At 40.3% G+C, this 144,179-nt stretch overlaps 2 protein-coding genes across 2 annotated transcripts; both read left to right on the top strand.

Annotated features, from left to right (window-relative positions):
• The first annotated feature begins 18,203 nt into the window (after positions 1-18,203).
• On the top strand, positions 18,204-52,847 carry TBX20 (T-box transcription factor 20). The gene is made up of 8 exons (XM_054645570.2): positions 18,204-18,330; positions 20,411-20,645; positions 21,902-22,066; positions 27,374-27,482; positions 32,986-33,144; positions 36,601-36,677; positions 47,708-47,817; positions 52,153-52,847. The coding sequence occupies exons 1-8, from the start codon at positions 18,204-18,206 to the stop codon at positions 52,491-52,493; spliced, it is 1,323 nt and encodes a 440-aa protein (XP_054501545.1). The 3' UTR covers positions 52,494-52,847.
• A 25,070-nt stretch (positions 52,848-77,917) lies between these two features.
• DPY19L1 (dpy-19 like C-mannosyltransferase 1) lies at positions 77,918-122,834 on the top strand. The gene is made up of 23 exons (XM_054645035.2): positions 77,918-78,474; positions 79,374-79,442; positions 84,512-84,536; positions 85,056-85,143; positions 85,783-85,920; positions 90,792-90,912; positions 92,455-92,548; positions 94,794-94,851; positions 98,368-98,459; positions 99,898-99,997; positions 101,044-101,121; positions 102,649-102,735; positions 104,193-104,252; positions 106,684-106,764; positions 107,547-107,648; positions 108,348-108,419; positions 109,880-109,929; positions 110,557-110,581; positions 112,186-112,305; positions 117,638-117,812; positions 118,574-118,673; positions 120,074-120,199; positions 121,246-122,834. Exons 1-23 carry the CDS (start codon positions 78,177-78,179, stop codon positions 121,400-121,402), a joined length of 2,316 nt encoding a protein of 771 aa, XP_054501010.2. The 5' UTR covers positions 77,918-78,176; the 3' UTR covers positions 121,403-122,834.
• Positions 122,835-144,179: the final 21,345 nt, after the last annotated feature.

Below are 144,179 nucleotides of genomic sequence, written 5' to 3'. Positions count from 1 at the left end.
TCTCCAAAGTGCTTTATGGCTCAGTTTCACTGATACATCTGTCCTTTCAGACAAACTCTCTGCTCCTTCTGTAGGGGCTGCCAAACAGCCATCAGAGAAGCTTTGCTCCCACAAGGTACATAAGGCTGCCTTTTTCTGACAGGGGGCTGACAGCTGCATGTCCAGGTTTGGGTTCCTGGCATGGCAGGAGAACACCAGTACCAGTCCAGGCATCTGTATTCACGTTGCTCCTTTGTTTATATACCAAAAAAGGAACACAGATGTTTTTTATTTCATATAATGCTGCCCTGTGTCTTGGGAGACGTGCATACACGTCCTACCATGCCATTTACATTCTGGTGCTTCAGGGGACAAAGCTGGAACAGTTTATGTAGTTCTTCCTGTCTTATCTATCATGATCATACACTTATTTGCAAAGAACTTCAGCTGTCCCACTGAAAAGTGTGAAAGAAGGTATTTTCATCATTAGTTATTGTTCTTAATGCAGAAGCATGGGCAACCCTAGCTTGTGGGCTCATGAGGAGCACCACTGTGCCCAAGCAGAAATGCCCAGGACCTGGCTCTGTGATTCAGTTCTTTGTTTCCCCATGCACCAGGGTGTGTATGTGTGTGTGTCGATTCCTCTGATACACTGATTCAAAAGTAATGCCACATGCCTGCCAGGGAAGCTGCATCTCCCCAGTATTCAAAAAGTGCTCTCTGCTTTGTTCATGCAGATGTTCCACATATTCATTAACTGAAATCAGATATTGTTGCTTTTAGAAGCTTGTATTTGAATAGACACTTGGTGGCACACTTTCTCTGGACAGTGCTGTGGGAATACATAGCTCTTTTGCTAGAGACCCTTTTTGTTATCTTTCCTTGTCCTTGGCATGGTGTGTTCATACAGGCTGCCAGCCTTATCCTCTGACTTTTGCAGCTTAACTCGCAAGGATGAGCAGGTGCTTTTACAAAACAAACAAACAAACCATTTCCCCACAGATCCCTTTCCAGTTCCCCAGAAAGAGAAGAATATTGACAGACAGAGTTTTCTGCAAGTTTTAATAACCACCTATGTGGTTCCAGCTCAGCTGAATTTCACTGTAGTCTGTGAGTGGTGGAAACACAAAGTCCTGCTCTCATGGATTTCCTGGGCATTCCTTCCTGCTCCTGCACTGCTGCTTCCTAGAGGGTACAGTACTCTTCAGTATTTGCATATACTCAACAAAACAGCAGTGTTTGCTTTAGCTAGTCTTAGAGACATATTTCTGTCATACTCACATGTAAGGAGGAATCTCACTGTATCAAAAAAGAAAAAGTATTTGTACAAGTAGTAAAAAGATAAGTGCTTTTTGATCTTTCCTCATAAAAATATTTGTGGCTCATAAATAGTATTTACCCTGCTGCCCATCTCGTATGAGTACTTGCCTAATACTGTTGCTCAGCCATAAAGCTGACTTTTGCTTCCAGCAGAGTTCAGTGGTGTGAGCTGGCTAATACAGGTGTCATCTCTCTTAATGAATAAGCATTACTGGATCACGAAAATAAGAATTGTGTGTACAATGCCCTGAAATTTTAGTTTTACATGATGCACTGTTGCCTTCCTGTGCTTGGTGAAACATTGGTTGAAATGTGGAAAAAGTATAGGCAGTACCCAATGTCTGTTAAACTTACAGCTCCGATCATCTTTCCTTTGGGCTGCTTCTACTTCAGGGATGCAATGGACTGCAGAGAGCTGGGGGTGATGAACCAGCAGTAAAGGACTCTGGCAAAATCCACTGCCATTAGAGCACAAATGTGGAGAAATGGCCATATTGTAAAGTGTTTCATATGTTTACCCATGGACAAGAACTGAAGGAGAACGGAAAGAACAGAGGGACAGTAGTATGTTACATATCAAAGATGTCTGTCACATGATGAATGGGTAACTAGTTCCCTGGTGTTTTATCTGCAGTTCCCCCAGCCCTGCAAATAGTACTTTAATTAACAGGGTAGTTGTCCAAAGCAGTCTTTGCTTATCTGCTCACTCTCCTTACTCCGTGTATTACAGCATTTACTGCTCTGCAAAGCTCTGAGGACTTCTGTGAGGAGGAAAAGAAACAGCAGATTTGGTTCCCAAATGCTCTAAAGCTCAATTTAAAACCAGAGATTCCCATCACTCACATGGGAAGGTTTCAGATCATATAATAGTGTCTTTTTCATCCTTTAAAGCTCTGGTTCAGGTCTGTTAGCCATTTCAGCAGTGTCCCTCTGAGGGAGCATTAGCAATTCTGCTGCTGCTGACTCACAAAAGGCTCCACTTCCTTGACACATCACAGTGACTGCAAAGAAAGCCCTTCTCCATGTGAGCCATGCAGCAGCCCAGCCTGGTTCTTGTTATGTTCCTCTCCATCCCACTGTACTTCTGCATAGATGCAGTACCCACCCAACTGGGGTCACGTCTGCTGCTAACAATCTGCCGACATATTAGATAATTTATATGGGTTTCTTCACTGCTGCCAAGGGCAAAATATTCCCACATATACCGGGTTTTGTTATCTTTTTTTTTTTTTTTTTTAAACCAGATGTGGGTCAAACTGCAAAAGCAGGGAAAGTTCCTGAAGTATTGTGTGTTTAACACTGCCTGGTCTGCTCCCCAGAAGTGTGGGAGATGAAACAATGGGGAAGGAACTGTCAGGATTTTCCCCCTTGCCATGTCTGATGGGTCTTTCACTTCTTTGCTTCTTGCTATACTCACCTGATGTGGATGCTGTACAATTGACTGTCGCTTCACTTTTGATTGAGGGAGGTCTAATCTAATGATTCACCTGCAGGACCTTTACCTTCAAGATTGAACACATGGACAGTTTGCAAGATGTCTTAATGTCTCTCACAAAGTTTTTGACCCCAAAGCACTGTCTTTGTTTATGGAACACAAAACAGATATGGGTCATTGTTGTGATATTACCATGAGGGAGCTATGTTTGTTTCCTATTTCTCAAAGCCGTTCTCCTTAAGGAAACAAGACTGAAACAATTCTGCCCATCCCACCCCTTCTCCAACAAACCTTCTGAACTACTTGGGTAATTTCAATTCAATTTGGAAACAAGACAGGATTTCAACAAATTTCAATACCTACTTGTTTTGTGACTATAGACAGACTGATATATGAGGCCAGAATTCTCTTCATACTTCCATTCATGGAAGAATTACAGCACAGCTTGATTCTCTTATTAGAAAATTATTGACATAGCAAACTTTATCACAAGACATACATAAATTCATGGGTGACCAGCCTTCATAGGTTCTACTGCTTTCTACTACTAATCAAAACTCTTCTTTATGTCCCCTCCAATACATGCAATGGAGAAACTGTACTTAAATTTGCACATACTGCAGCTCCACTGCATCCCAGAGGAATAGCCTGGTTCCCAGCAAACAGAGCATGGGGTAGATGTACCAGCAATCTTGCTCCTTGAGCCTCAGCAACTGATCTGGTTTCCCAACACATGGAGTTTTGCAAGCTCTGATATGTTCTACCTTGCTTTGATTGCACAGGTTTCATTTGTTATAAGCTCCTGTTAATAAAAGCAAACCAACCAACAAAAACCCAAGCCAACCAAGCAAAAAAAAAAAAAAAAAAAAAGGTAAATTCAAATTACACCAGAGAAGGCAAAATTAACTTTAGTTGTTTTGTGTGTGCTACTATCTCATATCTAATAGTTTATACCTTTTCCAGTCCCTAGCATGTGGATGACTAAATGAGCTTGTAAGGAGCTTCACTGTAAGCTGTCAAAAAGGACCTCACCTAGACATGTCTTAAGCTATTTGGTATCAGTGGGGCACATGAATATCAAATCTGCTGAACAGATAGTAAATCTGTTTTCTGTCTTTCTTCTTAAGAAGGGAACCCAGCTTTTGTAAAATCTGGGTTCCATATGCAGAGCCAGGCTATGAAGTCTTTCCTTTCACAGGAAAAGCCTGCACCAGTGTCCTCAAAGTCTCATCAGCTCTGTTATGCCTCTCATGTCCCTTCCTTCCCCCCCAGGAGATTCAAAGTACCAGTGGTCAGGCATGCTTTTTCTTTACTAGAGACAGATGGTGCTAAGTAGGTTTCACATCCCCACTACCTGTTAATAAAGAATCACATTGAAGGACCAAGGTGAAGAGCCTAGCAAGGAACTGCAGCTTCTGGTGTCAGTTGTATGAGCCAACAAAGATGATGTGAACAGGTTATAAACAGCCTATTAATATAATTCACTTGTGTTTGGCTACAAAAGTTTGTTACAATCCTTCCCCCCTGATTTATGGCTTTGAGGGGAGGTTATTTTAAGATATCAAGAACTAAGTTCAGGAATATGGTTAACTGATGAAATTACCCTGTCTTTGCTAGATGGTGCATGGCATGTTTCCTGTGGATACCTGGGCCAAGTTCACCAGCAACTGTGTGTTAGCAAAGATCCATCTAAATAGTAGCTTAAGAAAGTGTAACAGTGACACACCACAGGAGGAACACTGCAGAATGATCTCTGTTTATTAACTCCTCTGGGTCTGGGACTGAATCTGACGACGTTTCAGCTTTATATCAACATTTATGTGCTCTGAAAAAGAGCTGGCACTTCACAGCAGAAACTGCTTTTCTTTAAAATAATAATAAAAAAAATCTAAAGTAAAATGAGAACCAAAGTGAGTTACAGATGTCAAGGACTGTAGGCTGCCAGTGATGACATGAGATAGCATTCAGATGACTTAGGCAGTGCGTGAATAAACTGAAAATTCTTTTGTTGAAAAAAAGACAGGAAAAAGAAAAGATGGTTTTCACTTCCTCTCTTTCTCTAATGCACAACCTTCCTTCTCTACCTCTGAGCTCATGGATCTCTCCCTTACATGTTTCAGATGCACTCAAAAGTTGGTTCTTTTGGGTTCTTGCTTTTCTATGAAAGCCCTCTCATTTCCATCACAGTTGGTTCTCTGGATTTCAACATGGTGCATCTTGAAGAATGCACATTTGTGTTACTAGAACAAAACCAGGATAAGTGACATGGATACATTTGAGATCCCACTCTGTGCTAAGTGGCTGCATCTCCAGTCCCACCATTGCTACCATCTACACCACCACTGGTGGGAAAAGTGCATGCTCCTCCTTCCACCATTACCACCATGGAAAGTACAACAGACACAAATTTTAAGGCAAAAGAGCAAGGTCCAGAAATAGATAATAAATAACAAGGTTAAAATGTTATTCAAAACTGTATATACTCAATTTTTAGTGGAGAGGACCAGCAAAGTAATGGTGACCATTGTGTTGTGCTTGTGACTGGTCTGCACCCATTCAGTTCTCCAGTGTTCAGGTCACACATTAGAAAAGGATCAGTCACTGTAGATTAGCAGATGTCATCCATTTTAGTGACAGCAGAACTAAGTAATACTCCTTTTTCTGCAGCAGTCAGTAGTATCTCTAAAGACATTTCCAAATTCAATTGCTGATGGGTTAATTCCTCTTCTCTTATATCATTCTGCAGACTGGACAGCTGCCTCAGCTGGTGTCTGAATCCTCGACAAAGAAGAGGTCAGCAAAACTATTTTTCAACATTTAGCAGAAATCTACTGAAACTGTCAATTTTAGAAAGCTGATGGCAAGTTGTTTGACAGATGCCAAGTGGTAAGAGCCCAAATATACTATTGGGAATGTTTATTTGTGGGCATAATCTCCCCTGTCAAACTGAAGAAAAGGAAACCGTGCAGGTTTCAGATATTAAGTGACAGATTTCATGTAGTCTTTCTTTCACTGGAAACGTGAGTGCATGTTAAACATAGAAGTGCTCTTCCCAATCCCTAGGAACACATCAGTGCAAAAGGCACACAACCCCTTGAAACTGAACTGAGGAAGTAAAGGGTTTAAGTATTGGTTGTTTTGCTAGCAAAAATATTTTAAAACCTCTCTGAAAACTGACCTAATTGAATATGATTGTGTCATTAACTGTTGTGGGTAGGAAGGTCAGGTTTAAAAATAGGCTGTATTTTCTTTGTGGAAGCTCAGAGAGAGGATACAAATCAAGGTGCCTTCCCAAGTGCCCTGTTTTATAGGTAATACTGACAGCATCTCTCTAGGTGGTGGTTTTAATCAGCCGACTCTGATGCCTTTTCTGTAGCAGGTTGGTATAACTCCACTTGGGTTTGGGCAAAGTAAAGGAGGAATGCAGAGAGTTGCAGTTCTGGGCTAGAGTCTAAGACTAGTTAATTCTGACCTTGGGTTCTTGTTACCACATAGTACTGATCAAGGTCAGTTGTGGCATTGCCAAGGAAGGGTGGAGGCATCACCTGAGGTACAAAGCTGTCATTACAGCTGTAAAAGTTTAGCTGTGCTTAAGCCACTCTTTCTTCTTAGCATTTCCATCCCTGGAACTTAGCACTACATTTTTTCTCTCTCACTCTTAAAACTTTGGTCTTAGGTTTTTTTCCAGCACCAAATATCCGATATGTCTATACGTCTGTTTATTTTGCCAGAGTTAACCTTGGGTTTCCCTTTTTGACATAAAACACCTGTTATAAAGCACTCACTAAATTATTTCCCAACTTTCCCCCTCTTATCCCTCCTATAGCCTTACTGTACACCATTATCTTTCTTTTATGATGCCAGCCTCGGTTTTACGATCTGCTTAGTAAATCCACATAACTTATTTTAGTAGTATAAAGGGAATTTTCTCTTCAATTCTCATTTATTCTAGGCCTTGTTAGGGGATCCATGCTAATCACAGTTAATAGTTTTAGTATTTTGCGCACTCTGTAATGGTGAATATCACTTTCCACATCATCACTTACATCCAAGTGTTTCAAACCTGAGAGACAAAGTTTGTCTTGGCACTGGCACCCAAAGCATTCCTGGTTTTAGAAAGAAAAAAATATCAAAATTCTTGTACTGTACTTTGGTTGCTGTCTTTGAAGTTGAAACATGCAGGTTCTGTATTCCATACCTGCTCAAGAGTTTCAATAACAGAAAGAGGGATGTGAACTCAGATGTATGAAAAGGGGTGCTGCCATAGACTTTTAGAGACAACCCATTCATTTCAGCTTCTGCAAAACCTAAGCTCTTGATCAAATCCTTAATTTGCCAAAAAGTGACAATGGAAAATATATTCCTTAACTTGAAATACACTATTTTAACCTGTTTAGAACAATAATTTCCACTATTGGAAAAATATTTCAGTTAATGAAATGGGGGTTTTTTTATTTGAATTTTTTTCCTTTGAAATCCATGTACAGATGAAATTAAAGTCTATGACTTAAGGCCAGTTTTCATCACAAAAATATCTCTTAAAGAGAAAAATACAAAATGTTTAACCTTAAATTTAAGAGAAGACCATGGAGGCAAAATAAGTTTCCCCCAGTCCTCAGCAGTGGTTATGGGGGAACACAAGGAGGCTAATCAACCTCTAGTGTAACACAGGGCTGCCTTGGCTACTAATCATCAACTCTGTTGCAGCAGGATTTGGGTACACTGGGTAACTATGGACAGAGAGAAAGGCCAATTCCTGGTCCAAAGTCCCTGCAGTATCCTAGCAGGCAGAATCAGGGCAATGGTGAATGGTGGAGGAGTGAGCTGTCTTTTTCCACTGATGGTCACCTTGCACAAGAGGAATCTCTCCTGCCCAGCAGTCACTGGTGGGGTTCCCTAAGGCCCAATATTGGGGCCAGTTGTGTTTAATATCCCTATTGATGATCTGGACAAGGGGTTGAGTCCATCCTCAGTAAGTTTGAAGTGGGGCAGGAGAGCTGATCTGCTGCAGGGTAGGAAGGTTCTGCAGAGGGGACCGCAACAGACTGGATCAGTGGGCTGAGGCTCAGTAATGCAAAGTGCTGGCTCCTGTGCTTGGTTCACAACAAAAACCCATGCAGCACTACAAACCTGGGGAGGAGCAGAAGAAAGCTGCCCAGCAGAAAAGGAACTGGGGGTGCTGGTCAACAGCCAGCAAAGGGCCCAGTTATCCTGGCTTGCATAAAAAAAGTGTGACCATCAGGACCAGAGAAGTGATTTTTCTCTCTGTACTCACCACTGGTGAGGCCACAACTTGAGTATTGTGTCCAGTTCTGGGGCCCTCACTACAAGAAAAACATTGTGGTGCTGGAGCATTTCCAGAGAAGAGCAACAAAGGTGGTGCAGATTCTACAGAGAGTAAATCATGTGAGACAAGTGGAGGCTCAGGGGTGACTTTATCACTCTCTCCAGCTGCCTGACAGGAGGTTGTATCAAGGTGCCTCTTCTCCCAGGCAGCCAGTCACAGGACAAGAGGACAAAGAGTCAAGCTGCACCAGAAGTTCAATTTGGGCATTGGGAGGAATTTTTTTCATGGAAGGGGTTGTCAAGCATTGGAATGGACTGCAAGGTAGTGGAGTCACCATCCCTGAGAGTGTTTAAGAAATGACTGGAAATGGGACATAGTGCTATGGTTTAGGTGACAAGGTGGTGATCAGTCAAGGCTGGACTTGATGATTTTGGAGGTCTTTTCCAACCTAAATGATTCTATTTTCTTTTCTTTTTTTTAAGCTTCCCATTTATGTCCGTAATGCTGGGACAAAAGAGGACTGGAATGCAAATGTAGTTCAGTCCTGATCTAACCAAAGATCATCTAACTAAAAGCCCAGGAAACCTGATTTTTCTGCTATGGAAAAAAAAAGAAGATGCATGATAGATAATAAATGTTGTCTCTTTTTTGTTGGAAAGGAGCTGTTCTCACACTTTTAAAATTCCCTTTGTTTTTATCCCTGAGATATCCAATGTACATGACTTATACCCATAAATATGAACTGTATCTATGATTGTATTTCTTCAGCACAAGCAGCAAAGTATTATCTGATTAGTTGTTTCATTTGTGTTTCATAGTAACAGCAGAAAAAACTCTGTCAAATTTTGTTAACCTTTTCTGTATCTCAGAAAACCCAGCCCAACCTGGTACCCTGCAAGAATGCTTGAGGTTAACACATGACTTACTCTTGTCTAACTATATTTTAGACTGCCAGATTTGAGCACTACAAGACCATAAAGGTTCTTCATTAGCAAAAACTACACACTCACTTATATTTAATATAAACTGTTACAATCTCATGTCTGTCATAAGGCAATATTAATTTCTATGTCCTCCAGAAGCCTAATTAATTTATATTTTCATTACTGCACTTATTATTGGTGAAGGTATTAAGATCAACCATGCATACTGTACTATGGTCAACAATAAGTTAAGTTCTAAAACCAGCCAAAAATTCCTGGTAAGGTTGAATTGAAATATTGGTTCAAGCTCTTCTCTGATCCTCTGATCCATTCTAAATGAACTGTTAACTTTAAAGGGGCCATAATTTCACCTCTGATCACCTGAAAGCTGATGGCAACCTACTTGGCTTGTAGCCACTTTTCATAGTGCAAATTCCAGGTTGATTGGTTTCCTCACTTTGATATGACTAATGGAAGCAAGCTGGCTTCTCCTGCAAACCCGAGCAGGCAGGCCAGGAAGTGCTTACCTCGTAGGGTTGTCTTCACACTGCTGAAATGAAAACCCCCTCGGTGTCAGCCTTCCAGCAAAGTGTATGCTGGGAGTTACACAAACTTGTGAACTGCTTTCCCCCAGTGTTATTTACGACCACATTATTTCAAATAAGCTTAGTTTTACTCTGTGAGCTTAGCTGTTGCCAGATAAATCAGTGGTATGTTATGGGTACTGAAATATGTTATTCAAGCCCTAATCCCGAATGCTTTCAAAACTGCAGGCTTAAAAAAAAAAAAAAAAATCCTTTTTATGCCAGAACACCCCCAGTTCTGTTCCCCATACTGTTAAAATAAGCAAAAGCAATGCCTTTCACCATGCCACAGTGTGGGAATGCTTCTCCCTCCATCCTTACCGTGTGGATATAAGCCAGAAATATCTGGTGTTTGCGGTGCCTGGTGGGTCCAGCAGCAGCATCCTCTCTTCACCCGCTGGGTTTCTGTGATCATGGCTGTGAGACTTCAGGCAGCAGAAGGCTGCTGGAGCAGCCCTTCAGTGACAGCAGTGCTGCTCCCAGACCTTATCACACACTCTGTTACAAGCTCTGCATGAGCTGGGAGAGCTGTAAACCACAGCTCATCTTCTCACTTTGCAAGCTCACTAGGCCAGAAACGAAACCTCCTTTTTCTATGTTCACCTTACTCCTCCTTGTTTTCTATCTTTTAATTTTCTTTTTCTTTTCCTTTATTCTTTTATAACTACCTTTTTTCTTTACACCTACCAGGAGAGGTGGACAAAAACTACAGATACATCACTGAGCAAAAATGGAAAAAGCACCACTACTGAAGTTTTTGGGAAGTGGCTGATAGCCTTCTTTTAATGCTTTCTACCTCTGGCCTTCAAAGCAAAATCCATTTTCTTCACCCGTTGTCTTAGGGCGTATTCTACTGTTCTATGTTCACAGAGGGAAAATATGCAGAGATCAGCAGTTTCAAAGGCAGTCTCTAATTTTAGGTCCTTAGCTTTGGATATTTTGGGACAGAACTTCGGACACAACAAAAAAATTGCAAGGAACTATAAATCTAGATGAAGTAAGTAACACCCAAGACATCTTGAACTGGAGACCTCAAACCAGACTCTTCTATTAAAAAAAAAAAAAGAAGAAAAAGTTTTAACATTTACCAGAAAATTTTTTTCTTAGTTGTTGAGGTTTCTATTCTTCCCAGCACTTCCCACTATTCCTATTTTCATATTGCCATTACAGGCAACTCTGAAACTCTCTTACCAATCCAAGGGCTGCAAAAGTCAAGAGAAAAATTTGCCCTTTCTCATAAATGTGCACATGATCATCTTTAGGGCTGTGTAAAGTCTGGTGATTTTTTTAACCAAAAAATGCTCCTTGAGACTTCTTTTACTTAGCTAAAATTGTTCTAAATACTTCTAAATTGCCAACTTATTGGTTATTAGTATTCCTTAAACAGGCAATTTTCAACATACAGCAAATAAATTAGCTATTTAAATCTCACTTGCTTAATAAAGCTCAAAAGTTTTGATTCATTACTTTTTAATGGAAATTAAATATGAAATGAGGAAAAAGACAAAAAGCCTGAAAGAAAATGAAAAAAAAATCACTTAAAATATCTTTCACTGATACAAGAAAAAGAGAAGAAATAAATATTGTCTCAGGAGCTTGAGGAACGTTTTCCAAGCTGTTCAACTGCACAATCAAGACACACGCTAGCCATAGATTTACTTTAACCAACAAACAGTGTGAGTGACAGCTTTCCTGAAGACTGCAAGCCCAAAATTTCAGGTGCATCACTGTACCTGATCAAAGGAGAGTGAGCCATCACATCCTTGCAGCCTGCCAGGAACTGCATCTTGACTTCCATCATCAAGGTGAAAGTCAAGAAGAAGCTCCATCCTATCTCAAGGACAGACAAATAGGCAGACATACATATGCCTGTCAGGATATCTCAACTCCAGTGAGACTTCAAAAGTCAGGAACTAGAAAAGATTTTTCCAATGCTCCAGCAAACTGCTTCCATATCACTGTCACGAATTTTTTATGTCTTTAAAATGAGCACTGAAATAAAGAAGTTTTGTTTTCCACTAAAGTTTTGGTCCAAAGCAGTGGTTTCAGCTTACAGTAAATCTTGTGCTGTGGCAGACCATGGGTTTCTTGTATTGTTTCATGGAAGGCAACTAAGAAAAGCACCACTGGGCAAGTTTAAGTGTATGGTAGTGCAGATGTATGTATGTGTATAGAAAAGTGTACACACAAGCACATTTTGTTCATCTTGAGTAACATTCCCATCTGCTAAGTAAACAAGTCACATTTTATGATTTATAAAATTTTGAAGTGTTCTGAAATGCTTTGTGAGTGAAGAAATTAATAATAGTTTTTGTGTAAAGAAACCAGACAAACAGATTCTGTTCCAAGCCATTGAAATGTAGTTCTCTCCAATGAAAAAGTTGGACAGACAATTCTATGTTCTCTGTTGTCTTTCTTAAGACCTGTGAAGGAGCTTTTCTAAACTTATCTTTCCTCTCTAACATGCCAGCCTTTCTGCTTAATTCTGCCAGTTAATTAATATTTCCTCTACTGCAAAACAGGTGGAAGGGCTCCTAAGGACTTTGATCTGAAACTGAGCATAAAATGGTTGTATAAAAATAGAGCATTAAAGATGTGCCTTTTCATCACACTTCTGACTATTGATTTAAGCCCCAAAGTCCAAAGCTGGTGCTTGGTCCCTTCAAGCCTGGTGTGCATTGCATAGGTCCTGGCAGTTCTGGCTGTTTGGGGGGGATGACTCGTTTTGCTTTAGTTTTAAATTAAGTGATGTTGGGAAAGACGAGCAAGACAAACTTGTGTGTTAATTATTTATATGTGTATACCTTTAAAAAACCACAAAGGCTCATGATTTTTTGTAGGTGTGACATGAAAGGAGGGAGAGGTTGATGAATGGATAAATAGAGTCAGGAAGGCCCTGCTGCCTCTGCCCAGCCCAGCCTTGCCCTCCACCGCCCTCCGGTCCAGGACAGACTCTTCTGGGGCAGGGTGTGCTGCTGGCCGGCCGCCGTGGAGCATCGTCTCCCGGGGCTGCAAGAGCCTGTCCCCACCGCGGGGAAGGAGGCTCACAGTCCCCACGCCCCCGGCACGGGCACGGCACCGGCGGATGCGAACCAACTCACCCCATGACAAAGATTTTGCAATATTGGAATTAAATGATCACATGCGAAGTCGTGCATTGCTTGGTGGTACTTAAAATTAACGCTCCTACAGAGCGTTAGGAGTTCAAGCTCTTAGGAAAATTTCGTCAGTTTTCAGTGACAGTTTTAAACCGAAAAAAATTATCTGTGGAGTACCCAAACTAGGATTTTTTTTTTAGTAAAAATGTCATCGCTGTCATTAAATAGAAACTTTAGGTTTATACGGAAAATACTGTATTTTCTGCACGTGAAGGGACATTAAAATCTAAATGTGTCCAGCTGATGCGACGATATGTGAGAACTAGATGATCTTCCAAGCTATGCTCTACACAAACCACGCTCTACACACACGGCATGGCACGTTGGAATAGGTGCCTCTGGATGCGCTTATCCTGGCGCCTCTGCAGCGGCTGTGCGTGCGCTCGTCAGCTTGTGCCACACACAGATTTGCCACACGGCTCTGGGTCGGGAAGGATGTCTTTAATGATCCTCCTGGCTGCGAGACCTTCTGCGTGTGCATCTGTCCGTGCGTCCGTGTGTCTGTGTTGAGTTGCGCCCGGCTGTTCGCGCTCTCCGCGGACAAAGACATCTCCCGTTCAGGAGCGCGGCAGCCCGCAAAGTGTGAATAATTTTCAGCGAGGAGTTACACTAAATGGGAAAGCTTTTAGCACATTATCCGCTGGCAATTGGACTATAATCTAATTGTCAGCCCACGGGTCTTAATAGAGCCTTTCTCTTTCCACCATTGGATTTGCATCTGGGAGATGCCTAATAGGTTTAAAATGCCTCGCATTTTGCTCCGATAAGCCACCTTCTCGCTGTAGGTGACATTGAGATGTTTTTGTTGTGAAATTGGATCTCAGGTACCCGGGCTTCTGCGTTGCTGGCGCGGCTCTTTCCGCGGAGGGGAGAGCATGGAGCGGCGGCAGGGGAGCGATGTTCCCGCGGCAGCAGGAGCGCTGGGAGCGGGGGCTGCTCCCAAAGCGGGGAGCGCAAAGAGAGGGGGAATCCGGCGGACAGAGCAATAGAATTACGTGCAGCGGAGGACAAAAAAATCTCTTGAAAGCAGGCTGACAATCTCGTGAGGTTGCAGGGGAGCAGAGCCAGAGCCGGCTAGCGCTTCGTAAAGTAGCGGTGCTCTCGCAAGGCACGAACGGGCGAGCCGGAGACCCTGCCCGAGCGAATAAACACCATTCTTTATGCTGGATAAACTGTTTTTATCTGCAGGGGTGAAAAATAAGAAAGAGCAAAAGATTTTAACTCTTCCCTACCGAGGCAGGAGTAAACTCAATGCCAAAGCAGCGCCGTAGGTTACCTTGGAGAGGGGCTGCGGGCTGGAGGGTCAGACACACGCCCGGGCAGCAGCGCTCGGCGTGGGACGGCGGCAGGGAGGGTCTCGGCAGCGGCACCCTGCACCCGTAGGCTCCTAATTAAAGGGAAACGCGCTCCTTGCCCGCCGCACAGGCTACGGATCCGGAGGGGAGACGGGGAAGTAACGGAGGAGGAGGGATGGAGGCAAATGCCAGGTTATCCCAAGGGACAGCCGTGAGAAGAGTGGGTATCAGCTCGGCTCGGTGCCGGGTCCGTTTTCGGGGCGCAGCCCCGCACAGATTTGTCTCTGCCGCGTGAAGTGTGCGGCGTGGGGGCTTTTGCGGGAACAAAAAAAGAGTAAAAGGGCAACGGCCCCTCATCACTACGCGAAAGAGTTGTTTAAAACCTGAGCGTGGTTCCCCGCCCGGTGTGCGCCCCTCTCCGCACACCCCGCCCGCCCGCCCGCGGGCCTGCGCGGCCGCGCAGCGCCGGAGCTCTTGTCACACGGGCGAAGGAGCACCTGAAACCATCCCTCTGGACCCTAGGCTGCTCGGCGGGCTTCTGCGGGTTTTCTGTCCCTCGTGTGTCGTTCCCGTCGTGATTTTGTGTAGGTGAGGAAAGGGCCGGGAAGAAGCGGTGCTCATGGGTTTTCACGGGATCGTGCTTTCTCCTTGGTTCGTCAGGGATCAAAGAGGGCTTTCGGAGGCGGGCTGCAAGCTCCCTGTTTGAAACCTGACGGCGAAACTGAGACCAAATCCTGATTAAAGCTGGGAACCGAACGAGCGAGATGAGGTGTGCAGCGATTACCGCACTCTGCTTTTTGCTGGTGCACAAGAGACTAAGGAGCTTTTTGGGCAAAGGAAAATGGGAAAAAAGAAAAAAGTATTTTGAAAGAATAATGAAGCCTAATGAATGTCTCTGCCACAGCAGGCTGATACCAGCGACAAACACATGGATTTGCTAGATTAAAAACAAATCTGCAGTGTAGATTGCGTGTCCTTCATATACGGGTAAACAATAACGAAGGATTTAATTGAAACGGGTTCAAGCGAGGCAACCTCCCTGCTGGGGAGCAGCAGGGTTGGTAACTCTGCTCTCGGGAGGGGGTCGGTACAGTGGTGACAGCCGCTCTGTGCCTGGGCGCGGCGGGGACTGGCAGCTCCGGTTCGCATCCCCTGGGAAGAGCGCGCGGACATTTCTAAATACATCCACTTGGTTGGGAAAGCAGAGAGGCATCAAGAGCTTTGGGGTTGTAGTGTATTCCCCTGCCACCCCCTGGTCTCTGGAAGCCGGCCCTGGCCGGAGAGGGCCGTGGGCAGGGACGGCAAAGCAGCCCAGGGAAGCCGAGCTCGGGTTGCCTGATCCCTGTGTCTCCCCACTTCGGCCCCGGCGGGGGAGGGAGCCGTAGCGAGGATTAGACGGCCGGAGTTGAGACCCATTCCCTGCCCACGGGGAAGGAGGGGGTGCTCTGGGCGTCTAGACAAGGCTCATTTCCTTATCGGAGGCGGAGCGAGGGAAAAATACCTTAAAAAAATACAGATTCTCGCCGGATAGAGCGAAAAATTGCATGGCGTAACCAAGCAAAAGAAAAGCCATCCCGTGGATGGATCCGTTTAAAATAAAATAAAACGAAGTTCCTGCTTTCTTTCCACCCCGGTATTTTAACTCCAAGGTACGAGCAGAGATCTACAAGCCCCAAAGCCAGTTCCTCTCCCCGGGGGAAACCTCCTGCCCGGAGGTGACCGGCAGCCCCGTCCCAGCTCCACGGCCGCACCGCGGCCTCGGCTGCCCCTCGCCCTCCGCTCCGCGCCCGGGTGCGCCGTGCCCCGCTCAGCGCGCAGCGCTTCCCCCGCCGCGGCCGCGTCCTCTTCCCCCGGGCCAAGGCAATGATCGGCCGCCCCCCGGGACTGGAAATCCCGCGGCCAGGGAGAGCAGAAATCGGTCCGGAGCTGCCTCAGCTGCCGAGGCGGTGTTTCTCAGACGGACGCACAGAAATACCCACAGGGACCCACCGTCCCTCTCCCCTCAGCCCCGATGGACCGGGGCAGCCCCTGCTAGGGACAGGTATGTTACGACCTCACTGCTGAAGGACGGAAATAAGCAAGGGAAAAGGAGAGGTGGTTTTGGAGGTTTAGGTTGTTTAGGGGTTTTTTTTTTCGGTTTTGGTTTGTTGGTTTGTTGTTGTTTTTTTTTTTTATTTTTTGGGGCTTTTTTGGTAGAATCTGCGCTGTTACTTTGACAGGTTTTATTATCTTGCTTGCGCGGCGCGTACAGTAGGTAGGAAACCAAAGGAGACTTAGGGATCCCTGTTACCACCAGAGGAAAGGTGAAGAGGAAAACTTCCCGGCTGCTTGTACCCTCCTTTCCCTCCTTTGTCTGTCTTTTCGGGCAGGCCGGACCCTGCTTTCCAGGTAGGGCCAAGGGAGCGCAGGGCCGGGAGCTCGGCACCCCCGTCCCGCCGCCCCTCGCACGCCCGGAGGGGTCCCAGGAGCGGGGCTGTCGCGCAGGGAAAACGGACCCGTATTTGGCGGGATGTCCCTCGGGATACAGTGGTAAAGTGTTGAGGGGACTTTTTGTTTGGTTTTTGTTTGTTTGTTTGTTCTTGGTTTTTTTAAGATTGGTGTCGGCAGAACCTCTCGTCTCTGTTTGCCTGTGTCAAGCAAGAGGCGATGCTTGCTGAGCTGACCCTCCCGGCTCGCCGGCCGCGGGGCTGGCTGGGCTCTCCCCTTTCGCCCCTCTCCTCCCACTAATGTCTGAGGCGACACCCCAGACCGCTGTGGGCCACGCCGAAATCCTCTGCCAGACGCTTTAGGCTCTTCTAAATAGGCACGTCCCGTTTGCGATAGATATTCTATCTGTTAGCAAATCCAGGTATCAAAAGGGCAAACTGCAGTTGGTTCTCGCGGATCTCAAAGCGATAAAGCGCTGTTTCGTCCTCCCCACTCCACTGGCCGGGCAGGGTGACCCAAATAATTCTTTCTCCATAATAATTAATTAAGTGTAGTAGGAACGGGATTGACACCGGGTATGTGTGTGGCTCTTGGCACCAGCCTGCGTAATTAAGAGTGCTTGGATTCTGTTCTAGATTTAGAAGGTGGAACTTCATTGATAAAGTTGCACGTCCTCTTGTGAGTCGCTCTAGCGAGTAAATATCTTCAGTGATATTTTTATTTAAAGGAATTTTATTTAAACGCACCGCTTTTCTTTATTTAATTTATTCATGAGAGTATGCTTACATTATACGTGTGAAAGAGCACTGAGAAACTTACTTAAATCACCGCCTTGGAATAAGCTACTCGTTGGTACCATCACCCCGTCCCGACTTTCTCTGTCTTATGTGCCTGATCAGTGTCACCTATTTCGGCGCAGCCGATGAAACGGATTTGAAGAAAACTGTGCGATCAGCGGGCCACGCACTGGTTGGGGTGGGAAGGGAATGCTGCAAGGGTCTCACCTGGAGTCGGTGGGGGCGAGTACATCTCACCGGGGTGACAATATTTGGGATCCGGTGCAGAGAAACCAAGGGTACGATCAGCCTTAAGGAACATTCTGTCCCAACAGAAAGCACACAACGACGAAACGTCTGCTTTGAAAGCTGCGGTCTTTTAATATTTGAATGCAAAAGAGAAAGCTGACACTCACACACGCGCACCAGAAAAATTCACAATTACATTTCATCCTTTCAAGCGCCTCTGCGCCGTGTCGTGCCTCGGCGAAGCGAATAGCCTAGGGACGCTCCCGGGAGCATCCCTGGCCGCGCGGCCTGGCCCCTCCTTCCCGCGCCCGGGGCTCGGAGGAGCGGATGGCGCTCCCCGAACCGCAGCCGGGGCCCCGGCGGGGAGCGGCGCTGGGGTGCCCAAAAGGGGAGCGGCTGCGGGGAGCTGTCCCGAGGGCCGGCCGCCCCCTCCCCACCCTGCGGGCGGGCAGAGCCCTCCCCTCCCTCCCCTCCCTCCGTCTGTCCGTCCGTCCCTCCTCCTCCTGCTGCTGCTGCTCCTGCTGCTGCTGCCCGCCTCCGCCCCCTCCCCCGCGGCCGGGCCGGGCCGGGCCGGGGCCCTTGACGTGTCCCGGCGCCGATTGGCCGCCGGCCGATAGGATCTCCGCGGCCCCGCGTTAAGGCGGGGGAGCGCTCGGCGCCGGGAGCAGAGCGTTCCCGGTATCCCGGCTCCGCCACCCCCGGCCGGTCGTGCCCTGCCCCCCGCCCCGTCCGGGCAGCGCCGCAGCGAGCCGCGTCCCCGCGCAGTGGCCATGGAGTACACGCCGCCCCCCAAGCCGCAGCTCTCCTCCCGGGCCAACGCCTTCTCCATCGCCGCGCTCATGTCGAGCGGCAGCTCCAAGGACAAGGAGTCCCCCGAGAGCACCATCAAGCCTCTGGGTGAGTGGGGACCGGGGTGACCGCCGGTGTCCGTGGGGTCCGTCCGTCTGTCCTGTCCGCCCTGGCTTACCTTTCTCAGCGCTCCGGCAGCCGGGCCGGGCAGCGGCGCGTCCCCCCTGCCCGAAGGTTTCCTCTGCAGAGGGGAAAGCAGCACCACCTAAGCTCGAAAGTTGAGTGCCCTCGTCACCCACGGTCTTTTTTAGGCTGTTTATAGCATGAAGAGTTTCCTAAATTCCTCTAGTTTCAGTTATGCCTCTTATTTATCCAGCTTCGCCATTTGCAGAGTAATGCCACACTCTAAGGTAGTTCAATTTCTCTTCGCTGACATGAAGTGAATCTCTTGAATAGATATTGCAAATCCACCCTGGTTCTGAAGTCAAATTAGAGACTCTCCGTTGTGGTGCCTAGGCTTACAAGGGGTAGTAAAACTTGCGCGTAGAACTGAAAATCGCTTCACTCCACAGCTCCTCGATGTAGGCTCATATAGGTTGTTTTGCTCTACATAGACCGGGAGGAGTTTTTGTAAGTTTTTGAGATTTTCGGGTAAGCGATTTCGCTCTATTCGGTTGCCTCGATTCAGAATCCTGAATGCTTTTAAAAAACATGAACATCTTCCCCTCCTCCCCCCCCCCCCCCCCCAGCCCTCCAAGTTTCTGCGGTTTGTCATCCTTGCGTGTATCCAGGAGTTCGCAGAAAACTACAAAATATGTGTTAAGCTTTCAGGGCGCCAATGAACAGGATTACACTCAATCTTGAAAGAATTTAGAAAAGGCAGCTCCTCAGCGTCTGCTGCACCTAATCAACTGTCTCAAAAGATTTCACATAGTCTAGGGATTCATTGAGAACTTCAGTTTTAAGTCGAGGCGCTAATGTAGGCCGGGAACGTTGTAGTATTCCCGGTCGGCGTATTTACATGGGTTTGTGTTAAACTTTGTGTTAGTGGGGTTGGTTTGGTTTTTTGGTTTTGTTTTGAATTTTTCCTGAAAATGCTTATTTAATTTAACTTTTCAAAAAATTTTAACCCCTTCCCTCATGTCGCTCATCTAAAAATAGAAGGGAAACGACTGCCTGTGACTCGGTTTTTATTAACTGGAGCTTTAGGCAAAACCTTTCCCTGGAGGGGCAAGGAGCGTTCGTGCTCCTCTCGTTCTTTGGCGCCGGGCGGCGGATCCGCCGCCGCATCCCGGTGCTGCACCGCGGGGCCGGGCAGAGCCCTCGCAGCCCTGCTCCCTCCCGGCCTCGCCTCCGGCGGAAACTCCCAAGGGAGCTGCTGAAGCGCCCGAAGCCTCCCGGGGCTTGCGGGGGTGGGAGGCAGCGCCAGGCGCGGCGGGCGGCCCGCGTCGGCAGCAGCTTCTGCACCCGCGTAGGTTGCGCGGCCGCACGCAGCTCCTCCGGAGCCTGTTTCTCCAAACGAGTGGCTCGGTGTCAGCTAACCGGCTGGGAGAAAGGCAGAGCCAGCTTTCCGGGAGAGTGAGCCCGTGCCTGCTGTTTAATTGGTATTTGGGGCTCGCTTCCCCGCGAAGGAAGCGCGGAGCCTGCGCGGCCGCGCTCGGGCTCCTTCTGCTTTGCGCTCTCTGCCAGCGGCGCAATCCGGGAGCAGCGTCCCGTGCCCCCCAGCGTGACCCTGGCCCTCAGCAGCCCCTCGGCGCTCAACGCTCCCGTTTTAATGAGAATTAGTGACCTTTCCGTGGAACCCCTCGGTTAGCGGGGGGGCAGCGCGCAGGGCCGGCTCTGCCCTGCCGTGCCCCGCGGAGCGGATCGCGGCCGGGCGGCGGGGCCGGGGCCGTGCTGCTCCCGCCGCCCCCCGGGCGTCCCTCCCGGTGCGCCTCTGCGAGCGGCGCCGCTGCGGGCTCTTCCCGGAGCTCATCTCCCAAAATCAACACCGCCGCCCTCAAATGATGAGCAGACGCCTAAGGAATCGGCCGGGGGCAGTTGAACGATAAATACCTTTCATATATATAATATATATATATATATATTTAAATATCTTGTCTCGGTGGTCCTATTGTCCTGGCTGAATCCCCTTTCTCTCTCTGTCTCTTTTTCTGTCTGTGTCTCTCTTTTTCTTCAAACCCTGCAGAACAATTCGTTGAGAAATCCTCCTGCGCCCAGCCTTTGAGTGATTTATCCAGCCTGGACCCTCACGGGGATTTTAGCAGTAGCCCTTCTTCCCTGTGCACCGAGCCCCTCATCCCCACCACCCCCATCATCCCCAGCGAGGAGATGGCCAAAATCTCCTGCAGCCTGGAGACCAAAGAGCTCTGGGACAAGTTTCATGAACTGGGTACCGAGATGATCATCACCAAATCCGGGAGGTAAGACTGGGCAGCCCAGGGTTTCCCTCCGCGCATCTTTCGAAAAGCGGCTTTGGACAGGGGGAATAAAGGGCAAAGTTACCGAAACCCTGAAGGTTTTTTTGTATCGGGAGAGCAGCACGGCTGGGTTAAGGGGAGGAGGAGGAGGGTGAAGCCCCATATTTGCCGCAGCCCCTCGGCGGGCCCCGCTGGGGCAGAGGGAGAAGCGGCCGGGGCCGGAGCGAGATGCGGTGCGCTGCGGCGGGGCCGGCTGAAATCCATCCGGGGCGTCCTGGCGGCGGGGAAGAAGAGTTGTTTCCGTAATAATCAGGTTTGTGACTAAAGTTCTGCGGTGATTTTGAGGCGCTGGGTTGGTACAGACCGAGGGAAACGCGGGGTCGTGGGGAAGTGATTCTGTCAGAGCTTGCTTTGGTTTGTTCTTTTCTCTCGGTTGCAAAAATGCGCAAAAGAATTTCAGGCTTTCTCCTTACCTCAAACTATGCCTTCTTCAGTAGCGCTTGTGGGGCTTGGGTCAGTCAAACGCAGTCCGGAGGAGCCAAATGTTTTTCGGAGTTTTAAATCCCCAAAGTTACTTTTTATTAACGTAGTTGCCTAAAGATTTTTTTTCCTAACTGATAAGCTCTATCGCTATATGTTTTTATTTTTTAAAATTAGGTGTAAAACATGCAATATAAAGTTCAATATTTTAAACTGTCAGAATTATTTAACTTTATTTCTGGTCTACGGGATAACCTTACAGTTAAGTACAGATAAACAGTATAGAAAAGAAATGTTTCAGTTTTGAAAATTCCGTTCAAAAATATTGTGAGCAGGCTTAAGAAAACACTCACATAAAATATGTGAGAATAACAACGGAAATAGTTTTGGAATATTTCCCTTGCAGTAATATGGATCCCGCAAAATATAAATAATTAAAGAAAATCTAAGTTCTTAAGACCTTAGCTACAACTGTTTTCTGAAATCGTTGTGTGCTTTTAACTAACAGGCAAATAGTATATTTCTCCTTTCCTAATTCACTTTTTACCATGTTTTTCTTTTTGCTCCCCAAATATAATTTTGATTTCAAGCTGCTTTTTGTCTCCTTATTAGAGAGACACAAGATTTAACTCCCGTCATGTGGAAGCGAAATCAATACATGCTTTAAGTTTTTTTGTGGGGGATTTAAATATAATTATTACTTTTAGCAGCTTTTCAGATGCTCTCTTATTTCTGTTCTCTGCCTAAATATTTATTTTCTGATTTGCCTTGTTTTTTAGGAGAATGTTTCCTACAATCAGGGTTTCCTTCTCGGGAGTGGATCCTGAGGCCAAGTATATTGTGTTAATGGATATAGTTCCTGTGGACAATAAAAGATATAGATATGCCTACCACAGGTCTTCCTGGTTAGTGGCTGGAAAAGCTGACCCTCCTCTCCCTGCAAGGTTTGTAGATTTTATTGCTGCTCTTTTATTTCTCTTTACTATTTTTTTTCTTTTTTTCCCCCTTCACAAAATATCTTGTATTAATCTTTCCATTCTGTTTGCAAACAGTGCTCTGAGATTTTTAAGTCCGTGTTCAACAAAGCTGGTTACAAAACTCTGATTACGATTTTTGTGTTGCAAAATCTGGTTTCAAATCTCTGCTTGAGATTTGATTTATACTGAGTATTCCAAGATATGCAGAATTTGGTTAAGAGCTCTTTTACACATACCGGGGTTTAATTTTTTTTTAATTTAAGTTTGTCATGATTCAGATAAGAAAACTTAAAAATAAAGTGTCCCTTGGATTTACCCCCCCCAATATTTGACCTCATAATTTAAAGCAATCCAGGCACCACCAGCCAAGCCAAAAGAGGAATAAATTGCAGCTCATTGCTGTTTATGCTTGAAATTATATTATTTCTGTAACATTCCCAGCATTTGCTAACCAACGATTTTATTCTTGATTTTAATCATCCGTTAGGCAGCAGGCAAAGTACAGATCAGTTCCTCAGTTACTTTTCTTTTTGTTAAAAGATCATGACATATTCTGAGACATCAGGAAAAAACCCCTCTAAAATAAATTCCCTTTTCTCTACAGAAACAAATGCTTTAGAAATTTAATTTCTAAAATAAATCCATTAATGTAATTAATGACTGATTCCTTTAAGCACTGGGCAACTGAGGCTGCAGCGCTGGGCTGTACAGTGGGAGGGCACTTCAGAGGAGACCCACACTTCATCGAATTCAGCCCAGCACTTCTGTACCTACTTCAGTCCCCAAGGCCAGTGAGCCTGCAGTACATGTCGAAGGGCTTTGCTGAGTCAGAGCCGGAGATATGGAATAACGCGGATGAAGCCTCTCTGGCTTCAAAGAAACTTTTTGTGGAGGGCTCCCCGCAGGAGCACAGATCTGCTCCAGGTGGCTTAGCCTGGGGTTAAGAACTTGCTTATTACAGAGGCAGAAATTATAAGTGAAACACAAGAAATGGAAACAATTTTTTTTTGGTGTGCGAGTATAGGAACCAAATTCTGCGCGATTTCCTTATATAAATAGTTGAACTGAAATCTTGGTGACTGGTGATCTCTGGAAGGCTGTTCAGGGGAGTAAACAAACAAAAAGCGCAAGCAGAGAAGCTGTGATTAAAGACAGCAACCTAGGAGTTATGTCTGCTTTGTTTTCATGGCCAAAAACTCCTTCTTGCAGTGTGGTTAACGTCTGAGGGCTTCATTTGACGTATTGTAATGGGCACTGATCAAAACCCAAAGAAAACACACAGATCCTGCTCCAAAGGAGTCAGCATCAAAAGAAGAAATAACAGAAGAACAGAAATAATTTTAAGGCAGTGTTTTCCCCCCTTCTTATTTTTCTGTTCATGCCCCTTTTGGGATACCTTTAAATAGATTTCTAATTCACACACTCTCTGGCATAAATTTGTTCAACAAGGAAATATTGGAATGTAAGACAAGAGACTGGAATAATTAGCGATTGTCCTACTGAGTATTGGATAAAGCCTTCTTGAAGCTTAACAGTTATTTTTATTGTACTGCAGTAACTTTTGGGAGTCCTCAGCAGATCAGTGCCCCTATGTGGAAATCTGTGCTGTTCCATCTTCAGGATGCTTTGCCCCCATGTGTGAATGTACACCTTTCCTGCTTCATTTTTAGGATGCTTAGTTAAACAGACTATTGATGAGAGCAGGCAGAGACAGCTTTTTCTTTGTGTAGACAGCACTTATACATTCATGCACTTTGTCCTCCTTATACTTCTCTTTGGTGAGAAAAAGGATGTGAAGAGGTTCAATGTGCCAGTGTTTGCATTACCAGTGCTTCTTCTAGAGTGTTAATGCATCTTTTCAGGTGGGAGGCCTCAGTCTTGCTTGAAAAGATTAAAAGTAGTTCTCCCATCTTGAAACGAGTTTGGTCTTGCTTCAGTAACAAAACCCTTAACGAAATTATGATTTCTTGTCCTCCAAAAGCAGGGTTTTATCTCTGCTTGCTTGAGGAGTGTCAGTGAGAGGTGTGTGTGTGTGTTTTAGTGTCTGGGAACTGGTAACAAGGTACTTACTCCCCACACACATCACTGCCTGCATCTGCCCAGGCACAGTGACATCAGGGGAATAATTCAGGAGTTGCATTGTGCCTGGGTGTAAGACTTTGCAGGATTGAACCAGTTTGATGGTTTTACTCTTTCCATTATACAAATAACTTTCAACACTATGACAGTTTTGTAGGGTTTTTTTGGGTTTTTGGGTTTTTTTCAAATTAATAAGTATTCTGTGATTCTGTTTGAAAGATTAGCCCTTCAGGGAACTTTCTATTAAAACCAGTTTTATCCTTGTCTTCCTGCTGTCAATGTTGAAGACAAGTTTATGTTGCAATGAACAAGTTTATGTTGCAACGAGCACTTAAACAAAAATACTTTTCAGAAAGTCTTTTATAAATCTTCTAAAGTGGTATCTGGGGATAGAGTTCCTGTGTGATATTTTGTATTTGTCTTCCACATTGTTAAGACTGTGTGAAACATCAGTTCAATAAGTTTCCGCATGTACTTTTATTTGATCTTCTTCCTTTTTTGCCTCATTTCTTTCACTCAAAAGTTTATCGCTATATATTTTTTTTAAACTGTTTTTGTCTACAATAATTTGTTTAATGAACCTAGTGTTTACAGACTTACAGAAAACTCTAGGCAGGAAACCTTTAAAAGGTATTATATTTTGAGAATTATTTGAGATGTTACAGTAAATGAAAGTAGCATGCACGGGGACCAGACCATCTGTTAAAGTAAATAGAGGGAGTGCAGTGTTGCATTCCAAAATACACAAGAAAGAAGCAGTACCCAAACCTTGTGTATATCATGAATCATTATATACTGCAGAGCAAATTCACACCCAAATATGGTTCCTAAATCCTTTGTGAATCGAAGAGAGGAGCCCCTCACATCTGGCTGGCCTTAGGCAGCAGATCCCAGGCAAACTTCTGGGAGAGCCTCGTGTGCCGCCCTGGAATGTGCACATTTATCTCACTGGCCTGTTTGCTCGGGCACACTCGTGGTCTTGCCAACAACTTCTGCTTCAGAAATTGCTAAATTGCTGTGTCAAGGGTTCAACCCTCTTCCCTGAGGTGTGCAAGCTCTGACTGTGGGAGAAGTGTGGGAAATAGGTGTAGCTCACCAGGTGGAACCCTGTGTTGCAGTGGGATTGTTGGGGTGTAGCAAATGGGCGAAGAAAAGGAAGGTCTATGATTGTATAATTGATATTCTGGTGCCCATCCTTCAGTGACTTTCCTGTTAGCACTCTGTTTACAGGCCCTTGGTAGTTTTAAAGCAGTGCCAAGCATTAACCATGATGGTGTAAAACAATTGTGCTCAGCTTTTCAGCACAGGGAGGTCTTTACTCATTCCCTGCACATATTTGAAATACTTTGGCTTCTTGGTCCCAATTAGCCAAACCTTGCTGAGTCTGACACTCTGTGATCACAGTAAACACTATTAGCTAGTATCCAGACACTCAAAATTAGGAGGTGGGCTCAATAAAAAAACAAAAAACAAAACAAAAAAAACCCCAAAAAAACCCAAAACAAAACAAACAAAACAAAATCCCTCCACCCCCCCCCCCCAATAAAAAAAGCCAAAAAAAACCAAACAAAAAAAACCCCACAAAACCATCACAACTCTGGCTGAAAATTTGCAGGGCATGTTCAACATTCTTTTTGTTTTGCCTTCCCTAATTCATGGCTCTAAATATTGAAATTTTCACACAGCTTTTTAGAGGAAGGCAAAGTTAGTTTTCATCAGAGCTAAGATTCTTTTGACATAACATGATTCCAGGTCTTGGGATTTCAGATACATCATAATTTTTTATGAGCTTTGCAGTGCAATCAGCAGAGTCAATAGCAGTGAGGATGCCTGCATGCTAGGAATATTTTATTGTGACAGGAATCCTGGCTCAGCATCCCTCCCATGGACATAGCTAGAGCAGCCAAGCTGTGCTTTGGATCAATGTAAGGAAAACATCCTGCTCATCTGAGGCAAGCTGTGCTGGTAAAACTTTAGTTTCACTGTGTCTTGGGGATTCTGCTGGCAAAAACAGAATACAGGATCAAATCTCCTTCTTTGAGCAACAGGGCTGCTCTCCCCAGCGTCTTTGGTATGGGCATTCCTTGATTAGGGATCAGCGTGCTCTATTGGAGAGTTCCGCCCCACCGCTTAGTGGTTTTTCCATTCTAAAATCGTAGCTCAACAACAAGAACAAATGTTTATCTTCCTAACCTGGCAGCTCGGTCCTGCCCCACCCACCTAATGGAAGAAAGTAATTTGTGAGGCCAAAGACATCACCCAAAATGAGAGCCAGGCTCTGAGAGAGTGATAACCAATTACGGGCAGTAGCAAAACAGGGCTGGTTTGCACTAGCTGAAGGTTTAGTCCAGCTCTTAATTTGCCATCACAAAAGAACAGCTGAGTTAATAATTTTCAGCAATACATTATTCCTATAAAATCATTGCTCTTAAACAGCACGGCACTTGTAATTAGTGTAGTCATAATGTATATATCATTGTATCTGCATGTCTTCTTGCTTCCTTTTCTTCTGCTTAATTTCCCAAGTGTAGGATTGTTAATAGCAGAACTGCAACTAATTTTTCACGTCAGACCACTGTGCTGGACTGCAGCCTTCAACCTCTTATAAACAGACGTCACCACAGCAAATGTGTGATCGAGTGCAGGTTAAAATCATTATCACGGCTTAATGTTACATATAAAGAAAAATGCATTTTTATCTGCATTCCCCCATTATCTCTGTAATGACACCATGTTTTTTCTCTTGGAGTTGTAGTCATTGTTATTTTAAGTGCTTGTTAGTACAGCTGTGGGGAAAGACATGATCAATTTTTCATTTGGGAAAAGACACAACAGGGAATGTTAATGTCTCCATTTTAGATAGTGGGATAAAATAATAGTTATGGTTAAGGAGCAGTCTAGCACTCAGACACAGGATTCTCAATTATGTTCCAGTGAATTAAATAAGTCATCTGCTTTACTGTCCTTCATGAATAGCATTATTTCAGGGATTCATTAATTTGGGGGAGATGGTGTCATGTTTTAGTAGTAGATCTGTATTACCCTAAGTTCTCAGGAAGTCTATGCTCAGGGAACCACTGCATATCCCAAAAGCAAAATGACGTGTGAATTTTGACTTCATACAGAGGTAGTGCCCACACACAAGCCCAGAGGTGAGATTTTATTTTGAGCAGGCATTTTCTCTGTGTTTTTTAGGTTGTACGTGCACCCTGACTCCCCGTTCACCGGAGAGCAACTGCTGAAGCAGATGGTGTCCTTTGAAAAAGTCAAACTCACCAACAACGAGCTAGATCAGCATGGCCATGTGAGTAGCTCTATGGGTGGGAAAGGGAAAAGAAATCACCAAGGAACTGCCTTGCTTGCACAGGGCTAAATGGGAGAGAGACTGCCATGGGAAAAGGCTGCCATGGCCCCCATGTTGCACCTCTTTTAGCCAGCCCTTCATACCACAGGGGTAGAAGATGTTGTGTGAAGCTTGAATGTGTTTGGTTTGACATGTTTAAGGGTCCTTTTGAGTTACTTTGTTGTTGAGGAACAGGCAACTTTCAAAGTCAGGATTTTCTGTAATTTCATAAGGTGGAGCCTGATTCAATGGTTCAAATCATGCTCCTGCTTCCATCAGAAAAAAAAACATCCATCAGGGACAAGTTCAGGGTGGAGCTGAACATCAGAGCAAGGGATAGAAGGAAGGCAGAAGAGCCTTTTGTTGTGCTTCTGCTTTCATTTTGCTGTGACTTGGCAGTATGCTCTGCCACGTGCCATGGCCAGCCAACCCACGAGCTTTTATACGTGTGCTTGGAAGCTCCCTGCAGGTCTCTTCAGGCCACTTCTCAGGGTTGGGTCTGTCAATAAGAGCTCTTTTGCTTCCAGACTCATCACAGTATGGGCTCAGAGTCAGAAGAAAATACTGACCTGACACCAAAGCAGGGTCTATAGAATTATAAAACATAAGCGTGCCTCAATTGCCCTTGAAATAACTGTGGGCTAACTGCAAATCAAGGTGCCACAGGGTGGGCTTGGGCCTCTGAAGGAGACAGGTCCCAGCTCTGATTGATGCCAGTTTGTTTTCCCTGAGGCTGGAAGATGGTGAATAGGATTCAGAGCTGCTTGCCACAGGTCCTTGTTATGCTCCATCAGTGGGGACAACTTCTGTAGTTATCTGAGCGCCTAGTGGTAGGTGGTAGGAATAGGTATTGTCTGTCCTGTTCTCTCTGTGAAAGTGCCTGTAAAGTGCAGGAACAACTAGATAGTGCTCCCAAATTGCAAAGAAAGAGCTAAAATTGTTGCCTCTGGGCTTGGTGGTTCTCTCAAGGAAGGCAGAAGGAGGAAGGGGATGGATTTGGAAGAATTGTCAACTGAGAACAGGGCAGTTCAGTTTAGAAGAACAAGCATAAATGCAGTGCTAGTAAATGAGGTGTTGGGAAGAGAGAAATTATGTTGAATTCTAAAACATGTTCAGGGATAACTAACTCATTCAGCTGAATAATTGCTGAATGCAATGTATCAGAAATCCCTTCCCTAGTGTGGTATTTATTGCCTGGACTCTGAGAGACAGTGGCCATTTGTCTTAGCTGCATTCTGTGCAAATGTTTCTCATCCAAAAGAGGATTTTCACTCATTTCAAGAACTGAGAATTGAATCACAGCCATGACTGTTTAAAATACATCCTGGAAATAACAGCATCAAAAACAGCTGAAACCCCAAACAAATAAACAAAAGAAAGCCCAGATAGATGCCTCTGTGTTGTTCTTTTGCAGAGATCCATCTGTGGGTAAATTGTTCTTGAACCAGTCCCCACCGTTGTTCCCTTCAGGACTAGTGGAGAATGGTTTTGCTTTTTTCCTCTCTTTTATTTCATAATCTGTAGAAGGGCAAAGCTGAAGATTTGTGGGGTCTATCACCGAGTGATGATAGAGCAGTATACGTGAGCACTTAAAAAGAAGCATTTTTCATCATAACAGGGGCCATGTGTGCCTCTAATAAAGGGCTCGCAGCAGTATATTGCAAGCTAGTTAGGAGAGCTGCACTTCCCAGAAGCCCAGAGGAGTAGGAAGAAGAAGTGGGTCTGAGGAGCTGTCGGGAACAGAGACATGTGGCAGAGCAAGAAGATGTAATCGTCTCAAATACAGGCAGCAGGAGAAAATGATCCCTAGTGTTTGAGACGCAGCCTTCCCATTCATTTCCGGAGAAGCAGAGCTTGATCCCATTCTTTACACAAAGGCTCTGGACAGCCAACGACAATGGAAAGTTTTGTGTGCTTAGCTAAGGATAAGCCCTGAAGGCTTGATCTTGTGTTGATTTGAGTGTCAGGTGTTACCCTTTCACAGAGCACTGTCTTTTTAATATTTTGTGGGGCTCTATGTTCCAAATTGGGATGTCAGGTTTTTTGTGCTGCCTTACTGAAGCTATGCAAATGCCATCATTGGATGATCAGTGGAATTAAGGAAGAAATCAGTTCTCTTGAGCCTTTAAGGAGGGCTCCCTCTACTATGGCTCAAGGCATTTCCAAACTCTTGTGTATGAAGAGGAGAGGAGAATTGAAACCTCCTGAAATCTCACACTTCTGTTTGAAAGAGCCAGTCTTCACTTTTTAATTATGTTTGATAAGGCATGTTGGCTCCTGAGGAAGTTTGGATGACCCAAAAGACGCTTTTAAATACTAGTTACAGGTAGGGAAAATGGATCCAGCCTGATTCCAGTTTGTTCTAGTTGTTTGCTTTCTTCACCATCCAGAAGACAGTTTTGGGTGTTAAGGTAATTGTGGTTTATTTGTAGGGTGGTTCCCTTCCTGAAAAGGAAGAAGTAGAGAAAAGAGGCATTTGTTTGTTCTAGCATATGTTTGTTTTCTCTTATTCCGAGACTTTGGGGTTGGCAAGCGTTGTCTACCTTCAGCAGCATGTGTAACCCCAGAGTTATGCACGTATTCTCCTCAAGCCTCAGGCAGAAGTCTTATCTCTGTGTGCATGGCATACAGCTCACTGCATGGGAACACTTTCAGATTATCCTTACCAGAGGAAGGAAATGGCTTCTATCTCTAGATTTTTACAGCCAAGCAAGAAATTGCCATTTTTCTGACTGTGAAATATTTATGAGTGTGACATTTCCCCCCCCCCCCCCCCCCCCATTATTTTAGTGATACTTTTCATACAGAGTGCTTTCTTTAGGACTTTTCATTGCCCTTCATTGGAGTGCTATCATTTCTGGTTTATGGTGAGGTGAGCCATGAGTGTATACATTATTGTAATAATGTACTTGGCATTATTTTTGGCATTTACTCAAACACATGAATCTATGCAAAAGCAAACTCAAAGCTGTGAACATGTTTAATAAATAACTGTGAAAACTGAAAAGGGGTCATGGAATAGCCACAAGGATTTATGCCCAAGTTTTTTTAGTCAACCAGGCACAAGTTAGGAACCTTAGTGCTTTCAGAAAGAAAACTTTACATGGTAATGCTATTATTTGGTGAATATGGAAGTGGCACTCACAGCACAGTTCCTGAATTCAAAACCACCTCGAAATTTTGCAGCTGGCATCCAGATTGCCTCTGGTGGCTGGTCTGTAGCCAGTGGGAGCCACATGCCTACAAACCTGCCTTGCCTTACAGCAATCAGGATCCTGTAAGGAGGTATCCTGGTCATCTCCCCTGATTCAGGCTGTCAGCACAATGGTGGCTGAGGGCCTGTGGCTGCCAGCAAGTGTGTGCAGGGGGGCAGCCAGGAATATATAGGCACCTGAGGTACCTCTTGGGACATGCCAGCAGGATTGTCACTGAGCTGGCATAAGGGATTTTCTGATAGCTACACCATGCAGGAGGGGACTGCTTGGACTTTGAGGCTGCTCTTGGAGTCTGCTCTGTGAGGAACACCCTTTGGATCTCACTCCTTTGGGCTGTTTCTATATGGTCCTAACACAGATATTAAGGAGTGCCTTTGTGTGTCACCAGCAGCTTGTGTGGGGGTGGAGGTGGGGAACTACACATACAGACCCTCACATGAAGGAAATGGTGACATTTTCCTTGGTCATGGGTGTTTTGTGACCTCCTGGCTGCATTCAGTACTTGTTTTGTACATGAATGACCAGACTTGCCTCTGGTGGGAACGAGAAATGTAGAGTACCATTGCAAGGGAAGTTATCCATGTGCATTCTATTTTATGGAAAACTTTCATGAAGGATTACATGGTCTTGTTTGAGAAATGTAGTTCATTTATCACAATTTGCATTCAGAGAGGAGTGAAAGGAAAGGGCATGTGTGGGAGCTGCTCTCAGCTTTTTCCTCCTTCCGCCTGACTGCTGCTCAGATGTAATGCCTTGGTGTGGATATCGTGGCCATGAAAGGCAATGGAAAGCACCAAGGTCTGTGGGCCGACCCCTCAGTAAGTTCATCACCATCCACACACCCTGCTTTAAAATGTCTTTTCCATCTGCTTAGAGCACTCCAACTAACTAGGATGACAAGACAAAAATTTTACAAAGAGAGGGAATAGTGCTAAGGAGGCAAGGTCCGTGGCCACTGTGTGTGTTCCTATACAAAATGGTGAAGTGCTTTGAAAAAGGACCTGAGCTGGTTAAAGCAAACATGCAACACTTTTAGGATGATGGTTCACTGTCATTGCAATGTCTTTCTTGTTGCTCTGTGCCTCCCCCAAGTCCCAGTGCGAGTCTTCCAATATTTGGCCCCAAAGGAGCAGCAAAGAAAAACACTGATGGAAATTGTAGCCATGATAGAACTGTCTCTAAGCTCTCCACTCCAATGCAATGTGCAACCTTTCTCATTGACTTAGCATGAAATACTGCACTGCTCCTGCTATGTTTCAGCTGAAGTTAACGCTTCCTGAGGAATGCACATTAGCTATTCCAGATGTAGGGAGCTGACTGTAATGTCGTTATGGCCCCTGCAAAATAGAACCACCCACACCATTGCCAATTTTGTCTTGTGACTGTGATTATATCCAAAAGAAGGGCTGGTGTGAGCTGAGCTCTGTATTTAATTCTTATATTGTAATACTGTGGTTAGAGACCGCCAAACAGGCCTCCAGCCAGTGGTAACTAAAGCAAGGGGGACTCTTGGTTTGACGCCAGTGAACGTTGAAATTGGTTGGTTGGTACCTTGGGTTTAGAATTGTTTTGGGAGCTCGTAAACAATTATTAATGAGGATAGAATAGCAAAACCCAGTCATTTGGGGGTTCCGTACTGGTTTCCCTCCTTGCTCTCATTTTTGGTAGTCTGCGGTGACGAGCACCCCCGAAGGAGTTTGTTTTAAAGGTTTGCCACAGTGAAAGGCTACGTGGAGTTTTACTTTTGGTCAGATGGTTTGTGCTGCTGCTGGTAGGCTTTTGGATGGGTCTAATTTTTTCCACAATTTTTTTTCTGAGGGATTTGTGGCTGTTTTCATTCTGCACATGCGCATTTTTGCAAGTGGGGGCTCTTGGCCATTAGCTTTCAGGAGTTACATAGTCACACCTGCCAACCAGGGCACACTCTGGCAGTGACTAATTCTGTATGCAAAACACCTCACCTGTAGGAACAGGTATTTATGCCTCAAGAAATGCATGCTCACCAGTGGCGTAGGAGTGAGAGGATACTAGCTTCGGGGATGCCTGCTTTTCCACCTTCATTTCCTGGAACTGCTCAAAGGAGCTGGAGAATTTGCTCTGAAAATCAGCCCCTGGCTGGGTAGATTTCAGGTTCTTCCCCTGTAGTGTTAATTAGATCTTTCCCTCCCCCTCTCCCCCATGGTTTTATAGCCTTTAAGGGCCCTGTCAACCTTCCTCTCAGGACAGTGCTCTGTCATTCTGCCTTGCAGATCATTCTGAACTCCATGCACAAGTACCAGCCAAGGGTGCACATCATTAAGAAGAAGGATCACACAGCTTCTTTGCTAAATCTGAAATCAGAAGAGTTCAGAACATTCATCTTTCCAGAGACAGTTTTTACTGCTGTTACTGCCTACCAGAATCAATTGGTGAGTAGAGTTGCTAATTTCCACAGATGTAACTAGATCCCACCCTGCTAAAAACTCCCTTCTGCCCAATCTAAACTAGGAAAATTTCTGCTATAAGCTACCTTTCCATGCCAATCTTATTCATATTCATGAGTAATTCCTGAAGATACAGTAGTAGTACAGACTTCAAAGAGCAGTAAGAATTATTCATGAGAATAATGGCAAGTAGGAAGCTTTCTTTTGTCTTCCCCTCTGTCTATACAAAGCTGCTTGCATATAAACATTTAGTCATTTTCTAATTATAGCTCATTAAAGAACTGTTCTTATTTACAGTGATCTTTCATGTCAAAAGCTATGAGCTGAGAGAGATTCTGGTTTGCACATGATGATTTCATGGGCTTAAAAAGTTGACTAATTAAGCTGTAAAGCTCAAGCGTAGGGAAAATCACTCAGAGATATGCTTTTCAGAGGCTGCCCAAATTACATCCAGATGTTTGAATTTCAATTTGCATGCCAGTGAATAATATATACAAAATGGAGGAGATCATAACAATGGATTGCTAATGAGTAATTTTAGGAAGTCTATAAACAATCAGAGAACAGAGGCTCTGTTTGATGGTGGATAGGACTTTAATATTTAAGTCAGTGGAAGTACGTTGTTGCCTTCAGTGTGATTCAGAGCATGCTTTAAGGACTTACTGACTATGGTACTTCAAAAAAACCCACCTATTTTGCTCCTTAATTCCCTCAAGTTAAGAAAAATATAGGCACTGCCCAATATGTGGGCAGGCAGCATCAGAGAGTTAATGTACCTGCTGGATTATTTAAAGAAGAAGGCATTTTGCTAATATGAAGCAAAAGCAATTTTGAAATGCTATGAATAAAATGAAACTAATGCATGGGGTGCCAAGGAAGCTCTGAAGATAATATTAGTAATATTAAGTCAGTCCTCATGACAGACCCCACATCCTGCTTTAAGGCTTTAATAATGTATTGATTTAGACTTAGATTTGTATCTGAATGCTGTAGAAAACATACTCAGCACCTGGCAATCTCAAGAAAATAATGTTTGGACAGGCAGTTAGATTTTTCCATGTAACTTTCTTTAGAAACCAGCAAAATAGTAACAGGCACAAAACCAGCTAAACCCAGAATTTATTTCTGTAGGATGGATTTTTGTCTACCGACAATATTTACACTAGAGATGTTTCTAAACTAAAAGCACATACATTGAGTCCTGGAAAATTTCTCAATGGAACATCTCCGGAACCCCTAGAGGTTGATGTTGTCATTTTATTTATGACTAATGAAAATGGAGCCTTTTTTCATTTTTGCCATTTCTTTCAGAACTGTTTTAAGGAGGGATTGATTACATTTCTGGAGGTTATTAGATAAAAGCTAAATACATTACACTTTCAACAAACTATCTCATAATTTAAGATTTAAAGGGCATGCATTTATTTAAACAGTCAAACCACTGCCACAGAGTTGAATTGTAGGTCAGATTTCATTTTAAAATGCTTTCTAGCAGATGTTCTCTGATTGTTTGTGAGACAGTCTCTCAGGAAAAATATGGCCATAAATGATTGTGAGTCTCATCTGGCTTTGGTGGATACAAAAAGTTTCTTCTGTGATGTCATACCAAAACTTTAATATCAGGAAGATGGAAGTTTGATTGGTGAAAATATGCTCAAGAGATGAATAGACATCCTTATTGTTCTGTAGTGCAGTTGGCTTGGTGTGTCAGTGATCTCAGTCAATGGAACTAGTTAGAGCTTGTCTTTTTTCAAGGTGGTTTTCAAAATGCTGCCATAAAAACCTTCACTGGATGTGAGGCACTAACTTGCCACTCTGCAACATCACCATTAGCTGAGGGCTTATGGACGTCTTGGAAGTAGAATGAGCCTATAACTAATTTTCTGAGCTGTTTCAAGGTCCTTGTGACAAGGCTTCAAGATTGTTTCCACCAGCTGTATATAAGTGATGAGACAACCTCAAACTCTCCACCAGCACTCAGGTCTATGGTGTTCAACCACTGACAGACCCTTAATTAGAAATTCAGAATTTCCCTTTGTCAACATGTCCCTTCCTCTCTGTGTTTTCCTCAGAAGACCTCTTTCTCAGAATTAAAAGTTGTTTCTAGTTGTCCTCTTTATTTTTTAGCATTTTATATAAATATATATTTGTCCTCCTTATTATTTTGTTTTTATTTTGGGGGAGAAGCCACCCCATTTTGAAATATATTTGTTTGATGAGAGTGTTTCATTGTTAGAGGATTTGGAAAAGATCCCATTTCTTTTTTTCTGAGTCTTGAGGCCCAGTTATTAAAAATGAGGTTGTAGCCTCTTTGATACAGTTTTTTTTTGAAGGAAGTCAGGCTGACAAAGCCCCATAATATGAAATATTGAGAGCTGTTGATTTTCATGAGCTTAAGCTAGAGCTGGTGGCATTCACTGCCCTGCAGGACGGGTCCTGTGTTTTCTCTCATAAAGCTCTAACTCCCACTTAAAATTTTATTTTTAGCTCTTGGAAGAAGTATGGCTGGAAAATCCAAATATTACAATGATGTCTCAGGTTTTATTCACTAAATCTAAATTGGTTGGATAGATTGAAAATTTCACAAGAACAATGGTGCATTTTTTTCCTGGTCCTCGAAAAAACATATTGAAAGCCACCACCATATGCCTGAAAAGTTTCACCACAAAGGGGAGCTCAGATGTTTTGGGGCAGGAGGGATTCCCGGTCAATGGGTTGCTCACTCAAAATGGAAAGGCTGACTGAATGAGTGGGCAGGTTTATAGCTACCTTTGAAGAAGGGAGGAAAGTTTTTATTCATGATCTGTGGTTTTTCGAGATAAAATAGTGATCGTTTCAGTGGGGTTACTCCTTCAATCCAAGCTCTGTCACTTTTAATCTGAGCTCTCCCCACATTTTTCCTTCCCTTCCTCAGCTTCTTTTCATACAAAACCAGTTAAACTGACCCTATGTGGTGGCTTGTAGGCCTGCCTGAGAAGATTTCCCTGGAAATTAAGTATTTTTTAACACCACCGGTAAAAAAAAAGGTGGTGGTGAAGTGAAACTGTGGCATCAGGTTGCTGGGGCTTGTGTTGGTTGATGAGCAGCTCCACCAAGCATGCTCAGCTGTTAGCAGGGTGATTTGTGCTGCCTGTGGAAAAGACAACCTGATTGATGCTGGTGAAGTATTTGGAAGCTGTAATGCTGTCCATGGGTGGGTTCCTCCTGCTCCAGGCAGCAGGAAGGCTGAGCCTGCCATGCCCTTTGGTCTTCCCCCTGCCACATGTGCAGTGCAGCCTGGTTTGCCTCCTCCTCAGCTCTGCAATGTCTCAGGAGCAGCACACACGGGGCACGCGGATGAAATGGGCAGTGAAGCCACGGGGGATGGATTGGCCAACACTTTGTACACTGCAGTACCCTGACACTGTATTCGTGTAACGTTGCTCTTTTTTGTGTTCCCAGATAACCAAGTTGAAAATTGACAGCAACCCTTTTGCTAAAGGATTCCGTGACTCTTCCAGACTCACTGATATCGAGAGGTAATGGGGACTTTCTGTTTACGTTCCATGCAGATAAGATAAAGAGAAGAGAGAGTTTGTAGGAAAAGCATCCTTTCAACTCCTGAGAACCTGTGCATTTTAATGTTATCTTGCTGCATATAGTAAGACTCCTCCACATCCTTTAAAAATACTTATAAACTTTATGAAGAAAGAGCTGTTTTGAGTTTTGACATCTGTTCCAGTTGGGGCCAATATATTTGTCTTCCTCAGGGGGCTTCTTGAAGGGGGAAGAGGGTCAGTTTTACAACTTCAGAATGAAAAGCTTTTCTTTCTTATCATGCCATTTAATCCTATTGAGAGCTGTGAATTGGGTCAATGGGAAACAAGGGCAGTGGTCCTGTGAAAAACATCTTTACAGCTCCCCACTGCTCAACATAGTGGAAAAGAGAGAGGGGAGATCCCAGAATTCACTTCAGCAGTCCCAGACACCAAATTGGCAATTACTGCCATCAGGAAGACTCCCATAACTCCCACTCTGACAACAAAGATGCCATTTTTGTTTCACCAAAGTTGTATTACAAGCTGCACCAGGGGAAAGCTTTATCTGGAAACTGTTCTGTGTGTGTACAGCTCATTACAAGCAACTGCTGCCATAGGGACAGAAGCATTAACCCACAGCTGAGTTAGGAAATAAGCTTCAATCTCTTGGTAGTTTTCCAGCACGTCACATTTTTATGGTGTCGTGTCAAATAACTTGGCAAATGAAGCAAATTAAGCTGCTTGTGTCCTTTAAGCTGGAAGAGAACTCGATGGAGATGGATATAGCACATCCAATTTTTCCTATGAGCACACAATCATGAAAGAAAGTTTGGAGAGGCCAAAACCCTCCAGGCTCCTATGTGGAGATATCCAGATGTATCTGTGAATCATTTTTCACAGGTGCATGCAGGGGACAAACTGCTCAGTGAAGTCATAGCCACAGAGCTAGAGAAAGTCTTCACAGCAGTTCAAAAGTGCATCTATCTAAGCAGGCACATGGATGGAAAATAGTGGTATCATTTACACCTTAGTAGAGACTGGATCATAAGTGATCTGTCAAGTAAATGGGTAAAAGATCAGTGATTTGTGGAAAGATAGCTTGTAGGCTGCAGTGCACACTTGCAAAGTTGTTGAAAATTGTTTTTTAAGTGAAAGCCGTCATTGAAAAGGAAAACAAACAAACAAGGCAAATTTAATAAAATAGCATGGCCTGCTGTATTGAGAGAATACTCAGGTAAACAAGATCCAAAGCTCAGGTTAGTATGCAATAAATAGTAAAGGAAGGACCTGTCAGAAGAGGTTTCCTTGTTTTACAGACAAGAGACATCTAACGACACAGCTTTGCAAGGGTGGAAAGAGTCTGAACAGATAAGCTGGGAGGAAAACTTAGTTACCTCTGTGCAGATGAACTGACTATCGTGGTGCTGGATATGAAGGGAATTTTTCCAGAGGACATCTTATTATAACAGCACATGGCATGGAGTCAGAAATGCTGAGCATAAGCTGCAGTGCCCTTTTGTTTATTGATAAGTGTAAGAATAGAGCCTGAGACAGGCAGCCGAGCCCAGGCACAAATGTTGCCACAAAAGATAAGGCAGACAAATGTGAAGCCTACAATAAATACAAGAGACAGACTGTGAAAACTATTAAACTTACATTAAAACTCTGGATTTGAGAGCCCAGGTTTGGGTGAGGTCTGATTTTTGACTTAAATTAGAAAGCTTAGCCCTGATTACTACTACAATATTATTTAAAAATTCAAAACCTGCTGCACAACACATCAAGTCATGAGATAACAAAAGTGTAACAGGCAAGTGGGCTGGTAAGAGAGTGTTTGAGAATTGCCTAAGTCAAACAAATGGTGCAGAAATATTAAGGGGTTTATTCAGTTCTGCCACTAAAATACTCAGGCGCATGAAGATATCATTCTCTAAGTTCCCACTGGTTCTCTAGATTTTCTTAGCACCAGAAAAATCACTTAAAGAAATCCAAAACAAAGCAAAGGAAATAGCAAAATAAATGACAATAGGAAGAAAGGCAACAGAAAGAATTTCTTATTTGATGTCCATTGCAACATTAATTGCAAATAGGTGAATCTTGAATAGGACAGCATGACTCTTGCTCAGTCTAATTGGAAACTATAAGATCACTGCGGGAGAAAAAGACTTATTTTCCAGGGAAAAGACTGTGAAGGCCAAAGCACACTTGCACAGCTCTTGAAAATTGACTAGTTCTCTAGAAGCTGTGAAAATACTTTCCCTGCACTGCTCCCTCAGCAGGCATGCACTCAGCACATGTGTGTGTGTAATCTACAGTGTGGCATGGTGATCCTAATGGCCTCCCGTAAAGCATCCCATGATGTTGGGGCCAAGAGAGCACTCATTTATCCTGAGTTCTAGCTTTTCCAAATGACCTAAGTAGTGTGAAAGCACACAGAGCTTTGTATTTCATTTCCAAGTATTTAAGCCTGCTTTTTCCTAAACAGCCTTTGGGGAGGGAAACAAATCAGATCAATTGATCTTTAGAGACCCAAAGAAATTAAATTAGTCTGGAGTCAGTTACTGCACTAAACCATCCAGTAATTGGATTGCTTCTTGTAACTGATTGAAAACAGCCTCTATCTGTAACAATATAGGGAGCTTTTCTTTATAGTAGATCTGAGAGAAAAACACATCTTTTTATGACATGATGACAGAAATTGCACTTTTTTAACCTAATTGAATATGATTTTATAAATATGTGACTTTAACGATTTCAGGCTTCCCATTCTAGATTTACGATCCTTATGTAAGAAATTCAAGCTGCAAATGCCTCTAGGATTAAATCTGTTGGCATTGTATGTGTTGGAGCTGAAATAATATATATAAAAGTAGTGAAATTTGCACAGCAGTAGAGGAGATAGGCAACAGCAATGTTTTTGAAATGCCCTGTGTTTTCTTTTGTTCCTATCATAGAATGGTTTCCTTGTACTCATAGCTATATGTAAGTCTTTTAACTATCAAAAGAAATCTTTTGGTGAGTTTGTTATATACTGAACTTTTTGTAGGATGCAAGGTTCCCATCACAATCAACCCTTTCCCTATATTACTTGTGATCTATTTATAGCAATGTGGCAGACTTTATCTGGGGCTACTGGGATTTAGATAAGTTTCTGACTCACCTTTTGATCTTTTTACGTGGTATTTACATCTCCTCTACTATAAAACGGCTCCCACTGGGTTGTGAATGAAAAAATTGAACATTTAGCAGCAATTACCAGAATGTGGAGCTTAGCATACTGTGGTGCTGACTATGGGATGCCAAATCGAGTAATGAGGCATTTCTGCTAAAGAAAAAACTGTCACAGGCATAAAGGATGCAGAGGCAGAACCCAACAGATTAATTTTTTTTCATTTGAGTCTGAATTATCTTTTGAGTTGTTGTGAAGAATTAGCCTGTTAAAAATAAATAGATAAATAAAACCATCATACCATTCAAAAAGTCCAGTGAAAAAGGTGATAATTTCAAGAGCAGGAGCCAAGTATGTGATAGGCAAGTTCAGGGTGTGGAATTTTAATATTTAAGTTGAGAGTTAAATGAGTATACCCATCTGCACAAGTCCAATAATTCTTCTGGGATACTTCAAGAGGAAATATGGAAAAGTATGGTTGCATGCCCAAGTAATTTTAGGCAGAGAAGGGAAGGATGGGGGGGGTGGGGAAGTTAGAGAGCAACATCCCAACTGGATTTGCATGGTAATAAAATTCCAGATTTTCCCCTGAGGAGCTTCATCTCTGAGATGTGGAAATACATCACACTGGCTTCCAAGGCTGTAAGCAAAGTTCATGCTAATGCCTGGATAGGGGCATTTCCCTGCTGCAGGATCAGTCAAAGCCACACGCTCAGTGATGGGCTGAGCGCAGCCATCCTCTCTCCCAGCCCTTCCCTGCTCGCCACACTGAGCTGCCTTCTTCCCCATTCCTGTTGCCTGTTGCTGGTCTGGAAGAAGAACTTCCCAGACTCTTGAAAGCCTCCTGCCAACAGCCAGAAACACATACAGGCTCTATGACCTACCTCCACACCCATGGTTAAGTAGGGCTTTGTCATAATTCTCCAATAAGTCAAACTGCCAGCTGATCCTTTATTCTCAGCCAGCTGTCAGTCTGTGAATGTCAGCAACCAGCCATGAGATATCATCTCTGATGTTTGGGTTCAGACAAGAAAAGAAGTCCTGAATTTAGGGAGAAATGCCAAGGACTCTGGCATAAACACCTGGTACCTAGTGCCAGTATTCTAGATGCCAGTATTCCAGCAGCCTTCAGCTGCTGCTCCAGATAGGTGGGTGGATTGTCTCTATTTTCTGCATCATCCCTTCCAGAACACTGCAGCTGGCTTGGATGCCTTAGCAAATCTTGAAAACACTACCTGCCTATTTAAACACCTGAATTATTCCCTTCAAATCTGGTTCATCTGACTCTGTTTGTTGTTAGCCAGGCAACTGTTTCTTTTCACCTAGCAGAAAGCCTCCCTGTGCCACTTAAATCCTCTTTAGTTCCCAAGTTTTTGAACACTCATACACTGGCTCATTTTCCACTTGGGTTTTCTGTTATCTATCTCCTTACTTATGCAAAATGGTATAAAAATATTGTTCTGGTTTGTTTCCCCTCACTTCATGCAGATGTAGTGTGGGCATAACAGGTGGGGATGATGTCAAGTCAGATTTATGGTTTCCACCGCAGAGAAATTTTTCCAGAGACTTCCCCCTACAATTTCATAGGACTTCTCTGTACTCACCTCTCATCATTTGGTTACTGTCAGAAAGAAATGGTTGCTCCACTGGGTGAAGTGGCACTCCACGGGGCTGGCTATGTAAGATAGTTTTCTCATTTTTATTTGCAATTGAGAGAAGTGGTGTGAGTGTATTGATAACTTCATGCCCCTTCATAAATGTCATTACTTTTCCCATGTCATGGTTTCAGCTAGTTTTTGTCACATCCATGCATATTTCAGCTCACCTACAAGTGCTGGATTTTTACTGAGAGGGTGACAGTAAACATTGTGGAGCTACACTTGTTCTTCTACAATCATCAAACCCTACATTTTTCCTAATTTAAGACTCATTTCCCTTCTTTCCTGTATAAATTCTTGCAGTAATGCATCCATCCAACACTTGCCCAGCAGTTTTGACTCTTTGTGAAGGGTTTTGCAGCTCTGGATGAGTTTTTGGACCACTTCACATGAGCTACTGTAGCCTGTAGGCCTTTTTTTGTCCCTGGTTGGCTCTGTTCTAACCTAAGCAGTGGAACAGAACTACTTTGTTGTGCTCAAGGATTTGGTCCATGCCATGAACCATCCACAACCTGAACTATGTTCCTGTGGTCAGCCTCCGTCTACCAGTAAGAGCAAGTCTATGTAGAAAATTAATACCCCTGTATGTTTGTGCATATGTAAAGTAGCAAATAAAAGCCAGAGGGACATAAAGGCTGAGTGATATCTGAACAGTGGTTCTGACAGCATAAATTGTTCACCTGTAGCTGCTGTTACAGAAATCTACTTGCTCTTCCTGCTGTTTTGGTTTTTCGGGAGGTGAGTGGTTTTTGTCAGTTTTTTGGGGGGAGTTTTATTCTTTGGTTGGGTTATTTTGTTGGGGTTTTTTTGTGTGGTTTTTTTTTTTTTTTTTAGAGACTTGTTTTTAGCACTTGTGTCTTGGACAAATAAGTCATCTTTTCCCTTAAAAAAAAGTCCTATTACAGTGTGACTTCCGACAAGTTTATTTTTGTGCCTTCTCAGCCCATTTATTCCATCTGTCTTCACCTCACCTCACTTCTGACATCTTCTGTTATCTGGGCTTTCTTCCAAACATACTAACTGGCAGCTACAAAAAAAAAAAGGAAACCTTTGAAATGCAGAACTAAAGAAGTCATTCAGGCTGCAAACTGATAATTCATACACTTTATATCCTGTTCTGTTCTGTATTTTTCTTTTTGTTGGAATGGTCAAGCAAAACACGATTGTCAGTTTTACTATTTTACTATTTTCCTCCTTTTTTTTTAATTTATTTTTTTTAATTGACATTGCCTTTCCTTTCAAAGAACAAGGAAAAAAAAGTAGAAAAAAGCAAACCCCATGACACCAGGAACAGATGAGCAGATTCTGGGAATATCCTTACCTTTCTGCATACCTAGCCCTTGGATAGCAAGGGGTAAAAAAAAAGAAGTTAATAATAAGAGGCTTCTCAGCTCTGCTCTGGATTTTTTACCTCTTGTAGTCATTCCTGAAACATTAGTTGTGTAGAAGACAAAAATTCTGAGTGCCTGGCTCAGCCACTTGCTCTTTCTCCCCACAGCTTGACTTTAATATGTTGTCTTCAAAGAAGCTTGATCCTGGCTCCCACTGGAAGGGATGGCTGCCCCTTACATCAAACTTCACCCTCTTTGTAGCCATGGTATAGATCTGAGATAGATACTGGATGCCCTGGTATCCAGCAAGCTACTTCTGAATCAGCGTTCTTGACACCTTCACCAACACAAAATATATTGTCTTAAGCATTTTTGTCCCAAAGGGAGAAGGTAGGCTTCCCATCTCCATCTCCTTTCTGCCAAATTCAGAATCAGGGTTGTGGTGATCACCAGGCTGCTGTGCATGCACAGCTGAAGTGGAGTCATAGGAAAAGGAGCAGAAAAAATTACATCAGAGATGCCTGCTCCCACCTCCAAAGAAGCTCTGTTCTTTCATCTTGATTTAAAGATCCTGTTCAGGGTAATCTGGGACTTTATCATCTCCTGAGAGAATTTCTGTAATCTGGGTTGACAGCAAAAGAAAGTGAGCACCCTCACACAGAGCCTCAGCTACTTACCAAGCCAACTCTCTTCTCTGCCCTCTCCTAGCTCAAATCCATGGCAAATCTTGGGTTTGGTCTGTAAAGTGTTAGTGAATCATTTGTCAGTAACGTCAGGATTTTTCCCATCTTTTGGTCCTTCGAGGCTACTCTGTACATCCAGGGCACTGTACATGCACCATACAGGGCACTGTTAGCTAAACAAGGCCAAAGACTCAGCTTGGAACTCTGTGACACAAAGCAGCCATAACCAGAAGTTTCCTTTTAGAATCAGTTGCCAGCAGAGCAAGAGTGAAGAGTTTAATCAAGAGGTTAGAACCTACAGAATAGTAAGATGTTCCCTGTGCACCCTAAACCCTTTCTAATTGATGAATTCTTTCAGCCTTTCACATGCCTTGATTTCAGGTTCAAATTTTGCTGTTTTATTTCTTGGACAAAGGAGACAAGTGCTTCATTCATAATAAGGTTTATTGACAGGGCTGGGCTCAAAGTGTGGTTCTGTTGGAATGCAGATTATTGGGATCAGCCAGAGCTCCTTTTCCTATTACCTCTCTTCACATTTGTTCTTCCTCAGCATCTTCTCTGTGGGTGTGCTTGCCAATATGAGCTTAGTTTTCTCCTTTCCATTTGGCTCGTGGATCCTTTTCCTCAAGCAGCTCAGTCCCTAACTTGCTCTTCTCCAGCCTGTCATCTCCTACTATTATCCAGTTGTACACCTTGCACAACTTAATCATAGTAATATATTGTATGTATGTGCATGCTTTTCCCTCCTCTGTGTATTGCCAAGATATCTGTGAGTTGAAGAACAGCATGGAAGACTGAACTTGTTGGTAGACCACACAAAAACATTTGACGGAAAGAAGACATCTTTCCTTTATTCAATTGGCAGCTTGTGATCTCTCTCAGAACAAGGTTTAATGTAATTTCTTGCTAATAGAAGAAACTGTGGAGTTCTTAGACACATTAAAAATTGTTAGGTCCCAGTATAAGATAAAAAGTCTCTGATCTCAAACAAACAGGACAGAAGTTGAGTATTGAGTTACTGGAAGTCACTTTGTTCCTCAGATAACATGTTTACTGTGGAACAATGCTGAAAAATTAGCAAAGACAGCTTTAAAAAACCCTCCACCATATTCTTGCTATTTTTTGAAATTAAGCATAGAATCATAAAGTAGCAAATATTAATTTATTATTCAGTAATTTATAAAATTATTTCCATAAATTCTTGAAACCACATTGAAATATCTGATGTTGCATACAAAACTAAAAAGCCAGAGGTAATAATGTATTTCCCTTTTAGTAGTGTTTGTGTAATATTATGGGATTTGAAAAAAATGTATTTTATTAATCCACTCTCCAGAGCACCATATTTGGGATAACCTAAAGGGTTCATACTTCCATAAGGAGAATTTTCAGAAATATTTTGAGATTTAAGTCCTTTTGTACCCAGTGGAAACAAGGATATAAGAAGGAATCTGTATTCCAGATTGCCAGCTTTGCTCCTGCATTTTGAACTAGATTTCACAGGCACTTAAGTCTTGTTGTTAAAGTTTTGCTTCCTCCTACGTCTCTGCGCTGGAGTCAAGTCCTGAGGCACCTCTGTCTTTAAAGGGTGGAGTAGGTTAGTCTCCTCTTTCCAACCTATGTGGGAAAATCCAAATATTTTTATAGGTTAAATGAATAGCAATGGCTCTCTTCTTTATCCAGACTCCAAGTGGTGTTCTCTGAGGATGGAATATTGCAGCATGGTGCGGAGGGCACCACACCCTTTTCCTTTGAAACACAAGGGGAAGGAAAGACTTCTGCTCTTGTTTTCCTAAGTAGAAGAAACAGTGCTTGGAGGATAACTCAAAGATATGCCTTTTGAGTGGAGAAAATACACTGCTTCTTTTTTTTTCTCCTGTTTCCTTTTGCACACTTAGGTGCACTCAGCCTTTTGCATTTTGTAAGTCTGTTTGGAGGTTTATATGCAGTATGTGTTGTATGTGGAAAGAAGAGGAGCCACCTGGAGACTGTGGGGGCAGGTGCCTAAATTCTGGTGTGAATCTCAGTGCTTTGCACTCAGGATGAGAGTCACAGCCTCAACCTCTAAAATGAAAATTCAGTAGGTGTTTTGTGATTATAGCATAAACAACCAATGTGGTTAGTCAAGATAAGCTCATACAGTTTTGAATATTAAATCTCAGCTGCACAAGAGGACTGTGAGATTAGTTGCTTTCCCTGATCCAAGTTTCCACATTCCCTCTGCCATAAAAACCTTTGCCTCTTGCGCCGATGAATGAGATTAATCTTCCAAAACCTTTTGCATACTATCCGCAACACTACATCATAAAATAAATAAATAAACCTACCACATAGTTCCCTGGTTTCAAACTTTGCAGATTCAGGGTTCACTAAGAAGTCATCTCTCTTTTTCCTTTAAAAGAAGACAACCATATAGAATAATAGAGTTCTCTGTCTAGCATACAAACCCATCTGGAAAGAATTTAGTCTGCAATAATTGTGGGCATTTGATTTAGCTTTAAATCCCTGTAGGTAATTCAAATGTAAATTTATTGGGGTGAGTTTATCCCCAAGCTGCCATTGGATCCAATGTTTTAGAGGTGAAATTGGCCCACTGTGCTAAAACTACAGCCTGCATTGTTTCTGTTGCATCAGGATATTATTATGTGCTGTAATATCTGCTGTTATAAGCAGACCCTTACTAGAAATAAAGTCAATAGAGACAATACAGACAATCACCTGTATTAAATTTATTTTTCAGACCTTGATAGACTAGTAATTCCTAGATTCTGAATATGTTTATATACCAGTATCTAAATCACTCAGACAACACCGGTCTAATTTGTTATTCTGTTATGCTGTACTCATATGAAATAGCCCTTTTGGTCAAGTAAAACTCTATGCATTTCACATTCTGCTTCAGAAGAAAGTCTAATGTTTCAAGAGGCATTCAGCACATAATGTAAACAATGCCATCTGTCTTTTTCTTTGGAAAATCTTCTTCAAGATAGCCCTGATATGCCTACTGTTTTCAATCACTTAAAAGGCAGTAATCCAATTATATCATCCTCTATGTAGGAACTGCCATTGCTTTCAGTCCATTTCCAATCCTGACACAAGTAAATCACTTTGATAAGATCCTCTTTTTATTTATTTTTTTCTGAGGAGACTAGCATAAGTAATGATGCCAGTGATAGACCAAGGACAAAATGACCATAATGGACTTTCTGTAGGAAAGGAAAACATGTGCCACTGTGATTTATCATGTTACTCGAAAAATATTTTTCCTTGGAATTTCTGAAACAGGAGCACTCTCTAAGCAAAGGGCATTAGCAAGTATGAATGGACAAATGGTAAATTCAGACAAAACATTCATCAAGTAGCAAATTTAAACAACTATTGCTACTTAGATTTCTTAAACAGGAACAGAAGGTCAAAGTCATTTTGGAAATGTGCCCAGGTCATTTTCATCTTTGGTATAATGCCACCTACTTACATGGAAATGCGCTTGGTATGTGTAAGGTTGGATCTTCCTTACAAACTACTAAGGCTTATCGTGCAGATACGCCTTCCTTCTATTTAAAAATGGTTTGGGTGACTTCAGTGATTTGTGCTACCAGCAAGGCAGGGGCCTGGCAGACACGTCTAACCTCCCAGAATAGACGTGGCACGAGATCAGTAGTATTTGCAGACTTCCTGCTACAAACTGCCCTCCACTGTGATGCTGAGAGCATAGTCAGAGCTGAGTTGTCTCTGGACACACCTATCTTTGCCGCTGCTTTCAGGAAAAGGGGAAAGCAGAAAATGAGGTGGTCATGTGTGATGCAAAAGCTTGTTTGAAAGGAGCTGGACCACAGGTGTCTCTTTGAACCCAGACTCATCACTCAGCACAAATATCTGCAGAGTTTGCATTTCAAATTTATGAAGAGTGCTGGTCTGATAGTCACTGTCTGAGACCACATCCAGGAAGCACAGTAGGAAGTTCACTCTGCTGAAGAAACTGGTAAGTGGTGATCTGCAATATGAAAAAAATGCAGGCCAAATCTGGCTTTTCCAATGTCATGCTATGAGGTAAGTCTTTTGTTAAGTAACTTTGGAGAGCCTGTGTGAGAAAGCTCTGATCTGGACAGAAAAAGGCATTGTATTTACCTGAACAAAACAGTTTGCTGTTTGGGATGGTATTGATACATTAGGTTGTTTCCTTTTACAGGGAAAGTGTGGAGAGTCTTATCCAAAAGCATTCCTATGCTCGATCCCCGATTCGGACCTATGGAGGAGAAGATGATCTTGGAGATGACAGCCAAGCAACACAAAGCAGAGGTAGGAAACTGTGTTCATGATGTAAACTGGGGTGACTCAGTTATGCTTGAGAAAAGCAGGACCACGGGCAGTACCGTGGTACTCTAAAGCATTTCTCTGGTGTGTCTCTCTGCCATGCAGTCATATAATGAACTTTTGCCTCTTTGGGACATCTGATGTGCCCACAGCACTGGTGTGGGTGGTTCAATTCAGGAGGCCATTCTAGAGACAACCATATAATCCTTGCCATCAGGAGAGAATTAGTTCTGCTTCCTCTTCAAGATATCTGCAAACCAGAAAACTTCATTACTGAGAACTACTTCATTGCTGAGAACAAGTTAACACTCTCCATCTCTTGGCAGAACTTACTAGCTGGGCTCCACACCACTTGTAAAGCACCATGTTGATGTGCCACTTGCTGCCCCTCCAGCCTCCTGTGAACAGAGGACTTAGTTCTAACCATCTTCAACCCACTTGTGGTTAACCCGCTTTGCTTACTCAGGAAGAAAATTTGGTAGCTCCCTGAAAAATTGATGTTTAATTGTTATCTGTTAGTCTCTTAAAGGTGCTGTTCCTGCTGAAGCAATTAGCCCCAAATGCTTTATCAAATACCTTGTCTGCATTAGCAGTAGCAAAAGTAGTAACAAGACAGACTTGATCTTTGTGAGGATACTTACTGGAGAAATTGCATCTGTCACAATTAACCACTGGAAATAGATCTCAAACCCTTCCTGTAGGATTGCTGACTGGCAAAAACTTGTCTTGCATTATAGTTTGCACGTTGACTTTGTGACCTGCCTGATATGCCACAGCCACTTGAGGTAAAGCAGTTCTATCTGTCTTCCGACTGGCAGTGCCCTTGTCTTGTCCTCTAACTTCATACAGTGCTGCTAAGATAACAGCATTCTTTCTGGTCATGAGCTCTGTGGACTTGTGCAGGGAAAACACACTTATTTTTAACCATGACTTGCTCTTCAGCAAAATGTGATTAGGTGGGCTTGTTTTTACACATCTATTCTAAGAGCAGGTCCTTAGATTATGGAGTTTCTCAAGCAAGTTCACCTGCTATGATGCCATCCTTTCACACAGTTCTGGGGAATTACCTTGCTTCATGTCACCTTAGATCCTAGGCCAGCTGTTGTTGAAGACAGTATTAAATTTTCCATTGCTGGAAGTGCTCAGAGCAAAGCACCTTCTCTTCAAGAATTAAATTTCTCCCTAGTAGGATGTCCTCCCTTGGGAGTGACAAAATGAATCAGGTGAACCTCAGTATGAGAGCTGGCCATTAAATCTCTTCAGAAGAGAGTCCTTAGAAAGGTGTCATGGGGGATATTCTACTTTATGACAATTAATTTTCTGTGTAATAAAAGGGTACAGTTCTGCATTTGCTCGCAATATGGCAAATGAGTAAGTGAGGAAAATTGTGAATCATGGCAAAGAACTTTTTTCTAATCTGGGAGCCATATGCTACGTGGACGTGAGTGTTCTGGGCAACCAGAGACATGCACAGAAGGTAAATCTTACTGCTTTTACACATGAGTAACTGGTACTGCCTTTGCTCTCTCTTTAGGTCTAGTGTCCTTAAATAAGGAAAACTCCTCCAAGATACAAGGAGAGAAACAATGTTCTTATTGGAATGCCATAGATATTTTCATTTCTGCCAATGAATTTTAAAATTACCTTGCATGCAAAACTGATGGGTGTTCCCCCACAAAAATAAGAGCTGAGAGCCAAGTACATATGCATTGCTGGGTGGTGTGTGTTATAAGCTCTTTGAGACCTTGATTGCCTCAGAAGTACTAATTCCCTTGGTGGTGGCAAAAGTGGTATGTGGAGTACTAAGCTGCAATTAGAGACCAAATCAGCTGGAGCAGGAAAGGATGCTTGAGGAAGTTCCTTGTGAAAATCATTGGACTAAATCATCCAGTTAGTGTTGGAAGGGACTGTTAAAGGTCATGTAGTGCAGCCCCCCTTCAGTGAGTAGGGACATCTTCAACTAGATCAGGAGCCCCATCCAACTTGACCTTGCATATTTCATGGAATGGGACATCCAGCCCCTCTCTGGGCAGCCTGTGTTTCACCAACCGGTGTTTCACCACCCTCACAGTAAAAAATTTCTTTCCTATATCTAGTCTAAATCTATCCACTTTTACTTTAAAGCCCTTTCTTGTGACAGATCATGGTAAAAGATTTGTTCCCAGCTTTCTCATAGGCCTGCTTTAAGCACTGACAGGCTGCAATTAGGTGTCCCAAAAGTCTGCTCTTCTCAAGACTTCACAAGCCCAATTCTCTAAGCCTTTCCTTATAGGAGAAATGTTCCAGCCCTACAATCATTTCACAGTCATTCATAAGAAAGAATCACATACCTTATTCTGCATAAAACAAAGAATTAAATATCAGTGATAGACTTGGTAATTACCTAGGCACCCTCCCAGAGCATTCTCTGCTCAGCAAATTTCAGCCATCCAAAGATGGAAGCAGCTAACCTACCGTACAAGATGTCTAATTCCAAAGGAACTAACTAATAGGAAATATATAAATTCAATGGAAACTCTTTAATGCATAATTTCTCTGTGCCTACATCCACAGACATCCACAGGATTCATAGTAGCCACCTGGAAAGAGAGACAAATGAAAACCTTCTGGGCAAATCCACATTTGCACCCTGCTTTCCCTATAGTGCAGCAATGCTCAGATACCCTCTGATTTGTCAAGGGTTTTGCTGTGGTCTGTGAGTAATGTGTCATATTTAGAGTTTGGCTCTGGATCCTAATTTCCCAGCAGTTAGGATTTGATTCAGCGGTAGGACCAGGATTTGGTTCAAGTTTATCTCCACTGCTAATTTGGCACAATTTATTTTTCCTGTTACTGGGCTGTTTTACTTGTTTCCTTAAGCAGAGGAAAAATAATTAATGGCTTGAGGATATATCCCGTAAGAGATTTATGATTTTTTTTTTAAAACCCCAACAATATACACTTTTTATTTCTGTTGTTTTTTGCTTATAGCTTGGTTTGAGTATGTGGCTATGATTGGTTACTTTACTGAATTCCAGTAAGTTTTCCTTGATGGATAAATGTCTTCATATGTTTTCATTCTAGAGTTTGGATGAACCTCTCTTCTTGAATTAGATTTATGAAACTAGCACCTGTTACAAAATTTGTTGTCTCAGAATGTTTTGCAATACTGAATAGAAATTATATTTTATCAAATCCTCTTTCCGATGAATTTATTTTCTAAAGTAAGAAAGCTGGTCAAGAAAGAAAATACATAAGAGACAAGAGGTAAATTATAATTTAAAGAGCAATACAATGAGTTTATTTATAGCATTTTGTTGTAGTTCCCATTTCTAGAAATCAGACATATGATGATGACCAGATGCATATAGGAACTACAGAGATGAAGGACAACACAGTCATCAGATTATTTGAAAATGACCATGTGTAGTTATCCAAACGAATTATTGTTTCTCCAAAATTTTACTGTCAACATATGTAATTAGTTCTAATTTTAAGAAATAATTTTTCTTTTTTTTTTAATGATTCTTCAACCTTCAGGAAACGGAAAGTATTTTAAAGAGTTGGCAGATTTGTGGAAATAGGTTTTGAAACTTTTCAAATTAAATTGAAACTTTTCAATTAAACCCAACACAAAATGACAAACACAATACTAACATTTGATCAAAAGTAGATAATTACCTTCAGAGCAAGTTCTGCACCTCTTACTATGAATTAGCACTGGTGCTCTTTATTAGAGTACTATACACAGTGGGAAAAACAACAAATACTTTGACATTTATGTTTTTAGGATTTCTTGCTCTATATTCTGGAAAGAATCAGGTTGACTGGAAAGATGTAGTAATGACAGGTTTTACTGGGTTTTAAAAAAAGGGAAAACGTGTAGAGCCAATTACATTTTTCTGCATTTTTGCCACACTGAAATTTTGGGAAAAAACACCAAAACAACAGTTCTACTAAGGATCTGATGTAAAAATCTACAAGAACTTCTTCAAAACAGGGATGTAATACAGTGAACTTCCCTGTGAGAGGAGATATTTCAGTTTAGCACAGCATTACAAGGTGCTTCAGTGTTTAATATCTAAAATGTTCAATGTGCAAAGCTGATTTTACTGTTGAAACCACTGCAACCAGCTTCTGAAAATGGAAATTTGTCTAAGACGTAGTGATAAAGGACAGCAACCAGCAAATAACATTTTAAAGACTGAAGTATATGGGAAGTATTTCCAATGACAATTGGTCATTGAAACCTGGCTTGCTGTGAAGGACTCATTTCCTCCCTTTTCGCTACTTTACCAGCTTTGTGTGCCAATGTTAGGTATTCTTTCTCTTTGCTTGCAGGGTCAGCCTTCACAACATCTGATAACCTGTCCCTCAGTTCCTGGGTTTCCTCTTCAACCAGTTTCCCAGGATTTCAGCATCCACAGTCTTTGAGTGCCCTGGGTACCAGCACTGCATCCATAGCTACACCCATTCCTCACCCGATCCAAGGATCTCTGCCTCCCTACAGCCGCCTGGGAATGCCTCTTACACCCTCTGCTATAGCCAGCTCCATGCAAGGTAGCGGCCCCACTTTCCCATCCTTCCACATGCCAAGGTACCACCATTATTTTCAGCAGGGTCCTTATGCAGCTATCCAAGGACTGCGTCACTCTTCAGCAGTGATGACACCGTTTGTATGAGTGACGTGCGGCAAGAGGAATGCGAGATTTTAAATGTGCAAGTTTGCTATGACAAAATACAAGGGACCTTCCTGAAAGGCCTGTGGCAGGAGTGCTGAACTCATGACAAACCAGCTAAGAAAATGCATTGTGGATACAGATTCCTCTCTTGAGGGATCACAAGAAGAGAGCACGCAGCTTGGAGCTGCTCACAGATCTATGTGTAACACAGCCAAAATGGACCCCAAAGTCCCCAGGATCTTTGGTCACCTGCAGCTTGTTCCAAAGGTGCATTATACATAGTGGAAAGAGATTATCTTTAAGCAGCAGTGTACAAACTAATTGGTCTAAAGGTCTTTTTTCATATGCTAGATGAATTCTAGAAAAGGCAATACTCTTACTCATCTTCATCTCTTCTTGTGACTGATGAGCATCTAAACAGAATAATGTATTGCTATAACTTTGAGCATGTTTTAGGCTATCTCAGCATACATTTGCTGAAAACAGGACAAAGTGGAGAAGACCACTGTCCTTTTTAAGACTGGCATATATTCACCAAAACCAGTATTTCTTAGTTGCTACTATAATCACAAAGAGAACGTTATTAGTAAGTCTTTCTTTCTTTGTTTGTTTCTTTCACAAAACACTTATCGGTTCCAAAAAAAGAACTGTGTTACAGGACTGTAGTAGTAATAATGTATTCTGTCCTTCAGTCTAAAAGGAAGTTTGTCCTATATCCAAGGAGGAACAATTTAACTGTCAGTTAAGATATAATGAAGAAAAATTGTGATTTGTAAAAATCTGTTACTTAAACTTAGAAACCCAAGATTTCCAATTTTAAAGCAGTGCTTGTTGCTGTTGTGTGTACCACTGAAGACCTGTTTCCAGCTGCACACGTGTACCAAGTTACCCCAATTTCAGGTTAGATCAGTCTATAGACTCTCTGGATCAAACTATAATTAATGGACTGGTATGAGTGGCATTGAAGTATCTTTCCACTTGTTCTGATTTTTTTGGTTTTGGTCATGGCTGTTATTATACAAGGCATCACCTTGGCCAGGAAAATGAGGGTTGAACTACCAGTTTTTTCATGTCCCACTAGAATGGTAGAGTTACCTTGGGAAAATATCAGTACAGAACTTCACATGAAAGTTTTTTTAAATTCATGTCTGACTTTTTTTCAGTTAGTATTTGGAGCTCTCGTTCAAAGTACTGTCCCCTTTTTCTAGTACATTGTGTCTGATGCCATGGAGGAGCTATAGAGGCATAAGAAAATAATGACCTTGTCTGCAGAGAGCTAGCAGGAATCCTTTGCACTACTGGAGAGTACCAGTGTGATGTTGGTTTTCTGTGTGGCAAGAGCTGGGATTCCAACTGTAAATAATAAGTTGACACAGAGTTTCTGTGTGAGTTGCATCCAAGCTATAGATGATAATACATCCACTGACAAAAGAGAACTAGCATATATAATTTCATATATTACAGATCTCTGTAGAGCTGGAACACAAAAGAGATTTATTGTCCTCTGCTTTTCACCATTCTGTATTGGTGTTATATGGTAAAAAGCAGAGTGCAGTACACTGAATCACCTACTCCCATCTCTGCAAAGTGCAAGGCAAGGCATATGCATTCTACAGAAAAAGACCACCATTATATATTTTCTAGTAGCTAGATTGCATTTTCTAGAATGCAAAATCTTCTCAAGCAGGCCATTTCAATCACCTTTCCAACCAAGTTAGCTGCAATATCACCGTAATTCCCCATTAATGGCTGTTGGACCTGCTGATGAAAACTGACCTGGGCCAATTTGCTACTCCTGTGCTCTGTATGTAAATAAAAATGAAAATTTATTTACAATTCAGACGTGCTAGAAGGAGTTCCATAAATTAATATAACAGGCCAAGCTCCGCAGTATTTAAATGACTCGGAATCAGACACTGAATTTGTCTTAGTGTACCCAACTATTAGATTTTGCTGTAGGTTATCAGATTCACAGGGAAAGTGCATGTTGCAAGACTGTGCCTACTTAGAACAGGTTTTGAGGTAAACCCCCTATTTTTCAGGAAATTAGGTGATACTGACCCTACAAGAATGTAATTCTTCAAGTTAACATGACTCTACAGAAACATAAGAAGAGGTTTGGAAGAAAGTTTTCACTTGTTTGTCTTCTGTTAGAGTTGTACGAACACCCTAGGATGACATGCACTAAAGCCTGTGGGGAAATTCTGTTTCTTTTATCTGGTTCCTTCTGCAGCTTCATTAACTTATCTGGAGTTTGGGGGACACACTTAGGTTCAGAACTCAAGCCAGCAGTTTTACTGCTGATACTTCCATCAGGAAAGGGTCAAGTGACTAGGCAACTTTTATATGACTCCAGAAACAAGTTTGAAACATGTGGGCTGATTTAGGCATGGTCAACATGTGACATAAAGTCTGCTCATACATCACCTTCCTTCATTAACCAAATTCACAAAAACAAACTGCACAATCTTTTCAGCCCTGTCCCAGTCCCTGCTCTGAGAACACCAATATTTGGCATGAAGAAATGCCCCTTATACTGTCTCAGAGAAAATTCTCCAGGCTCTTTCTGGAGAATGAAACCAGATTTTGAAAACTTAATCTACAAAAAAATATTAAATGAAAGAAAAGGGCTTTCCACTACAAATGAAGTGTGATTCATATCTGAAATAACGTGGTAGTAGGCTGTCTTGATATAAAAGCATGATAAAGCCAACACCACTTCCAAATTCTCTCTGATGAATTTTATATTACAGATGATGCAAATTATCTGTCAAAATCCACAGCTTGATTTTTCCAGTCAAACCAAGTCTCTCCCAGTGGGCTCATCCCTCCTTGTGCTTCTCTCTGATGGTTTAATTCCTTTGCAACAGAAACCCATTGGGTTGCCCACTAATGCGGAATCACAGGCAGGTCACAAGCAAGGGAATGAAGGCAGCTTGTGACAGATTTCCCCAGGAATGAGATCAATAGGTATGTCCATAGTGAGGAATGTCCATTCCTTACTTCCTCTTCTTTGTCCTCACAGTCCTGCCTACTAAACCTGTTGCAGAGATTTGAGGTTAAAGGGATGAAGTTCACAGAGGCCACAGGATGTCCAGTGAAGAGGTCTTGCCACCTCACAATGTTTCTGCTCCATGTCCCTCTCACCTTCCTGTAGGCCTGGGGAAGCATGGGAGTGCTTCCAGGAATGAAATTTCTACCCAACTGAAGTCAAATGGAAATTTATTGACTGTAATGGGGGCAGGATTTCATTCCACATTGTCATCTAAAAATAAAGTCTCGCAGTAGGAACAGTGACTTAAATGACAGCAACAATATAGAAACAGGAAAGATTAAAACCCAAAACAAATCAGCTTTAGCACTGACCTCACAACTGGAAGAAAATGAATGTAAATTTGTAATTAATTGGTTAAAGAGTGAAATCACTTTTGCTAAAAAAAAATTAATTATCTCCACCACTTTGACAATAGCCCAGTAATTTATTTAAGGAATTGCTGTACTGCTGTCAAAATTGCATCACTTTCAGGACAGAACATCTGTTGTTGGTAGATGGGCTAGGAATGCCAAAAATATAATCTAAAATTTATTTTCCAAATACAATTCACGTTTTATATCCCATGAGAAGTGCTCTTCACCTTTATGAGCTTTTTTCTTGGCTCAGAAAAATTGAGCTGGTTTATGTTGTTTGATTTTGTTTGGGTTTTTTATATTTTTGGAGGGGAGAGTTGTTTGCCTTTTTCTAAGCAGAGTGGAGAGAACATGCCTGAATATGCTTTTCAAAGAGAATGATAAGATTTTACTTGGAAGTGTTCCAAGTATTTTTGTGTTTTTCCTGTATTACCGTTTTATCCACAGATTGTCAACACCCTCCAGTTTTTAATCCAGCAAAAGTATATTAACAAAACTGATTTGGATGGATTTGTCTGAATATTTTTTCTTCTACTTTTGGAGCCCTAAGAATCTAAACATAAACCCTTCCATTTTTAATTTATCTCTTTGGTTTGCAGCATTGCTTTGTATGGCCTGAGGCACTGTCAAAGACAGCAAATCAATGCCACTGGGTTTCAGTCATACTCTTCTGGGTCTAAACTGAATAACAAGCATAGACCAAGTAGATAAAGGGAGAGCTCCCAATGGAAATGCTTCTTCATGAGTCTAGGGACGGTAAGTGGTATGCTAACATGCTTGGTACCACAACCTTCAGAATGCAATTGCAGAATTTGTCACTGACAGTTTTACCCATGGAGGCCGGGACACTGCATCGACATGTACACGTGTAAGATGTTGCCATTTCCAACATCCAGCAAATACTAACTGATAAGGAACCTTTTTTAACTGAAAAGCATTTGGGCTGGCAACTTGATTATATAGTACACACTCTTTATATGTGCGTACTATACAGAAACAGATATATCAATGAAAATTTTTGCAAAAACTTGGGATAATTTCCAAAAATGTAAGTCAATATAAATTGTGGTAATTTACTCCTAGATAAGGGTAAAAGCAACAGTGAGATGAGTGTAACACTTTTGGCTTCTTGTCTCAAGGAAGCTGTGGCCACAGGGCATATACTCGTCTGCAGGGGGATAACACTCACTGCAAAATTAATTTTGGTTTTAGTGAGATTTTATTCTCACAATTCTTTACAGAGCATTTCTGCTGCAGGAGATGTGGTTTCTTTACTAACCACCTACTTACTGGCCAGAGGATTTATGTATTACTCTGTAATCAAATGTCCTTGCATATAATCTCTAGATTATCAGATGACAACTTCTTTTTCTTTATTTTATCTTTTTAAGAGAAAACTAAGCAGTGAATTAAATAAGCTCTGAAATAACTTTTTATGATACTTTAAGGACAGAAAATACAGTTTGCTGTATTTTACCTTTAGCACATGTAAACAATCTTTTTAATTGTACCTTCAGAAACATGAGGAAAAATTTGGTTTAAAAATAAGGAAGGTAAAAGAACTGGATGTAGCCTCTTTAACAGAATGTACCACAGTTCTTCTGTTTGCTGTGTTGACTTTGTTGTTTATATTGCATTGCGTGAGCACATTCACCATGTACTGAAGTATGTGTTTGTGTGTATGGGGTGGGGGTAGAGGGAAATCTTTTTATGGAAAAAAAAAAGTTGTGAACATAAACTATGAAGCAACATCTAATGAAAAATTTCTTTTTAAGTGCAATATATTTATTTCTGCTAGAAATATAATATCAACATTATGTAATATTTGAAGCATTAAATGTTATTTGTAAACAGCTTAAAATTATATATATATCACAAAAACTGTACAGAAGTGCAAATGTGTGGATATTCAGTTTCTTTCATTAAAATATTGGGTGTTTTGATATATCATTCTTATTTAGCCAAATCTTTCTGCTTCTGTTTTTTTTTCCTCTAACCAAGTTGCTGAGGGCAGTGGAACCAGTCACAGATGTTTCTGAGAGTACACAAAATTTATTAGGGCTGCTCATCTACAAAAGGTGGTCTAAGTTTTGGATTCATATGGAGTGATAGTAGTACTGTAGTTAAATACAATTGTAGCTTGCTTGGAGTTACACAAATTATTTCTTTTTCAAAATTCTTTGCGATTTTATTCATAAAAACTCCTGGGTTTGCCAGCAGAACTCAAATAAATGGCTGAAATATGGGATTCTCAGATAGAGATAGTATCTCCCCAAGATAGTAAATACAGACCTAGGAAACACAGTATAAGAAGAGAGTGGAATTAGCTCTGTTAAGTCAGGAGAAGTGAAGAATGTAAAGAAGGAAGGAGTAAATTCCTCTCCATAAATGCTTCAGGCTTTTTATTGAAAATGATTTTATTTCAATTTTAATAGCATATATTAAAGCAAGAGAGAGTTACCTGAGACTCTATCTAAGGTATTCAAAGAGGAAAGATAGTGACACACAGTACAGGATTACCTAGAGAGTATAAGGAGCAATACCTATCATTCAAGGTCTTTTAGAACAGGTTGAACATGCACTACTCAAGAATGATGTGATTAAAACTAATCTTGCCTTAGGACAATCAAATGATCTCTTGAGATTCTTCCAAGCTTCCTACAAGAGGTATCTCTTAAAGCAGCTTCTGACAAAATCCTCATGTTGCTCTAAAAGTTTTTTGTTATGCACCCATAGTTTATCTTGTTCCCAAACTGAGATCAGCTGCTGGGTGTTTTGCAACTAGGTCACAAGATCCCTGGTTTGCAAAGAGGCTCAGTGGGATGGAAGAGCTGTGAGGTTCCAGGGAACAACAGCAGCAGCATCGTCTTGGTTTGCGAATGTAAGCAAGGGGATAACAGCCTCAGGTAATTCAAATCTACCTTGAACTATGCTAAATTGCAACCAAGCATTAATGCAGCTCATTAACGTTTGGAATATATGAAAATTAGGATAGATTGCTGAGTTGGTAACTCTGTATGATGCCTTTTGTCTCTGCATTGTATTTTTATGGCATCTTGGTAGCAAAACACCTGCATTCTCTCATGGATATTCAATGCTGTGAAAGTCTTTTGCTTAACCTCAGGCTAAGGGGGCTTTCTTGATTACAAGTAACACCAACCACGTGCACTGGCACTCTCCTGGATCTGAACTATTGGCTGCACACCAGTTCAAGACATGGTTATGCCAATGGTCCCATTGAAATCAGCAGCCTTGCTTATGTAAAATTTAATCAGTGCTCAAGCTCTGCAACAGCAAAACTCCTCATGCTTTGCAGAATCAAGACCTTTGGGAACAAGCTGTCTGTGCAACACCTCTATAATTGGAGCCTTTATTTGCTATTTTCCAAAGAGAAACTGGGGGAGTAAACAAAAATGAAGGTTCTGAACTGTCTCCCAGTAGGATTACTTTGAAGAGACTGATGAGTAGTCATGATGACTGTAGGCTGCCTTGTGTATCACATTTAGAAAACAGATTTATATCCAAATTATCTACCTTGGAGATAAGCAGTGCAGAAAACAAATTATTTGGAGAATGCAATTTTCTAAACTTCCTGGGCAGGAGCACAATGAATCCATGATTTAATGGTATACTTGAACTACAGAGCAATAAACAATATTTTGAATCATGACCATTTCAAATACACATAAAATATTTAGATTACACACCAACAGTTCAATATATAAAAACTAACAATAATCACTAATAATAACTCTAAAAATTAAACTGACAGCGGTCTAATGCTCAAGATCTTTATAAAAGTTACTCATTGATGTCAGGGTTGGTCAGTGAGGCTCTAGGGACCTTTGCAGGCAGTGTAGAAGTTGGTCCTTGTTCTCCAGAATAATAACCAGAGGAACCAAGAAAAATCTGTGTGGGTGCCTATCAGAAAAGTTGGACAGAGAGGTTTTTTGAAGAGTAGGATAATAATTTCTCTCAATGCAGAGAGTATTGGATATATCACTACTGTAGCATTTTTAGCTCTGTTAATATAAAACATAATTTGACAGCCAGACACACCAAAATCCTGTATTTTTAAGGCTTTTTAGGATGAAAAATAGGTCTATTGAAGAAACTGCATTGAATAACTAATTTGATAAATTAAAATTAAGCAACCATTCTCAAGCAACAATTTTTGCCTCTTGCTTGACTTTGAATTGTTTTTTATTCTTATTTTTATTATTGATTTTGTTTTTTTATTGTGAAGCTTACCAGAAATATATGCAGTAAGTTTGAGTGGTTTTAGGGTGTTGTATCCTAGAGAATCTCCTGGGTTTGAGTGATGTTTTCACAAACTCCATGAGCGCCTCTTTCAAAGGTTTGTGTTCTCCTGTGTTTGGGGAAGGGTAGTTGCAGAAATGGTTGTGAAGTGAATGGCTGCCCTTCAGATATGCAGGGGGCACTCAGCTAGCTCTTTGCCTGTTTAAATCACCAGCAATTGCAGAATAGCTCAAAGAGTAAGATGAATTAAAAAAGGGGAAAATGCTTACAGCTGAATCTGTAATTGATGACATTTGGAACAAATAATCCCCCAAAAGGTGGATGTGATAACAGTTCCTTGAACAGCTGTGGCTCTTCTCTATTTAGATGCTTAACTTTGGTCAGCTGTTCTGAGAGAGCCAGAGAAGAAACAAAGTATATACCAAAAAACCTGCGTCAGAAGTCACCAATTCCATTTAATTCCTTTCACATCACTTAAGACACCTTAAGACACAGGTAAAAAGCACAAAAATCATTCTAGACTTTGTCACCTCAAACGAGAATGATTTCTGTGCTTTTTACCTGTGTCTGTGTCTTAAGGCATCTTAAATGATATGAAAGGAATTAGATGGAATTGGTGAAGTTCATGCTGTTGTTACTTCTAGTCTGCACTGTCTTCCAGTCAGCTTCTAGGGACAATGCAAACATAATTTTAAGTATAGATACTAAAGCATTTAGGTATTTGGTGTCATCAGAAACAACTGTCTCTTTGAGTTCTCACAGAGGTGGAGTAAATTGTGATGCTTAAAGTGGCAGTCTGTGCTTCACAGGGGTTACTGATATTGGACTGCTTTCAATCAGGGTTTTTTCTGTTGAAAATCCCACCTGATTTTCTGAAACAAGGACTCTGTGATCTTCACTGGTCTTCACTCTGGTGTAAAAGTCGAGTGTGGGAGAGCAGTTTCTGTTTCTCTTAAAGACATGGTTGATACATTATCACAAATCAATTATTATTTCTTCCTGTGCTCTCTCATGGATTGATCCCAAGGCAGCCAAAGGAGGAATTACTTTTTATCTTGATGCAAATTGTTGGCTGTAAGATTTGCATTGATAATGTCTAAACATGTACCAAGGGCTTTGGAGTGGCAGGCTTCAATTACCTTCCCTCTGAATGTCATAGCTTTCTGACTTGAGACACCAGTCATACAACTCATCTCCAATGATATTACAAATAAGTTAGTAGTACTCAGGGGATTTATCAGACTGACTTTATTTAATTTCTCAATTTTCAGTTAACATAGTCACCTCAAACAGTGCATTTCCAGAGAATGATTAGATTATTTCAGATGGTTAAAGACCTTGGCCTTCCTTGCTGCTTCATTTTACAATGCACTAGGAATTTTGTACATTTTTGACTGAACATATAAAAGTCTAACACTTGTGCCCCCATCGTTTCCTTTACAAGGCTTTAAATACCTCTGAGTTGTTCTTAAATGAATTAGTGTGTGTTGTAGAGCCTATCTAGCACTTAAGACAACTTGGCATGGTTTCCAGCAGTTCTGGATAGAAAACTACTTGTGTTTTCAGTCACAGAAAATGTCTTCTTTCCTATATAGCTGATGAGGGCAAGGACTAACAAGGAATATTATAGGCTGAGATTTCAAAGCCATTACCAAGGTAGATGCACAGCTCACACTCATTTTAGCAAGACTTGTGTTTCTGAGTCCTGTACAGAAAGTCTTTTCTATAGTGTTTGTTATTTTAAAAGGTTTATGTTTTTTTTCGGAGACCAGCCTAAACATTTTAACATTTGTTCCTGAATTATTTTAAAGCCTCTTTTGCTCCATGCCATAATATCATGCCTTTGTTCTTCTGTTCTTTCAACCTTGGCCAAACTGTTAGAGAACACATGGATACTTCCTTTCCATTTGCTAATTCAATAATAAGAGAACTCATGTGAGCTGAAGAGGTTAATTTACTTTTTTCTTTGTGGAGTTTTGGATGTGGTTGTTTTGCTTTGGTTTTTTTTTTTTTTGTTGTTGTTGTTTTTTTGGTTTTTTGTGGGTCTTATTCTTCAGAGTTTAGTTCTATTGTGCTTTGCTTATAGAAGAATAGCCTATATATTTATCTCAAAGGCAGAGTTGCCATCATTAAAATATACCCAAAACCAAATTTTGCTGTCCAAAATTTAAGGAATGGGCTTGAGCTGTCAAGAAAAAATCAGAATGTAAAATGACACAGAGAAGCACCAGATCAGCATGCTTTTACCACTGCCAGGAACTCCCACCCTGCTGCCATTCTGCATGCAAAATTTCCCCAAGAGCAAAAGCAAAATGTTTTCCTCCTCAGGGCTATGGTATAGGCAGCAAAGCAGGCATCAGGTTTGGGACTGGTTTGTCCCCACCTTGCCCACAAACACATAAACAACACAGAGTATTTGATGCTGAGGAAGCACCTTGTCAGCTTGTGCCAAGAGCTGCTCAAGGCTGTGGATTCCCTGAGTTATCTGAGCCCAGAACCCAAGATCTGCAGTGTACAAGTCTCTCTTTCACACACACAGAAATGTATGGCTTAGAATATTTTTAACACTTGTATTGTTCTGGAAATGTGAATCCACAGTGCAGCTGCAATGAGATGGACATTTTCACCAGAAGGGACACACTGGAAAATCCAGAAAGACATAAATAGCAACAGTCCGGATGCAACAGCAGAAATAAATTGGAAGCTGATCATAAGATCCAAGTGGGTATTTAGAGTTAGTGTAAATAGAAATACCAAATTAAGGAAATAACATGTAATTTTGAGATGAATTGCCCTATGTGCCAAGCACAAAACTTTGCACTGACTATGCAGAGCATGATAACACGAGAATAGGGCAGACATTTTAAAACCTAAAATCACATGAGAAATTGCAAACCACAAAAAAGAATACTAAAAGTCACACGTGCAATGTGACCATAAACAAAACTGCAGTATGGTTAAAGACAACTCTAGCTCAGAAAGAAGGATTCCATAACATGGAACCTGAAGGAAAACCAGATCATACATCCAAATTTCAGCTATACCAGATTCTAACTGCAAAAAATTTTAAAAAGCACCAGTGTGAGCATGCCTAAACACAGAAAATATGAATGCTTATTCTAATTTTTGTGTTAGAATACACTGGTAATTCCCTGTTTACTGCTTTGGTTCTGGAGTATGTCCACATAAAATAAGTTGCTCAACTGTAGCTTAAACCAGTTATCCAAACACACAAAGACAACAAATGGGACAGCAATAATGGATTTCTTCTTTATCTGGGATTCATGGCAAGTGCTGAACATGCATCCAGATGGAGAAATTATTTAGAGAAGACGAAAAAGATCCCAGAAAAGGAAACAGACAACTGTGTATCATCTTCATTTAACTAACAAAAGCCATAAGAATTAATAAGTGCACCAATCGGTTGGAATAAAATTGAGAAAGGAAAGAGAGGTCTGCAAAATTTCCCCCACCATTGAATATGACATATATAATTTTACAATGAACAATGACTTCATTTTTGTTTCTCTCCACACTTCACTGATGTTGAATTAACCAATGCCTTAAAATAGATTTCTCCATGTGAAATCACTTTGAAAAGTAGCTTTTGAATTAAATGTTTCAAGCTAGTGAGGAAATCACAAGTTAAAAAAAAACAAAACGCAAGCCTTTGCAAAAATGTTACGTGATGGTCTGCACTTTTGCTAATAAAGAGAACCATGATTCCTAAACATGAAGAAGTTCAGGCATAAACGTGATTCTGTAGGTCCTGTGGATCTCTGTGATGGAAAGCATCACAGCAGGGAGCTTGTTTATTTAACACAAGTGTGGTTTCAGCTGTTTTAACTGGATTTCCTTATTTGTATATAAAAGACATTGTAAACTAGTTGTTCTTCTTGCTCCACCCACATGTATTGAATACCCACAGTAAGAGCTATCAGGTATAAGAGTACTTTTAAATTTTAATATGGGATGGCTATTCCCCATAATCTAATTTTAAGACTAAAACATTTCAATTCAGCATTAGGGAAACCAACCTTTTCCACTTCAAGGCATCCTCTGATTTTTCTTTGGTAATTTTACTATGAATTTTGTGTTGTTTCACCTTGTGTTGCTATTAAAAGTATGGACATGAGAAACAGAATTTCATGAGAACCCCACCTTTCATTAAAAAGAAAAAAGGTGGGAAGAAACCAAGGTGGAATAAATGTTTCAAAATTCAGGATACTAATAAATAAATCACCTTAAAATTCTTATTTGGACACACTTTTCTTTTTTTTTAATATTTGGGACTGGAAACAATAATTTTTGCTGCTGCTGCTATGTCAGAAAATACATTTATTTCTAATCTAATTTATTCCGGTTACATAACCAAAATAAACAGTAAGGGCAAAGTGACTTTTCACTGTCACCCTTTAGGACTCTAAAAAAAAAAAAGGGCTTGTGGATGGTTTTTGGTTGGCTGATGAACTGGAAAAATAGGGGGAAATTAATTCAGAATCAAATGAAAATGCAAAAATCAAATTTGGAAGAGTATGAAGGGCTGATTTAAATGAAGAACAAGAAGACCCACGCATTTTGGGAAAATGTACAATGTTGTATTCACGGAAAATATTTGACTGTGTCCTCAAGTTAATCACGACTCCTTGTAAAGTTACTGATTTAGATCAGTTTCAACTGAAATACTAAAACACTTTACCACCTATCAAATAACTTTTTATTTTCAACTTCTGATATAGTTTCCTCTTTTTATTTCCAGCTGAAAATCATTTGGTCTGAATTAGAAACTCATTTCCGCTTCCAGGAACCAGACCTTTCTTTTGACAAACGCGCTTATCGCTGAACTTCTTGGCCATGTGGGGTCCTAAGACACGTGACTATTTCATCTACCGTATTATTCACTGCCACTCCATCACAGCTTTTATTATTAGATGAAATAATAATAATAATAATAATAATAATAATAATAATAATAATAATAATAATAATAATAGGAGGGCAGTTACCTTCACTATTTCTTGACAAGCATCATTGAGTTTCTCGCGCGTGCCCTAACACTTAGCCTGCTCTGAAGGTACGCAGCCACAGGAACTTTTCTGTTGGTCGGTTCCTCATTGGAAGCTAATGGCCTTTGGGTTGCACACCTGCGATGCAGGGAGCGCCCGGCCGAGCAGCGCGGAGGGAGCGCAGCCGCGCGTCCCGCGGGCGCCCTGTGCCCTCTGCCGGCGGCACCTCCGGGGGAAGGCGGGCGGGAAAGCAAACAGCCAGAGGGGAAAAACAGAGAGGTAAGAAAAAGAGGGATTTGTGTACGCGGTATTTTCCGTGCGCCCCGCGGGCCACCTCTGGTATTGCCTAAATTCCCGCTGCCCACCCCTTCCCTGACCTCCATCCCCTGTGACACAGCGGGAACTCAGCTCTCTGCCCAGGAACCTCTTCTGCCACTGCTGCACAATTTCACTGGAATGCCTCGGACATTCTTCAGGTAGCGATATCCCCTTGTTTTTTTCCCCCTGTACACAATAAGTAACACAGTCTGCCTCGGCTATGTTTTCCCAGATTTTCGACCAGATCCTCAGGTGCAAAATCGACATGGTGAGCGAAAGCGTGCTGGCCTGCTGCACCTATCTATTTATGTTTCTTAAGTTGATTAGGTTTGTTTTTATCTCAGTAGCTTTGTTTGTTTGTTTTCTACTTACTGGTTGGCTGGCATCCAGGCAAGACATAAATGTCTCTTTGGATTATGAATGGTAAGATATAAATTTTTTTACTCTCCTATTTTGAGTAAATATTACTGTTGTCAGCAATAATTGAACCTGAACCAGAGGAAAGAATTAGCTTGTATTCACATGTACTACTTCTAATTTCCTCCAAGTAGACAAAACAATTATTTTGCTCTGTATCTTAACAAAGAAGTAATCTTTAAATACTTCTGGAACATGCACTCAACACCGTACCAGGCAGAAAATACACAGCCTGATTTTCATTTACACAAAAGGCAGTTTACAAAGCTCAGGAAGCCTTGCAAGGATTAAAGCAGATGTCTGCACCCACTTAGAGCTTTCTTCCCGCACCAGAGTTGTGTAACTGAATAGCTGCTGAGGACTTGCTGCTGCTGAACCGGGTAATCGTGCCACACCTAACACCTTACTCAGGGCAAAACTATGCAGATTGCATGTTTGAATAAAGAAGCATATATTTTCTTTTGTGGCAATCATTTTCATACATTTGCAGCCCTTCAGTCTCAGAAAGCCATGCTGACGGTCTCAGCATTTTGTCCCCTTTTGCCTCCATTGATCATGTTTGTCTGAACTGTCATTAATACAGAGGTCACCAAATTACAAAGCCACACCCCACCATTTTAAAGTGTAGCGTTGAATTAAGTTGAAACTGGCTATATGGTAAAAAATCATTTCATATAATCAGAAAAATTAATACATCCAAACATCTTTTTCTGTAGGAAACTGAGTAAAAACCATGAGCATAAGGTCTTATTTTCCTTCTTAATCTTCATGATTTTGGATTTTGAATTCAAGTGGGCACAATGAAAGAAATGCAATCACCCACTGGAAAGGATGAATACAGTCTCTGCAAAAGGATCAGGTCGTCTCAGGTGAACTCCCTAGTGAAATGGGAATAATTCTCTTTTAATGGAAATGCTGAAGTCCAAAGCACGTGTCTGCCATAGCCCTGGCATCTCTAAGGAGCAAAGACATATGACTGGTCTTGAGTTTGAACTTCCAAGACATATTTGGAGAGCTTTTTTAGAAACAGGAGAGCTAAACCCCAGAAAAAAAAAAATTCCAACTCCATTAGCGCTAAAATTACAGGGACTTTAAGACACAGATAGGGCAACTCCAAAGAGAAGAACAGGGATAGGACAGTAACCTGACAGTGTTTATTAAGGACCTTACAACAGAAGTGTAAGAAAAACTTGAAGGTGCAGTTGTGATCTTTCCTTTTGCAAGGTGGATGTGAACTTTGCCTTCTTTGGCTTTCCTTTCCTTTTCTTAATGCACAAGGAGTGCAGCTGCTCTTCTCTGAACTTTAACAAGGGCAAATGCCAAAATCTGTACCCAGGACAGGGCAACTCCAGTTGTGGCCACAGGGAATGAGAGGCTGCAGAGCAGTGCTGTGGAAAGGGACCTGTGAGTCTTGGCTGACAGCAAGCTGAGCACGAGTCAGCAGTGCCCTGGCAGCCAGGAGGGCCAACCCTGGCCTGGGGACATCAGGGACAGCATCTCCAGCCAAGCAAGGAACTCACTTGAGTTCTGGGCGCAGTTTTGGGCACCGTAATATAAAAAAGACATGAAGCTGTTAGACAGCATCCAAAGCAGAGCAATGAAGATGGTGAAAGGCCTTGAGGGGAAGCCATGTGGGAGGTCGCTTGGTCTGTTCAGCCTGGAGAAGACTGAGGGGAGACCTCACTGCAGCCTGCAACTTCCTTGTGAGGGAAAGAGGAGTGACAGACATGCATCTCCTCACTCTCATAATCACGGACAGGACTTGAGGAAACGTCATGAAGTTGAGTCAGGTGAGATTTAGATTGGATATCACAAAAAGGCTGTTCCCCCAGAGGGAAGTTGGGCACTGGAACAGGCTCCTCAGGGAAGTGGTCACAGCACTAAGCTTTGTCTGATTTCAAGAAGTGTTTGGACAATGCTCTCAGGCACATGGGGTGATTCTCAGAGCATCCTGTGCAGGGCCAGAAGTTGGACTCGATGATCCTGATGGGGCCCTTCCAACACAGCATTTTCTATCATTCTATGATTCTAATTCAAGTAGTAGTGACAATGAGGAGCAAGGACCAAAAACAGGCTCTTCACAAGACCTTTGGGACTTACTTGTGGAAATCCTGAGTAGGAAGAAACCTCAAGTCAGGTCAAAAGAAGACAGCAGCAAAAATCCATCACAGAAGAGACAGACCCACTCTTGAATGAGGGCAAGAGACTGGATAGGATGCCATGAGAAAGCAACATTTATTGTATCCTGGGGTAGAGAAGGTACATACAAGGATGCCTTCTCAATCTCTTGAATTACATGAGAAATTTACCCATGGCTGACTGGTTTTTACCTGTCCTTGGGAGTGTGATGTTTCGTGGTGTCTGACCTACTATAAGCAGCAGGTCAGGGGATGCAGGTTCCAGAGCCAAGGTTCACTTCAGCACTTCTATTTTTTTTTCTACCTGTAGAACTCCTTTAAAAACATATGAAACACTGAAAAGCACAAAATCTTTATTGGAGTTAGGCCTCTGTTGCACTTGCATATTTAAGGTTATTTTCTAATATGACTTTTCTTTCCTTCTTTGTCCCCTGACTTTTCATTTTCTTCCTCATTTCTTACCTTCTCCTCTTCATTCTCATTCTGCTTACACATCCCTATTCTCAATGCTACTAATCAATTATTGTCACAGCTCTCTTCCTTCCTTGTTATCACCTCATTTTAGACCATCCACTGTCCTTACAAAGTACATCTGTAGCAGACCTAGTAGTGAAACCTGTGTGCCTCTTTAAGACCTGGGCTAGTTTTCAACTGCAAACTCAGTGTTACTTCTTCCTTCTTTTCTTCTTCTGCTCTCCCACCTTGAAAGAAAGGCCCAAGCAAATATTACAGGTTTGTCCCTGCTCTTCTGCTTCCAGAGTTCTTCCTCTTTTCTTGTTTAGTTTTTTTTTTCTTCTTTTTCAGATAGTGGCAAAGTTTGAAGGTGTTGCCCATGTAGTTTACTATTGAAGACTGATATTCTCCAAGTTACATAGAGCCTTTGTGATAAACAACATGGCATCTCAGGGTGAAAGTAGCATTTTCTTCAGTATATTAGGAGCTGGTTGGTCTCCAGCTCAAAGCTGGGTCAGGGGATACTTGGAATGAATGTTTTTCATAAATATTCACTGAGGGATTAGCCAGTATATAATAATAATAGGTAGGGCAGGAAGGAGTCTTCAGAGATCATCTCCTTGACTCAAGCCAAGATTAGTTTATAATTAAACCACCTCTGGAAGATGTTTATCTTTTTTGTTTTTAAAAGGCCCCTTTTAAAAGGCAACTTCACGGGTCCTTTAAAGATTCTGCTGCTTAACTATTCTTTCTTTAGAAATTGGCCCCAATATCTAACCTGACCCAGACTGAAATTTTAGCCCTTCATTCCTTATCCAGTGCTTCTGTCACTTCTTGTAGCAACCTTTTGCCTATTTGAAAACTGATATTACATTCCCTCTGATTACTCTTCTCCAGGCTACTTTGTGCATCTTTCTTGTGTAGAATTCAAGGGTATTTTCTGCTATGTGTATATGCATGGTGGAGGGGGAAATCTGCTTTGCAACTACCATGGCTGATGTAAAATAAGGATGACAGCAAGGGATAAAGGAGATTAGGAAAAGTCCCTGTCTTTCAGTGGGTCTACACTACTGAAGTGCAATGTTCACTATCAGACACATTCCTTTAGCTGAGATCTCCCCAGTACTAACTAAAGTTAATAGATGACTGCAAAGTAAGACTGTCATAACCCATTTTGTATTCTTTCTTCTGCAGTTTTTCCAACAATGCTGGCAATAAGGCTTATAATGACAGCTGAAATGTGGAGGTTCCATGCTGCCTGTAAAATGGAGTTCCACATATGGTGTGCTAACACAAAACTACTCTAAACCTGGTTCAGGCAGTTTGTGAGTTGTTAGTGGGCATTGAATCTTTTTCTGTTTGAAAGGCAGATAGAATTTTTCCAAGTACCACCTCAACAGATCAGAAAGTCTTCTCTAAAGAGAAAATACTTTGTAAAACTTTATCATGTTTTTCTGACAGTTATTCTGCATTTTGCTCTTTGACATCCTTTTCTCCTTCCACTAAGTGGCAATTTTAAAAGCATCCTTCTTCCCATGAAGTATTTCTTCAGCAAAACCCAGGGTTACTAGTGGGCCGTAGTTTCCTTGCAGTGCAACCCTGGGACTCATTCTGAAACGAATGAGCTCTACTCAATGAAATTCTCTGTGACTTTTTGACATGACAGCTGCATGGAAGAAAAGGCTAAAGACAGGTCTGTCTTGTGAAATATGCCTTCCATGCCCAGAAGTGCAGGATTTTTAGTATTCTATAGATGCTTTTTATATATACATACATGCAAACACTACACTTGTATGTGCACACTTGAAAGTGCATTGTTTAGTGAATTCTCCTCATTTTGCTGTGGGGCTAGCAGGAGAAAATGAATGCCAACCTACATTCAGGCTTCAGTCCATCATCAACATATACCTTGACATATATCATCAATGGAATCTCTCTGGAAGAGAAATCCTCTGAACTCATGCCACGGGGAGCCATGCTACAAGATCCCTTACTGGGAAACAAGTTGTAGCATGTTGAGGAACTGGAGTGGTTGCACCTGCCTTGTGAAACAGTAAGTCAGCTGCTGCTGTCTGAGCATAATAAGTTATTCTGTCAAACTAGAAAGAAATTGAGAATATGAAACAGTGTATTTTAGGAGTTTTTCCCCTCCACTCACATAATCTCTTCAGTGCTGACAGCTGCATGCTTCTGGAGAAATGGGTGAGGCTAGAGATTTTTCTTGCCTATAGATACTTCTTTTGAATTGTTTTTGGTAACATCAAAATGGTAGGGATGGAATGGGCAGAGCAGTCCATGCCTTGTGTAAATGTAAATGGGGCTTATGGGGTGAGGGAGGGAGTGCCACCAAGGGTCTGTGGTTACTTGTGAGCAATGGTCACAGGACAGTCTGTGGTGCTCCAGGCTGCCCTCACAGGGAAGTGAAACTACCTATGTTGCCACACAGCACTCATGGAGAGAGTGAAAGCAAACACAAATTGAAGAGGAGCTTGTAAAGAACACCTCTGTATGAAACAGGTAATTTGTATCTGCAGAGCTGGAATGATCACCTGGAGCAATCTGTGGCAGAGGCATTTACAATTTGTACTTGAAACACAGGCCTGATTCTTCTTACTTTGCATGCATCTCCAAGTGCTTCCTTATGTAGACTTACTCAACATTTACAAGTCAGGTGTGATTCAAGATCTGCATTGATCAGTTGTTTAATTTAAATTACCAGCAACTCTGACAAAGCAGCATTAGTCAGCAAGAAATGACAATGGCCCGGCCAATCTGTTTTCTTTTCAATCAATGAAACAGCCCCAGACTTGGCCTGCTAGCCTAGATGAAAGAGTATATTGAGACATAAATGAATGTGTTATTTCACCTGCTGTTGTTTGTAATTGTGATGATGCAGCAGCAGAGAGGATGCATTGGACAGTAGAGGGCACTGTGACCTCAAAAATAAGCTTCAGACTGGGCTGTAATTGAGCCTTTTTGTGAACACAGCTGATCAGGCACAGACAAATGCCCTATTGCAACAGAGAAAAAGCTCTGTTTGTTTCTTAGTAGATCTAGAGACTAGAGAAATAATGTCAAAAACAAGGAGGGTTTGGACTTAGACATACTGTAAGGGCATGATCACTACAAATTTCCACAGGAACAAATTGAAAAAAGGGGATGAATTCCATCAAGATGCTTAACACTGTGGCACATCTTAATGTTTTGTGAACACAGACTTTAAAGCCTGAGTTGGGTGCTACTCTTAACGAAGTTTAAGAATGTATAATGAAGTATTTAGGATCATGCTCTGAGACAGATTGTCAAAAAGTTGAAAAGGTGAGGAAGGAGATGAGAAGATGCAACTACTATTTTTAGTCACCAACAGGGACTCCAAGCACCATTTTAAAAATTTTTCTGTGTAAAATCTGTATCACATTTTTAGTCTTGTATGGGTATAGATTAAAGAGTTTGTAGCCTCAGTATCTTTTTTCCCCCTCCTCTTTATAAGGTATCTAGCAAAAAGACCACATTTATCAAGAAAGGATGCCCTGCAGTGCTCAAAGTAACTATGTTAGTCACCTCAGTTTCTCATAAAGAGTTCACCCTTTCTCAGTCATATACAGGAAGCAAACAGCATTCCCAAGCCATGACTTTGTTTGTCATTTAAGGGGTATTTGATGTGTAGGATTATCTTGCCTTCAGTCTTGTCTGCCATGTTGCTCAGTTTGCCAGAGGTACTTTCTATCACTGTCTTAATGTGCCTCTTCTCGACCTCCAGTAACCAGGGCAGCAAAGTACATTCTGGATTCCTGACCGAAATGAAAATCAGATCAAGCAAAGAGTGAAACAGAAATCAACTTGCTAACATCTGAACAGGCGAGCTTAGACCCTGCTGCTGTTCCTGATACAGCTGTTTGTATTTCACAGTGGTCCACAAGCTTCTCTTGCCAAAACAGATTTGCCAGTAAATCTCCAGCAATGCAGAGATACTGACTTCAATATGGCAACATATTTCAAGAGCCCCACCGTCTCTCACATCTGGCTGCTCTGCCAGTTGTTCACTGAAAAGCTATTCTGTAAGCACTTCCAGATCATTGCTTTCCTCCTGTTGCTAAGTCCACCGCTGACCTTCCTGTATTTCCACCCTAAGTGGTGTCTGTATTCTCAATCTCACACAGCGAGCATCTGCCATGAGATACAGTAGTAGCTCAACCCATGTTCATATGGTCCTGTTCTGCTGTTACCACTTAGCTTCTGCTTGTCGCTGCAAGCTGTTTCCTCCGTGTTCTCTGATGCATCTTTTGGCAGCTGCTACTTAGAGACACAGCAGATAAACACCGACTCCATAAAAAATTAAGTAAAACCACCGTGGCCAGTAAATCAGGTTAGGGGAAGCCGGATCCATCACTTCTGCTTGTAAATATTGAGTTTTGTGGTCCTCGGATAACTGACTCTGTAATTTGCTCCTCCAAATAGAAGCATAATGAGATGCAGTTGCTGTGGCTGTGAATCATGGCATCTATTCCAAATTAGCATGACTACTCACAGTGGCCAAATGCCACGCAATAAGAATGTGGCATGTACAGCAAGAGATCTTCATTTTGAAATCTGTAAGGAGATTATGTCATGCAGAGGAGTTAAAAGTCCTCAGAACTGTGAAGAATTACAGAAACATTCCAGGCCTCAGTTGGGAGGAGATGATCACACTCCATGACTTAGGAAGGGGCATTGCCAAATCTTCCCAGCTGCTCAATAGGGCAAATGAATGCCTCTGCCGCGTTCTGCATTGCTCTGTCTGCAGCAAGGAAAGAAGGGTAACTGGAAATATGTTAGAACTACCTAAAAGGTTCTCAGAATTTCTTTCCTGAGATTATAGTGTTTAGTAGCCCTTCTTTTTTTCTTCAGAGCTGCAGGGAAGCACTTAAGGTAGCATGAATATATGGTACTGGAAACTGAAAGCAAAGAAATAAGGAAAACTCTAGGTGGAGACTAATTAGGTTTTCTGAGTCACTAATGTTCTTCAGTGTTATTCTGACAGCAGGAAGTTTGAGGCTTATAATCAACATTACAAAAACAAAGGAAGTAATTTCCATGTCAAAGATAGAAGGGCTTTTAGGACCTCTAATTCAAAATACGTGATTTTTTGTTTCCTTTGTTGTTGTTGCCAGGGTAGGCAAGCTAGGTAAATTGTTCTTATTCATTTCTAGTAGAAACAAGGTTTTGGTTGTATGAGCAGTTAGCCACACAGACACAGATAATCCACTTCTACATAGTGTTTTATATATAAAAAAAGTTAAAGTTAATGCAACTGCAACTTGAAAAGTGAGAGAAGACATGTATGAGCAGACATGTGCAAGCAGAGATCAGATTACTAACCTACCAGGAGCATACTTTCCCCTCCTCAGAATACAGGTGATGTATGCTTAAAGGGGTTAGCTCAAGGGGGAATATTTGTATCCTGCAGAAAGTGAACTGGTCCCACTAAGCTGTTAAATAGGACAAGGTACACACTATAATAGTTTGCCACTGCATTCTGCTGGTTTTGTTTTTCCCTAGCAATTTCCTCCATGTACAAACTCCGATGGCAATCCTGCATCTTTACTTCTACCTTACGAGACTCCTTTGTCTTCTGCACTTATATTCAGCCTGGTCTTCACAAGAAGAGGTCCCAAATATTAATGTTTTCCTTAAGATCTTCCTGTAAGTAAGAATTTTTCTGCTCCGTGACTGAAGCTCAAGTAGTATAAATAATGAGTTAAGTCAGATATGGCCATATGGCATGGAGCTCAAAACACTCTAACATCCTGGTTAGTTACCTGAGGCTCTGAGCTCCACATTGCTGTAGCTCTCTTGCTGTCAGCACTAAAAATGGCTCATTTAATGCTAGGTTGAGTACATCTAACCATGCAGCAGTCACACAGTGGTTTTCTGAAGAGACATACTTTCTAGAACATGCCTTCATTACATGCTAACCTTGGATTAAATGAACCAAGGAAAGGGAGCCTGAAGTTCCCTAACTTGCTACAATGCAGTCCTGCTATTATTAAGTCTGCTGCTGAACGTGTGAAAGTGTGGGGGATCAACAGAAACTTCACAGAAGCAAAGCCCTGTGGTAGGTGGGAACGACAGCCTTGTCACAAAATCTACAGAATTCACTCTGAGGCAGCTCCACTGGAACAAAGCAGAGCAGTACACAAAACATCATTACAGACTGAAAAAGGGAGTCTCTACAAGCACCCTTATTCAGATCATCTTGAAGGTGACTGGAGAGAGAAAGGGTTGGTATTGGTAACAAGCTAGAAAGCAAAGGTCTCACTAGAGGCAAGAGAAAAAGAGAGAATTGGTGTAATGAAACAACACAGAAGATGAGGATGAGTAGGAAGAGGAATGCCAGCTCTGGACTGTTTGGTAATGAGGTGTGCCCATCCAGCGTCCCGAGTTACAAATGCTGTTAGAGAACGAGGAACTGCCAAGGCCAATGTGCTTCACTAGCAGGGGTTTATTCCTGAGGACTGTGAATTATTTCTGCTGACAGTGTGTCACAATCACTATCCAGCTGAGATTGCTGATATCTGTCACAGTGATTTGGAAATATGAAGGGACAGTCCAGTGATCATAGAAAATGTCTGAGCAAAGAGATAGAGAAGACCTAGCAGAAACAGAAATACCATGTTCCAGAATATGCCTTGTCCTGGGACAGCAGAAAACTGTGGAACAAACTCTTAGGGATTTTGCTTTCCCTGGACAGAAGTCAGGACAATCTGATTAATATGATGTCTCTCCTATGTACTTGTATAGGTCTGTCAGCACCCTTGAGAGTTGAGAAAAATCTAATTTATTTTCAGAGATATATTTCTTTCCTTCCCTTCCTTTTTTGTTATAAACAGAAAGATTTATTGGAATCACTCCTTTCACTGTAGTGTGCAGGATTAGTAATGAGCTACACTGTCTGAAACGTGATGCTGGATATTAAACATAGCACTTCTCAAAAAAATATGCAATTCCTGTGATGATATAAACCCAAGCTTTATTTCTTACTGCTTGTATCTTATAGATTGAAATAAATGTCATTTTATTTTTAGAGGTGTACTTCTCTACTGCAGCTCTTCTGAAGTAGTGTTGGAGGTTTTCTATAGCAATTCATGCTTGCTGAATATGGGCACCTTTACATTTAAGAATGTGATGTTCTGTTTTTGCACACTTATAGTAACTTTTAAAACCTTTAGAATTGTTTAGTAGTATGTGCCTTTGTAGCCAGGTTCTGTGGGTGGCACCTGTTGAAATAAATTGCCTGAAGAGTTTTATTAAGAGAAAACAGCCTGAAGGTAATTGATCTGCTGCAGGCTGGAGCAGGCCCAGTTAATCTCAACGGCTGAGCCATCCCACAGCAATTTTATGAACCTTAATAATATCAACCTTCAAGTTTCTAAGTGTTCCATGACTCTATTGATTTTGGCAAAAATTGAAATATATGTTACAGGAGTTAAAAATCAGCAGAACATATCATATTGCTCTTTTTCTATGCTGGTTATGTACAAAACTCTATCTGGAGCCTGTACCCTTCAATCACTCAGACAGCAACAACAGAGTCCTCTGGTTACTGAATTTATAACAAGGCTACTCAATTAAAATCAAATACAAAGAAGAGCAGATTGTGGGACTTTTTCTCTTGAAAAGCAGGTGGGGAAAATAGTATGTAGTCCTCAAACACTTGAAAGGTGTTCCTTTTATGCCTTCATTTATATTTAGTATGTAATAAGGACAGATAAATGTTTCTTGCAATATGAAACTGCCACACATAATTCATGTTGGAAGAAGAGCCTGGGTACTCAGGAGACCGGCTGTCTTATATGAAAAATTGTATTTCTTCCTTGCTTGCTTTTTTGAGATCAGTGTAATACATGTCCTTTGCAGTTATCTCCCCAAAACAGCTAGTGGCAGAAGGGTGATTCTTCCCCAGCAAGAAACAAAATATGGGCCAGGAGGACTTGGACACACAGGATTTCTGTCAGTCCCACAGGCTGCTTTGTTTAGTACCAGGTTTATCTTCACAACCTTATTGGGGTGTCAACGGCCTTACTACTACCACAAAGACAGCAAAAGCCATCCTGTTCTTACACTTCCATTCCCTCAGTAGCTGAATCTGAACCAAAATTACTTTCCTGGGCTAACAATGGAACAGTTATCTATCTGTTAAATAATTTTTTTTAAAATACCTAGTATGGTACTTGCCACATTAGACTCAAACCCTGTGTTTCACAGGATAGGATTCATAAAAATAATTAGGAAAAGGAGATGGACATAGGTTGTAAACGTTTTAGGAGAAACCTACATTTGTCAGAGGAAAAAAGTGCAAAGGCTAGAGAAAGTAAACAGAGTTGAATGGAAAACTCAGACACTGAAAACTGCTCTGAGCAAGAACATAAAATGAAGAGTGCAGAGGGATAAAGAAAGCCTGAAGACAGCAATGAGGAGCACGAGGGAGGCAAGGAATAGGTACAGTCAAGAAAGATAAAAATAAGAAGAGGTCAGGGAGGAAAGAGTGAAATGGATCTGTTTGGAGAGGCTGCACTTACTGAAGAGGTTATACCCTGCTATATTTAATCAACACTACCAAAAAGTGGTATTTAAATTATTAATATATCCCTATTGGATGAGCCACTGTTTGAGCGCTGTTCTGTGCTGAGTAGGAGAGCACAAGGAGGAGAAACAGCGGCTTTGCTGTAGCTGGGTCTTGTTCCAGAGTTGTGCTGTATATTCACAGCTCTTCAGAGGAGTAATTAGAGTAGGAGCTTCAGGGATTGCGACTGGGAGCTTCTGAAGATAAGTGCTCTGGAAAAGTCATGAAACACCTCATGTCCCAAGGGGCCATGTAACAGAGTTTATGTGCAACGGGGCCTTTTAACCCCCGAACCCCAAGCAAGGGTTTGGCTCGATCTGCAGGGCGCTCATGGGTGAAAAGGCCGCTTTGCAAAGGCAACTCCACAACAGAACTCTAGAAGAAGGAGGAGGGGTGTTCTCTGTGGTGTGGAAGCCCTATAGGACGTAGCAACGACACACACAAGTTACCTTCTGCGTGTTAAAATTTCGGGCATTTGGGCGGGGGGAGGAGTGCCGCGCACTTCTGGAGCGGACTCAGTTTAAGCAGACGGTATCACAAAGCGGAACGGCCCGGAACGGGAAAGGCAAGTGACAGAAACACCGAGAGGTGTCGAAGGACGAGGCCGCAGCAGCGCGGGGGGCAGGCCCACCCGCACGGGACCGACGGCAGAACCGCGGCCGGCCCTCGGGAAGGAGAGGGAAGGAGTGAGCGGGAAGAGCCCCGCTCTCGCCTCCTCTTTCCCCTCCTCCTCCTCCTCCTCCTCCTCCCCCTGCTCGCCGGGCTCCGGGGCGGCGCGTCCGTGAGCGGCGGGGCGGAGCGGGGCCCGCGGGAGCCGCTCCCCGCCCCGCCGGCAGCGCCGCCCCCGCCCCCACGTGTCCAGCCGGGCGGAGCGGGTGGCGGTGGCGGCGGCGGCGGCGGCGGAGCGAAGACCGGCCGCCCCCTCGCCCCGTTACTACGAGCCCGCCGGCTGCGGCTCCGCCCCGTGGCCTCCGGGCCCTGCCAGGGGGTGGGGGAAGCTCCTCGCTGAGCACCGCCCCCCTCGGCTCGGCTTCCCTCCCCTCCGGCGCGGCGCCCTGGCCCCGGCGGGGACTATGCGGAGATGGTCGTCCCGAGCCGAGGCAGGAACAAAGAGTCGCCGCCGCTCAAGCCCGGGCAGCAGCAGCAGCAGCAGCAGCAGTCGCCGGGCGCCAGCCCCAGCCGCGGCCGCCGGCCGCACTCGCCCGGCAGGCAGGGCTCCGGTGGGGCCCGCGCCATGCGGAAGGGAGGCGGCGGCCGGCGGGGAGCCAGGGGCGACCCCCGGGGACCCTACCGGGAGGGGCCCGCGGCGGACGGGGAGCGGGACGTGCTGGGCCGCGGCCCCCTGAGTCTCCTGCGCCTCTGCGGAGAGCGGCTCCGAGGTAAGGTTGCTGCCCCGAACCCTGCCCCCTCTCCGCTCCCTCTGCCCCCGCGGGGATGGGAGCCGGCCCTTCCGCCCGGGGGAAGTGCGGCGGGGCTGAGCGCCGCTTCCCGTCCCTCTTTCCGGCAAGTGGCGGTTCCCTTGCCCCGTGGCACGGGGCGGCTTTTGCCGGGGAAGGGAGCGCCGGGACGTTTTTCCCTGGGAAGCGGCGGTCGGGGTCCGGCGGGCGGGAAGGTGCCTCCCGCGGCGGGGAAGGAGGAAGGAGGCGGCGGGCGGTGCCTGGCACTGCCCGGGGCAGCGGCGGCGAGGTCGCGCTCCCGCTCTGCCCGGGCCCCTGCTCCCGCTGTCACTGCGCGGGGACGGTAAAGAGAGAGAAAAAGGACGAAACCCACACAGGGGTCGGCGAGAAACGGGGACGAGGGAAGGGGAAAGGGCTTTTTACCACTTCAGCATCCTTTGGGGGAGAAGTGGGGAAGCGTGCTGTTTGTGTAAGTAACTCTTGCTAAAAGAGTCTGTCTGGTGGTGTTGACTATCGCAGCTTGCGGTGCTGGCATGACCAGCTTATTTCTGCTGGAAAGCACGGAGGGTTCAGTATTCTTTAAAAGTCTGACTTTCTGCTTGAGCGAATTTGTCAGTAACATAGCTGTGTAGAAATTCCCTTTTGGCAAGTTATTGTGTAAAAGTTATTTCAGAAATTAAAAACCTGATGATTTATATAGTCACCTTAGTAGTATATCTGTGATGTTTAAAGCTTTTATGTGTAGTTATGAACTTGGTGTATGAAGTTGCAGCATTTTTGGGGTCAAGATTTTTACATAAAACTAATGTTGCAGAGCTCAGGTTTCCTTTTATAGACTCCGTGCTTAAGTGATGCTTAAGGTGCTTGTATTCTTTTGGCAGTATTTGTTGTCGACAGAAAGGCCTTCATAACAAAAGCTGATAGCAACATCTGGCTCACGTTCTTTCTGGGTAAGTAGAAGGAATACATCGAGGGGGGAAACACTGATCTCTTTACCTTTCTTTCTCTGTAATTGTAAATTGTGTCAAAATGTATTTGGAAATACAAATTTGAAAAGGAAGAAAACATAGCTGATGTTGAAAAGGGACAGGAAATAACTTCCTACCTGGTAACTTTTGGAAAGCTGTTACTGTAGCAGTTGATGGAGGAAAAAAGGGTTTTTAGGAAAAAAATTTCCAGGTATTTACATATTTCTTCTATCTAGTCATTAATTTATAGGGAAAAAAAAAAGGCAGCAACTCTTATTAAGTAATGTAAGAACAACAGCTTGTTCAGTGGAAGAACATACAGTTGTAGAGGGATGTAAATTTGGATGTTGTTATCTTTGGCAATATTGTTGAATAAATAATGGCATGATTAATGACCAAAGTCTTGAAAAAAACACCTGAAGTATTTGCAAAGAGATGCATTCCTAAATTTAACAAATGTTAGGTAATAGCATATTTGTCAGCTGCACCATTAGATACACCTTAAAAGGTATTCTAATAAAGACTTCCAGGGTATTCCAAAGATGCTGGTACTGTTAATCACATCACCAGGAGTCCTGGCTGCCGGAGGGAGTTTCTTCAGTTTGATGAATTACATTGCAAAGCAGTAGCAGGGAAACAGCCCTTAGCTTACAAACTAGTTAATGAATAAAGTGTTCCTGAATTGCTTTACTTGCATCTGTTTATTCAGCAGTTCCTGGACTCATAGTTACTTAAATGACTTAGAAATGTTTAAATGATGGTCGGAATTGAGAAATGCTTTCCTCTGATTGAAATTTGAGAGCAGATTAGGGAGAGAGCTTTATAATTTCTGGAATTTGAATTTGTCCATGAAACCCAGATAACACATTAAATATTTCAGGGAGTTTTTTTTTTCAGTTGGAGTAATAGCAAAGTCTGTACTAGCATACAGTATTTGCAGTAGCAAAGAATGTACATTTACTAAGTATGAAATAGTGAGTTTTGATTAAGTTTAGTGGAATTTGAATTTTTGTTGTCGCTTTGCTTAAGATTTAAGGCCCATATTTTAAAAATAGAGGCTCCCACAGCTGGAGCTAGTTTAATTATAGAGTGTGAATTTTTTTCTCTTACAAATTATCTCCCAGTTTATGTGCAGCAGTAAAGTTGTCAGACTTTCAAGGATGCTCTTATACAACACTTCACCCTATTATGTTGTTTGGGTTTTTTTCTTCATGACCATTGACTTGAGGCCTTATTCCTAAAGACATCCTTATTATATTGCACAGAATCTCAGAATGTAACAACTTGACTAAGCTGCAGAAGTAGTCAATGCTTGCAGGTTCCTCATTGCTTCCAGTTCTGCTGTATTCCTACTTGGTCATTTTGTGGATATTTACAAAATATGAATCAGTTTATTGTACCCTTCACACCCTGTTGGATTATAGTGTCTCAGCATTTGTTGTTCTCTTGGTAAATAAAGCCAAAGAATGGCTGTATTCTTCAGTATTTAATTTCCAGAATTAGAATCCTTTTTATATGCCATTCAAATTGCTTTTCTTAGAATAACACGCAGACAAAACCAGGAAATCTATCAGATTTTACATAATAACCCTAGTCTGCAAAAATCTTATCATATGCTTTGGTTTTAGGGCTTCTTAGGCTGGGTGAGAAAATGGCATCTGCAAGTTCAAGTACATGGTAGCTGTGTAAGTGTCTGTAGCATTAGGACTGTAGTGTTCCCTTCCTGTCCCCTCCTTCATTCCCTCTCCAGTAAGGACATTAATGAGATCAAAGGGTGGTAATTTGACAGAGCTGAGCTGCATGTTTTCCATCAGAAACTGGCTTAATGCAGTCTGTTGAAAAATGCTGATTTGGACTTAGAGTGGAAGTCTATGAATTAAGCCCATTGTCTCTTGAAATATGAGTAATTAACATTAATTGCTGTGTGATTATGAGAGGTCTTCGCTTTGTACTTATAATAGAACGATACTGTGAAAATGTATATGAAATTCTCCAAAATAACTGTGAATGTATTTACATTTACTGCATTGACTTTCAATAAAGCATTTACTGAAGGGAAGAATCAGATTTAAAGACATTGTTTCTTCTATGAAATAAGTGGTATGTCTGGATGTGAAATGTAATTTCCATAATAATAGTTAATTTATTTGCATCAATAAAATACTGCATATTTGCCTTATTTGGAACATGTGAATTTGAGTTAATGAACAATACTGGTAGCTAAGATGCATTGGACTTCACTGTATATTCTTAACATGTGATCTGTCTTAATTTTTTTTTTGTTTTTTATAGCTGGTGTGTGTGTATATGCAAATGTATTTCAGTATCTAATCTTACTGGGAATCTTGTGAATGTTGCTGAGAAATAAAATGCCTTGTGCACATGTGTAACTATTAGTCAATAAGCAGTAACTAAGAAAGGTATGGGCTGCTCTGTTTCTTTCCATACAATTGCTGCAGAACATGAGGGTTTTTTTTGTATGGAATATGGTTTGCTGCATTGCTGATAGAGCTAATGTGCTTACCTGGAAATCCGTGTCATATCAATGCCTGCTCTTCTGAAAGACATTTGCAGCTTTCCGTGAAAACTAATTTAAATGTCCTTAGTATAAAAATACCCCTGCAGCTCCTGAACCTTTCCTAAAACATTAAGTTCTGCTTACGCCAAGCAATTTTGGTGATTTTTTTTTTTTTAGAAAGTATATAAAAAAGGTGAAGTTCTAAGTGAAAGATTGAGGTCTTCATTTTCTAACTGGAACCCAATTGTCTGGGTCCAGTCTTGTCTTTGAAAAACCTACTTCAAGTGATAGAAGTGGAGCTGTAAAACTCTGAGGGAAGTTTCAGTGTAGTGTAGTGCCACCTCACCTGCTGTGCGAAGTGTTTAACATGAGGTCAGTGTTGTTAAATTGTACCAGCACCTCGTTTAGAAATTTTTTTAGGTAATTTTTTGTGTCTTTTTTTGTTTTGTGGTGGTAATTTTTTGTCTTACCCAGTTTCATCTTGGATCTCTTCACTTACAAAACTTAAATTTTAAAATCATAATGCAACACACTACAGTTAGGAACCTTGTTGTGACCAGGATAACAAGTACTGGCAGTACACTTCCAGCCTCTGTGTTGGAGGATTATGTGAAATATATATATATATATATATATATATATGGAATATATGTTGGGTTTATATGCCAGGGCATGAAGTGTACATTAAGTCCACTCCCACTCCACATAAATTTAGTGGATTTGCAAAGGGTTTTTCTTTCTCTTATCCCTGCTGCTTTTCAAAACAGACAAGTCGAGTCTTGTAACATGCAGCCTGAACAGATGTACATTCTCTAACTCTCAGACTATATTCTGCATCAGCATGCAGGCATTGCTGTGTGCTTTACCAATGTCCAAGCCCCTTGATTCCTTCCATGTCTTCAGAGAGGCAGCAGCAGTGTCTGGGTGCCAGAAGGAGGGAACGTGTGTGCTAGTCAGCACCCTGGAGAGGGACACCCTGCTCAGCACCTTTCTGGCCACAGCTGGGTCTAGGCAGGGAGGGTGATTGTCTTTCCATTCTCTCTCTGCTCCACACAGCCTATGTGAATAAGAGGGCTCTTCATTAACAATAAAGATTTTTGTGTGTTAAAGACAACTCGACTGCCAGATCTTTCTCTGGCAGAAAGCCTAGAGGGCAACTGAGACACCTTCAGTCCAGGAGGAGCACTGTGGTCCCTCTAAATGCCTTCCCATTATCCCTCACTCAGGCAGGTTTGCTGCCGTGGTAGGCTGCATTTGTTGCCAGCATTGCCCAAGCTAAATGGAGTGGTTCCTTCTCTCTCTGGGTCTTGTCATGCTCAAGGGGTCAGAGACCTAGGCTGTTAACTCACTGCTTTATTTGTCTCTTCCCTTTGTCCCTCAGACCACCCCCCTTGTTCTGTATCTACATGGTAGCAGTGCAGATAGTCTTCAAATGGACAAATGGAACCTAATTGTGCGCAGTCTATCATTTTTTAGCAATTACAGTTTCAATTAGATTTGTGTTGGTTGTCATGGTCCATTTGGATTTCTCATCTTTACAGCACATGTGCTCTATAAATTAAAATTTATTTTATGAGTCCATTAGGGAAGAAAACAAACAAACATGACGAACAAGGGCCAGTCCACTTTGTACAGGCTAGTCTAACATAGGAATTCACTGAATCATCATTTAAAGCATGAGGTTTTGAACTTACAAGTTCTCTAGTTTATAGCTCAACTTGAAGCTTCTAACTTGTGCACCTCTCAGCAAAATAATTAGCTAGATGATAGTGAGAGTGTTCATCATTCCTTTTTCATCATGATGCTGTATCACCTGGGAAGCACAAAAGCCTCAGGAGTCCAGCTGCGGCTGGATCTGCTTCAGAAACTTTTTTGCTAAGCTTGTTTTCACCTTAAAGTTTCAAAGTTTGGTCTGTAGCATTTCCATGACTTAGCAGATTCTGAAGAAGCTGCCAGACAATCAATACACCAGGAAGTGCAGGGAGATGGCTGCAGGAGACAGCAGGCTGCAGGTGATAATGGCTGCAGAGTGACCTTAAGCCCTTTCAGGCCACCAGGTTCTGCCTGTTGGTTGCCCTTGCTCTGACCTAGCAGTCAGTGCTGCTCGTAGTGTGCTCCAGGCCTTAGCATGAGTTAGTGAAAATCTGAGCAGGAATTGAATGAACAGTCACAGTAGGTGTCATAAAAACTCTAAAAATATTTATGCTTATTAAAAAAAATGTGTTTAATTCAGTTTTGTTGTCAATAACTGAAATGTGTGCATTAGATGCTGGTGGGTCAGCTTGACTGATGCAAGATGTAGGTGGAAACGTTGCCTAGTGCTGAATACCACAGAAAATTTTCAAAGACCTGGCTGTGGAGGTGTAATTCAGATGTTCCTATTCTTCTGTTTGCTGGGGTCTTGAGTACCTTCTGTGCATATCTGAAGTAGTACTGCAATTACTGCAGTGAACACTGTTTTTCCTGTTCAGTTATTTTCCTGTTCAGTTATTTAAATATTTGAGTAACTTTGCACCTTATGTTTCCTTTACAGCTGTTTTCGCAGGAGTCCTACATTGGTACGGTTAAATTTATTACTTCAGAGTAATATGGTATTTTAAAATAATAAAAATGTAATTTTTAGCTATTTTTAGAGAAGACGTTGGGATAATTTATATTTATAACTTTACTCTCAAGACTAAATTATCTTTGAATTGAATAATTCTGTTCTTGTGAAGATAACGTGAAAGGTTTCTTAAGCCTGTTCAGAGAAGAGTGAAGCCTGCTTTTCAGGTGAAAAATTGCTGCTTAATCCTTTAATGTCTGCACTTTAATTAAAATATATTACATATATATAATATATAGTGTTATAGTGTTGTTACTAATGCCATAATAGAATTTAATAAATACTCTTTGTTCATTCTTCTTCAATTTGAAATTATCTGAATAGATGAGGATATTGGTATAATATATGAATAAATTACAATAGCAGTTTGTAAGTAAACTTTGAGTATTCATTGAATGTTCTTTGCTATCTATGACTTAGTACATATTCTAAACCTCTTTATTCCATTTTAATTGTTATTATTTTTTGGCAGGTGTCACATAACAACTCTTTTTGAAAATGACCGTCATTTTTCTCACCTGTCAACATTAGAAAGAGAAATGGCTTTTCGCACGGAAATGGTGAGATTATGTTTCAGTGTTTGGAAAACTTCTGTCTGTAATCTGATCATGGGCTTTCCAAAATGTCTTAATACATTCTGCAATAAGTATGCATGTTGATCTCTTACAACTACTGTGCATTACACTTTTACGTGCAAAGTATTTGTGTGCCTTGCAGCTGATCCCTATGAATTTATCACTTCACAGTTCAATTAAAATATAATGTAAAAGTATGGTTCTGGAGGACCCAAAATACAAAACTGCAAGTATCTTATACCTTGCTTTCAGTTATAATCTTCTTATGCAGCCTTTTTTGTCTAAATATTTTTTCAATTAATATATGTTGGCATATATATATATACACACATGCACACCTTTTATCTGCTTTTATTTTGAGAATTATGAAACACTATTTAATGCGTAGTTACCAGCCCAAATGAGAGATTGACAGGTATGCTATGAAAAAAAGTGGAAGGAAACCCACATCACTTGTTTCAGTGTGAGTAATAGAAGAGATTTGAAAAACTGGATAGTCATCTTCAATAAGCCTGTCCTGTTTGTTATGTTACAAAATTTGTTTAAAAATGAAGCTTGTATGTAGTGGTTCCAGAAGCAGAAGTGACATCTTTAATTGTAAATAATTAATCTGTTCTCTTGTAGGGTCTTTATTATTCCTACTTCAAGACCATTATTGAGGCACCCTCATTTTGGAGTGGAGTATGTGCCATTATGAATGACAAACTAACTGAATATCCTTTAGTGATTAACACCTTAAAAAGGTTCAATCTTTACCCAGAGGTGAGTTATGTTTTTAATATAATCCCTTCTGCAGATCTTTGGTTGTTTTAGCTTTGACTATAAATTTGTAAAAGTTACTTTGGAAAATGTATTTGTAAAGATACAGTGACTAATGAAGTGTTGCTTAAATATTGTATTTCAGTTCCAGATTTCAAATGAGAAAGTTACTTCATCCATTATAATCAATCAAACTTCAAGTATTTTCAATTAACTATGAAAGCTTTCTAGATCTTAGTATTTTGTGCCCAAAAGTTGCACTTCCTTCCTGCCTTTTTTTTGTTCTTTTCCCTGAAAGCAAGTAGGTTGCTGACATTATATACTTCAGGAAATCAGATGTATGCAGTATCAGTAGTATGTGACAATAATGACTGAAGTGATGCAGGTTGCAAGAGATTATTTTGTTTTCCATTTTTTGTAGGATACATGAAACTGACAGAACGAAGCACATCACAGTTCACAGTGGCTGTGAAATCCTTGGGTGGTAATAGTTAGATATTGCAGAGGAAATTGCTCTGTGGAGGACTGACTGCTGTTGATTTGTGCATACTTAATGTTAGACTTATTACCTGGTTAGATCACATTCCTACTCTGCTTTTTTTGTCAGTAAAAAGAACATGTGTTCAGAATGTATTCAAAAGAACGTGTGTACAGAAATGTTGAGGTTTCTGTCTCTTAGGGTTTTGCCAGTGTGTCTCAAATATTTTGCAAAGGGAAGATTCCTTTGGTTAATGTACATTTCTGTAATTTCATGTGTCAGCAGCAGTTTATTTTTATGAGAGCCAACTAATAATGGCTGTGATTGTTGGGTACTAGCTTTTATACTCATTCTGCTCTGTTGGAGCAGAGCTGCTGTCAGGAACTGTATGTGTAAGAGTTCTTGGTGTGCATGTATTTGTACAAGTTGCACGTAGTGGTTTCATTTCCTTCTTAAGTCCTTGCTCTGGAAGAACTAAATGCTATGTAGATGAGCACGTTTTTGTTGCCCTCTCACTTATTTAGGGTGTGTTTGGAATTTTTTTCTAATTCCAGATGGATTGCAGTTCAGTTCTAGAAATGCCCTATTGTGAACATCACTTGAATACTAAAGAGTTATTTCCTTTAGCTGAAAAAGATTTATTGACTTCAGCTATAGTCTGACTTTCAAAAATCAAGGATTACTGGTCAAATCAACTTGTTTTTAAAGACTCATCAGTATCATCCTGAAAGATTACTAAATAAATTAGATGGTGGAATCAAATATAGTGGCTGACATTCTATGAATAAGAACGCTAGGTTGATTACAGTGCAAGATGTGTAGGTTTGTCTGTTCATTCAGATTTCTAGGATTATACTGGCTCATAGAAATTGGTGATAAGGTATGAATTCATTCATCTTTTCTGTGCCTGTGTGGGGATGAAAAGCAGACAAATAGTCTCCTCTACTCCTTTCAGTCATTTACTGCTTAATGTCTAGACTTCCTGTAAATAGTGCTTTGGGGTTTTTTTTAAGTGCATTTCTTGAGAACTCCTGTTTCCACATAACTGTATTTATAAAACTGTCAATAGGTGCAACTTGGCATTTGAAATACGTTGTCTGAATTTATAGAATTTTCTCATGATTATAATGGGGCTGGGTGGTGAGAAGATGCTTGTGGATTCATTTGTTTGCAGTAAAATTTTTCCTTCAGATGCTCAGTATCCAGTCATGCTTCCTGAAAGTGTTTCATTTCCTGTTTGATATTTTGGGATCTTTCCAGCTCTTTAAGCCCATTAGTAGCACTAAGGCTGAATTCTAATAAAATGTTTGTTTGTTTAATGGATATTAAAATTAAATTCATCAAAATCAATCTGGAAATCCCATTGCTAAATAGGACGTTAAATTAATTAAGAAAAGTAAAACAATTCACTTACATGTACAGCCAGTACTAGCCTTAAAAACTTCAAAAAAAAAGGAAAAAAAGTAAAATGAGTGTGTAGTAATCAATACATCATTTATGTAAATTATACATATAAGCAGTAAAAAAAGCTATCAAAAGCTACAAGGTTGTCCTTGTAGCTGTACAACATTAAAATTCAAATAAAGTTGATTTTCCAAATATTTGCTCCATAGTCAGGTTGTTCTAGTAATTGTAGTGTTTTCATTTCTGATGAAAAATGGTAGAGAGATAACACGTTAGTTTCTGTGGTGGAGAGATAATGTGTTAAGTTTGCTCTCTGTATGTTCATTGTTATGGAACAATTGATATTTTTGTGTGTGGTGGTGATAATGAAGGTGTGAGTTGAAATGAGGAGTGTGTTACAAAGATCCATGTAGTTTGCTTTAAAGTGCACACGCAAAGGCAACTAGTGAAAGGGCTTAACTTTTCTGCATGTTCTTTTGCAGCAAAGGAGTGGCCTTGTCCACAGAGCACTCCTGGGTCTGAAAGCCAGGCTTTTGTTTTCCAGGTTCAGCATTTACTGCCTCATCTGATACAGAACAGTAGAAATTCCAGAAACATCACTGTGCTCCAACTGACCTAGCAATTTTGTGCTGCTTACTGATTTGTTTCCATTTCTATGCCCATGTTAACTGTTTCATGTAAAGAAGCTTTTGGCAAAAAATAGATTTTTTTGCTTCAAGTACTTAGCCTGATACCTTTTTAGGGAGTATTCACATGTAAAATCTGCAGCAGACGCAGGCACTTGTGGCATAAACAGGTTAAATTGATAAATTAAAAACAGGTTAAGTAGATAAATTAGTAATTTGATTTTTTTTCTTTTTTTGCAACATTTGGCAAGAATGGTTTATATGCTTAGCTAATGTCAGCTTCAGAACTGGTGATACAAATATGCCATACAGATGTCCCTAACAAAGGGACATTCAGGTGATAAGAAGAAGGACACTGATTTGGTTCTCCAGGCCTATTAATGTCTGTCTGGATATGGGGCAGTGTCTGGTTCATGTATGCACATGTGTATTGCCAGAAGCACCAGGGCATGGATGTTCAGAAAGCTTCCAGGAATTCAGGATACTGTACTTTCTAAGGCACAATTTTGAGGCACGGAGTCTTGGTCTAGGAAGATGTAGTTATATTTAAAATATACAGGATTTACATTGTGAGGGTGTGAAGGTCACAGATGAAGTGAGCCATGAAGATTGGAGCCTTGATATTAAAAATTAATGAATTTTAGAGTCCCAGAACAGTTGAGATTGGAAGGGTTGTCTGAAGGTCCTCTAGTCTCAGCACTGCTCAAACCAGGGTGAAGTGTAGAGCAGGTTGCTCAGGGTCATCTCCAGTTTCAATTTGAATAAATCCACCTTTGTGGAGATTGTTCCAGTGTTTGATCACTCCCAAATTAAAAAAGTTTTGTGCTCATTGTCTCATCTCTTGTCAATGAAAAAGAGCCTGTCTCAGTCATCTTTATTCTATGTCCTCCTTGTCTTGGGCAGCCCACAGCTGAGCTCAACACTGCAGATAGAGTGTTAGCAATGCTGAGTAGAGGGGAAGAGTTGCCTTTCTTGTCCTGGTGACATACAGCTGATGATACATTTGTCTTTTTTGCATCAAGGGCTTGTTGCTGGCTTAAGTATAAATTGTCCACCAGGACTCACAGGCCCTTTTGTGCAAAACTGCTTTCTAGGTGGTCAGCTTCCATTTGAACTGGTTCACGGTGGTGTTCATTCCCAGTGCAGGACTTTGCATTTCCCTGTTGGGAAGATTCCTGTTGGCCCATTTCCCCTGCCTTTTGGTGTCCCTCTGAATGGCAGCACAAGGATCAGTCTCTCCTTCCAGTGTTTATCCTGTGGATGTTCCCTTGTGCCATCATCTAGTCTTAAGATGTAGAACAGATTGGCACCAGATTAAAAAAGTATCTGCAGTTGTCTCCTTATCTATCAAGACAGTCATCTCAGAAGGTTATAAAGCTGGACAGGTGTGATTTCACCTTTGTAAATCTGTGCTGATTGCTTCAAATCACTTTTTTGTCCTGTGTATATTTGGAAGTGGTTTCCAGGAGGATTTACTCCATCCCATTCTCACATGCATTGTCTGTTTTTCCTTCTTGCCCTTCTTGAAGACATTAGTGACATAAAGAGTTTTATTAATTGTATGGGGAACGAGAAGAGAGAATCATCTTTCTTATATATGTTCTCTGTGACACAGGGCAGAGGCAGCTAATACTGCAGTGGTGAAACATATTGTCAGTCTGGGAACCCTTGGGTTATAACTTTCAAAGCAGCTCAACTGGAATGGCCACATTACTCATTTATGAACTCTATAAAGTCAGTTATATCCTGACAGAATAGCTTGGTAATGTTATTAACTAATGACTTTGCTGTGAGATGAGTTCTCATTTTTGCTGTGTGTAAACTACTGATGTTTTCTGTGTCAGGTGTTGGGATTTAGTTGAGTTGTTGTTATAAGAACATTACAGCATTTGCATGGAAAATGGAAATGCTCTCTTACATTGCATCTGGAGGCTTTTGAATGCATGCTTAAAATTAAGCTGTCAAAATTTAACAGACTAAAAATCCTAAAGATTTATTCCACTAATATTCTTGTGAGGTGGAAAAAAATTGCCTTGAATGGGTTCAGTTTCATCCACTGTCCTCTGTCAACAACATTGGTGATTTTAATATCTGATAAACAAAAATATTCAAATGAGGAGCCTTCCAGACAATGCAATTCATAGGGATTTTTTTTCTGAATATTGCAGCTTGATGCATTAAATTATTTTCGTTATAAAGCATCTGAGTATCAATAGGCATAATTGTAGTCTGTTAATGAAGTCTGTTAGATGCCTCTAGGAAAAAGTGCTGAGATAAATCCTGAGTTTGAAAATGACCCTGGATGAGAGCCAGCTGTCATGAGGGGTCACTCTGGGCAGAAACTTCTAATCCTGTTTTCACCCTAGGTGGTCCTTGCCAGCTGGTACCGCACATATACCACCATTATGGATTTCCTTGGTGTACCAACAAAGACATGTTGGACTGTAAACAGAGGAAAAGGCCTTAGTCCTGTTGAAAGCTGTGAAGGTAAATTCTGGTTTATCATGGTTTCTCCTTGGAAGCATGCACTTGTGGCTTTATGTATTTCAGAAATAATAAATATTCCTGTGTTACCAAGGGTGAAAAATGTGGGTTTTGCTTATTAGATAACTCTTCTGGCCTAGATTGAATTCCTATCCTGGAGTTCAAAACTTCACAGTTATGGTCTGAGCCTTCATAATGTTGGGTTGCTACAAAGAATAAGATGTCCTAAATGTAATTGGAAGCCTACTGTAGATGTATTAATTTTTGTAACTTCTGAAGGATCCCAAATACAATCCAACTTCCTGCATTTCAAAATTTCCTCCTTCAATTTTTGAGATTTTTTTTGAGTACTCTTACCTAGTGATGCTGCTGAGAAGAATCCTCTTCCTTACATGCATTGCTATTTAGCATAAGAATTTCAACCTTAAACGTTGATTTGACACTGTGCTCCAAAGGACATTGCCACTTTTTTTTTCCCACGTTTGAAATATTGGCTTCTCAAGTAGGTATTAAACACTAAAAGTAGCTTACCGAGAAGTGCTTTTGAGGTGTTCTATAGTCAGTTCAAGCTGAATAATAGATGGTAGTTTGTGAAGTTGTTTCATTTTATCATTTAGAATGCCTTTGTGTGATGACAGGGTAGTATTTTTCCTTTGCACAAAGGCTGTTAGAACTTCAGAGCTTGAATGGGTCACTTTCTCTAGTTTTGTAAGAAGCAATAAACGGTGTACAACCTTTCATTCCTGTTTTTCATGAAAACAAAACCAACAGAAGCACCAGCTATTGAGACTACTGTGTTTTGTGAGCATATCATCATCTTACTTTAGAAAACTGTCTTGCTGTGTTTTCAGCAGTAGGGAATAATCAGTTCTGCATATGAAACTGAAGTTTTGCTGCCATTCACTTTAATGAATAAGGCTTTTTAATGCTGTATTGCTGAAATGATTAGAGCCAGGAGGGTTTAAAGAAATAGTGGGAAAGAGAATAATGGCAGAAGAGTGAGCACAGAAGTGTCTGTTAATGAATAAATTGAAAGACTTGCATTACTGGAAAATATCTTGGCTTATAATGAAACAAAGCAAAGAGTGTTGTGTGTGATATGTTTAAAGATGGGTTTACTCCTGCAAGAGATGGGAAGTGTGAGTCTAGGATTAACAAACCTGTTCTAAAAAGCTCTATGATATAAAAATGTAGTCTAGAGAATATTCTTAGCAGTATTTCTACCTTCTGAACCTCACAGATTTTTCTCTGCAGTTAGTGCATCCCTCTTGGCTTATTCTGTCACTGACTGCCCCAATGTTGTATCTACCCCTACTCTTCCTGGTTTTTTTCAGAGCTGTGGTCTCCTGATTGAATCTTCACAATAGTCTTAATGACATCTGCATTTTTTTAAATTGTGTCTTTCTGTAGATACACTGAGATACTATACTGATAGTTTTTATATGATACAGATATATTAAGATAGTATACTGATTGTATGATGCCTTATAACCAATATGGCCTTCCTTCTATATTTGACAACATATATTAACTGTTTTTTGTTAGGGTTGGGAGACCCTGCTTCCTTTTATGTTGCTGTGATTTTTCTGTTGAATGGATTCATGATGTCACTGTTCTTCATATATGGTACATACCTCAGGTAAGGCAGTTGAGACTGGGCTATTTAGTTGGTATTAGCTGTTAGTTTTTAGACAAAATTTGAGAAAGTGAATGTAAAAATATTTTTATGGGATATTGATGATTTGTTTGTACAGCAGTAGTGCTTTTTTTTACATACATATTGTCAATAAAAATTACTGAAATAGAGAAGCTTTTTTCTTAAAACGATGATGCTGCTGGAAAAAAATTGTCAAAAATTTTATTGAGGCTGTATCTCATTGATACCACGGGGTTGTGGATAAAACTAGAAGTTTATATGTGTTTTAAACAGCTTTTGACATATTTCTGCTCTTAAAATTATCTTTGTGACTCATTTTTACAACAAGTTGAATGATGGTGTACTTTTAACCAAGACTGGGATTTTCCCAGTGCTCTGCTTCAAGTTGTATTTGCATGTATTTCCATTTTAATGTAACTGAGAAGGCAAAATATTTTTTGACCTAATGTATTCTTTTGGACAAATTGTATGCACTTCCTTTTTTCTATAAATTTGTGTTTCCAGTATCTGTCCTTACATTTCAGCAGCTGTAATACACTTCCATACAAAAATGGATTCCACATTCAGCAGAAAAGCAGAAGTGGAAATATGTTTTCTGTTTACATCTGTTTTCATGTGTTGGTTTTGCCAAAAAGTGAAAGGCAGCTATATTTTCCTAAGAGATGTGATTGATTCCCCCCCCTGCCTCCCCCCCAATTCATTTCTGGCTTCATTGTCATGGGTTTTACTTCTTTCCCAAGCATGTGCTGATAAAATAAGGAATAGCTCAGGGCAGACACTGTCAGTAAAAAGAGGAAGTTGCCTAGTGCATGTTTTGAGGAAGTAGGTAAACTTTGAATATTTGTCTCGTTAACTTGTAATATTTCTCTTAAGGGAGTTATACAGAAATTCACATTTTATATATGAATGCCATTGAAAAATCAGTGAGCTCTTTCTTTAGAAAGCATAGACCTTGAGTTTTGTTTCTGGTTTGGCGTGTTTTTTGGCAAATTTTTATTCTGTTTCTAGGGCTAACATTTTTAATGTTAAGCATGTTCTTATTGTCATTTTGCATTTGAGTGTTGAAGCTTTTCAAATTTATGGGATATAAAGTTGAGTTTTAAGTGCACAATACCTGGAGATTGGTTTAGCACTTGGTATCTTTAATCCTCAGATTTTGTACCCAGAACCTACTGATTCTGTTTGACTTGTGTATTAGTGGTGGGTGAAGGATCTGAAAGGGTTTTTTGGTTGTTTTTTTTTGTTTGTTTTTTTTTTTTTTTTGTTTGTTTGTTTTTTGGGGTTTTTTTTTTTTTTGGTTGGTGGTTTTTTTTTTTTTTTTTGGGTTTTTTTTTTTGTGTGTGGTTGATTTTTGGTTGTTGTTGTTTGGTTTGGGTTTTTTTTTCCAAGAATCTTAACAGCTGGCTGCTGCTTTGGTTTAGTAGCAAAAATGGTATAATCTGTCATTCAGAGTAGTAGTGAACTTGTGTGCACAAAAAAATGTTCTTTGCTTTATATCACATAACTTGAGCAATTACAAATCTGTTCAAACAAATAGGAACATTTTCTATTGCTCTTTGGAAATGGGAAAAATCTAATTAATATCTTTGGGTTTACTTTTGCTATTTATTCAATAGGTGAATTTGATTGGTATGGAAATGTAAAAAATACATTTAAGTCAAGGGGCTTAAAAAGCTTCCTCATGTTAACATTGCAGTATTTCACCTAAAAATTAAATTGTATCTCGCATTGACCCATATAATGAATTAATTTTTAAGTATGCTTTTTGAATGTGCTTGATTTGATTACCCTAAATTAATCTTTAGATCCATACCAAAATTTCCTGTTGGGTGATTGAGCATGCAAATTCTGAAATTTACTGCTCAACATATTAGGCAAGAAGTACTGCATTTATATTGTCTGGTTTTTAAAAGCACCAGATGTAATGATCTGCACCAAAATTTGTGAGCAGTGGAATAACTGTTTTCCAAGTTATTAACATTAAAATTGGTGTTCTGCGAAAAAGAGTTGATGTATGAAGGACTGATTTGCTCTGAAATAAACCCTGTCTGACTAACTAGTATTTTAATATTGTATGTACTTTATTGATTGCCTTCCCTTGATGTTTGAAAGCTTTCCTCCCTTCCCCCCCTAATAAAATTGGCTGTACACAAGTGCAGCTTCACATTTTTTAAGCAACATTGGCTATGATAAGATTCTGTTGTACCTATTTTTTTTCTTTTCACAGTGGGAGTCGCCTAGGAGGCCTTGTTACTGTGTTGTGCTTCTTTTTCAATCATGGAGAGGTAGGTTTCCCTCTCCCACCATTCCTTTTTTTTTTCAGTTATTACTGAAGTTTAAGCTAATCCTCATTTCATTAAATGTAGTCATGTTGCTTATTTATTTGAGATTGAATTTAAATAACTTAAATTCAATTAAAATAAATTAATAAGACAATTGAAAGCAAAATAGACTAGGACTGAAAAATACATAGCACAGTCCACTGTCCCTTTAGTGCTTAAAATAAAAAATCAGAATGGAAATATATTGTAAATTGGTCCTGAGATTGAAACTCAGTAGCACAACGACTTCAAGTTTCAAAACATCAGAATGCTCTATTTTCGTGCCTATACCACACATAACCAGGCTACATTTACTATATGAGTAAGCTTCAGAAGCTTCTTTAAATTGCTGTATATTTTACTGGAAATACAAAGAAAAGTGCAAAGTATTATTTATATACTATACCCAGGGTGCGCACAATTTAGAAATAGTGTATGTATGTAAAGGATTCCAGTGCTAAACTTTAGTAAGCTGCATTGCAGGGAAGAAAAAATAAAGGAACTGTCACTTACATCTCCTGTGTAAATTAATGCTGTTCATGTCATTGTTTCATATTTTGGAAGAAAAATCATAGCTTTCATTCTTATTCCCTTGGGATGTTTGGTTTTTTTTTTTCTTAATGCTCATTTTATAATGGAAATTTGTAAATAACTTCTAAATGGAAACTACTTAGAAATTAGTTTAGGGTTGAATTTATGTACTTTACTGAGCTGAACTTGGTAGAGAACACTGAGTTGTAAGAATATGTATTGTACATAACAGAATTAGAGATGCTTCCACTCACAGTAAGCCTTGACAGTTTTTTAATGAAACAAAAATGTGTGTGATAAAGTGGCTATTTTATTTTCAAGTTTCATTGGAAATGTCTTTTCTTTAAATATCCCCCATGTGTGCATGGGGGATATTCAAGAATTTAAGCATATTAAAGCATTGTCACCCGTGGATGTTGAACTGCCTGGTTGAGAACACGTAAACATTAGAGTTCCTAAACTTATTTTTTGTGATCTGTGAGTATAAATATGGCATTTTATGTGGATTTCTATTCTAAATGGGATCCTGAAGTGAAATGATGTTTCATCCTTTGCTAGTGAATACTAAAAGAATAGGCAGTGTCTTCCAGGTCTGTGAAGGTGGTAAGTGTAACTTCAGAAAGAAATGTGTTGAAAACTTCAAGGTAGTGGTAGCAAAAAACTATTTATTTCACTGTGGTACAGTGCAGTTGTTTCCATAGGTGACTGTAGGAAAGCCTCTTTCTCTGTGAATGACTTGACTTGGGGAAAAGGCACAGTAAATGTATTTTGGAGAAATGTGTGAAAGCAGATCTGCATAATTCTACACAGATGTAGTCTGGGCTTAGATGGGGCTTAAGGAAGACAGCCATGATTCAAGCTCAACTGCATGGATTGCTGGAGGACAATAGGAAATACTTGCAGAGGTGCAGTGCTGGATCTCAGCTGGCACTTTTGTGTTTGAACTGTAGCTGAATGGAACAACTCAGACTTACTTGATATTGTTGTGTATATAGGTATGGTAGTAGCTGTAGTTAGAGGTGCCCAGGGGCTCTCTCCTCATGGGGTGCTCTGTTGAATGCCATGCTGTGAGAGTGCCTGTGTGTGGGGAAGAAAAGCCCAGCTCTTTGACAGGCTTGTGATTGTGTGCAAATCATTTTGTGTGGGTCAACAGTGCGTGCAGTCCGACTAGACCGGCTGCCAAAAATTTCCTTTCCTATTTGGGAAGGATAGGACTGAGCTACACAAGTAAGCCTGATCTGCAACCCTTGGTATCTCAGCTCTAATGCTGAGATGTAAAAGCAGTATGTAAAAATGCTCTCTGGCTTTGAGCTAGTGACCCTAAGGCTGTATGTTTTCGTTTGTACTGTGCTTGTGCTACTGTGTTTTAATGATTTCAAACTTAGACTAATCTGATATATTTCTACCTGCAGCAGAGTGAATTTACAGCCTTGATAAATCATCCACAGATGATTGAGTTTAGCATTACTTTACAAATATAGAAAAGTAGTGTAGCTCAGGTTAGTCAGTCCACTTCTAAGGTAATGCTTCCTTTTTATGGTTGTATATGTTCATCATTTTTTTCCTGTCTTATCTTCTCCAGTATCATAAGATTTGGTAAACCAAATGTTGCTATAGTCTTGAAAAATATGCAAAATGACTACACTGCTTTGGAATAATCATGATTATATTTAATGCTTATTAAAAAAAAATTAACTCATCACATCTGTGCAGTCAGCTGAGGACAGCATATTAATACATATATTTATGAAAGTTTTTAATGATAATTGTTGCAGCTTTTACAAAGATTGCTTCTAGATGTCAGGAACTGTGATTAATGTGATGCGTTTCTGTTCTTTGCTTTTATTTTACACTGTTAATTTAGCATACTTGGGAAATGGCAAGACAATAAGCAAGGAATTATATCATGTTGATTTTAGTGACTTGCTTGGTAAAACAGTATTTTATAAAATGGTTTAAAGATTCTAGGAAGCAAAGGAGAAGGAACATTCTGGCAACAGTATCCTACAGTATTTTCATAGATTCATTATAGTTTATGTTAAGATTAATTACATTTTTTTCTCTTGTAGCTGTAAAGAACTTCTAATTTTTAATGCAAATCTCTTGATAGCAAATTTAAACCTGTTTTTTGTATGTCAAAGTACTCCTGTAAAGTTGTATTTGTTGTTTTTTTTAAGGTCAGTGTAAGCACTTTATAAAGAGCTGAATATAAACATTGGAGACAACAGTTGTAGCTGAGCCATTTCCATGAGGCCCATTATTTATTTGTCATTAACCCCATTAATTAAGAAATTAATGAAACAACTAGTTTAGTTGACTTCAGTGTATTATGCTTTGCTTTATTAGGGTTAAAGAATGGAATAAATAAGTTATGTATAAGTAGTATAGGGTCTGTATGAATTTAATTTCATGATTTTAGTGTACTGGCCTGTTTTGTAAGGCAGCTTCAGATTTTATACTTAATGTGTTGTTACTGATAGAAATTTGAAATGTTTATAACCTAAAGAACTCTAGCACAATGAGGAATATATGGCTTTATCCTTCAGATCATCTCCCAACATACTGTCTCTGTCTAAATGTGGCAAGTCACTGCATGAATTTGAGAATTATTTACCTAGAAGAGTTGATTATGTCAGCAAAACCAGGGACAAGTAGCTGCTGTCTTGCTTTTTTTCTTGGATATTCTCTAGCTGCCACATTTCATTTTGGAAAAGCAGTGCTCTATTTTAATTAAACAGTGTATCTTAGGCCCCAAGGGTGGAAGCCACTTCCTTTTCCTTCCTCTTTTCTGCTTCCTGGCTTGTCTTTTTAACATTCTGACTAAAACCTCATGTAGCTTGGTTTTTGCTTTATTGGAGTATCTGTAGTCATTCATTTTGAAATACAAATGCATGGTTTTATAGAAATATATCAGTGAATGTCACCATCTAACCCAGTTCTTATTTTCAGTGCACTCGTGTCATGTGGACTCCACCTCTTCGTGAAAGTTTCTCGTACCCATTCCTTGTGATGCAGATGTTGCTTTTGACCTATATTCTCAGGTACCTCTCAGTTTATACTGGGTCTTTACAGTGCTTTAAAGAAACTGATTGTCACAGGACATTTATTTAAGTGCCTTTATTTAAATATTTATTTAAATGCCTCCCTGTGCTGTAACAATGGTATCATTAACAGAGAAACTTTCCTGTGGCTGTTACATTACAGACGCTGCACCAGTAGAACTGCAGTCGTATTACTCACTTATTAGAAGGAAAAACTTTGCAACTTGAAGACATGATTAACATAAAAATCAGAATTACTGTGTTGGCAAATACGTGTCTAAAGTAAAAATCAGAGTTTTTTGGTTGATGTCCCTTCCTTCCCATGAGAAACAAGCTGATACTTCATCAATTGGTTTTGTCCCTCTTGGAGAGTGGTATGTTGGCTGCACGTAGAGTAAGCCTATGCTTTGCAACAAAGGATGCTATAGGCACCCATAAGCTAGTATGTTCTTGCAGTTTTCTATGACTAATTAACTAGTCTCATTAACTAGTTCAATGATTTAGAGCAGTCTAATTACGTTAATGCAGGGATGCTCTTGAGTTCATTAGCCGTGCTTTTCCGTGATTATTTCTGGCTTGCAACATGATTATTACTGTCGTGCCTCTGTTTTAGAAAATAAGCATGACCATTCATACTTAAGGGCTTCTCCACCAAGTCCATTGCATCAGATTTACAATGTATTTATGATTTAGTTGAACTTAGTACTTATAACCACCAATTTTCCTTTATTAGGTCATACTGATTTGTAGTTATTGATGTTTAAAGCAAAAGTATTTCATGCTTGTCACTAATTTGTGGATTTTATATGAAGAAAAGATATGTGCTCTCTAGGATTTAGTGAAATTTGAAACATGACATGTTTCAGAATTGAACTTGAATCAACACAGGATTAAATATTTTAAATAGTGTTTATTTCCAGACATGAAGAATAGACTGGGGTTTCAGTTACAGATGAGTTTCATGTACTTGTCATTGTCTCCTTCCCTGAAACATCACTCAGGATTCCTAGCAGAAAGTAAATATGGAAGAAATGTGGGAGAGAGGAGTTAAATCACTTTCAAATGCAGACCATTCTGAAACAGTTGTGATTTCAGCTGAAATGGAAATGGTTGTGACCTGACTATAGAGTCGTCACAAGAAGGTGAAGCACTTGCAAATGACATGCTTTGGCCTGCTCTACTGCATACTGCCAGGAGAAGACTTGTTTGGTAACCAGTGAGTCATCAAACAGTTAAGGAATCAGAGCTGTTGTCATGGAAACTCAAGAAAAAAAGATATTAAATTTACTTGGGCAGTGTTGTTTGTAGTTGATCAATATTGCTAGTTATCTTCCAAGGTAGCTGTGTTTTTATTGCATTTTCTATTGTACTTTTCAATTATATGCAAACACCTGTGTAATTGTACTTACTGATGCCTATTCTGTCTCTTTTTCCCAAGGATTCCGAGTATTAATACAGGAAGCTTGATTGCACTGTGTGTTTCTAATATCTTTTTCATGCTTCCCTGGCAGTTTGCTCAGTTTGTTCTTCTAACTCAGGTAAGCCCATATTCACCTCTAAATAGCCTCTTTGTCTAACCTGGACAAATTGACTGCTTTGTATAGACAGCCATTGAATTCACAACTAGACTTTCCTTTTTAGCCAGATTTCATTCTCGCTGTCAGGAAAGATTCTTACCCGTTACCACATCAATCTTGCTAGTCTTTAGTTTAAAAGTTGACTGTTTACACCTCTTATCATTCTGTCTCCAGATCTAAAAATATTTACTTTTCCCACATAAACAGCCTCTAGCCTGAGATCAGTACCTTAGAACAAGAAAAAAAAAATACTTTGTCTTTTGAAGCACAAAAATAAATAAAAAAAAAAAGGCATTGATCAGGCTGTTAAAAAGTTTTAAAACCAGTGTTTGCATGGCATGTAATAGCTGGCATGATTGTGCATGAGAGAAACTTGTCACTGTAACCTCTTCAAGAAACTGAGCCTGAAATTTGAAAATTCAGGTTCACTTCATAATTTCATTAATTTCCCATATGACTTTTAATAGGCTGTCTAATCCATAAGTCAGCAGGCCTTATTTTCCTCAGCAGCAAATTGTGGATGTTTCCATACTTTGCTGAAAACTTAGAATTAATGAGTAATTCTTTTGTGGTTTTGACTGGTATATTTTGGTTTTTTTGGTTTTGGTTCATTTGGGGTTTTTTGTTTGTTGGTGTTTTTTTCCATTTTTGTTTGATTTTGTTTATTTGGTTTGGGTTTTTGTTTGTTTGGTTTGGGTTTTTTTGTGTTTGGGTTTTTTTAAAATGTTGTTCTAAATTTAAAGTTGAAAGGTAATGTGTTAGTGCTGTATTTTGGTGATTTGGATTTTTATAAAGTTGAATACTTATTTCGTAAATATTCAACTGTATTTGATAATTCTTATTTAGAGCACCACAACAGGATTTTTGAAAGAGATAATTATAAAAGACCTAAGTACTTAGCAAAAACTAGCAATAAAAGTTAATGATTGTTAGAATAATCTATTCTTTTGCATGAAGGAGTACACCAGTGGAAATTGTTTTAACTTCCCTTTCACTTTTGATTTTAGATAGCTTCATTATTTGCGGTGTGTATTATGGGTTATATTGACTCCAGCAAATTACAGAAGATACTGTCTGCTCATATGGTAATGCTTTTTAAAATAAACCTTAAGTCCCCTCAAACAGGTCAAAGCATGAAAAGAGACCATTTGTCTCAAGTGTTTTCCTTAATTGCACAAAGGTTGAAAACATGCAGTGATAGGGGAGGGAGGGGTCTGGATTGGAACTAAAATTCGGTTTTGAAAACTGCTGTAGTCTTGACCATGCAGAGATCTTGTGGTTTAACTATCTGGGGAGACACTTAAAAAGGAGGACAAGAAAATAAATTTTTAAGTTGAAAACCATTTTTTTTTCAAAACTGTGTGAGAAAGTAAAGAATGAAGGGAAATGATAAGTAAAAGATGTGTAAGTTTCTGCATAATACCCGATTTTAATTTTTAAAGTTGAGATAATGATCAAGTTTTGCTTTTTGAAGTGAGATTACAGTTTGGAATACAAAGGAAGATGTAGACAAGTTTTTTTAAGAAATGTGATGGTGCTTAAAAATATTTTATGCTAAAATTGTGCTTTGCTAACTCAGTGGATGAAAGGAGACTATTTCCCCAGAAAAGAAACTAAATTATATTTCATATGTTTTAAAACATTTTTTGAAATACTGTAAATGATAAACTAAAGGCAATGTTAAGTTCTATGTGATTTATTTCTCATGTAAATCCAGGACAAAATAAGCAGATTTCTTTGGTAGCTTTTTGACAGAAGCAGGATGACATGCTTAAGCTTTCTGGCTTATGTCAATAACTATATCATCATTTAGGTGCTGAAGTGCCATAAATAGCCTATTTTCAGATAGATAAACAGTCATGTTACAGAGACAGCTTATTGAGTCTGGGTAAACTGCCAGTCTGTTTTGTGGTGTTTTCAATTTTTGCCTCCCTCCTACCCTCCTCCTTCTGTGGAAAATGAAAGTCTGAAGAGGGGAGTAGAAAAGTCTGCAAATTACTGTGTTATTTTTCCTTATTCCTGTGTATAAAAGGAGACAAAGTTTGCTTATTGATTTTTGGCCTCCAAGTTGGAAAATGTAATTCAGATTGCTTTATGTTAAAAAAGAGAGCACAGTAGATCAGGATGGTGGATAAAAGTTGTATTTCAGCCTTGAATTAGGTGCATATGTTCAGACAGAGTTCTGCTTCCTTGACTTTGATGGTGATTGTGTTTTAAATAAATGTTTGTCAGTTAGGAAGAAAGAAGACATCAAACATTCTATTAATTTTTACGTTTGTCCAGAATTCTAAAATGCAACAAACAGGATGAAGAGAACTAATACAGTAATTTAGAAAAAAATTAATATGTTAGAAATAGCTTCAGAAATTTATCTGTTGTATTACATAAATTTATCCTATGACCAGGATTTGTTCTTGCATACTTTTAATGAATAAATTAAAACAATTATCTACACTTGGCTACCTAATCAGTGTTTTCAGAACAAATCTGCAAGTGTATCAGGATTGCACTTTACTGTAAAGTAGGTGTTTTTAAATTTAAAGCTGTTAGCACATTAGGTAATCCTTACCTTTTCTATTTTAAATTGAATAATTTTTATTTTCTTCTTTCAGGTATCTCTTCTGGTGTGTTTTATTCTGATGTTTGGTAATTCAATGTTACTGACATCATATTATGCTGCATCTTTAGTAGTTATCTCGGTAAGTTGCTTAAGAAGGATCATATGCTGTGCTGAGACTGCAGTGCTGTACTGTTATATATGTATTGATGTAAAATGTGCAGCTGCTGCACTACCAGACAGATGAGGAACCTCTCACGTGAAAAACAGAATTAGACCATAAAGATATCTGGTGAAGGGGTAAATACTAATTCAAGAAATCATGGATTTACACCAAAACCTCTTCATAAGAGAAATTCAGTTAAGACTCAGCTCTTCTACTTTTATAGTTCTCTTCTTTTTATTAAAATATAAAATATACCCTGTACGTAATTTTGACCAGAGTAACTGTAAAACAAGAACCATGAGCAAGAAGGAGCTTCATTTAAATGCGTCTTATTGATAGTAAATCCTCTAGTGCAGAACAAATGACTAAGCCATATATAACAGTGGTTTACCAATGTTTGAAACTGCTGCATCATACCACTGTGTTAGCAAAATTACTCACTGAAGATTCATCATCTCACTATTCATTATCTTAATTTTTCTTTAAATAGGAAAAAAACCCACAAGCTCTTTCAGTTTTGTATAGTTCCTCATAAAGGATTTATGTAAGAAATAGGAGAGAAAGTGTTATGAACCTATTTAGCTTGCTGCAAATCGTCTTAATTTCTGATTCTTTTTGTCTGTTCATATTTTGTCAGCAAGAGTGTGACAGTTTCTCACTAGACTGTTTCTATGCTAGTAGTAGACTGCCTTGGCTGCATATTTGCTGTGGTACAGTTTGCTTGTTATGAATCTGTTCTAGTTTCTTGTAGCAGCTTTTGTAATTATATATTAAGTACGGGTTCAGGTGAGTTCTCAACCTGTTGAGTTCCTTGCCTGTTTTCTGCTTTGATAAAAGTATTTGTTGTTTGTGTGTTATTTGGATACTTGTATTGGCCTCAGTCTCACATATGGACTGGATTTCTAGAAGCTTTTAATTACATTGTTCATCAAATTAGCCTAAAATGGGTCTTCCTTGTGTCATAAAATGAACATGTTGTGAAACAGAAAGGAGTGACTCCTACCCCCTTCCACGCTCTGTTGCCTGACTTGAAAATTGTTTGTATTAATGCTGCCAGTAATTTATTTTATTCTTGCTTCAGTCTCTTGTCATTCACAGAAGCAGACAGAACTCAGTTTCCCATTGGTTTTGATTTAAAGAAGCTTAGAACTGAATAATACAGAATCTCCTTACTTGTTCAGGAGAAAAGTAGTCTTCCATAATTGTACTCGAACTGCAGTAAGAGTTATTTTGTTGGCAAGTTTTGCCAGTGGAGGGTGAAATCATACTATATATATTCATATGTCAGGTTGTATTAATTATGGAAGATTTTTTAATAACTAAGCATATGGTGTGATAGGCTTACCAAAAGGAAAAACCTCTCATTCAGGGTAGGGGAATAGCTTGTTGTTATTACGTTACCTGAAAATGTGCATTAATTTTTTTTCTATTAGGGAATTCTTGAATGGAGTCCAAAAGTCTTGAAAAGGCGCAAAAGAGAAGTCTATGTATGGGTAAGGAATTTCGAATATTTTGAAATTTCAGGGAAAAACTATGACTTTTTTTTGTTTGTTTTTGTCAAATACAGAAACAACTTCTGGTTTTGTTTCTAATAATTAAAAATCAAGGGATGTAGCTGCAGTACTGTCTTTAATAAATTGTCAGTGTTCCCAGCAATTAGTGTTAAATTCCTGAAGAAATAAAGAGAGCATAAACACACATTTATATCAGAAAGCTGAAATAACCTTTAAATGGCAACACATTTAATTTCACATTGACAACTTTACGTGTTTACAAAACCTAAGATCTGTATGGAAATCCTTTTAAAGTAAAGGTCAATTTAGAAAAGGCAAGTTAAAGGGTAACAGTGCTTGCAGAAATGGAGATTAAGGTACTGCACTTGATATTCACTAAAATGTGGTTATCTATAGAATTTTTTAAGGATATTTTTATGACAACAGCAAACATCTTAAAATTGCATAGGGAAGCAAGTCAGAGTAAAACACTGTAGAGTGTGTAGTTGAGGTTGGAGAGTAGAAGTCATGTCCAAACAGGGAGAACACTCCTGAAACTATTATGAATAAAATGTAACACTGGAGAAAACATGAGAATTGACTTGCTGCATAAGACATAATGTTAACATGTAAAAACACCTGAAATGGGAGCCTACCAAGACTATGCCTGACTTAAGACAGGCATTCTTATTAGGTGAAGGGTAAGCTGTTAGCAAAACTGGATGAAATTTATACAGTTATTATAAAGGAATTAGAATAGGAAGGAATTAAATATTTATAGGAAACTGCAGTGCATGGCTACATACCTAGCTGTAGTACCAGGGGAAATCAGAGTGCAGGCAAATTTCATGTCAGTTTTCTGAAATGGAGATCCAAGGCACTTGTGGAACGGCAAACTAAAAAATCTGGGTTTGTAAAAGAATAAAAACTTCTACAATGAGGAAGGTGTTAAGCTGTATGTACTTGCAGAGAGACATCCAATGCAGCCTTTGTCAAAGGAAGTCGTGCCTTGCAAAAGTGTTTGACTCCTCTGAAGGATGTAGATAAGGGTGTGTGGGTGAATGTACTGTACATAAATTTCAGGAACTTTTTGGAGAAGCTGTCTAACTGGAACTATAAAAGAAACTAAACTCCATGAGATAAGGTATGAACATTAGAAGGTCAGAAACAAAGGGTGGGATTAAATGGCAAGTTTTCGAAAGACCATCACCACCCTAAAAATGTATATAAAATAATTGATCCTGAATAAGGTGCTACCATTCAGCAGGGAAATCTCACTACTCTTACACAAAGTTCTCTGAACATACCAATTCATTACTGAGCAGGCACCAAAAAGGAGAATACTTGATGGAAATCACAGAGAAGGACCTGTAGAGAAAGCAGAATTTCTTTTTTTTTATTTTGTAAATTCATATGTAGCATTGTAAATATTGCCTATAGTCTCAGTCAATGTGTCTTACATCAAAAAAAAAAAAACAACTATAATGCTTTCCCCCAAATTCTATTGACATTGAGTATGAAGATAATTATTAATGTAGATTTACCAAATAGCTGATATTTTAAAATATGTTAGAATTCTACATCTTGTAAAATAAAGGTAAATACGACAAAGCCAGTGAAGAAAAGTAAAATATAATTATAACTTTTTTAGTGCCCCTTATGGTAGCAGCAATAAGCTTATAAGGAATAAGAAAGTTGCTGTGGAAGAAAAATACCCAGAGGCATTCAATAAAGGATTAGGATACCTCCTAGATATTTAGGTTTCTTAGCAGCCATGAAATGAGATGATTGAATGCAGCCCATTGTCACATAAAACCCTGGTTACATTAGGGCAAAGATCAGTTTTTTTGTTGCATTGTCTCTGAAAGCATCTGCTGTGAGTCCCAAATACAAGATACTGGGGCAGGTTGTCCTGTTCACTTGATCCAGTTTTATAAAGAATTTGCTAGATTAAGCTACACTGCCTTCACACACCAAGAATTTAACCTTCTTGGTACGGAAATAAACTTGATACATAACTAAAAGTAGTAACTGGACATGCTTTGTTTATATTCCCTTCAACTTCTAACCTTAGATAATCTTGAGATGGTGCTATAAATCAGCAAATTCCTCCAAAGATTTGAATTACCAGGCTAGCACAACCTGATAATATGGAGCAGCTCTTGTCCAGGAAAAATTCTTGCACACTGATATGTGCAAAAGAGATGGAATAGACAGCAAGGCTGCCCCTGTTTCAAGATAACTTTTCTACCCCCTCTGCTGCACTGTTGTATGCAGTAGTACAGCTGTAGTTAAAAGCAGTGGCACAAAATTATTTCAGCTATAACATAGAAGAGTTTATAAGTAGTAGCTAAATTTAAGAAGCCTTCTAAAAAAGAAAAAATTTGTAAAAGTTAAAGACATCAATTTCATTCTAAATATATTTTTCAAGGTCATTGAAGGATGTGCCTGGTTATTTGGGACAGTCACCTTGAAATACCTGACTTCTCTTGTGTTTGGAATAGCTGATGATGTAAGTTCTATTATGAGAGTATCTGGTTGGTATCTTTCAAAAATCTTGTCACTCCTAATATTTGATTTTGACATCTTACTGATATACTTTCCTGAATTTCCAGAATTTGTTTTACAGAAGTGAGAGAGAGATTGTATATTTGCTTTTTCTTTCATTATGTATTATCACTTTGAGATGTTATTACCAAAATTTGCAAAAACACAAATATCTTTACTTTTGTCTTAGTGAATGCTCTATGTGTTTGTTTTTAAATGTGGATTTATAGGGCTTTGTTTGTCTTGGATATCTTCTACCTACACCTTTGTTTACTCAGTTTGTCAATTCACTTTTCTCTGAAACTAATTTTCAGGATAGTTTTGAAATGATTATTGTAACAGGTACAGCCTTTGCTATATTTCACCCCCTTTATTCTATTGTTAAAAACTCGTCTGCAGATGTGTATCAAGGGGTAAAAGATAACGAAGATCACATCTTAAATATGACTATGTAAAACTATAGTGTTGTTGAATACAATCACAGTGATAACACCCTTTTTTTTTGCTGTTTTCTGCTTTTTATTTAACACCATACTATCTGTGTTACACTCAAAGATGTTATTTAATACACTGGAAGTAGATTTTTGATGCTCTTGTAACAATACTGTAAGTGATATAAACTTCTGTTCTAATTAAAAATATTTCTCAATACAGTGTAATTTCTCATATTTATACTACTTGGTTATGGAAAACAGGACAGTTTTTGCTTACTACAGTTTGGTATTTGTTTCCTGTGTATCCTCCCAGGCTCATATAGGAAATATATTGAAATCTAAATTTATTGGCTACAAGGATTTTGATACATTAATGTATACCTGCGCTGCTGAGTTTGACTTCATGGAAAAAGAGGTAATTTGGTCAAAATATGTGATTTTGGTAGAGGGAACTTCTTGCTTTATTTTTATTTGTAACTTAAAACATTTCAGAACCACACCTCCTACTGCCATCATAAGTTCAAATACATACTTGAAAAGATAAATTAATGAACTAAAGCTAAATTTAATTGGGTTTGTTGCATTTAAGTGAACTTAAACCGAAGCAGTGTTTTGATTTTAGATCAAAGATATATGCTAGCTTCAGTGACAGACATGCTTCCTCAGGAATAAATGAAAGGTTACAGTTCTGCAAACAAGATTTTATGGGCCTCTCAGTACCTGGTTTTGAGTGTATGGAAAGCATACTGAGAGCTGCAAGGGCCTTATGTGATAAGTTTAGACCAGAGAACAGCATTGAAGGTTCATGTGGCATTAATAGACTTCTTTTAATTTTTCACTCCTAGATATGCATTTAGAATGTTTATAGATTAGTCAACCTATAGTACTCAAATTCAGATGAGATACAATCTATTTCTCATCTTTGAATGGCTTACCAAAGAACTGGAAATAATTTACTGATGACCCTAGTATTATGTCTTTAGTATGATTGCTGAGTAGAGTTTACATTTACATTTTACTCCAGAAAGGTCTCATTATATTAATTTATTTTAAATGGTGATTGAAATAATTACAGATGAAGGGAAGCAATTAATGAACTTGATTTCCATTTTAGACTCCAGTAAGATACACAAAGACTCTGCTATTACCAGTTGTTCTGGTGGTTTTTGGGGTAATCGTCAAAAGGGTAAGTGATTGATTTTGTGAGTCACCTTTACCTTGAACTTACATTTCAGGGTTTTTTTTTTGAAGGGATTGCTATTTATTTATTTATTTATTTATTTATTTATTTATTTATTTATTTATTTATTTTATATGGGAAGACATTTATATGGGAAGAAATTGATATGATGATTGCTAGGTGCCTGCCAAGCCATGCTGCCATTCCTTACCCTCACTATGATGGGGGAAGAAGAGTAGAAAAATATCATGGGTCAAGATAAGTACAGGGGCCTCACTCTCTCTGATTCACTGTCATGAATTGAGAAAGATCAAATTAAATATTTTGTGAATTAAAAATAAAATGCAAGAAGAAAACAAAAAACTAAAACCATCTTCTCCTCATCCCCAGGCTCAATAGGCCCCTTCCACAGGCTGCAGTTGTTTTAAGAATGGGGTCGGCATAGGTCCTTTCCGTGGGGTACAGTTCTTCAGAAACAGACTGCTCCAGCATGAGTCCCCCACAGGGTGCAGCTCCTGCCAGAAAACCTGCTCCTTTGTGGGCTCTTGTCCACAAGCTGCAGTTCCTGCCAGGAGCTGTTTCCTTTGTGGGCTTTCTGTGGGTTGCAGCATCCTTCAAGGCATGCGCACCTGCTCTGGCATGGGGTCCTGCACAGGTCTCAGGTGAATTTCTGTCTGCTCCACCATAACCCTTCAGTGCCCTCCAGAGGAAAAAAAAAAAACCAACTTACATCACTGTGGTGTTCTCCAAAAGCTGCAATCTCATTGTTCTCATGGAGCATCTCCTCCCTCTCCTTCACCCTCGGTGACTTGAGTCTGGTTTCACTCCCAGTTTTCTTGCTGCTCTCTCTTAAACATGCTGCAGAGTTACCTTTTGTAAATATGTTATCAATAGGGGCCCCACCAGTGTTGCTGATGAGTTCAGCTTTGCCCAGTGGTAGATCTGATTTGAAGCTGTCTAGAACTGGCTCTCTCTGACATGGGAGCAGCCCCTGGTCTCTTCCTACAGAAGCCACCCCTGCAATGCTCCTGCTACTGAAACCTTGACATGTAAACCCAATACAGTCAGAAAAACACAGGTTTTCAAGAACATGTATTTAAAATTCTGTATTCTCATTACAAAGCTTTTTGCAAAGGTCCAGTCCTGTGTCAGTTAGAAGAAATTTCTGTTATTTAGCTGATGAATACTAAACTGGAGTTTATAACTGTTTTTGTAAATTTGATTATGTATAATTTGTGTAAAAACAACTTACAGTTTGCACAGGAACAGATGGGATAACTGCTAACTGCCTGGCTAATTAAACATCCTCTAAAAGAAGTTCTGGCTAAAACATTGCATGTCTTTTATCTTAGCATTATCTCAAAAAGAGATTACCCAGGTGTAGTTTAATTTAGCAAATGCTGAAAATGCTTCAAAATGATTTTGAAAGTACGTTCATACTTTTTGTTGTCTCTTGTTTTCTTCAGGCAATTAAATATATTCTGTACTCCTTATCTCACACAGGCCGATATGAAAAGTAAGTATTGTCTTCTTTTTTTAATGTAGAACTGAATTTTGATTTGCTATATGCTACAAAGTTCAGAATTCTACATTATGTAAGTTCTTTTTGAAAGGTTAGTTGTGTGCAGTTCAGTATTGGATGTATTGCAAATGTATGGATGTATTGCAAATGGTGTTTTTATATTATAGCTAAAATGAAAGTTATCTAACATGTTTTAGACATCTTAATCCATTAATGCATAGATTTTATATCTAATGATTTACTTTTCTGCTCTTTTCCTAAAGCAGTATTTATGTACTTTTTTTTTGCTTTTTTACTATATATAGTAAATACAAATTCTTTTTTCCCCATTAATTTCTTCCTGGTTATAAAGGTACCAGAGTTTCATCTCATGGAATTAATTAAACAAAACTTGCTAAAATCAATACTCTAGATTTCCAAATAGATACAGGGATTGAAGAAGATAGTTATGATTTGCAATTTATTTCAAAAATTGCGTAGAGGGGTGAAAAAAAATTCTGACACTCAATTCATGCCTACCGGATTAGTTGCATTGTCTGATGCCATTAGAGATTATCTTAATATAAAGCCATTTCTTCTGTACATAAATAATGATGGATTTTGGGTTGTTATTTTTTTCAGAGAAGAACGTTTTAACCATGGTGAGGTAAGATTCTTTTTCTGCACAATTTTATTCCTGTGTTAATGTAAATACTCAGTATTGAAATGCAGGTTGCAATGGGCTGATGCTGATTCACATGGATTTACATCAACATTTCCCTCATCTTAAGTTGGGTCTGGTATGCCACCAGAATAACTCTGAAATGTTGATCAAAGGAATATACTGGCTAATGGGGGTGATTGTGCAAAAGAGGAATCTTGGGCTTTTACTGTAGCTGTTCCAAAAGACACTGAAGCTAGGCTGGACCTTCTGTTTTCCACATGGAGACTGAGAAGGAGATTGGTTCCTTTACTGGGTTTTCACATGACATGTAATGTTCAATTTCTGTTTTGAAATAGGCCATAATGAAGGCCATAATGAATGTTGTAGTACATATGGTTCTTTTTAGTAAAACTCTGCAAAGCAACATAGTGTGTCCCCCTCTGGAGCCCTCAGCACAGGAAGAACGTGGACCTGTTAGAGCAGGTCCAGAAGAGGTCCACAAAAACAGAGGGATAGAACACCTCTCCTATGAAGACAGGCTGAGAGAGTTGGGGATGTTCAGCCTGGAGAAGAGAAGGCTGCAGGAATACTAGTGGGGCCTTTCATTGCTTAAAGGGGGCCTATAAGAAAGACAAGGACAACTTTTTAGCAGGGCCTGTTCCATTAGGACAAGGGATAATGACTTAAAACTGGAATCAGATAGATTTAGTCAAGCTATAGGGAAGAAATCTTACTACAGGGAGTGGTGAAACACTGGGATCAGGTGGCCCAGAGAGTTGGTAGATGTCTGTCATGGTTTAAGCTCAAGTTGCCTTAGAGAAGATTTAGATTGGATATTAGGAAAAATACCCAAAAGAATTATCAAGCAGTGGGATAGGCTGCCCAGGGAAGGAGTTGAGTCACCATCCCTGAAGGCATTTAAAGACATGTAGATGTGGCACTGAGGTCATGGTTTAGCAGTGAGCTTGGCAGTGTTAGATTAATGAGTGGACATGACCTTAGAGGCCTTTTCAAACCTGAATGATTCTATGATAATCAATCAGATAAAAGCACTGATTGCAAAAATGCCTCTATTTAGCACAGCACTTTGACAAGTGACATAGATTAATGTTAGAAGTAATGAGTGACATATCTGATGCTTTTTAGAATACTAAAGCAAGCTGCCTCTGATTGTGTCATTATCAGGGATGATCTTGTTTTCTTCTCTTACTCCATACTTGTATATTTTGGGCACTAAAAAGCAGGGTCCCTTAACTTCTATAAAGAGGTTATACAAGAAGTTTTACATATTCTGTTGTTGTCTAAGTGAAGCCTGTTAATGGCTAAGGTTTTTTTTAATAGCTAGCTGTTTCTCTAGCTCCTTTTTCTTTTATTGATAATGTTTCTCCTTCCTGTTATTCCATTCGTCAGCATACTACAAGCATTCGAGATAAAAGATTACAGAAAGTCATTATCACCATCTGAAATATGAATGTCTTTATTTTGACTTGGACTCTTTCAGACAAGCTTGTCATTTAAGCTATACTGAAAATGAAGTGTGTTTAAGGCAGAAATGAAAAGTATGCAAATTTGCTTCTGTGTCTTGCGGTTTCTTTTTTTCTTTTCAGCTGGTATTCCATGCATTGCAGCTGTTGGCATACAGTGTCCTAGCGATTTTAATCATGAGACTAAAGCTGTTTTTAACACCACATCTGTGCATTATGGCTTCCTTGGTGTGTTCAAAACAGGTAAGGTCTTTTTTATCCTGTAGCTATCTCAGTACTTAGAGTATTACACAGATACTTGTCCTAAAGCAGATTTCTCTGTGTGTAATTGCTGAATCTGAGGGTACCAGATAAAAATAAACCAGATTATATTGCCTGTCAAAAATGGTTCCATCCTCCCCTCTTCCCAAATAAAGCAAAAGTCTTGCTTTATGCAACTTGTCCAACTGCATTATTATACGAGTTAGCATGCTGTGTATCAAGCTTGAGCACAGGGAGACATCTCTTAGATTTTACTGTGTTTGCACACCTCTATGCCACTGCAAGTTTTTATTGACTATTAATTTTATCCAGTGTTTCTTTGTTTACACTGTGTTTTCACAGCTCTTCAGAGCTTACTGCCTTGCATATTTCCTGCCTATTAATTCTTTCTAGAAGTCTCGTTTGCAGTCTTGCTTGTTGAAAACATTTCAGTCATAAAAATCAAAACTCATTTACCTAACTCAGACTTAATCTTACTACTTTGAATAATCTGTAACATCAAATGTTAACTAGATTTCCTCCAGATATAAAAAGTCTTATAATAGGCTTTCCATGTTTCGTTATCTGTGTTTCTGAGAAGTGAACGTGATTAAATCTCTATTTAAATAGCTATTTTAGAAGCTTTGAACATGCAGCAAAAGTAGGGTAAGTAGTCCTTTGTCTGGGAAGCAGGCAGGAAAGGTAGATTGAAAAATGTCTGAACAGCTGGGCCTGAAATCAGTGGTGCCAAATCTGGTTGAAGGCCAGTAACCTGAGGGGCCAGTGCTGGGTCCAGGGCTGCTCAATGTCTTTGTTAATGGACTGAATGGTGGGGCAGAGGGTACCCTCAGCAACTTTGCTGATGGTGCAAAGCTGGGAGAAATAGCAGAGTCTTTCACGTGGTGCCCAATGACAGGACCAGAGGCGATGGGCACACCCTGGAATGCTGGCAGTTCCCTCTGAACATGGGGAAACTTTTTCACTGGGAGGGTGAAAAGCATTGGCACAGATTGCCCAGGGACGTGGTGGAGTGTCCAAAGAATCAGGTCCATCCTTGGAGGTATTTGGAAGCTGGACATGGACCAGGGGCACTTGGCTCTGGGTGACCATGCTCAAACCAGCCTTCAGAGGTTCCTGTCACCCTGCACTGCACTGTGGTGTTGTGGAAAGTGTCTAAAGGAGAATTAGGGTGCTATGGTGAAGGCAGTTCTGTCTGTGGAGCAGCTGATACCCATGTCAAACAACTGGAAGATGAGTGAATGAGACAGATTTATGCAAAGAGGAGAAAGCTATATCATGTTAGGCTAGCTGAACAAATAATTGTTTCCCAGAAAACTGAACTGCTTCCTAAATGATCTTTAGAGAAGAGTAGTTCTTTATAACACTGGACAGATTACACAGTATCAGTCTGCTTAAATGTGCTCATCCCTTTCTTGATGCCTGATGTACTTGGCGTAGGTGAAAGTGCCGCATGTTTGCCAAAATCAAATTAGTATCTAGAGTTAAAATATAAAACGCTAAAAAATTATCAGAACCTCTTTCTTTAGCCACCTTGTAATGAGTATTGGGACTTAGGAATTTCCTCTACATGCTTGCTATTCTGGAAGATTCATAAACGTTCAGTTTTACAGCTCTTAGTTGTTCTTGAAATGCTGGCATCCTCTTAGGTGGTCTGGTTGTTCAAGCAAAAGCAGTTGCATTGGTTATTTTTCTAAGTGAACTTTCATAAGATGTTTCTGAGTAATTTGAAATGAAGCTGCTTTTCAAAAGTCAGAGGAGCAAAATGAAAAATGTTCTTTTAACATCCAATTTCTAGATAAAAATTATGATTTAGATTAATGCTGTCCAAAGTTGATTTGTTTTTAGTTCTTTTTTAACTGTATATTTCTTGATGGGCTTTTCTGCCCTGTTGGTTGTGGTGGTGGTAGTAGTAGTAGTAGTAGAGTTTTGTAGTGAAGTTCAGGACTAAAAGTATTTATATATTTTGAGCCACAGTAAGATCTATGCTGATTTTTTTTAGCTGCATGGTGACTTTTTTTTTAAAGCATCAGAGTAATAACATTTCAATAATTTTTCCTGGATTGTTGTGTGTTTTTAGTACTGCAGCTGAGGTCATCAGGCCAGTTTGTGAATGCTGGTGCTTTTCATAATTGTTGCATGTTGGATCTTAGAGAATGCCACATGTCATAAATGTGTAACTATTGGAAGGGAGGACAGTGGACAGTATTTTGTCAATATTTTTTTTTATCTGCTGCTTCCAACTGCATTTTGGCCCTTTGATTGTTCTGCTGTTTCCTATTGTAGAGTGAGAATAAGCTTCTCAGGGAGCTGCAATTGCAGATTCTGTTCTGGGAGCTGCCCCTGTTGGATCAGGTGACTCTGGTCCAGTAACTTTTCATTCCTTCATTGCAGCATCATGGAGGCATAGTTGGCTTGAAAGAAACAGGTCATGAGTGCTAGGGAAGGGCTTTAGATTGCTGCAGGTCAGACATTTATTTTGTGCAGAAAGGGATAGATGACCAGCAGCACTACATAATACAGCTTGGGAATACCCTGGCCCTGGCTTGGACCTGAGGAGAAGTGTTCAGGTGAATCCAACTTTAGGTGAACAGCATAAGGGAAAATAAAATTGATTTCCTTGTCCTGTTATTAATGAAGGTTCTTTTGCCTGTTCAGCTGTTCCCAGGTTGGTGCTGATTGATAGTTGTAGAAGACAAGCTGGATTTTTTTCCTGGTCTGACAGATGTGTGCTTGCTTTAGTAGAGAGAGGCTGATAATCTTCCAGGCAGTACAGGACTAGCTTCAGCATGGTAGACAAACACTGGCCCATAAGGCTGTTGAGCCACCATTGAGCAGATCACTTCTAAGACTTAAGCAAACAATAAGAAAACTTTTTTTTGTTCTTGTTTTGGTTGGTTTGCTTGTTTTTGTAGGGCCAGGAAAATATGAAGTGTTTTTTAATGAGCTTTTTCTATCTTACTGGCAGCTGAGGAGAAGTGGTTTTTTGAGGCTGAAAAATCTAATTGTATGTGCAATACTGATCCAGAATTTCTTGGGTGGAGGAAGATGAGATTTGTGACAAAATGATTTATTAACACTCAGTACAGTATATCATTGGATAAAGTTTTAGATGTTTGAATGAGCATAAGTTAATAAGTGACAGTTCGGTTTTACAGATGCAAGAAAAATTTAAGCAAATTTAAGATAAGCATTTATCTTACTGCAATTGAGGTCAACACTATCCTTTCATCTAGCAGACCATGAAAGCTTATCTGCAGTGGTATGTTAGTATATCTAATTTCTTTTGAGGCTAAAAATTACTGTTTGCACATGGAAAAGAAATTTTGTATGTTGTGTTGTTTCAGCCCATTGCGTGAATCTCTGCACTTTCCATTTTCCCATTACCAGCAGCTTGTGGCAGCTGATGGGCAATAAAAATGATAATCTTCTTTTTCTAATAAAGAGTATTTTCATTGTCTGGAATGCTTTCTGATGAAAAAAAGTGACCTAATGTTGATTTTCATTGGAAAGTAATTCACTTCATAACACATCAAGAAAGGATTTTTAATAAAATAAAAATATAAAGTAGCTGCATCTTTGGAAAGGGAGTAACTCCCTTCTTCTGTACAGCTGCATTTTAAGTATGAGAAACCTGTGATTAGAACCTTTACTTCTCTTAACTTCAACAAAGAGGAGTAATTAAATTAGGGATTGGTTCAGTTTTGTCATTAAACTTACTGTTTGTGCTTCAAGTTAGGCCCAGATCTCCTGTTGTTACTGTTCAGATTTTGACTATTTGCAGCCTCTTTTGACATTTCCTCTTTCTATTAGGGAAATGATACTATCCTGAGTGGCAATTTTGATAACAAAATAAAATAGCTGGAGAAATACTTAAAATATTCATTTGGGGAAAATAACCAAAAAACTAAAAAACAACCCAAAACCTTTAATTGATAAAAAACCCCAAAAAACATAAGGAACAGCATCCAATGAAAGAAATGCTTTTTTTGAATTGCATGTATATTCAATCATTCTAGGCTCCTTGTGTAAACAAAATAGTGCTAAATTCAGAGACTTTGAACATCAATGAGGCTCTATAAAAGTGTGACAGTGATGTAATTTTCTTTGATTTTAAAAGTTGTGGAACTGTCAAAGTTCTAACATGTCAATGAAGTGACATTTTTGCAGCTGTTGGTGAAAGGGAGATTTGCTCATGTAGAGCAGCCTACAAATGAATTAATTTCACTTCATCCTTCCAGATCCACACAGTGGTCAGGCCTGTTTGGGAAATTAACTTTCCCTGGATAGTATTGCTGTTCTTCTCTGAGTGTTTAGTGAGTCTTTAGGGATGAGAGTAGAGTATACTGTATTTTTTGAGAGGTGGCTGGAGAATTTTAATAATCTGAGGTAGTTTGTGGTTAGTTCATAAGAAAGATAAAACACACTACTTAATTGGTGTAGTCAGCCTTGTGGGAGCTTCTACTGAGAGACTTTCTTTCATTGTTTCATGCTTTAATTGAAAAAACCCAAGTAACAGTACTATGAATGAAATGTATTTATTTAGTGTGGGTTTGATATTTTTGATGTGTGGAGCCTTCTAATTGGGAAAAAAAATATAGTTTCCACTTTCTTATTTAATGGTTCAGGTATGGATGTGGTAAAGTGTTACTGCTCAAATTAAGCTTCCACACAGCAAATTTAGTACTACTTTTTTAACTACCCCTTTTTATGTATTTATGAATATTTGCTTAGTGCCTCCACAGATTGTTTTTAGGAAACAATGCAAGCCCCAGTTCAAGAAAGGAAAGAGTGGGGTATAAAGCAGCATTAAGCTTACTGTCCTCCAAGTCTGTCTTTCTAATATGTTTCAAAAGTTTGCCCTACAATCTCTAATCTCTATACACAGATAAAAACTCTAGATAGAAACAGGAGATAAAATACTGTTTAAGTCCTGTTAGCTTTATTGAATCATCTTTCCTTGCAGATTTTGATATCTGAGATTTGACATTCAACTTTAAAAGTTTACATTAATATGAATTTTTTAAATTCTTTTTTTATTTATATAGAATTGCAAATGTAATGTGAAATATTTGTTAAACATGAGTAATTCTTAGGAATTGCATTCTGAAATACAGTATCTATTGTATATAATATTATGTTCTGAACTATATTATAATACTATGAATTATAATCTGGAGTTTAGTGGAGAAGAAATAGCAGAGATGTTTTATAGTGCAATATATGTTAGATTCCTCATAGAGAAATAAAAATTAATTGTTCTGCATACAACATTACAGAATTGTTGTCTAGGAATTAATTGATTCTTGCATTTCAGTTGTTTGGATGGCTCTTCTATAAAGTCCAGCCCAAAACATTGGTCTTTGCTATTTTAGCATTGATGACAATAGAGGGATCTGCAAACCTTCGAACTCAGTGGAACATCATGGGAGAATTTAGCAATTTGCCACAGGAAGAACTTCTAGAGTGGATACAAGTCAATACCAGACAAGGTGAACTATTTAATAATGTAGGATGTCCCCATTTATTGTGAGGTTGAACCATGGAACCTGTCACAAATGACTGCAGAGGTTTTGCTACTATCTGCAACTCTGGCATGTCTACTTGTCCACATGAAAGCTATGTCCAGTGAAAAAAAGCACCCAAAGCTGTCTTTGTTAGACTCCTGGCTACTGGTCTGGAGGTTCTAACCACTGGTGGAGTATTTTCAACAAAAGCATCTTTGCCAAGTCCAATTAAAATAGGTTTTTACTTAAATGATGCTGGTCTTGTATGTGGGTACATGATCAGCATTTTTCTAGAGGAGAATTAAAAATGTCTATGTGTGTTGTGGTTGCACCCCTCCTTTTCCTAAAATCTGTCAGAAAACTGGTTGGAAACAAGGTACTTGCCTTTCTCAAGGGAATATATGTTAAAGCCATAGTGAACTGAGATTTTACTGCCCGTTTAACACTGATTAAAGAGTTGTTATAATAAGTATGTTATTCTACCCATTCAAGAAAAATGAGTTAATTAAATCTCCATTCTTAGATGCTTAGTTATCTAATTGCTTATATTGAGTTCAAGGTTACAAAAAACCCAAAGTAAACCACTGATTTTGTGCATTTCCTGTTGATGTCACATACGGCCTTTTTAAAAGGCCATACTGTACCCTTTTCATGGTTTTCCTATGGGATTACTGCTCAGATGATTGAATTGCTTCTCTAATTGTTTGATTCCTCATTTCAAAAATGCCCTTGATTGTGTATTTCAGATGCAGTTTTTGCAGGAGCAATGCCTACAATGGCGAGTGTCAAATTGTCTACACTTCGTCCTATTGTAAATCATCCTCACTATGAAGATGCAGGATTAAGGTAAATTTTACAGTTGAGGGGTTTTTGTGTCTGCTGTTGATTCTCATAATGTCTGTAATACACAGTAGGAATGGCACTGTGTTATATTGTAAAATTTGTTAAAACCTCATAGAACTGGATTTGTTATTTCAGTCAGAATGGAAACACATTATTTCTTGAGGATTTGTGTTCATCAGAAAGGATACACTCTAGATATGGCTTCAAACTTCAAAATCAGAATTAAGTTAAGGAATTTTATTTCATCAGTTCAATTATATCCTTTCTTCATTCTAGTTACTCCTGACATTGTAGACAGATATAATTTTTTTCCAAGATAGCTAGTGTGTTTATTTCTATTAGCTTTCTGTGGTGGGCTGTCATTTTTTTGTGATAATTGGTTAATTATTGAAGCTGAAATTTTGGGATGGAGTTACTAAGATTTGTACTCTTGTTATTTTCAAAATCAGGATATTTGCCTAAATTGAAATTGATTTATCTGAAAAGGTCATGCATTTCTTTTACTAAATTTAATAGTGTAGCATCTATTTTTTTTTTTTTTTTTGTTAATTTGGTGGAACTGCTTAAAATAAATCCAACACCACAAGAAGACAGCAAGATAGAGGGGGATAAAAGAGAAAGGGCAGGGATTTATTTTACATGCCTTATGTCCTTAGTTCTCTGCCTGGCATTAACTGGCTTTAACTTTTGGTCAGACAGTGGGACTTGGATGATCACGGTATGTCCCTTTCAACTGAAATATTCTGTCCTAGTTACAAAATCATGGGAAAAATAAGGTACAGGCAATACCTGTATTAAGTGTCAGAAGATGGATAGGCTTTAAGAGCGTCATGCTTTGCACATTCAGAGGAGGATATTGCTGGATATGATATGAACTGGCCTGGTTTGGAGGGACCTAAAGGTCATCTGCTTCCAAAACAGGATCATGGTGTCCAAGGGCTGATTTTGCTTGATGACTGTAGGTGGACTCCAGGTCTTGTGCTCTTTATTTCAAAATGTCCCAGCAAGGGCAGTGTGACCGTAGTGACCCACAGTGATGGGGATCTTTTGTGGAGAGACTTGGCACAGGATTGATTCCTCCTGATTACCCCAGTCCAAGCAAGCTCATTTCTAGTCTTGAGTATTCCATGGTGAATGCATTGCTTTGACATCTTTACACTTGCAGTTCACAGTAACCATGGATCTTGTTACACAGTTGTCTCCTGCTACAGAAAAACTGCACAACTTGTTCTTGGAATCCTTATATTTCTGAAGACGTGATCATACTTCAGCAAATGGCACTATTAATGTAAACTTTGGCATAGTTACCTTGTGAAATAAAAAAGCCTTCCTCTCCAGTCTAAGGTTAAAGCTTACATTTTCATGCTCTATTGCAGCTAACACTTAGATTTTTCTTTTTGAAGGGCCAGAACTAAAGTAGTGTATTCCATGTACAGTCGAAAACCTGCAAGTCAAGTAAAAAGAGATTTGATAAAACTAGGAGTGAATTACTACATCCTTGAAGAGTCATTGTGTGTAAGCAGAAAAAAGTAAGTAATCTCCCTCTTTCTCACAAGAATGATACACTCCTGAAATATGTAGTCTAAAATTCATATCAAATTTTGATTTGTGGTTTATTTATTTATTAAAATACATTTTTGTCAAGCATCTGTATATAGTAACTGATGTAATTGACTTTACCCTCATTAGCAGCCCTGTGTTCTTTGTGTGAACCTGGGAAGCTCTGTGGTATGAGTTTTTAAACTTCACTGTAAAACCCTAAAGGAAAGAAGTCATTACAGAGGAAAGAAACAGTTATTCTCTGATGGCAAGAACAGATGTGTGTGTATAATGAAAGCCTAGTATGAATAAAAGGTGCAGAGTAAAAGATAGTTGGAGCACCAAAATGTTATGACCACTAACAGTCAATAAAAATTTTGTTACATTTAAGATGTTCTCCAAAAAGAGCTATGCTTTTACTTCCCCCCTTATCCCCCCCCTTGGTTTTTGGCCCCCCTTCTCTTTCTGGCCTCCAGAGCAGAATTAGTTTGGATTTTTGATTTCATTTTCTTTTCATTTAGAATAAAATTAAATGTATGTGTTCAATTTCTTTTCTGTTATCTTTGATAAAATTAGAATATTCGCAGTTATTATAACTTTGAAAGGCAGTTTTACAGGGAATTGATGTTGGCTGTGATCTTTTATAAAAAAACAAGGAATTACTACTTTTTTAAGGTGTTTTATTTCCTGAATTTTCTTTAGAAATGTTAGCAATATGTATATCACCTTCCATTTTATAGGAAGATTTAAGGGTCCCTGGTAATGTATAATGTGTTGCATAATTTGCGTTGTTTTATGTGCTTCCTCTTCCAAATTAATTCTTTATTAATTGCATAACCACAAAAGCCATTCTCAATGCTATTTTTAAATTACTGCTATATTTATTGATTTTGTGATCTGATAATTTTTCTAGTATAGAGACAAACTTTAAAAAATACAGATGGCACAATCAAGTATTCATGGGGTACTATGAATGAAGCTTCATGAGGCTTTTATAGCATTTCTTCATTTCCCTTTTCATATTCCTGTTTTTTAGGCCTGGCTGCAGTATGCCTGAAATTTGGGATGTCGAAGATCCTGCTAATAGAGGAAAAATTCCTTTATGTACCCTTATGAGCAAGGATTCCAGGCCATATTTCATCACAGTGTTTGAAAATAGCAATTACAGAGTCTTGAAGATTCCAAAGGAATAACATTTCAATGCAATGAAGCATCAGTCTTTCAAATCTTTAAACTAGTAACTGTAAGAATTCTAAATCAGAAATACCTTTTTTACTAGACTTAAAATGGAAAAATGTGTATTTTATTTTTTACCATTTTAAGTGAATTCTGATTATAGAAATATCTTAAACCTAACAGTTTGGATTTCTATTTCAGGGTCAGTCCCTTGAGATTTGCTATGCAAATGATTATATGTTTGCACATTTTATTTAACACTGATCCAAAAAGAGCTAAAAGTAGCTATGGAAAAGTTCGTAGGTGGACTTGAAACTTCATTTTTTTGGTGCATGTTATTGGAATCCTATTGATATTAAAAAAGAAGACTAATAAGGGTAATATTTGCAGTAAGCAATAGTTTAGCTTCTCAGTGTCCAAGGGTTTTTAGCATTCTTATGCATTCAGAATAAGCTGGCATAATATACATGAAATTTTTAAGGGAAAATGCTTTATTCAGGAAAAATCTGTCATAGCCTTAGAAAGTTACTAAAATAAATCCTTCACTGCCTTAACTAGACCTTCAGCGCCTAACTTGATAAGAAATTACTTTCAAAATTTAATGCCCTTTTTCCTTTCCCCATATATTAGATCCTGCCTGGACTTTTTCATCAGCATTAAAGAAAAACAAAATTTAACCCAGTTGTGCTATGGGTGTAGTCAGTTGTGTGGGTATAATTGCTCCAGCATCATTAGACTGGTTCTGCTGTTTTTCTGTCATCTTGTTGTCACACCAGTATTATAATTAGATACTAGAGAGCTCACTTTCTGAGATACCCAGTGCAAGGACACCCTTTAGTCGTTTATCTGACTTGGTAGAATTTTTGTATGTTTATTGCCATTGGGAGCTATCACAGTAATTGTGATTCTACTGCATCATAAGAGTGCTAAGGTCTAAGATGTTTCGCCGTGTGTTGTTCATGGTTTGGATTTGTTTCAACTAGTTTTTTTTGTTCACATCAGTCTATTGGTGTGACTGGTCTTTCCAGCCCTAATAGCATCTGGTGATCCTGGGTGTTATAGGGACACCATCCATCACGCCTGTAACAGTGTCAATTAAATGGGAACCTGTGATAAAGTAGTAGTATAACAACTGATCAGTATTCTAAAACATCTTATTTTTTTATAATCTGTTTTATTGAGAGGGTGAGGGAGAATGGCTGAAAATGCATTAGCTTTTTAACTTTTACAGAATAGATTTTGGAAAAATTTCTATAAGGAAACTCACAAAAAAAGGGCTTTTGGGAAGTCACTTTTTAAAATGTTAATTGAATTCAAGGAAGCAGGAAAAAGTCTTTATATAAACATTGTGACTAGTGTTTCGGCACAAAAAGGTACTGTATTTTTATGAAGTTTATGCCAACTGTTGACATGTACTTATGTGGTTAAATAAAAAAGAGAAAGATGGAAGTTGTGCTCATGTTTCTGGTAGGTGTTACACTTCTCTTATGTCTGTTAAACTGAAGTTTAACACAGTTACCACAGCAGATATGATTGGAGCCAAACTTTCAACTAAAAAATGCACAGAAGGGCTGCAGATGATTAAACCAAAATCACACACCTCTTTCTGGCTTCCTTTTTATTCAAAATATCAGTGTAGGAATATGTGGAAAGACTGCTGGAATGAAGAAACATTTGAAAGTTAAGGTTCAAAGATGTGCTTTAATAAAAATGTTCATTTTTATTAAATGAACATTTGTTGAGGAGGTGACTGTTACTCAGTACATGGCCAGACACTGCAAATTTTCATCTCCAGGGATATTATGCTGTTCCTCTCTTTAAGCTGCTCTTAAACCCAAATAATTATTTTCATCTGTTGGATATTAATGTGATAAAATTTAATAATGAAAAAATATGGAGTAAAAAAAGCAACATAGGATTGTGAGGAAGAAACCTGTGAATTCTTGAATCAGTGTCCTATGTTATGAATTTCCTGTCATCTCAGTAATTTGCTCTCAGTTTCAAAGGAAAGAATTTTTATTTAAACAACACAACATTTAACACATAGGAGCACCATGTTAACATTATGCTTATCACTGCAACCTCAGCCAGAAAACACAAGTTGGAGGCTTCTTAGCTCTCATTGAAGTTGCTTCTCTCTTTGCAAGATCCAAATCGATAAATGTGTAACACAAGTAAGTTTGGCTTTAAATACATGCAGGCCTTAAAGTAATTTAGGCACAAAGCTGGAATACTTCCATACTTGAAGACAGTTTCCATTACATTTTAGTAATATTGTATCATCGTGCTGGTTTTGGCTGCAAGCTGTATTTTGGTAGAGCCAAGGTGTACTGCCACACTGGCCGGGAAGTTGGGGGTGCGTGGGAGGTGGGGATGAGACACAGCCAGAACAGATGACCCAAAATGACCAAAGGGACATTCCAGACCATGGCATCATGTTCAGTGTATAACAAAGTGGGGAGAGGGAGGAAGAAGGAAGGGATGTTTGGAGTGATGGTGTTTGTATTCCCAAGTCACTGCTGTGGGTGGTGGGGCCCTGCTCTCCCAGAGATGGATGAGCACTTGCCTGCCCCTGGGAAGCACTAAATCAATTCCTTGGTTTTTGCTTGTGTGTGCAGTTTTTGCTTTCTCTCTTGAAGTGTCTGTATCTCAGCCCACGACTTTTCTGGCTTTTGCTCTCCTGATTCTCTCCCTGATCCTGCTGGTGAAGGAGTTGAGTAAGTGCCTGTGTGGGGCTTGGCTGCTTGCTTAGGTTAAACGATGACAATCTGCCTGAAATGTCTGTTGGAATCCGAAATACTGCTTGCTTTGTGTGAAATTTCTTCAGTACAATGGGCAGAATTTAGTACCAGACTTCTGATAATTGTGCAAGCTTAATATTCAGTATGGAATCCAAATGAAGCACCTTTGTGAAATGAAGGTGCTAAGTCCTATTCAGTATTGCCCTGCACTTCATTCTATTCATATACCATTTAAAAAAATGCTCTTTTGACTTTTTTTGCAGTTTAGTTGAAACAGTGACTTGAATCAAACTCTTGAATTTTTATGATTAAGACATGGAGTTCCAAAATGCAGGACTTGCTCCAAGTGAAGAAAACTCCTTCAGCAAAAGCAGATATGTAAGGAAGAGTATAAACATAGGATTGTCAGAAATCAGCATTGTTTTTCTGCATGGCACGCAGAATTCTAAATATGAGAGCTGGTCAGCTGTGTAGAATTTGCTTGGGTAGTGAAACCTGTCAGTGCTGCAGTAAGTTCTCAGCTGTAGCTGTACAATATAAGCACTTTTATTTCAGTACAAAATCAAAGTCAAGTGTTGTGATGAACTGTTTGTAGTGGAGCTTTAAGCTGACCTTTTGGGTTGCAGCAGAGTAATAAGAGGATTTACAGGGGTAGGCAGAATCTCCTTTTCAGCAAACTGGCTTGCTCCTGATCTCATGCTGTAATTCTCCATTATTGATGTAATTCATATAATGTCTGAAAGCATCAGTTGTTTGAGTGGGTTCATCATGTAATAGTTCAACAACTTTATTACTTCCTGCTACAGCATATATAGACCACTTATTGCCAATAGATCAAGAGATATGGATAGAAAACACAGTGAATGAATAATATTGATTTCATATCTGGCTGAGGACTCAGGGAGGATCCCTGTGGCCAGTCTTCCACCCTGTCAAGGTTATTAATGTTTAAAGTGAGTCCTGAGTGCAAGCAGCATTTGTTTCGCCTGCTTGGTAGGAAGGATGAGGTCCAGCTTTTAGCCTGAAGAATATGAAAACACTGACTAGATTGCATTTAAAGGTGAAACTGAGCCTGCAACAGGAAAACCTCTCTCCTTTAAATGTTTACATGAAAGGAGACAAATCACTCTGGTTCATTCTTTAGGCTAGACCAAGCTTATTTTTCACAGCCAGTGCACCAAATTCTTACTTCCACTGCTAACAATCCCTGTGTTTGAGCACCTGAGCAGTATCATCTTCATGTTACTGAGCAACCGGTTGCTCAGCTTCTCTGACTACAAGTCCCTGGAGTGTCTTGAGATGCTGTTAGCAAACATTATTTGCAGGCAGTTAGTGTTTTGGTGTAGGTATCTCTGTCTGAGCTCTGCAAAATAAATTCTAACCTCTTCTGAAGTATTGGCTTTTATAGTTTACCTATTTCTGAAAAATCTGCTTTTTTCTTGGCTCAAACAACGTAGCAATGCCTGAAAATAGCCAAGAGTAGGATGCCGCCTATTTTTTTTTCCTAAATTAGCTTTATGATGGTGTATGAATTGCTGTCTTGCTTTTATTTGGAATGTAAAATGTAATGCATCTATACTTGGAGAAATTTACCTTCCACTGCTTATTAAAATTTTTTTCAAAAAGCTAAAGTTAGAATCTAGCTTAGTAAATGCATTTACATTCCTGGAGTATTTCAAAGGCCATTCAACTAAAAACACGAATTGTATAAAGGCACTAGGTGTAGATGTTTTCCTTAACCTTAATTTTCTTTGTTCTAGATCCTTGCTGGATTTAGCTGCAGCTATCATACTACTGGCTGCTGCATAAAGAATCTTTGATTTGATACACTTCGGCTATTTTTGTGTTACTACATAATTTGATCATAAAATGGTTCGTGTTGGAATGGTCCTTAAAGATCATCCAGCTCCAACCCCCTGCCATGAGCAGGGATACCTCCCACTAGTCCAGGTTGCTCAAAGCCTCATCCAGCCTGACCTTGAAAAATGAAAGGAACAGTTAATTTGAGAAAGAATAGGGGGTGTAGCAAGATGATCAACATAAATTGTATTCCACAACTTCTTTATTCAAAACTTTAATTTTAGCATTTACTACCTTCAATGCTTAAAACCAATGAAACTTTACTTAGGAAGTGGTGCTTACAGAATCTGTAACTAGTTTTAAGCTAATGACATCTTGCCTATTTACTTGAAGAACTACAGGTTTGTTTCATCTGTGAGGTTTTGCCTGAAATAAAAAGATATTGTAAAAAAGCTTTTGAATTAGGAGCTTGTGACATGTATTGTCTTACTGTCTTTCTTTGAACCTCGATGTGCAACTGAATTAATATTTGAATTTAGAAGGAAACCTGTCAGCACTGATGGCTTGTTTTGTAAAGTTGCCCTTGCACATAAGGAAGTAGTGAAGCAATAAAATTCCAATTGAAATAAATTGAAAAGCGTAAATATTTGCAATGTCAAGGGGCAGCCGGACTGTCGAAAGGAAACATGGTTTCAATAAAGTCAGACTTTATTTGGAATGTCTCTTTCTGGGTTGGTTTTTTTTTTTCTTTTTCCTGTGTTCCATTTTGCTTTTTTCTGTTTCTCTTCAGTGCTGGGAAATGGGATAAAACTAAACAGAACAGACTTAAGAAAAATTGTATAGCTGAAACTGAGAAGATGTTTGTGTCTTCCAAAAATGACCTGGTTTTAGTAAATCTTGCCAAAATGCCTGGCTTATGCCAATGATCAGAGCAGGTCATGAACTGGTGAGTTAGTAGGAGCTGGGTTTGTTCTTAGGGAGGACTATGTTGCTACTGCCCTAAGCAGCCCATCCAGACGTAGGCTTTCCTGAGGCATTTCTTCAGGCTGCTGGAAATCTGCATGACATCTTTTTTTAGGTCATAGTGGAAACCAAGTTTCTCAAGGACTTTGATTTCATCTTTAGAGCACTTTGGACAAATATTATATACTGTGTCATGGTGCAGTCCTTTGAAAGGAATATAACTTGGTCTGACTGATGAATGTGGCAGAGTCAATGTACAGAGGAGGCACTCTGGACAAATTGAGGGATTGTTGGGATTCTTAATCACTGGGAACATAATGCACAAAGCTTACAAAAGAGGTGAAGGAATGGCTTTTCCAAAGTCATGAATTATTTTGTGTGCCTTCATTCTAAGGTGTACAGTCCTGGCCCAGCTTCCAGAAAAAAAGTATCAGTCAAGTCAGTCACTCAGAACTGGCTGCTTAAACTGAAACTTTCACCCCAGGAAGAAGGGAGAGAAACTGATATCCTACAAGTAGCTTGCTCTTGAACACACAAGTTGCTGTGTGTGTAATAGTTGTTATAAAGAGCAGTAATAGTAGTAATAACAGTAAATCTTGAAAGTTTTCAAAAAAGAAATAAGTTTTTATTTTAAAAAGATAGCGTGATGATCACTGCTTCAATGATCACTGCCTCAAGGTACCCTTTTGCTTTGGGTGTAGGACTAGAGTTTGTTCATTGTTTTTTGCTGCCACGTGAAGAGTTGCAGAGTCCTTCCACTCCAAGGCTCCTTTTTTTGTTCTCTTTCCAAGATTGATGTTAAAGCACATTAAGACAAGCCACTGAAGAAGCAACAGGAGGATGTTGCTCTGCTGTGCTAAGCAGTTCAGTTGGAAAGCTTTTGTGGAGAGCTGCGCTTAATGAACATGTGACCTGTACAATGCCCACTCCTGCTGTCAGAGTTTTTGAAACAGAAGAGGGTATGTCCAGTGTGTTTAAAACCACAAAGTATTTAGTTTATCTTTGTACAGCTATGTTTTCTGAATTGTTTCAAATCATCTAGACTCTTAGGCAGCACTTGGTTGCTGTTACCTTTGCTGTCAGTGAGGTAAGGCACAGGACCTCTGTTCCCTATTGTCTCACTGTGCTTTCTCCTTCTTTCCCCACCTTTTTACCACATTTTTACCCTTACTACCACTGTGTTTCACCTAATGCCTTTGTGTTAAAGGTCATATTCCACTCTGTGACTAAAGGGATTTAAATGCTGTTTGTGCAGAGCAGGCAACTATGGTGGAGTGTTATCTGTTTCTATGCTCCCCTGTTTAAATTCCACAAGTAGCAACAGTGATAAACCTTTTGATGTTGCTACCACTCTGTAAATGCTTACAGTTCCTTATGGAACTTTCTTCTGCAAATTTGTGTCAGGAAATTACAGTAAATACACGTAAAAATTTTACTGTTCATTTTATAAATCAGGGCAATTTCCTCTGATAGAGTGGCCAAAATGTCAGAAGATATTCTCTGATGGTGTTTCAGATCACACTGATCTGTTTTGTTGGGTCAAGTTATTTGTTAAGAACGAAGGATGAAGGAAGCACACAATTTTGAGATAGAATTGAGGGCAAACAGTACAGACACATTTAATCAGTTTCTGGTCTCCTGATAGCCCTTTGTACTTTTTCACGTTAGGTGACTGTGTGACTGTGGGCACCCTTCTCTGTTGCCATCTGAGCTGATAGCAGAGGGTTTGTGAGCAGAATCTCAAGGTAAAAAGCAAAGGAACCAAAACCTCTTGCTGTCTCAGCTTATTGAGTTCTCTGCATCTGTTGTTTCTGCACAGTCAGTAGCAGAGGTCCATTGCAGGGAATCTGTCTGGATATTACTTGCACCCTTGGACACAGACCCCATAAATGAGTTTCACTGACTCCTTTGTGAGTGCCTAAATCATAACTGTGAGAACAGCAGTGACCAGCAAGGTCCTTCCCGGCACTCAGAGCTGTGAAGGTCACATTCTGTGCCATGGGCTGTCACCACGGAGCGTGCTGACCTGCACAGCTGGCATGCCAGAGTTCAGGTGGGTTTCCTCTGTAGCAGGTATCTCTGCCAGCTGAGATGCCTTTCAAGTGCTACTCCAGGAACTTTAGGGAGGTTGCCTTGGTTTTAGTCTACATTTCCTGTATCCAGGGACCCATTTACTCAGGCTTTGCTTCTTGAGTGGTTGGGTTCAGTCTCATCACTGGATGAAACTTCCCTATCCATTTACTAGCATGTGTGTTTGATTTTGGAAGGATTTAGAGAAGGATAAACTAAACTTTCCCTGAGGTAGAGATTTTCTACTTCCTCAGGATTACTGAAGTCTAAACACACAATTTGTACAAGCTGTAATACCACCTCCCAGAACTGTTCTGTGGCTGAGAAAGATTGAAAGGCTGAGGGGAGACACAGCAATCACATTCAATTAGAGAAAAAAATCAATAAATTATTCTTTTTCATTGAATTAAAAATAAAATGAAGGATGAACATTTGAAGAAATGAAAAGCTGATTTGACTTTGAGAGATTGGCTAATGCAAAACACAGTTATGAGAATGTTAAATACAATCTTTTTCTAAACCTTCCTAAGATAAGTGATATTGAAATGGTGGAAAGATTTAGTCTGGCTAAAGCTGTATTTCCACATACATGACAGCATAAACATGAGTGCCACTGATGAATTCATTGTCCCCAGCCAGCTCGCATGCCAGCATGAAATTTCATGTCATCAGGGCCATAAACCAGATCAGGAATTGGTCCAGATGAAACTCATCTGGAAAAATAAATTTATTTGAATTAATTTGTAGTCTCATTTATCACACAGCTACAGGAACTTTCAAATGACCAGGGGGAAAAAGCATCATGGAGAATACACAGACAGTCAACCAGCTTTTTGCAGTGGCTGGGTCAAACAAGACTCACAGAAGCCTGGGATGCTGGACCTTCAGAACAGCCCTGCTCTGTCAGGCCCTACTGAAAAACTTCTGAACTCTTACCTAAGTTCAATAAAAATTAATGGGGAGGTAGAGCTCTAATAGGATATTTGGTACAGGTTTTGGTGAAACTGGTGCACAGGAGGAAGGCAAGAGAGGTCAGAGTTTCCTTCTGCCCTGCAAAAGCAGCAGAACCCAGCTGCCTGAGTAGCTCTGCCCCAAGACACTGTTGTCTCTGTGCAGGTGTAGTGAGGACATGGGAAAATGGAGTTATTATGGTAAAGGAGGGAAAGCTAAGGAGAGCAGGCTTTACTGTTCATAGGGCTATTAATTAGGGGGTTTTTCCCCTTGGAAAGTGCTTATATTTCAGAGTTTTTCCCCACGGCTCTATGCATAAGAGTGAGAGAGAGAGACTTTTCACTGGAAGGATCAAGATGCCTACAAGGTATCTATAAGGCATATTAGTTGCATCAGCCTGATTTTAAGATATTATTTCCATCCTCATACCCCAGACAGAGAAGCTCCTGCCTCATATCTGCAGGTTGTGCTCAAGGAGTGTATGCACATCCCTGCCCCTTTTGTGGCAGCCCCATAGCTCCAGGGCTTGGAAGCAGTGGCTCCAGGTGCCGCACCTACAGAGCACTCCCAGCCCTTCCTGAGTCAGCACAGGTGGGACCAGCACCTGCTGCAGGGAGGACCAAGGAAAGGAGGCTGTCTGAATGTTGTTTGAAGAGCTGTGGATATTCCAGCAAATCCCCCTGTGGCCTAGAGGGACTACAGTCCTCTTTCCAAGGGCACAACAAAAAGCCAGAGGGGGCTGCAGGTAGGTCCAAGCCAAGGTCCTGTAGGCTTGCAGGCATAAATATCAGCACAGGCTTGGAAGGCAGCCTGTGGAGCTGAGGCATTTCTGTGGGTTTTGTGAGGTGCACAGGTTCAAGGGGACTGGCTTGGGGACAGCAAGGACATGGAGTGGGTGTTTGTGTCTGCATTTGACCTGCAGACTCCCACAGCTCTGGAGGAGACAGTGATATGCGCTTCTCTAATACAGTGGGTTATTTCCTAAGGCATGGTTGAGTCGTGTTTATCCCCTTTATTATCTGCTGATAGTTTAACTAAGTCAACCAAATTTAAGGGTGAGCAAGGCTTCCTAGTCTGGGCCCCTTCACCAATGCAAGTGGAATCTGCTGCAAAGGGCTGAGCACTTTCAGCTGTCCATGAAGCCTCTAGGAAATTTGACTGGAAAGTATCAACTTAGACCAGGTGATGCAAGACTCCTCTTCTGTGTCCATATAGATGGAAGGATGGGCTTCCTCACAAGGGTGTTGGGGACATAATTTCCTTGATGTGTCTAATGCAAACTTGTGGTGTGATAATGGCTATGAAATAGAAATCTAAGGCAGCACATCTGAAAAGCGTGGAGTAAAGAAGGTGTGTGGCCATGCACTGAACATTTGGGATAAAGTAAACTAAAGAAATAGAATTAATCAGGGTAGCCTATTTCATGTGCTGTATAAATCAAATATACTTTGTGGTAGCAATTCTCTTCTATAATATATGTCCACATGTAGAAAGAAAGAATGAATAAATTAACTGTCACACCCAACCTTAATTTTGGCTTGTGCTAGTTTGGGAGGGATTAACTTTGACACATTTGTGGGTTTTCCAGGGTCTAGGCATGCACACGTGAGCTGTGTGGTCCAAGGGTATGCGAATAGTGGGTCTCTGTTAGGCACAATGCTGGACCAGAGTTTTCATCTATGGCACCTCACAGTGCTTTGTCCTCAGAGCACATTTTACCAGACAGTGTTTTGGAAAGCTTTGACAGCTCAAAAGGCTGCCTGCTTTCTGAGCACAAAGCCAATGTCAGCACTCCACAAAGTGCTGTTGCTGCCAGAAAGCATGGTCTGCTGGCTCTCCGCCTCCATCCTCTCCTTTGGTTAGCTGAGGCATTCCTGCAGCTTTATGGGGAACAGGATATGGGAAACAGGTCAAGGTTATACTTGGTGTTGCTGAAATTAAAGCCAATTTAAAGCGCTTGTGCAAACTGTGTGTAGATGTGTAGCCAACAGCTGAGAGATGAAGGTGAAGGAAACATGCATGCTGGAAAACTTTTAGCAAACCTTCTCTGATACTTGCTGTATGTTACAAAGTCACACCCTAAAGCCTGAAATTGTGAAAAGCGGGGACTGGTTTTGATGTCAAAGTTGAGTATCTGTGAAGATTCGCCTTATGAGGTTGTGAATGTGTCCTGGGTAGAGAACTGACCACAGCTGAACACCTCACCAGCTCTGCTTGAGAGCTCTCCTGTTGCAAGGGAACTCCATACTAAAGCTGCAGATAGTTTTTTCCATAATTTATAACATTTTGGATGTTTCCTGACAATGGTTCAAGCTTATATTGAGATTGTTTTGATTAAGAGGGGACAGGGAGGCGGATGATAAATAAGGTACATAGCAGTCATCACCTGAGCTGTCAGCAGCCTGAGTGTGCATGCACAGGTGGAGGGCATGAGCTTTGATTGTAGGGTGGAGCTGTATCTGAGATACCCTGTCTAAGGTAAAGGTTTTGTTATTTTTATTTAGCATCCCCCCTACTCTTCCTCAGGTATAAAGAAAAGAAGACAACTATATGATATGTAAAGGAAAGCCTGAGGCTCCAGAAATGCCTAAAAAGGGGGAGAACAACATTATGGCATCTCTGGCATTGTCAACAGCTAACTCTGATACAGGTATGAAAATCCAGAACAAAATGTAAAGTGATTGAACCGCACAAAATAGCCAGAGATTTAGAGAGAGGTCAGGAGAAAACTTTTAGGAAGTATGGGAATAAGTCTTTTGGTTATGGTTTTTGGTTGTGTTGAGCAAAGCAAGCAGGCTTTGTAGTGCTGTAGGTAGGTGACACCTGTGTCTCCCAGAAGGACAGGTACTGGATACAGACTGCCCACCCTGGCATGGGTCAGCTGTGCCTATCCTGGGGCAAAAGTGTTTTAGAATCATAGAATCATTTTTAGGTTGAAAAAGAACTTTAATATCATTGAGTCCAATCACTAATCTAGCACTGCCAGGTCCACCTCTAAAGCATGTCCTTAAGCACCACATCTATGCCTTTTCTAAATATCTCTGGGGATGATGACTCAACCACTCCCTTGGGCTGCCTCTTCCAGCACTTGACAACCCTTTTGGTGGAGAAACTTTTGTAGTACGCAAGCTAAACCTCCCTAGTACAGAGCTGTAAGATTTTAGTGGTTGTTGTCCCAGACACTGAAGTGCTGAAAAAAATAATGACTGATGTGTTAAACATGACTCAGTACCCAGTAGCAGCCCATATGGAGTGGGACAGATTCAGTGCCCTCCTATTACACAAAGGCCTGAAGGAGTTTCTGGAATCTTGCACATCCAAGATACCTGACACCAAGAAGACCTGAATTACAGCTGTCTGGTTGAAAGACTGTTTGTTTATTTGCTAACTGAGATCAGTTTGTTACCTGGCAGCACAGTGTAGCATCTGCTAATTGATTGGGAATGAAGCTCAGCAGCAACAAGGAATTTGGAAACACTGAACTGAAGAAATGCACATCATCAACTTGAATTCAAGGGTACTTAGTCATGGTCCAAAGTGGCTGGGGTTTGCTTTCAGTTCAATGTTTCATATGCTGTTGTCTGTATAAAATCAGTATGTCAGAGCTCTAGAAAATTGCTTTTCTTGCCTTTTCATATTCTCCATATGTTTTTGCTCAGGTAACTGCAGAAACATAGCTCATTTCAGTGTAAAATTTCTTGTGTCAATATTTTACCCTTTGTAAGCTGTATAACTAGATGAGATGCTAATACATAACCCAGAAAAGAATTCTCACTTTAAATGGAAATGCAAAAATAATGGAATTTTGCCATTCTGGAAATAGTTGTTTTCCTTGGGATTTAGGTTGATTTAAATGATCTTTTTGCAAGTACTGGCTTACAGCTGAGAACAAGAAGTGAGTCTGAAACCTGCAGCACTGATGTTTCTTGACATGGTGCTGCTGCCTGTGTACAAACAAGGACGGGATGGGTGAAGGGCTGGGAGCGTATCGACTCTGCAGGCAGGGATTTAAAGATTGTTGCTGGCATAAAAGCAGAGGCATAAAGCTTTCATCTCAGTAGCTCCAATGACAAAGGCAAAGTGGCTGCAGCAGCGCTGGCCCTGAGTGTTTAGGCAGAAATGCCTCTGAGTTGCAGCAGTCTTGGTATCCTGCCTGGTCAGATGAAAACCACCTCATGTGCATCTGTACAGCAGTGTTTGCATGCCTAACACTGCTCTGCCAGTGTGAGGGAGAGCAGAGATCCCAATTATTGCTCTGCCAGTGTGAGGGAGAGCAGAGAGGTGCCCAGGCATCACTAAGGGACCCTCACCTCCTGCAGCCCAGAGAACAGCTGGCAACATTGCAGGAGCGTGTGGCTCTTGTCTGAACTGCGAGGGGGCTGGGAAGCACAGCCCTGGTTCCTACCTCCAGACAAGCATATTTCAAAGAAGGCAAGGAAACAGCCTCAGAGCCTTGCAGCAAGCTCAGTGTAGTGTAAATTCTTGAGGCAATGCAAGTAAAGAGGAATTCAAAGTGTAGTTAAAGGTCATGAACTTTGCTTTCAGTACTACAGCAAAATAGAATTAAAAAGAGACATATAAATAACAAATATGCATGTCTTGATGAGTATAACAGCATTTTGAAAAGGACAAAGGATTCCCCTGAATAATATTTAAACTTTCATGTTGCGAATTGCTTGAATGAATAAAAATGGCATTTTTAGAAGGTCAAAAATTGCTTCAGAAAGGCATCTAATCTTTAAAGTTCAGTAAAGAAATCTGCTTCTTACAGCCATGCTTCTGCTCATGTTGCTATGGACTCACTTCCAGCTGGAAGTGAGGAATCTGAGCTGTGGTGCAACTGACCCTCTTTGTCTGTGGATTAAGGTGTATCAGTCTGGACAGTGGCCCTTTCTGGATGCTTTTCATTAATGCCGGTGGCTGTGCAAGCTCAACAAACCTCTAGGTAAAGTCCATCCCTGTCCCAAAGAAAGCTGAGAGGGAAATTCTGAGCATTCTGTGCGAATCACAGTCTACATGGCAAAGCAAAAATAGCTGCTGTAGCTGGCAGAGGGGGCTGATAGGATTTTCTGTCAATGTGTGGTTGGCACCGTTTTCCTTCAGCCCTGCATGGAGACTCTTAGTGAGCTGCCTGAAATGTCCCTGCTCTTTGCTTTTGTGCTTCTGCTCTCAGATTAGCAAGATTAGGGGCTTCCTTACTTTCTGGGAGATGTTTAGCCATGGGCATAGAGTGTGGTGTGGATGGGGTGCCAGAAGGATGAGGGAGAAGTAGGGGCTACCTCAGTACAGGCAACTCAGTGTCCAGTACCTGGAACCAATGGACTGAACTTGCATTTTGGTGCTCAGCCTGTCTCCATTCAAATACACACCTAAATGTGTTTTTGGCATCAGTGGTGTTACAGACAACAGAGTTTATTTCATACCATCATATCAAAGGATTTTCCCTACTCTTAAATCTTATCCTCCTGAGGCAAATGTCCCAGGGAATGCAGGAAGATGGGTTGGAGAGATGGTAGCATGACCTTTTGCAGAAAGAATAATCAGTGGGATAAAGTTGCATATTGAAGTACCCATCTCCATTAGAGTTCTGCTGGTGCTACATTGATCCAATGTATGGAAGTGCAGTGTCTGGCTCACTTTGAAAAATGCAGCCAGCAAGGAGCAATGTTGTCCTCTTGGAAATGTGCTCATGATCCTTCCTCCTCTCCCTCCCTGCCTGGCAGATGAGGAGAGCAGTTGAGCAGGGGGTATACCACATTGCCATCATTTGTACTGGGTTAAACAAGGGTTGTGAGGATTTTGAGCTACCGACCTCAAACTCAGAGTTTCCCATCTGGGAGGGGAATGTGTTGCAGATCCAAATCTTCCAGAGTCTGACCTCCTCATGGCAAATTCTCTTTCTTTGCCTTTCTTGTTAGTCTTTTACATAGTAACTGACTGTAACTCACCTGGAAACAACATTGTGTTGCTGTGTGCCTTTATTTGTTGTTTTCCTACTATCAATTTTGTGCAATTCCAAGGTGCAGTTACAGTGTGGGCTGAGTAATTATGTTGCTGCTTTACATGCCTCTTATGTAATTATAGTTACAGAGACAATATCAGCCTCCTTCTCTCTAAAGTTGCACCATGGTAAGGCTCTTTTAGCACTATTGCGTTTTGGGTAATTAATTTGGTGTGCTTAGACTAGCACTGACTTGTAAAAAGGAAGATTTTTCTGTGCTATCACCAAAGGGTAACCAGGCAGTGTATGCACACTTGTTCTTGGAGAGTCCCAAGGGTACAGGGGTGGATGGCACGAGCTACAGCAATATGTATGGTTAGCATTAGATCAAGGAACAGAACGAATAGGAAGGCTTGGCCTGATCTCATCAGCAAATTAGATTAAATAGACTTGGCAGACTGATTGGAGCTCTAGTTGTCAGAGTGTCAGTGAACCCTTGTTCGTGAGCTGATTGGAAAATTGCAGTTTTCCTTCTAGTAACTTTGAATGCCTTCCTTCCCTTCAGCCTGCTATTGTTTCACTCTGGTATTTCAGCTCTTGCTCATTGTGCTTGATATTTCCAAATAAAACAAAGTCACATTCAGTAGCAAAAGAAATATTCTCTGGGATTTTGTTTTAGGAGCAGTTGTGAGAATTGAGTTTTTCTGATAAATGTGTAAATAACTGAAACTTGGAGTTTGACCATCTGCCCGCATCTGTTTCAGGCCAGCTTACTTGAGTACACCTTTGGATGGATGCTGACATATTGGGAAGGCAACTTCATTTCATCTTTCCTGCCACTCTGTACTGACTGACAAAGAAGTCATCTGGAGGTCACTGTGTACCCTGGTAGGTCTGACTCTTTTCTTGCAATGGTGATGACCTGCTGTTGTTGGACTACTGAAGATGTACTATGGCAATCATAAATGGCTGAATTGTGGGGATCAGCAGTTTCACAAGTCTTTGGACCAAACCATTGTCAGCAATGAATCTGTTCTTCAGGAGTTGTGGTGGGAAGTTCTGGTTAGGTCAGAGCAATACATCTACCAGCTGGTGTCTGTCTCATGCACTGGTCTGCACCCTGTACAAAGTGAGAGGTTCACTTTGGGGAAGTGTGAAGTGTCACTGGGGCCTGACTCTACCTTTGTCTTGCAGTGTTAGAGAAATTTTGTCACCAGGCTCTCATCTCCACTAAATACTTTTTGGACACAGACCAATCACAGTCTCTGGTAGCTCAAGCCAGGTGCCTCTAAAGTGGGACCCCAAAAAGAGAAATCCCTGGGCAATACACCCTTACAATTTGAAATCCTCATCCTTCATGCGGCCATATGGACAATCAGACAAATTACAGTCTGGCGTGTTATCACTCTTTGTTTGTTCCCTGTTTTGTTACCAAATGTTGCAATGTTGTTGTCTTCATACTCCCTTCGGTCAGATTTGGTGAGAGTTTCAGCTGATTCTGCAGTCAATGTTGTAATGTGTCTGTTATAGTTCATATACCATGACCTAGGGGCTCTCCACTCTAGCTATTAAATTTTAAACAATATTTAAGCTGCTAGCCTTGTCTATTCTAACCATTATTAATGTTTAGACTATTAGCTCCAGATTTCACTTTAATCCATCTTTGACTTACACAACATAACCATAGAGTTCAGCTAAAGTTCAACTTGCAGCCTAACAAATCTAGGTGTTTATGTCTACTTTCAAATAATATGAAAATGTCAATGTGCAGGCTAGCCAGAGACAGGTCTTACCTGGAGCACCCATATCTTTGTTCATTTGGTCTGTCTACAGGGTTAATACCTTTGCAGGACTACCCTGTGTGAGAGAGAGGCAGGAATTTGTGTAGAGTGAAGACTGGTGCCTCCAGTTTTCTCTCAGTTAAAGGTGTCTCATCAGGCTTGACAGTGTCCAGGCAATTTTTGCACATGGATATGTGCACCCTTTCAATGACCCTGGGGCAGATTTGATCTGTCAGGGCTGCTGCAGTTTGACCTCCAACTGTCCTCCACAAGCAGGTCCCCACCACCTCCCAGCATGCTAGTGGTTCTCAGAAATTATCTGGCTAAAAACAACCCTAACAAGAATAAAGCTTGCTTTCAGACAGCCTGATGGACATGGCACCTTAGATTAGAATGGCTTCAACAGCTGTGAGAAAACCCATTGTCTTCAAACCCCACCGAGAGTTGCTGCCCAATGGTCTTTGAAGCTGTCAGCCTAAATGCTGTTACAGGATGCCCATCCCTTCTTTCTCAGCACCCTTGTCTGTAAGTGCATGGAGATGTAGGTGAAACTGTCTGCCCTGCTATCATCTTCTGTGGAAATCATGAAGAAGAAACCAAAGGAAAACAAGGAAGTGGGATTTATTCCATCAGAACCAAGGGTTCTGCTCATGCTTCTAGATGTCTGCAGTTTGCAGACACTGTGGCCCAAAGAATTTTTAAGTGAATAAGTTGCTAAGAGTTTGTGGTGGTGGAGGGTGAAAAAGAAATTAGATCAATTTTATCAGTCAGAGTTTAGGTGACATTTGAGATATGCTAAATTAACCTTCAAAATGTCTCCAAATGTCTTGTTTAGGGAAAAAAAAAAGGACATTCAGTCTGGGTAAAACAGACAATGAGTGAGTGCATGTAAACAAATTCCCTAAAGCATTCATAAATGCATTTCCTCAGCCTCCAGTATTACACCAGGTAATGAATTATTTTCACAGCTGTCTTATTGAACAAAAAATACCACCATCTGAGCTTGAAGGAGAAGAGGGAGCAATATATTTAAATAAAACCTGGATGCAGTTGAACACAGAGAGATTATTTTAAAAAAACCCTGAACATACACAATATTGCTTCCCTGTTCCAATTACAAAAAAAATGAAAACAGGCTCAATTCTGTATTTTGCTGCTACTACAACTTTGCCATTAGTTGGTGTGATTCCAATTTCAGACCTTAAAAAAACTGAGATGAAAATTACATGAAATATTACTATAGGTTAACTCTTGTGCAAATCCTTACCAGGCTTGCCTGGTGCTTGTAGGCCCTGTGCTTGCACTGCCACATGAGATGCTGATAAATATACCTGTCCTTCCAAAGAGAGCCTGTTTTCTGAGGATAGCTCAAGCATGCTGGAGCCTCAGTATTGTTTCTGGAGGGAATAGATTTTTCCTTGCTGGTCCAGGTGCCAGGGTTCTCTCAAGGGGAAGCCTGGCCCATTGCTGCTTGGCTACAAGCATCCTGGCACTTAGACAAGGCCAGTTGTCAAGTTTTTCTGAGGCAATACATCTCAATAGTCACAGTGGACCATGCTCCCCATGGGGATCAGCTGAATACACTGCCTTTAAGGAAGGATTAATGCCCACTAATCCTCTATTCAAGAGAAAAAGACTCAGGTGTTTGCCAAGCACCAATGAGCCAGTTTAGTCCTTTCCTCCCTCCCTGCGCTTCTTTTTTTTTTTTAAATAAATCCTTCTCAAAATTAGAAAAGCAGATCCAAGCAGACACAGTGACTCAGCTGTAGAGCCATAAGCAGTCCACACTGCAGATTAAATTTGCAATTGGTAATATCATTGTGCAGCACTGTGAAAATGTAAAATCACTCTTTTCCTACTTGCTACATGCAAAGATTTACATCAAGCCAGAACAGTTGCTAGAAGAGAAAAAGGAGGAACTGACATCCTCAGAGGGGTTAGAAACCATCTCCCCCAGTGCCCTGTTTCACCAGTACTGTGATCTTGGCTGGGTTTATCTGAAAGGGAGAAAGGAGACAGACTCAAAAGCAATATATGACAGGGCACTCATTCAGATGAATATTGCAGGGAGTGGTATTTCACCACTTTTCTGTGACATTTTTTTACTTCCAAAGATAGCAATCATGATATTTTTAATCTGAAATCCACCCAGAGTTACTGCAGGTGCTGATCATTTCAGTCGAGTTTACAAAGATTAAAACTGATTAAGTGTTAGAGAGGAGTGATGAATTCCAAATACTGATATGCTAATTACAATAATGCATTTATAGTGATTTGCTTACAAGTGTAATAGCCTTTCTCATTGAATCTGGTTCTCTTTGTTCCTTGGTCATGTGACAAAATAGATAGCAGTGTCACCAAATCTCTGAAAACTGGAATTTTACTCCTTTATACCAATTTAGTGTCAAGAAGAGCATCAATTTTTCAGGTGCCTGGTTTCACAGTCTGTTGTTTATCTCTCTTTTTTATATCTCATTCCTGTTCTCATGAGACAACTGTCTCAACAGTGCTTAAATAGTATCACGATGTTGTCCAAATTCTGACTTTCTCCCAGATAAACTAAACTATGTTTTTGTGTTCCTTTTGATTTCAATGTCAGAATTTCCATTGACAACAATAGGAACAGGAAATCTCCTTCATTATCCTGTGAGTTTCTTCCTGCCACCCAACCATGGTCTTGTTCATCCCCTCTGTTAAGATGCTCAGTTTACTCTGTGTCCTGCTGGGATGAGGTTGGGAGTTTGCTTTACCCTGACTTCACCCAGCCACTGGTTTCCCTGTGCCACTTCAACAGGTCCTAGAAGATACCAGGGCACTTGGCTGATTTTGATTCTACATTAATAATCATTATTTTGTTTCTATCCCAAACCAAGGATGCAAAAGTCATGTTGGAAGCTGGATAACCATTTTACCTCTGTTTCTTCCATTACCCATTATGGCTAACTATGGCTTGAAGGGAAGAGGCAAAGCCATGCAGAATATAACTCTGCTTTACAAATCCCATAAACTGAAGAAGGCTTGCTGAACTGCACTTATAAAAGACAAGTTCTTCAGCTTTGATAAGAAAACAACCACGATGAGGAATCCAGTATTTCTTCCTTATGGTGATTCCCTTCACTAGTTAAAAACATCCAAAATCTGTAAAAGCTTTTTGAAAAGGGTGTGATTTTTATGTCTGTCCTTCCCATTGTGTGTGGAAGGGTATTGAATGACCCCTTGTTTTTTGTCCCTGAACTCCTTTGATGCCCTGATAACACTCATGCTTTGTTGTTCATTATTATTATCTCTAGTCCCTTTCTACTCTTGGGCTTTGCATCCACAGCACCACTTTCTTTAGATAGAGGGGACATTCTTTTCCCCTTGATTCATAGTTTGGTGCTTGATTGTACTCATACACCTTTTGTATAGGTCTAATTTACTGAATGTCCTTGTCCTGCTTTTGTGAACACTCAGCCCCCATCAGTGTTTATCTGTTTGACATCTGCATAGCTTAGCAGAAGGGATTTCCTTTATATTTTCAAATCACTGATAAGTATACTGAATCAGATCAATATGATATTTCTCCACTTTCTTTTTTGATCTGCCTACAGGGTTCAGATTGCATAACACTTGGTAGCAAAGCAATTGCAAGAGCCCTGGGGAAAGGACTTTCAGTGGAAGGTGATTTCTTAATGCCCTCTTTGCCTGTACAGTCCTGGCAGAGGGCACCTGCAGCCAGCTCTGCCTGTCCCCCATTAATCCCCTGCATTTCCTCCTGTCCCTTTTCTGTATAGCAAGTGCAGCTGGAGGATTAGATAGAAAGAGACCCCTGCCATCAGGGATTGTGTGGGGATTGCTCTGGATTTTGACACATTGCAACATGGTAACGGGAATTTCTGATGCACTGTAAGGGATTTATGAAGCTGCAATGGGGTGGCAGGTGAAAGCCCTAAATGGGGGGGTTTGGTATGCCAAAATGTCATGCTGCAGTTCTGATTGTAGCTGTGGGTTGTAGTAAACAAGTTTCCTGATAGTCACTCTACTTGAAAAGCCTTTTTTTTCCCCCTCTGCTTTTCAGCAATGCTTTAAAGAACTTAAAAGCAGCTTTAGAGCAAAAGTGCTACTTCTGTCTCTGCTTGCAGGTATGCCACCTGAAATAGTATGAACCATAAATTGCTTTAATAGATAACAGCAGAAACTTCAAAAATCTTTGTGATTCAAACTTCAGAGACAGCTAACGCTGCAATTCAGAAGAGGAAAACTGGGAAACTGCAGTTGAATTTTGTGCTGCTGGCTGAAAAGATCATGAGATGACTTCAGCTAATCATATAAAGATTGTCAGTCAATAGAGCAGCGGTTCTGTGTTTAAACGATTTAATGACTCCACTGGTGAATGTCCTGTAGCTTGATAATCATTTGTCTTTCAGTTAATTATCTGAGTCATATTAGCTTTGTGAGGCAGAAATGGAGTGGTGGGCGGCTTTTATTACACCATAGAAATATTAAAATCAGACTGCTGTACTGTTAATCTTAAATGAGAATGTCTTGGCAGAGACAAGCACTTAGGGCACTTTCACCCTGGAGCTCACCTTCTCCTTGAACAAACAGCAAAGCAATCAGGCATGCTGAGGCTTTTATCCAAAAGCTTTTACTTTACTAAAAAAGACAGATGTCAGAGTTGGTGTGACTGTCTCCTAGACAGAAGGGTGGTGTATCTGCAGAGGCAGTGTCTAAGGATGCAGCTGGCTGCAGCAGCATGCAGTGGTATCCAAACTGGCTCCAGGGTACTATGGCCCCAGACTTTTTGCCTGTAACCTCATGCATGCACAAGATTGCCATCCTGAGGGCTACTCAAATGATGGGCTTGGACATGGCTTTTGACCATGACTAAATATTTCCTGGGCTTTTTCCAGTCGGATTCCTTCTCTCTGCAGTCTGGTGTTCAGGCTGCAGATGCAAGTGCATGGTACAAGTAACCCCACAGAAACCAGGGTTTCCCCAGGGTGAGAAGATGAGAAAGAAGATGAAAGAGAAGTTAACAATGAATCCCCAAACTGTCCATGAAGAGAGTGTGTAGGAGCGTCGAGGGGTAGCACGGTCGGGACGGATGGAGACAAGAGATCTCTGAAGCCAGGTCGTGGAACTTGGGGTTTATTGCAAAGGGTGTGGGTGCAGGGCCCTGCTGGGAGCTGCCAGCCACAGCTCGGAGCAGGCCCGAGAGAAGAGAGGGGGAGAGAGGATGAGAGGGTAAGAGAGCAAAGGCATAAGAGAGTAAAAGGGGTAGGAGCATAAAAGGGTAAGAGAGCAAAAACGTAAGAGAGTAAAAGGGGTAAGAGGGCGAAGTTCCCATTACAACACAATAAATCTTCTTCTGTGTTGAATATTCTGATTCTCACTAGCCAATCTAGTACAATATACAAATCTTATAGCATTTACATACAGCCTATAAGAATCACTATATTACCATACTGTGTTACATTTTAAACCCTAAAAATTACTCTTGGGACCCCTTCTGCCAATCTGGTAGGGTCTGCTTGGACCCTTGGACCTGCCTGCAAGAAGAGGGTCTTGTTTCATCAAAAGGGGATTATCTTCAGTGGCCATACTATTGTTTTCCCATTGTTCAGTAACTAAGGAATCTCAAAGCTTGCTTTCATTTCAATCTCGCTTATAGTTTTGATAGTCTCAAAATCATTTGCCAGACAATCATATTTATAAGGCTTTCCCGTTTCATCTTCTCCAACAGAGTGACACCTGTGAAATACTCCAAGCCCACTTTTGAAAGCCTGTCTATGACTTTTGTCACAGTCTGGGGGCAGGGTAGCACATTTCATTGAGTTTAAGACTTTTTGTCTATTGGGACCTTTAAAGCATGGACTTTTTGCTGCTTAATCCCAGTTTGTGGTGGGAAGGAGTAAAATCCATGAGAATTCTGATCTTGACTAGGGAGAGGATTGTATTTTCCCTGAGATTGCCTTTAGTTCCTATAGATGTGACTCTGAGCATTCTTGGTGATCCAAGAATTATGTTATACCACTGCCAAACCCATACAAATGTCAAGAAGGTGTATGAGGTTCGTGCAAAAATTCTGGAAAGATCTGTGTCCCATAGTGTCGTCAAATACATGCTGTTTCAAGACTGCTGGTATTCTATGATATTCCTGTCTCTCCTGTCTGTGGTGTAATCTGAATCCACTGAATTTCAGCAGAGTATCAGGGCATTCTTTCAAGAAATAGGAATGACCCGTGAAAGAGGAAGCAAGCATTACTTATTTCACCATTGTCACCATTTCAGTAGTTCCTCCCATCCCATTTCTTAGGTGTTTTGTTAGATAATTCTATGTCAGTGTGCACTATTTTTCTCCTAGCATTTTGCTTGGCCGACCTGAAGAAAACCTGCAACCTGTTTTTTAAATGTCAGTTTGTTTTGAGGTGGCAGTTAAATCAGTTCAGTCCTGCCTGAAATAGTAAATGTAAACACATTAAACAGGTCTTGTGCTCTTCCTGAACAGAGCCCGATCAACTCCTACTGAAACCAGCAAAAAGAATCTTCCTGACTTGTGATACGG

Source organism: Agelaius phoeniceus, chromosome 1 (genome assembly GCF_051311805.1).
Source record: "Agelaius phoeniceus isolate bAgePho1 chromosome 1, bAgePho1.hap1, whole genome shotgun sequence".
NCBI lineage: Eukaryota > Metazoa > Chordata > Aves > Passeriformes > Icteridae > Agelaius > Agelaius phoeniceus.
This window is presented reverse-complemented; position numbering and strand designations above follow the sequence as displayed.

Coding starts and splice junctions, on each gene's coding strand:
- DPY19L1 (XM_054645035.2), top strand. CDS start 78,177: ATGGTCGTCCCGAGCCGAGGCAGGAACAAAGAGTCGCCGCCGCTCAAG. Junction 85,144..85,782: donor TGGCTTTTCGCACGGAAATG/GTGAGATTATGT, acceptor GTTCTCTTGTAG/GGTCTTTATTATTCCTACTT. Junction 94,852..98,367: donor TCTTTTTCAATCATGGAGAG/GTAGGTTTCCCT, acceptor TCTTATTTTCAG/TGCACTCGTGTCATGTGGAC.
- TBX20 (XM_054645570.2), top strand. CDS start 18,204: ATGGAGTACACGCCGCCCCCCAAGCCGCAGCTCTCCTCCCGGGCCAAC. Junction 27,483..32,985: donor AGCTAGATCAGCATGGCCAT/GTGAGTAGCTCT, acceptor TCTGCCTTGCAG/ATCATTCTGAACTCCATGCA. Junction 47,818..52,152: donor CCAAGCAACACAAAGCAGAG/GTAGGAAACTGT, acceptor CTTTGCTTGCAG/GGTCAGCCTTCACAACATCT.